Source organism: Protopterus annectens, chromosome 5.part0 (assembly GCF_019279795.1).
Source record: "Protopterus annectens isolate FY-2018-M chromosome 5.part0, PAN1.0, whole genome shotgun sequence".
NCBI classification, from domain to species: domain Eukaryota; kingdom Metazoa; phylum Chordata; order Ceratodontiformes; family Protopteridae; genus Protopterus; species Protopterus annectens.
This window is the reverse complement of record NC_056735.1, coordinates 1,793,941,904-1,794,086,082: the sequence shown is the minus strand read 5'-3', so window position 1 is coordinate 1,794,086,082 and position 144,179 is coordinate 1,793,941,904.

The following is a 144,179-nucleotide window of genomic DNA, read 5'->3' as shown; positions in this document are numbered from 1 at the left end:
ATCCTGCCGGAGTTACATTATGTACAAAAGCCACTTAAAGGTGCAATTGCATAGGCAGCTGGAATGCAAAGGAGTAAAAAAATGTCAGCTCTTGTTTGCTCCTATAGTGGTCTTAGGAGTAGGAACTGAGAAGGTGGAAAATAACAATAAAGTACTTGCATTTTGGGAAAGAAGGGATAATGCTCCTAATAACAGGAGCATTTCCAGGGGGGAATGGAGACATGGACTGGGCGGAGGGTAAGACAAGATTTAATTTGGGAAACAGAATATTTGCAGTTTAGAGGCTTAGTTAAAGTTTATAAAATATGAAGAAAAAATTGGAGCTATGTAACAAGTCCCAGCACTGGTGGCTTACTTTTTAGGGGCTAGATCAGATGGGGATTTAGGGAGTAAGTGGACACATAGAGCATATAGAAGAAAATTGGAATTAATTGGCTGCAACTGGGTTGCAAAGCTAAGGTTGAGGTGGAACCACTATTTAGCTAGGCAAGTAATTGAGTGGGAGTGGGAAGAAATATGCAGTGCCTTGAGATATGCTATAAAGTCTAGGAAATTTAGAATATTCGCATAGAAGTATTTGCATATATACTTTTACACTTCATCCATACTTGTGCATATGTTCCCACAGGTTAGGCTGGGATGTTGGAGATGCAAGGGGGCTTTAGTGGGGAGTTGGAACATATTTTCCTGGGTTTGTCAGAAATTGGAGAACTGCAAAGAGGATTTGCAGGAACTGATAAATGGTATTAGAAGTGAAGGTACAACCCAAACAAAGAAAATTATATTAATGAGTTGGGTTAAGACCAAAACATTGAGAATAAATAGGGCATTGATTAGTTTACTCCTAATAGTGGTTAAGAAAGTTATAACTAGGAAGTGGAAAAGCCTTACAATACTGAACACACCAGAAGTCAAGGCTATTATGCAAGATCTGAGGGAGTTTGAGATCAACTTGGGTAAAGCAGAAAAAACTATTTTTTAGTAAACAAGTGGGAGCTGATTAGGCTGGCTAGAGAAGAGGGAATATAGATTAGAAAATCAAATCGATTCAAGGGTCAATAAGCAATGCATGAAAATTAGTGTAATCAGGAAAATATCATTTAATAAGAGTCTTGGTGTATATAGCTTCTGATTTTTCTTTTTTAGATTATTTGTACTTGTTTGTTCATTAAAAGATTACAGCCGAGTGACACCTCCAGGTGCATCTACAATTAACTCCTACTGACACCTCTAGGCATCAAATATTGCTTGTCCACATTTGGGTCAAGAATTCCAAAATGATGCTATGTACAAGGTTTTAAATTATTTCATCTTAAAGCTTATACAGTGGCAAACTCAGCTACATTAATATTTGACCTATGTCTAGTACAGTTAAATAGATATTAACTGTTGTTTTTATGCTATTAAATTATATAAATATAATTTTCACATTTGTCTAAATAGCTCAACAACTAAGTAACAGAGAAAACTCTTTAGCCTCATATGAATGGTCTCAGCTAGATGAATAAAATGCTGCTGACAGTATTTGTGCAACTTGAGTGGTTGTTGAGATGTTGTAAGTTGTTTACAAAATATTACAAATGTAATAATTATTGTGTTTACTGTGACTTATAGAATTCGATTTAAGACCAAAAACTAAAGAATACTACCACTATAAAAAATGGTTTCTGCTGAAGAGTTTGACATTTATACTTCTTTCATAACCGTTATGATTTCAGAGATATGAAAATTTATTTGAAATGTGATGACATAATTTTATTCTGTCAGAAGGCTTAGGCTCCGCCCATTGGAAGTTACAGAGTAAACTTCCTGAGCTCCATTGGAGTGAATGAGTTAAGAATAAGGGGCATACGCTTCAAGTGAGGTAGTAGTTCAAGGTTTGGATAGAGAATAAGTAAGAACTCTATGGATTGCGTCTTTGTAACTTGATATAAAATATTGCATCATAGAGTTATGATAGACTCGTCAGTAGTAGTTCATATAGCAAGAGTGCCCGATATATACATATACATATATACATATATAAGTAGGAAGTGCTATATGTTCATTACATGCTTGTGCTTAGTTGGGAACATAGTAAGGTAAAGTACATAAAGGGGAAGGGGAGTGTATATTACTAAAGGTTGGGTAAGACACAGATAATGACTGACATTTTGGTAGTTATTGAATAATTCTGGGGTTTTGAGAAATCATGACTGTGACTTTGTAAACACCAGGTGTGATGGAACTATTGTGCTTATGTAGAATGAAGTCAGGATACTCATGGATGGCCCATCAGTGGTGCTGTTAAAGTGCACCATGAATGTGGATTGCATAAGTATATAATTGAAGACTATGTTTAATAAACGTGTTGTCTTGAAAAAAAAAAAAAAAAAGTGTACAGTACACACACAAGCCAGCCAATCAAAAAAAAGAAAAAAAAAAAAAAAAAGAACAAACTGGATACACCTGTTTACAGAAGTCAAAAATCAAGAATGCTGTAAGAATTTTAAAAAAGCCCTTAAAGACAATTTTCTCACTGAATTATTGTGCAACTGCTACTTGAATAATTGTTAATGCCGAAAACAGCTGAACTCTGGTACCTTGTAATGTCATTTTTCCTTAAACACTCTGTAAAAAAAAAAAAAAAAAAAAAAAACTGTAGCTAAATGTTGTCATTATTTTACTTTGTTCTTACTATTTGTTATTTTGTAAATTCTCTCTTCGCTATAAAATGAATACACACTGCTCTGTGAACCCCACTCATGACTGAAAAAAAGTCAATAGACCAGTTCATCCACATGGTCAACAAACTGAAATAAATAATGGAGCTGAGTTGAAAGTTGTTGAATAGTGCATGGCAGAAAACTCTAGATAGTAAGAGCCAGAAAGGAAAAACTATTACTGATCAAGTAAATACTGGATAATAAGTGTCATGGCAGATGTCAGATGATCTAACAGTTTCTGCAGGAAAAATAAAGGTGATAAAAGTGATTTACAGTGATCCAATATAAAGGTGCTTAAGTACAAGTACACCAACAAGAAAGGTCAATTGTCTATGTACATCCATGAAGTGAAGGAGATACTCTACATGGGTGGAATAGCTAGTTAAGAAAATTGGGAGGGAACAGTTTGATTAATATATGATTCATCTGCTACCTTAAGGAGAGATACTCTGCCTTTGATTTTCAGTTGCCATCTGTAGCAAAAAGGAGGGGTTAGCTTACAGAGATACTCAGCTCTTTAAACACCTTTATTAAAATATCAGCCCCTTAATGAAATGTCAAATCTCGAACATTGTTTTTCTCCTTTAAACTTCTTTTTGTATGGGGCAAGCCCACCTACACCCCCTGAAGTTATATAGACAAACTCTGAGATGGTCATACCTTGGAGAAAAGGAAATATTCTCAGGAATGGCAATCTCAGATGTTTTATATGCAAGTCCATTTTTTTCAACCATTCAGCCTCTCTGTTAAGGGGCTCATTCTAACGGGCCCCAACATTTCAAAAAGTTACCAAAATATCACTTATGACATTGGCGCACCTATATTAATAAAAAAGAAAACAAATCATATTAAGATTTTTTCCATTATATATGTTCTCTTTATTTACAGCTGTCTTTCAGTCCAATATTACATAAATAACTTAGTTATTGCCTTCCCCTTAATCCTCAGTCTTTCTCTTGAAATTAGCCTGCATGTTTTATCCTCAGAAATTCCTTTTATTTCTATGGAATTTGCTCCTTCCATTTTCTGAAGATCCTTCAAGTTTTTTTTATCTCTTTTACAATATTCAATACTTCAAATACTCTTGGTTTAGATTTTGATTTCTAGTAACTGCCTTTTTGCAGCCAAAGGAATTACACTTAATAAGGCCTTACTATGTCTAGACAATTCAATTATTTTGTCCCATTTTAAAAAAATAAATAAATAAGTTCCTTAGTTACAGCCATTTGCTCCCCCAGTATTTCTAACAGAGTACTCTGTGGGGATTTTTTAAATCTGACAACTCATTTCACTCTCACAAAATATGTTTCCAGTTAACGCTTTCCTGTCCGTTTGCTATCTACCTGAGGAAAGACTCCCTGAAGTCTGCTTGGAGTACAGAAATACCTATGCAAACACTTCCAAGCAAAAACCCCAAGCCTTCTGGACTTTGTTGCATACTTGGTAGTCACACATATGTCCTCCCATTGTTCCCTTGTAAATTGCTGTTTTAGTCTGTCTTCCCAATCTTTTCTAACCTCTTCTGATTGATTCCTATAGTTATTATGCAGTACTGTATATGCCCTAATAATTATCCCATTTTTTACAGCAGCTTATGCTCTAGATTTGACTAAAAACTCTACCAGAGCATGTCTTAAACTTGGAACTTCTGTATCATATTCTTTTTGCCTATACTCCAATATCAATTCCTGATAGGGAGGGCAGTCTCTAACCTGCAGTCCAAATTTCTTCTTGGCCTCATCCCACTCAGTTACCTTTACCTCTCTAGTTATTTGCTCCCAATACCTTGGTTCCTTTAAAAGTTTTCTCCAGTAAATTCGAGCCCCCTCCCTATTTTCTGTACCTCTTCTTGCATCCCTACTGGACAAATCTCATTTCTGCATTCATGTGTTGACTTAGTTCTTAGAGTACTTTCAACAATTCTATGAATATAATATTCTGTATAGTAGTTATTCTCCTTCAGGATCTGCATCCAAAATCCCACTCTCTCCTTATTTCTTGAATCCCTCCCCCCAGCTTCATGATAATACTTTTCAACATTGAATTAAATTATAACCTTTATTGAATTATCACTTGAGACATAGGCTAATTTACATTTATATAAAAGTAATAAAACTGTATTTACAAGTTCACATTTACAAACATAATTCACATATATTGCTATATATTGTATAACCTAAGCAACATTACACAAATAATTTTTTAAACAATAAACATCTTTATTAAGCCATAACATAAGCTATTACATTTATATAAATGAAAAAAAAAAAAAACACAGACGCAACCCAAGTTACAAGCATTATACATCACAGACCATACTGACACACTCCCAACTGCAAACATTATACATCACTTATAATCTAACCAATCATTTTCAAACATTACATAGCTCATTTAAGTCCTGCCTTCTTTTAAACCTCATTCCTCCCCTGTATGTATTGTTTCCACAATTCCCATTTTCCTATGTAGTTTGGTTCTACCTTTTTTCTAAAGATCTCAATTCCAGTTGTTTTATCTCTGTTACTATATTCACTACTACTAGTATAGGTGGTTTAGATTTTAATTTCCATTATCTAGTAATTGTTTTTTGGCAGCCACCATAATTAGACACACCAAGACCTTACCATGTCTAGGCATTTCCGATTCTGTATCATAGCTCATCTCTCTCATCACACCAATATGCCTACCCAGCATCTCTGACAGTGTATCCCACAGGGAATCCTTAAAGTCTGGCAACTCACCGCACTTCCAGAAAATATGTTCCCAATTATCTCTTTCTTTCTCATCACACCTCCACCTTTCCTGTCTACCTGAGGAAAAATTCTCTGGAGTCCAGATGGGGTATAAAAATATCTATGTAAACATTTCCAAGCAAAAACAAATTGTCATTTCTTGTATTATCTTTTGTTTAGTCTCTTCCCAATCCTTAGCTGTCTTTTCAGAAGCATTTTTAATCCATACTCCATCTTATCATGCCTCCATAAGTACGGAGATTGCTTAACCAAGTCATGGTTGGGTATGCAATTTACGGCTCTAGCCTTTGTTTTATCTACATTAATTTTATATCCTGAAATGACTTGAAACTGGCTCAGTATGTGCCACAAGACTGAAATGTCCTTTTCTGGACTTATCAAGTACAAAATATCATCTGCAAATAAAGACAACTTTTCTTGATTATATACCAATTATATCCTTGAATTTCTCAGTCTTTTATTTTCTTTGCCAGTGGCTCTAAATATAAAGTAAATAACAAAGGGAAAAGAGGACACCCTGCCTAGTTCCTCTGTTCAAACAAGTTATTGGAGGGAGCATTCCTACTTTATTTCTTGCATCTCATCATTCATATATCCTCATGATTAATATTATTATTTTATTAGAGGAATAAAAATGCTTCCACTAACTTACTCATAAAATCCCAGTTTACTCTGTCAATGCTTTCTCTGCATCAAGACTCACCAAAAATAATGGCATTATCTGACGTTCTTTTTCCCCTCTAGATCATCATTGTCCCATTAATGCTGTCAAATGTTTGCCTCACCTTCACAAACCACATTGAACCATATCTATCAATTTTGGCAACACATTTGACATTCTTTTAACTAGTATAGACATAAACACTTTATACTCATGGTTTAAAATTGAAATTGGTCTATATGAGGCTAGGTCTGATGCATCTTTACCCTCTTTTCTTCCAAGATGCTGATGCTTCCCTTTCTTTTAAAATACTATTAAATAAAATCTTCCAGATCTTTATCACTTTCTTCCTACCTAACTTCCACAGGAATACAATCTGTTCCTGGAGACTTCCCTGCATATTGACTATACATCACCATTTTTATCTCATCTCCTCCTATCTTAACTATTAGTTGTTAAACCTCATCTTCATCTAGTCTTGGTATAATTAAGTTATCCATAAATATTTCCATGTGTGCACTTTTTTGGTTTCTTAATTACTCTGCTTTATACAAATGTTCATAAAATTTCCAAAATATTTCTAATACCTCTGTAGAGTCTGTGGTTATTTCTCTTGTTATAGGCCCACTAAGTTTGGTGATAGCTCTTTCTACTTTCTGTTGCCTAAGTCATTGTGCTAAAAGTTTTTGTGCTCTGGAGTTATCAACAAAATAATTGCTTAACAGCCATATTTCTAAACACATCCATACTATCCAAATGCTTCCTTATTTTTCTCTTTAGCATTCTGCATTTTCCGTGTTCTGTTATTCTGCAATACTTTAACCTTTCTCAACTTGTCTAAATAGTTCTTATTACTTATTAACCCTATTTTTAAACTCGATTTTCATTTTATCCTAGTCGCTACCTATCACTTCTGAAGAATCTTCTACCATCCCTAATAACTCTTGAATAATTTTCACAACCCATTCCTTAAATTCTTCTGTTTTTAACAAATAGGTGGGAAAGTGCCAGTGTTTCAATTTCACTTTATTGCTTTCTTTTTTATCTTAGTTTCTATGACGTATGATCTGAAACAGTTATTGGATATGTGTGAAAGCATTCAACTGAATGCACATGTTCCTGTAAAATAAAAATTCTATCTAGTCTAGCCCAGTTATTGTAGCTTGGGAAATAATATGTAAATTCTGTCAGAGTTCCTAATACTGAATTCAAGCCTTCATTACCAAATATTTTTATAAATTTCTTTAGAAATCTACCTTATTTTGTTTTTTGTTCCCTTCTGGGTCCCACAGTACATCCTTACTATTACAAATCAAGTTCCAGTCTCCACCTGAAAATAATATTCCATGTTAAAGTGGATGTTACAACCTGTGTTCCCATTTGCATCAATTGTCTGTTGTTTTCATATTTCTATTCCCCTCCAAGATGTGAAAAACAATATGTACACTTTCATAAAATATTAACTTTAAGCAATTATGCACTTTTCTATTAAATGTATTAAAGTATTAAGTCTGATGGGAGGCTACTATCTCTTACTCATTTCCCATAATTTCAAACTTTATTTTTCACTGAAATGCTTGTAAATGTACCTATACATTTATTTCCCTTAGTACCCAAAAACGCCAACCACCTCCAAACACAAAGTTCACCAAAACACAAACTAACCGCTGTTCTGTCCAATAAAGGGTTTTCCTCCAACTGCAACAAATATTCCACCACCGATAGTGAAAGAAATAGATTTATTGTTAAAACAGTTCAAACACAGTAATCAGCAGCAAACAACACCAGTAAAAAATCCTTGTTAATGTTCCAAATGAACCATTAGATTGAGCGCGCTTTCGTCCATAAACTACTGGACTTCATCAGAATCTCATGCGCGCTCAATCTAATGGTTCATTTGGAACATTAACAAGGATTTTTTACTGGTGTTGTTTGCTGCTGATTACTGTGTTTGAACTGTTTTAACAATAAATCTATTTCTTTCACTATCGGTGGTGGAATATTTGTTGCAGTTGGAGGAAAACCCTTTATTGGACAGAACAGCGGATAGTTTGTGTTCTGATTTATTTCCCTTAGCACAGAATCCTTAGAACTCACAAGATTAAGTGCTTGCACCTGCAGACAGCTTGTATCCAGTAAAAGTAGTCAGCAATAAAAAACAGCTAACAACTTGCAGATGCATGAAGGAATATTTGTAAATTTCACTCAGAACAGACTGACTGCCTTCAGCTACAGTCTATAAAACTAAAAGTGTTTGGCTGACAAAGTTTGCTGATGACTGTAAACTGGAAATGGTCATAGAATCTCCAAATGATGTCAACATCCTACAAGAGGGTCTTACACAAACAAGTAACTTTTGCCAAAGTTGTGGCCTTAAACTCAATGCACAAACATGTATTATCATCCCCTTTGGTAAGAGTGATGTTCCTGCTGACTACCCTATCAATAACAATACCTTAAGTACAGACTCAGTGGTGAGAGAACTGGGGACACAGTTTGTCAGCAACCTTACCTTTGATCACCATGTCTCCACAGTGGTAAGAAAGGCATTTTATATTGTTCATCTCATAAGTAAGGTAATTGCCTCCAGAAAAAAAGAAGCTATAACCTCCCTGTACTCTTCTGTCATCAGGCCAATAACTGAATACAATGCCCCTTTTGGTATGTACCTCTCCACACACCTGCAGCAATTGGAGAGACCACAAAGGTTACTCACAAGGAAAATTCAAGGTCTTCAGTATCTGTCTTATGAGTAGCATCTAAAATCACTATCACTTTATTCTGTTTCATACAGACTACTCACAGGTGATCACTGCATTGCATATAAGGCAATCTTTGACTCTGCTTTATTGGAGATGCTGCATATCCATAGGTCAAATGGTACATGGGTTACTTGCTCTAATGGCCTTAACCTGACATTAATAGAACCTGCTGGAGGGACAGATTTGTCTCCCAGAGGTTATCACACCTTTGGAACAGACTCCCACTTCATGTCAGAGTACCTCATTGGCCCTCTTCAAACACAGTCTGGATGATTGGATGGTTAACCATAAATTCACCTCAGGGGTTCCACCTATGTTTCTCTTGGACAGGGGAGATAGGTACTGATCATGGAAATAAGGGTAAAACATGGCTGGGCTTGAGAGGGCCCTAGGGTCATTAGCTTAGAAATCTCCTATGATCCTATGACTTCTTGTACTTTACTGAGAAAATTTGCTAATGGAAAAGAAAAACAAGATAATATCTTTGCAGATGCATGAAGATTAGCATTTTTCATTTTTTATCATTCATCTTATTTTTCCAGCCTATTTGCTTACAAGCAAACAAACAAAAAAATGTTTACAGCGTAAGCTAAGGACATTAATCTAGACATCCTGGAAGAATGCAGTGGTAGCTGTAATTCCTAAAGAGGGTGAAGACCCACCAGTTCCAGCTTCATACAGGCCAATTTCAATCCTAAACCATGATTACAAAGTGCTTATGTCTATGATGGCTAAAAGAATGGCAAAGGTTATGCTAAAATTGATAGATATGGGTCACAGCGGTTTTGTGGAGAGGAGGCAAACATTTGACAACATTCAGTACACTTTTACACTCCAGCACCACACAGCAGCCCTGATCAAAGCATTATATTAACTTAAACTTGCTTCTATTCAGCGTTTCTTCTCTTGTTATACTGTAAAATCTAGATTTCTTACAAATAGGAAAGTACTTCTCGACTTTAGTATCTTTAACACATATAACAGTCACTGAAAAGATCCCTCCACACAAATTTAAAATATCCGACTGCACACTATACAAAACTGCTTTACAATATAACATGCAGTTTATATCATGAAATTCTTTTTTTAACAAGAAAGATCTTTATTACATTGTCAATTCTGACATGGCTAATCATACATTTATATAAATGAAAACAAACCATATTAACATAATTTTAGTTAAAAAACATTATACATCACTTATAATCAATCCAGTCACTGTCAGTCCGACATTATATAGCTTACCCTCTTTTAAAATGCATTCCTCCTCTGCATGTAGTATTGTTCCCACAGTTCCTGTTTTTCTTTGTAATTTGTTCCTTTCCTTTTCTATAGTTCCCTTTTTCAGTTGTTTTACGTCTGTTACTATATTCATTATTTCTAGTACAGTTGGTTTAGACTTTGATTTCCATTTTCTAGTAACTGCTTTTTTGGCAGCCACCATAATTAGACTCAGCAAAGACTTACTATGCATGGACAATTCTGATTCTGTATCATAGCTCAAGAATTATTTCCTTAGTTATACCGATTTGCTCACCCATTATTTCTGGTAGAGTAGTCTAAGGGAATTTTTAAAGTGTGCCAACTCATACTCAGAAAATATGTTCCAAATTACCTTTTTTCTTCCCCATCACAACTCCAACATTTGCTGTCTACCAGAGAAAACATTCTTTGGAGTCTACTTGGGGTATAAAAATACCTATGTAAACACGTCCATGTAAACATCCTAAATCTTCTAGACTTTCTTGCATATTTGGGAGACATACATATATCTCCATTGTTTCTTTGTGAATTGCTTGTCCAATCTCTCTTTCCAATCCTTTCTAATCTCTTCAGATTGATTCTTATGGTTATCATACAGTATTTTATATGCTCTGCTAATTATTCCTTTTTTAACAGCAGCTTTTATTCTAGATTCCACGAAACAGTCTACCAGTGCTGATTTTTCACTTAGGATCCCTCAATTTCTTTCCGTTTGCCTATACTCTGTTATCAATCCTTGATAGGGAAGGCAGTCTTTAGCCTGCAGTCCAAATAAATTATTGTCCTCTTCCCATTCTATTACCTTTCCCTCTCTAATTATTTGCTCCCAATACCTTGTCTTTTTTGCCAGTTTTCTCAAATAAATTCCAGCCCCTCTTGCCTATTTTCTATATCCCTAATTGCAGTCATAACTATTGACAGAATCTCCTTTCTTGTGTTGACTTAGCTATTAGAATACTTTCCACTGAATAAAATATTTTGTATCATTATTGTTATTCTCCTTAAGGACCTGCATCCAAAAGCCCAGTCTATCTTTGTTACTTGAGCTTCCCCCCTGTCTTGTCATCATCCTATTCCACTTTGAGTTAGAACTTTCTACTTGTGCTATGTGTAGGAACCTTAACTGTGTAGCTCTGAAATACCACTTCAAATTCCAAACCACCTTGTTCTATTGGAAGAATCAGCTTATCTCACTTGACTCTTGTTGTCTTCCCCTCTCAGATAAAATCATTTAGCACTTTATTAATTGCTATCTACAATTTCTCTGGCTGATAAAAATATGCCTAATCTAAGTATAAAACAAAAGGGACTAAAAACATATTAACTGCTAGTATCTTCCTATCCATATCCATAAAACAGAGCTTCCAATTTCTGAGTTTTTATTGTATCTTTTGTTTAGTCTCTTTCCACACATCCTTACCTACCACACCAGAATCATTTTTAATCCATACTCATAATTACTTCATTTTATCATGTTCCCATAAATATGGATATTACTGAACAAATTCATGTGTGGATACACGTTTTACAGCTATTGCCTTTGTTTGAGCTTACTTAATTTTGTTTCAGAAAAAGTCTTGAAAAAACGGTGTTAAAATAATTTCCACAACCTATTCCTTAAATTCCTCTCTTTTCAACAGATAGGTGGGAAAGTGCCAGTGTCTTATTTTTATTTCATTACCATGCATTTTTATTTTAGTTATTTTTGGCACGTGATCTGAAACAGTTATTGGATACGTATCAAAACTTTCAATTTAATGCATGTGTTCCTATGGAATATAAGTTCCTTCTAGCCTAGCCCAGTTTTTGTAGCTTGGGGAATAATATGTAAATTGACTCCAAACTCCTAATACCGAATTCACATCTTTGATGCCAAATATTTTCATAAATTTCTTCAGAAATCTACCCTCCTTTGTTATATTTTCCCTCTGCCTCCTCCGACAGATACATCTTTACTGCTACAAATGAAATTCTAGTCCCCACCTGTAAGTAATATTCCCTGCTGAAAGCTGATTATCTCTCCCAGGATTTTCTTAAGCTCCATTATAGCCATTTTAGGTGAAATATAAAAACATGCCAGTGTAATCCTCCTCACTTACCAGTATCACTTAGTACTACAAATCTAACATTATTATCTTTTTTATCCTCTTCTATCAGTATTGGCACTCCTATTGCAGGTCATAGGTTCATAGGTGTGTACTAGGCTAATGGCCCTGGAGCCTTTACAAGCCTAGCCCATAGGATTACCCTGGCATCGTGCCACTCAACCTTAGTTCCCAATGCCTCTGTCAAGTACAGCCACTGGAGTGATCCCCAGGGTGAATTTTCTATTTCCCATCCACTCTTTAAGATTTCTCTTGAAGAGGGCCAGTGAGGCACTCCGCTTGATATGTGTGGGAATTCTATTCCATAGCATGGGCAGTCTCTGGGTTATGAACCTATCCCTCCAGCTTGTTCTGAGATTGTGATAATGAGGTTGAGGTCTCTGGAGCGTGTTGTGCGCAAGGATTGAGATTTCTTTAGATGTAGCATTTCTAACAGAGCTGGGTTAGACAAGGCTTTGTAAGTCAAGTAGAGATTGCCTCTAAGTAGGTGATATGAGACAGAGAATAGTTGGAGTTTTTTTAGTCTGTCCATATAGGGCAAGTGTTTAAGGCCCAGGATCCTCTGTGTGAGGTACTTTTGCAGCCTCTCCAGTTGTTGCAGGTGTCCAGTGAGGTACATGCCAAATGGGGCATTGTACTTGATGATTGGCCTAATGAGGGAATAGTAGAGGGAGACAATGACCTCTTTCTTCCTGGATGCAAAACCCTTAGTAATGAGATGTGCCACATAGAAGGACTTTCTGACCATAGTGACAATGTGGTGGTCAAAAGAGAGGTTGCTGTCAACCTGTGTTCCCAGATCTCTTATAATGCCTTCTGTGTTGAGTGGACTACCAACAATGTGGTAATTCATGGGAATTGGGTTTTTCCCAAAGGGGATGATGACACATTTTTTGGCATTGAGCTCTAGGCCATGGTTCTGACACTAGTCGTTGGTCTCAGTGAGGCCTTTCTGTAGGATGTCAACACCACTAAAGGAGTTAATTATGGCTCCCAACTTGCAATCGTCTGCAAACTTTGTCAGCCAGAGTCCCTTCGTGTTGGTCTGGACTTCAGAGAAGTAGATACCAAACAGGAGAGGACCCAGGACCGAACCCTGTGGGACTCCACTCTTGACTGGTTGGCAGTCTGACTTGGAGTCAGCTACTTTCACACTGTAGGTTCTATCTGTGAGCCAGTTTGCAACCCACCTAGTGACATAGGGGTTGATACCTATCTTAGTGAGTTTTTCTATGATTCCTGAGTGGGGAATGGTATCAAAGGCCTTGGCCAGATCAAGGTAGGCTGTATGAACCACCTTACCTTCATGCAGCTCTGGTGACTGACTCAAAGAAGTCTTCCAGGTTGAGCAGACATGGTCTACCCTTCAGAAAACCAAACTGTGTGAGATCCAGAGTTTGGAGATTCCCTATATCCTTGTTTATTAGGTCCATGATGATGCATTCCATAGCTTTGCAAATCAGACTCATCAGGCTAATGGGGTGATAGTTCCCAGGGTCTGTAGTCACTCCTCCTTTGTGGAGGGGGATGACTGTAGGGACAAAGCCTGAGGTGAGGCTGTGATTGATTTGGGCACACAGGTGAGGTGCCAGTTCACTCTGTAGTTCATGTAGAACACAGCCAGGGATATTGTCAAGTCCCATAGAAGCTGTATTCTTGGCCTTGGACAGTGCTGTTTTAACCTGTGCAGAAGTAATACTGGGTGCCTGGCAATCTACTGGTATTGTGATTGGTCCTTTGGTGGGGAGAGAGGGGGAAAGTTGGCACTGAATCTGTCAGCCAGTATATAATATCTGTTGGCACGGTATAGGAGGTGCCATTGTGCAATAGCTCCGAACAAATCTGGGTAATGCTGTGGAGATTCTTACATAACTATAGAAGGCCTTGTAGTTGTCTTTACTATCTGCTGCAATTCTGTTTTCATAGCTAGCTTTAGAGGATTTGATGAGTGATCTCAGCTTTTTGTTGAGGCTAATAAGGGAGTTATTCCAGTCTTGGGACTTCACCTTATTCCACATCAGTTTCCTCCTTCTGTTGTAGATTTTGTTTGTGACAGGGGACCACCAGATTGGCTTCCTTTTTTTTTTGGAGGAGAGCATCTTGGTTTTGTTGGGTATGGCAAGATCCATGCATTTATGTACGTGTTCTTACAGGGCATTAGTGTATGATTTGGCAGTCATGCAACTGTTCTCCAATTGCATGGGTACTGTGAAGTTAGCCACCTCTGTTTTTAGGAGCCCAAAGTTAGCTTTGGAGAATTTTCATGGTGGTTACCTTTGTGGGGCGGGTGTGTGTGTGTGTATTTCCAAGGTGATTATTTTGTGGTCGGATCTAACCAAAGAGGAGTTGACTATTGGTATAGAGCAATGGTCGCCCATGTTAGTAATGACCAGGTCAAGGATGTTGCTACTGCTAGTAGGGGTAAGAACGAGCTGGTCCAGGGCATTGGAATTAATGAATTCCAGGAAACGTTTGGCAAGTGTATTGGTACAATAGTAGTTTTCCCAGTTAATGGAGGGGTATTTGAAGTTGCCCAGTATGAGAGTGTTAGGTTGGACCCTGATATTCTCCAGGGTTCTTAGGAACATGGAGTGTGAGTCTTGGTACATGGTTGGGATCTACAGCCGGTGACAACCTGAATAGCTATCTTACCCAATGTTAGCTGCACCTGAAGTATCTCTGATGTGTTATGTTGGGTTACCAGTCTGGAGGTGTGCACATCCTTTATGAATATGGAAACACCACCGCCGTTGGAGCTTTGGTCCAAGTTCTGGGGTCGAAAGGTGTGGAATGAGTTATAGCCTGGTAGTGCAGGGGTGCTTTCTGCTGCCTTGAACCAGGTCTCTGTTACAGCATAAATATCAATGCTCTCCATTTTAAGAAATGCTACGAACAAGTGCATTTTGAGATTTAGACTTCTACCGTTGAGCAGCATGACCCTCAGATTGCATTTGTTTGTAGCTGTTATGGTGGTAATTTGGTCTTTGGAACACTGCCTAAAAAAGGCACTATGGGGGTGGCAAGAGCCTTGGCCAGTATCCGGAAGCCCAGGGTTGACAGATGCAGGCCATCTCTGGCAAAGCATCGAGGTCTGTCAGTCATGTCATCCCAGGCAGACCGATACTGGATCCCCTTAGAATGACACCAGAAACTTAGCCAATTGTTGAAATCAGTCATTTTCTGCTTGTACTGTGGTATCATTCTGGGTAATGGTAGGAGGCTGCTCAGGGCTAGGGTCATACCCGTCAGGGCTACATAATCCGAGAACTTCTCCATGACTCTTTTCATGTAGTCCAGGGAGGTATGACTCAGGTCATTCACACCCACATGTACAATGACAGACCCATATTTGTACCTGTTCTTAAGGGACCTGAGTGTGTGTGTTATGTGGTGGATCCTGGAACCTGACAGGCAGCTGACTGTTACTTTCTCCTTATTCAACCTAGTGAGTGGGACATCAGTGTGCCTCATTATCAAGTCACCTATGACTAGTGTGTTGGGCATGCTGTTTTGCCTTAGGGGCTTTGGTTGATTGGCACTCTGTTTAGGAGGGTTATGTGTCTCATGATTAGTGTTGTGTTGTGGTGGTTGAGTGCATTTCTGCCATGGAGGTCTCTGCTTTTTGGGTAGATTTTTATTGAGATCCTCCATGGAGATGGGTGTGTGGCTTGTGTTTTTATGTGAATGCAGTGCTGGTGTGTGTTCTGGAGGGCCATGTGTTCCAGGTGGTGTGGTGCAAGTGTTGACCTTCTCCTCTTCACCAACTATTCTGGTCTTGGCTAGAGAGTGGGTATCTTCCAATTTGGATATATAAGTGCATCTCTCGCAAGTCTGAGTGTTGGGAGGTAAGAGGAGAGGGTTATCAGTGTACATGAGGCAGTTGCTACATTGCCTCAGGATGCCCAAGTTCACCAGATTAATAGGAGAAAGCAGAGGGAACTGACCTTTAGACATGCCTGGGGAGGTGGGCATTAATAATAAGTACTAGAGCTGTTTTTGCTACAAGAAGTCTGGTAAAATGCTAGACTAATAAGCTAGTAAAAGTGCAGGAGAAACAGTCCAGGATACAGCAAATCTGTATCTGGACTAGACTAGTTACAGGAAAGGCAGGAAACATTTTTTTCAGTAGAAAGTGAAGAGGGGTGGGCCTTTGCCAAGTTCTCACTATAAACAGTAGAATGAGCTGATGTAATGTGACTGGGGGGAGTGTCCATTATCAACTTTATACCAGAGGCAGGCAACTCAAAGCCACCAAGACTTAAGACCACCACAAGAACTAGGTGGGTGGGTGGTAAAAACAGTTGTACAGATTACAGAGCTATGTATTAAATCAGAAGTGCAGAGACAATTGAAAATAAACACTTATATTTTCCCAATATCACAGTAGGCAGTAGTTCAGTCTCTCTGCAGCTTAGAACAGTTTCAGCAAACAGGTACATCTGATTTAAAACTCTGGTTATTAAAGGCAGAGAAACAGAAATTAGCCCAATTATCTAATCAACAATAACAGTTTTGCAGGAATGCCCCAGCTAGATAGTTAATTTAAGTGCTCATCTTTTCCTTTGTCCCAGGCATTCTGCTTAATACCCATACTGAAAACTTTTTTATCAAATTCACATGCTCATTTCTTTCCAAATATGTCTCCTCTAGCGTGTCAGGAGTGATTTGTGACAGACGAGTACCAGTAAGAGTGAAAGGGAAGGTCTACAAGAGGGTAGTGAGACCAGCTATGTTATATGGGTTGGAGACAGTGGCACTGATAAAAAGGCAGGAGTCAGAGCTTGACGTGGCAGAATTGAAGATGTTAAGATTTACACTGGGTGTGACGAGGATGGACAGGATTAGGAATAAGTATATTAGAGGGTCAGCCCAGGTTGGAAAGTTTGGAGACAAAGCCAGAGAGGCAAGATTATGTTGGTTTAGACATGTGCTGAGGAGGGATGCAGAGTATATTGGGAAAAAGATGCTAAGGATGAAGCTGCCAGGTTAATAGGAAAAGAGGAAGGCCTAAGGTAAGGTTTATGGATGTGGTGAGAGAGGACATGCAGGTGCTTGGTGTGACAGAGCAAGGTGCAGAGGACAGGAAGAAATGGAAACAGTTGATCCGCTGTGGCGACCCCTAATGGGAGCAGCCGAAAGAAGAAGAAGCATAGCTATTTGCACGCTACATTTTTAACATAGTTCTCTATTCATTCTGTTTTGTATGTACCATTTACATTTAAAGATAATACTGAAAGTGTCATTATGTTAAAAAGTTATTATTTCCACCTTTTATGCGTAACAGCTTTTTTGTTAAGTGTTTAGTTCTAGCTTTTGTGTTACATGCATACACTAATGTTTGGCAGGTTGATCTTTTATACAGTTGTTTCTTGTCATATCGATTTGAACCTATGTTACATCTTACAAACCTTTTTGTTTTACTGTAAGCCCTCAAACAAAAAAAAAACACCAAAACATTCGTAAAACCTATTAACTTAATACTAACTCAGAAAACTATGTACATCTTCCAATATTGAAGTTTTAATCTTCTAATAGGAACAATTGTCCCAGACTGGTAGCCACACTCATAGACTTGAATTAACCAAAAGGAAGGTTATCCATCTTAAGATGCCTGTGCTTCTACTAGTTGCTGTTTGGTTTTGTCTAATCTTTATTACTCTGCTAGATTGGGAAAACACTTGAATGCATTCAGAAAATAATATCTCCTAGCCGTTGAAAGGAAGAAATATTCTATTTTTATTGCTCCTTATAAGATTGTCTCCATGGAGACGTTAGAGCCAGATATGCAGTTGCTTCTACAAGCACTCATTTATTTGTTAGAGAAAAACTTTTTATTATATTCAGTGTTCTTTCTTATTTATTTGCTTTATCTTAAAACTTGTTGCTAGGTCAAGCCAAAGGTCTTAATTCAGTCATTCCCTATGCAAGAGTGAGAATATCATGCTCTTTTGACCAGACTTTTCTTCTTTTTTATATTGCAGTACCTACAATTCTTAAAACTGAACAAGAAGAAAGAAAGAAAGAAAAAAAAACAGTAGCACCTGTTTACTTTAGTTTCCTTCCTCTTTCCCCTTCCAACATGTTCTTCCAAACATTAATGACATGAAATAGGGCATATGCTTTTGAGTTACAAGTTTAACAAAGTCAAAAAAGTCCAATATTTCCAGATTTTCTTGTTTTGTCATGTTTCACAAATATAAGTAATGCTTTGGAATCCCACATTTATCTCTCAAATTCTGAGTTGCTTGTTTTATTCCTGGTGATCACTATCCCGCAAATCCAGATTCTGCTTCATTTCCAATGTACTCCCTGTTCTTCTAGTCATGTCTTATGCTTTTTTCTGTGTCTCAAGCATTTTCTGTTGAAACATTGGAAAAAGTTTCACTTACATAGTCTCTCTATGGGCTTTATTACCAGAAGAACAAGAAGCAGTATCTCTTTCTGTTTCATGGCTCACTTTTTGTTGGGCAAATGTTTGTATTCTCTCTTTAGTATGTTCTTTATCAAAAATGATTTTGTCCCTCCAGAAAAGAATATTATGAAAATTGCTGGGTACAGCAGCTTGAATCTCATGCCTCTTTCTCAACATTCCCTGATTAGTGGAATAAATGTACTCATCTTCTGCCTGATGTACAGTAAGTAATAATTTTCCACACTCTACTGTCTCCCACTTTTAGTAATTTGTCCTTCTGCCACAGTTTTGTCAGAATCAACTCCTTCTTCTGCTAGAATTGCATCTTTATTAATAAAGGTCTAGGTTGCTTTCTCATGGCCAGGTCTGGAGCATGCACACAGTGTGCCCTTTTAACTAACAACTCTTACTGTGGAATATCAGTCCAGTTGCTTATCTGTGCATTCATAAAGTTAATACTGTCTGTTCCTTCCAACTTCTCTGGTACAGCAGAAAGTCTCAGGTTTTCCCTCCATGCTCTGTCCTCTAATTCTATTATTTTTGAAACATTTATTCTTTAGCAGTCCTGTATTCAGCCATCCTTTTCTTCATTTTTACCTCTGATTTTTGTAGTTGTATCACCTCATCTGAATGTCTGTTTAAAGCTTCTTCCATTTTTTCCAGCCTTTTGTTATCTGAGTTGATATATTCCTTCAGTGTTTCATTTATTTTAATAAGCTCTGAGTACATTTGACTTATTTTTTTCTCTAGGTTACTGGAAGTCATGTCTTGCACCAAAGGTGGAGATTGCACTGCTCTTTAGAACAGCTGCAGAATTCTTTCCAGTCAGTGTTCTTCCCCACCTTTTGTGATTGATTTTTCTTTCAGGTTCTGTGAATTTCTCTTTTTGCTGGCATCCAGGCAATGCACGTATTAGCCAGTTATTGAAATTTACCCCAAAAATACAAGTTTACTGTCTCTCTCTTCTGAGTTTCTGTTTTTGCACTGGGAGAGCTAAAATTAAGCTGTTACTCAGTTTGCAGCCATCTTGGAAGTCCACTATATTACAAAATTTGTATACAAATACTAATAAGAACAAAAATTGTTTACTTACAGTTACTTCTTTTTTACCATTTAATGTATTTCTAAACATTAAAGACATAATGTGTGGCTTACATTTTACAGTCCACCTACAAGTTTAACAAAACAAGGTCAACAAAAGTCCAGTATTTTCTCAGCTTTTATTTGCAAAACCATATTTCAGAAATGTGATTGGTGCTTTACAATCTCATATTTATACACTAATTTCAGTGTTGCTGGTCTTCTTCCTCATCATCTCCATCTCCCAACACTAAACTCTAGGCTAGTCCGAGGTTCTCCTGATTCTTCAAGCAAACTTCTATGTTTGTTATACTCTGTCAAGCATTTTCATTTAGAAGCCTGATAAAGGTTTCACTGGCAAAGTCCCTCCATGAGCTTATTATCAGACAAATAAGAAGCAGAGCCCCTGCTGTTTGCTGGCTTACTTTTTGTTGGATAGACTTTTTATTTCTTATTTAGCATGTTATGCATCAAAAAGCTCTTTAATCCTCCATGAACAAATATTCTGAAGACAGCTGGATACAACAGCTTGAATCTCACACCTGTCTCTTGACATTCTCTGATTACCAGGATAAATTTGCTGCTCTTCTGCCTGATATACAGTGAATAATCATTTTCCACAAACACTCTGCTGTCCATTTTTTTAATAAATTCCATTCTTCCATAGTTTTGTCAGGATTAACTATTTCTGATTGCATCTTTACTAATACAGCTCTTGGCTGCTTTCTCATAGTCCGGTTAGAGACGTACAATTGAATTGACCTTTCAGGTAACATCAGATCTTGCTGCAGAACAGCAGTTCAGTTGCTAAATTTTGCTTTCATAAAATTAATACCATTCGTTCCTTCCAGTTTCTCCAGTACAGCAGAAATCTCAAGTTTTCTCTTTGCATTCTGTCTCCCAACTCTGCTATTTTTTTCTTGAAACAGCTTTTCATTCTTCATTTCATCCTCTTATTTTTGCAGTTTTATCATTTCATTGGAATAGTTATCTAAAGTTCCTTCTATTTTTCCAGACTTTTATTTGAGTTTATCAATTCCTTTAATGTTTCATTTATTTTAATCACATCTAAATATGTTTATTTTTGTTTTTCTCGAAATTACTGGAAGTCATCTCTTGAACCATAGCTGAAGCTTGAACTTCTTTTTAATGAATAACTGCAGGATCCTTCCCAACCAATGTTTTCTCTTCACCTTTTTCTGGTTGATTTTCTTTCAGGTTCTCTAAATTTCTTCTTTGCTGGCATCCAGGCAGTGTACTTACTAGCCAATAACTGAATTCTACCCAAATAATACTTTCAATGGCACTCCTTTTTCTCTGTTTCTACTTTCATACTGGAGGAGTTGAAATTAAGCTGTTCATCAATGTGCAGCCATCTTGGAAGTCAAGATACTGTGCACTTGTAGAAAATCAAGATAGAGCCACAGAAAAGGTATGCAACTCAAGAGATTATTCTGGCTGAAGTAATGGTCACAAAAAAGCATTTTCCAGGACACAAAGTTTACTTCAGCTGTAAGTTAGAGAGGAAGAGTCAGCTTCTCCATCATCAATTAAGATTCAGAGAAGGAACAGGATCATTAATGGTGTCGTTAAGAAAAAAACTTTTAAAAGGCTTTATAAACTTTTAATGAGACATAAGATAAGAAGTCTGCACCCTGGCGAAAATTATATATAGCTGCTAATTGGACTTTAGCATAAGAATGACCAAGTTCAGAGTCAAAAATTTATGCAAGGTACTCAAGAAGAGAGAGAACTGGGTTGGTAAAAGGATCCAGGCATCTATATGTGCATCCCACATAATTTTGCAGGTTTTGTAAGTACTGGGATTCTGGGAATATGTGATAATCTTAACTACCCTAGAATGAAAGGAAATGTTACTGACCATTACTGAAGTGGAGAAACCATGATGCTAGATAAAGGGAGAGGAGATCTGAATGGAATTTACATGAAAAATTGTAAAATAGGGTATTAAGTGGATGAAGAAGAAAAGGTTTCTCCAGCAGATCAGGATTAAGCATGGGGAAACCTTAATTGTTAAGGTTAAAACAGGACTGCAAGAATGACTCTAGTCTTGTTTTGCTTGGATTTCTATATGAACTTTATCATTAGAAGAAATGGGATAAATATGGACAGGGGCCCAGGTAATCACTTCTGGATGAAAGAATCCTTAGGACAGCTGAAGAAGGATGAGGCAGGAAAGGTCGCTGCATTTTGGGGTGGGCTGGGGAAGCAAAGAGGTCAAAGCAAGGCTTGCGCCAATGAAAGAAAAGTTTCTGCTCCACTGAGGGGTTGAGGGGTTACTCATATGGTATCAGCAAGCATTGACCAAGCCTGTATGCAAGAGGCCTGGACTTTCCTGGAATATGACTGGCTTCCAGAAAGCAGTTGGATGACATAGCATATTCGCAAACCCTCAAAGATTATGAATGGAGGGGGTAGGAGTGAGTCTTCCCTTGGTTGTGGATATACCAAAACACTGGCATATTGGTGGAGTGGATGTTTTTCCTCTCAAATCCTAAGGCATGAAATCCTGAAGTGCTACAATAATAAATGTGATTGCTCTCATCTCCAGTATACTGATGGCTTTGGGTAAAAATGCCTTGGACAGTTTGTTCCTGGTCATGCCCCACCACCCTATGGCTGAAGCATATGTGATGACTCCAACCAGTTATGTTCAGATTTGGCATGTGAGGTAAGCTTGTAGGTGCTTCCATCTTTGTAAATATCTTTTGCAATCCCAGGAAATCTTAATGCATTGAGATAATAGGTACAATAACTGTGACAACTAAGCTTTCAATGTCCACTGAATAACTATCATGGGATACTTTGTGAATGAAATCATGGGAATTGCTGCTGCTATAAGTCCCTAAGTCCTGAGTCATAGGTGACTATTGATTCTTTCAGAATTTATATATTATAGTATACACATCAGAGAGTTGGGATATGCACATTCTACAGAGCTCACCATTAATGTCTACATAATGTACATAAATTTGCAGACTCTCTGCTGGCATGCTCAAAATATCAGCAAGGTTATGGCCCACAGTAAGTATATGGCCTGCACCATTACAAAATTGTATTTTTCTCTCCTGTTTATTATAATCTAAAGACAGGGATAGGTGTGCATGCTGTACTGCCTTACTGATGCCAATAGCCACATCACCAAGACTTCTATGGAAAGATCTGCATGTTTTCAGCTTATGTAGTGGTTTACCTTTTCCTCCAACTTGAAATGCATTACCGTCCCTTGCAGTATTACCTCACATTCCAGAATGGCCTTTCTCAAAGTGTGGTCCACGGCCCACTGGTGGGCAATGGGGATTTCCTGGTGGGCCTAAAGAGTTAATAATAAATGCATCTGACCTCTTCACTGTCCGTTTTTTTATGAAATAAAGGACTTTGGTGTCCAGATGTTTTGCTCCAATGAGTCCCTCTTTTCTTGAAGCTGATTGGTTAATCTCAGCCTGAGATAACCAGTCAGCATAGATTCAGCAGCACACCAGAAACTGAAGGAGAAAACCTAAAAATACCAATTCTGTCTGTGCTGTGCATGGAAAATTTGTTATTTGAAGCCAGTGAATCTTTGAACTTCACCGAGACTGTATGCTTGTTAGGTATGTGTTGCTTGGGTAAATGTTTCATTTTGGTGCTTCTGCAAACCTCAACATGTTACTGAATGGGTTGCTTGGATGAATGTTTCATTTTGGTGCTTGTACATATGTTATTGAAGGGGTCGCTTGGGCAAAGGTTTCATTTTGGTACTTCTGCATTTTGGTGCTTGTGTATACCCAGACATAGTAATAAAGATGTTGCTTGGGGAAATAATTCATTCATGTATCAGGGAAGTGTTTGTGCATACATGGTCAGGCTGCTGAAGTGACTACTGGGCAGAATAATTTATTGTGTCATTTTAGTGCTTGGACATACACAATACAAACAACTGAAGGGGTTACAAGGGAAAATTATTCATTAATGTGTCAGTCTTTGGGAAATATTTCATTTTGGTGCTTGTGTATACTGGACATAGCAATGAAGATGTTGCTTGGGGAAATAATTAATTTGAGTATCAGGGAAGTATGTATGCATACATGGTCAGACTGCTGAAGTGATCATTGGGCAAAATAATTTATTGTGTCATTTTAGTCTTCTTTTCTTTTGGCTGTTCCCATTAGGGGTCACCACAGCAGATCATCTGTTTCCATTTCTTGATGTCCTCTGCATTTTGATACCAACCACCTGCATGTCCTCCCTTACCACATCCATAAACCTTATCTTAGGCCTTCCTCTTTACATCTTACCTCACAGCTCCATCATTAGCATCCTTTTCCCAATATACCCAGCATCCCTCCTCAGTACATGTCCAAACCAATGCAATCTCACCTCCCTGACTTTGTCTCAAAACCGTCCAACCTGAGCTGACCCTCTAATATACTGATTCCTAATCCTGTCCATCCTTGTCACACCCAGTGCAAATCTTAACATCTTTAACTCTGCCACTTCCAGCTCTGACTCCTGCCTTTTTGTCAAAGCCACCATCTCCAACCCATACAACTTAGCTGGTCTCACTACCCTCTTGTAGACCTTCCCTTTCACTCTTACTGGTACCCGTCTGTCACAAATCACTCCTGACACTCTTCTCCACCCATTCCACCCTGTCTGTACTCTCTTCTTCACCTCTCTTCCACACTCACCATTAATCTGAACTGTTGATCCCAAGTACTTAAACTCATCCACCTTCACCAACTCTACTCCGTGCATCCCCACCATTCCTCTATCATCCCTCTCATTCACACACATATATTCTGTCTTAGTCCTGCTGACCTTCAATCCTCTCCTCTCTAGAGCATATCTCCACCTCTCCAGGGTCGCTTCAACCTGGTTCCTACTCTCACTACAGATCACAATGTCATCCGCAAACATCATAGTCCATGGGGCCTCCTGTCTGATTTTGTCTGTCAACCTGTCCATCACCATTGCAAATAAGAAAGGGCTCAGAGCTGATCCTTGATGTAATCTCACCTCCACCTGGAACGCATCTGTCACTCCCACTGCAGACTTCACCACTGTCACATTACCCTCGTACATATCCTGTACCACTCTTACATACTTCTCTGCCACTCTTGATTTCCTCATACAATACCACAACTCCTCTCTAGGCACCCTATCATATGCTTTCTCCAAGTTCACAAAGACACAATGCAACTCCTTCTGACCTTCTCTATATTTCTCCATCAACACTCTCAGAGCAAACATCGCATCTGTAGTGCTCTTTCCCGACATGAAACCATACTGCTGATCACTAATCATCACTTCCCATCTTAACCTAGCTTCCACTACTCTTTCCCATAACTTCAAGCTGTGAATGATCAGTTTTATCCCTCTGTAATTATTACAGTTCTGTACATCACCCTTATTCTGAAAAATAGGTACCAAAACACTTTTTCTCCAGTCCCTAGGCATCCTCTGACTTTCCAAGATTTCATTAAACAATATGGTTAAAAACTCCACTGCCATTTCTCCTAAGCATCACCATGCTTCCACTGGTATGTCATCTGGACCAACAGCCTTTCCATTCTTCATCCTCTTCATAGCTGTCCTTACTTCCTCCTTGATAATCTGTTTCACTTCCTGGTTCACTATCCCACATCATTCAGCTTTCTCTCTCTCTCATTCTCTTCATTCATCAGCCTCTCAAAATACTCTTTCCATCTACTCAACACACTCTCCTCACTTATGAGTACATTTCCCTCACTATCCTTTATCACCCTTACCTGCTGCATATCTATCCCAGCTCGGTCCCTCTGTCTAGCCAGTCGATACTGGTCCTTTTCTCCCTCTTTAGTGTCCAACCTTTCATACAACTCTCCATACGCCTTATCCTTAGCTTTCGCCACCTCTCTCTTTGCCATGCTCCTCATCACCTTATACTCCTGTCTAATTTCTTCATCTCTCTGACAATCCCACTTCTTCTTCGCCAGTCTCTTTATCTGTATACTCTCCTGTACTTCCTCATTCCACCACCAGGTCTCCTTGTCCTCCTTCCTCTGTCCAGATGTCAAACCAAGCACCTTTCTAGCTGTCTCCCTTACCATCTCTGCTGTAGTTATCGAGCCATTCGGTAACTCTTCACTGCCCCCCAGTGCCTGTTTTAACTCTTCCCTGAACTCCACCTCACAGTAACCCTTTTTCATCTTCCACCATTTGATCCTTGGCACTGCTCTCACACTTGTCCGCCTCTTCTTGATCACCAGCGTCATCCTACAGACCACCATTCTATGTTGCCTAACTGCACTTTCCCCTATCACCACTTTACAGTCTCCAATCTCCTTCAGACTGGCCCTCCTGCATAGGATATAATCCACCTGTGTGCAGCTTCCTCCACTCTTGTACATAACCCTATGCTCCTCCCTCTTCTTAAAATACATATTCACCACATTATTAATTATTAATAATAATAATAATAATAATAATAATAATAATTAATTATTATTTTGTCATTTTAAAGCTTGTGCATATACAATACAAACTAATGAAGGGATTACTGGGAAAAATTATTCATTAAATTAGTATGTCAGGATTGAGATTTCCGTGTGTCATTACTCTAAATATTTATTTATTTATTTCACATTTGTTGACCGGGTTAGTCCAGCTGGGATAGAGCCCTTTTTCAGTAGAGACCCAGGGAGAAAAGCTCCACAGTAAATACTTACAATAAAGTAAACTTCACAGATTAAAAAGACAAGAAACATACATAGAATAACAAAGCAGGAAAAGCATGCATGGCAATTTGAAACGACATTATAGCATGTGAAAGTAAAATGTAGTGTACAAGAATACTTATGATTAGAATTATTAGGCATACAAGATTGTTAGGAGTGAGTGTAATAACAAATAAGTAATAAGGATCTCAAAAGCATAATCATTTGACTGCTAAGTCCAATACCAGAACAGAATAAACTGCCAGTTTATGTAAGAAAGAAGGGGTAGAGTAGTAATAAGAACACTAAAAGAGTACAGAGGCACAATGGAATGAAAGATAAAATGCAAAGAAAGATAGAGTGTTTTGAAAAAGGTAGAGTTACATGGAAGAAGAAATAAAGGGTAGAAATAGTATAGCCAAGAGAGGTAAGTCAGTCAGGGGAGAGATATCTTTAAATCATGTGATTTATGGAAGGGGCTAGTGGGCCACTGAGTTATGTGCTTTGTCCAAGTGGGCCATGATCATAAAAGTTTGAGAAACACTGTTCTAGAATACTTTATTGTTGGACAAGCCATCCTCCCAATGCCCTGCTAAACTGATGGGTTTTGCTAGTTTTACCTTACATTCAGTCACTGTATTTTCTAGAAACATCTTTAAAGATATAGTGCGGGAAACTGTTTTACTACCTATGTTCCATGCACAGCTGTTATCAGGGTGTTGTTATACTTTCACATTTGTAATTGTCTAAAATGTACCCGGTTGATAATTTATTCATGTCTATAGGACATTTTTGTATACTTCCATTAATACCCAAAACTCCATATGGCATCCTGATATTTTTTTGCCAGTTAGCAGGTAGCATAAGAAAGGGCAAGTTGGAAGTAAAAAAAAAAAAAAAAAAAAAAAACACAAAGATTATTAACCTAGGATGTCACTATTTTTCACCCATTATTTGTATTTTTACATTTGAGTTAATATTTTTTATAAGTGAGAGAGTGACATGTTAAAAGAAATGGTATGATATGTCACAATAGGACAGAGAAAAAATACACTGCCACTGCCCATGTATTCTGCACTGTGCTATACTGGTATAAAGAAATGTTTGCTAAAAATTATGAAAATATGCAGTATTTGCATTGGATCACTAATTACACAAATGAGTATTTTTACCCATACTTCTGTAAATGCCTCACTATATAAGCAAGCAGAAATGAATTTATTTCTATCATAAAAAGCCTGAGTCTCCCTAATAAAAGTGTTGCTGGCATTATACGTCTAGATATGAAAATTAGTTTAAGAAACTTTATAATACACACATTAGCCTAGAATTATTCTACTGTATTACAGTACTGATGTAAGGAATGTGAAGGAGCTCTCATCTCCAGTATTAACACTATGTCTTTATTGATAACATTGCTGGTTATACCTATTTAATACCATTACTGTACACAGGGTATTTATATTTGTTGGCTTATGCCTTTTAAATTGATTTTTCATAAAATGTTCTAAAATGTATAAATGTGTGTAGGTTGCATGAGATATGACATTTCACTGCTCATAGGTGTTGACGAGGTACACTTTGAGTATCACTCAGACAATTTCACTAAAGTAATGTTTTTATTTCCTATTGTCATTTTTGGAAATTATTTTTAACCCTATACAGTGGATATAAAACGTGTAAACACCCCTGTTAAAATACCAGGTTTTTGTGATATAAAAATGAAACCACAATAAATCATTTCAAAACATTTCCCACCTTTAATGTGACCTATAACCTGCACAATTTAATTGAAAAACAAATCTGTTAGGGGAAAAAATATAAAAAATAAAAAATGTACAATAAGCTGGTTGTATAAGTGTGCACACCCTTAAAATAATACTTTGTTGAAGCATCGTCTGATTTAATTACAGCATTCAGTCTTCTTGGGTACACACCTGCCATCAATTAAAGAGACTCTGATTAACCCCAAATAAAGTTCAGCTGTTCTAGTAGGATTTTCCTGACATTTACTCAGTTGCCTGCTACAGCAAAAGCCATGGTTCACAGAGAGCTTGCAAAGCATCAAAGGGATCTCATTGTTGAAAAGTATCAGTCAGGAGAAGGGTACAAAAAATTTCCACAGCATTGGATATACCATGGAACACAGTGAAGACAGTCATCAAAAAGTGGAGAAAATATGGGACAACAGTGATGTTGCAAAGAACTGGACATCCCTCCAAAATTGATGAAAGGACAGGACAAAAACTTGTCAGGGAGGCTGCCAGGAGACCTACAGCAACACTGAAGGAGCTGCAGGAATTTCTGGCAAGTACCGGTTGTGTACTACATGTGACAACAATCTCCCATATTCTCCATATGTCTCGACTATGGGGTAGGGTTGCAAGATGGATGCGTTTTCTTACACAGAAAAACATCCAGGTCTGGTTAAAATTTGCAAAACAATATATCAATTCTTCCAAAAGCATGTGGGAAAATGTTTTATGGTCTGATGAGAGCAAGGTTGAACTTTTTGGCCACAATTCCAAAAGGTAAGTTTGGCACAAAAACAACATTTTGCATCACCAAATGAACACCATCCCCATGGTGAAGCATGGTAGTGGCAGTACCATGCATTGGGATTGCTCTTTTTCAGCTGGAACTGGGGCTTTAGTCAAGGTGGAGGGAATTATGAACAGTTCCAAATACCAGTCACTTTTGCTCCTAAACCTTCAGGCATCTGCTAGAAAGCTGAAGATGAAGAGGAATTGTATCTTTCAACATGACAATGACCCCAAGCATACATCCAGATCAACAAAAGAATGGCTTCACCAGAAGAAAATTGAAGTTTTGGAATGGCCCAGCCAGAGGCAAGACCTAAATCCAACAGAAAATCTGTGGGGTGACCTGAAGAGGGCTGTGCACAAGAGATGCTCTCACAATCTGACAGATTTAGACTGCTTTTCTATGGAAAAGTGGGCAAATATTGCCAAGTCAAGATGTGCCATGCTGATAGACTCCTACCCAAGAAGACTGAATGCTGTAATTAAATCAAAAGGTGCTTCAACAATGTATTAGTTTAAGGGTGTGCACACGTATGCAACCAGCTTATTGTATGTTTTTTATTTTTTATATTTTTTCCCCTAACAGATTTGTTTGTTTTTCAATTGAATTGTACAGGTTATAGGTCACATTAAAGGTGGGAAATGTTTTGAAATGATTTACTGTGATCTAATTTTTTATATCACAAAAACCTGGCATTTTAACAGGAGTGTGCACACTTTTTATATCCACTGTATGTGTGTGTGTGTGTGTGTGTGTGTGTGTGTGTGTGTGTGTGTGTGTGTGTGTGTATATATATATATATATATATATATATATATATATATATATATATAATATATATATATATATTATAATGAGGCTTTTATCTATTTTTTTTCTTCCCTCTCCCTCTAACTTCATATTTTTCAGTCTCAGTGCCCCCTGCCCATTGCCAGGTCTAGCAGCCACTCTTTAATCTTTCTAACAGTGAATTTTTTTTTTTGTGCTGGGCCCAGCATGGAATTTAAGGGCATCCTTGGGGGTCACCCAGGCAACTGCTTTTGTGAGGGGCAGGGAAGTTGTTTATGTTGTGACCTATCCTTTTGTTCCTCCACCCTCCACTATGCCAACCCCACAATCATCCAGGGCTACTTCTCTCTTCATGGACCATGCCTCTCCTCATCGAGTTCCAAGATGAACATCTCTCCTCACTGGGATAGGCACATTCATCCCTCCCTGCCAGCACCTCAGATGCCAGAGCTGCTCATTGAACCCAAGTCACCTGGGACATAGTTAGGGATTTATCCCCCATATCACGGCACTAGCCCGAGGCTTTTACCTGTTTTTGTTTATCAAACAGGCTTCGTTTGTCACCATATTCTTTTAATTTGTACACCAGTACAGGTTTAGCTATACATTCAGAAATAGGAAATATTTCATCAGTAAAATTTTGTTCATATCTTTTATCAAATGCCTTTAATTCATAACGCAGCTACTCTATCCCTATTTAAAATTATAAGGTTTTCCATAGTGCATTTAAGATTGTTGTACACTGTTTTCTAGACATCTAAAAAATTGAAAACAGTGACATGAGAGGGTTCCATTTTGATGGACCAGTGACAACCCTCATTATAGGCCCTTGATAATAGCTGCAATAAGTCTTAAAAGTTTTGAAATATCACATTTTTAAGGTGAAGTTAAATATTCCACAGTGAAAATCTTGACTTTATTAACAATTGCAAAAAGTTAAACATTTTGCCTTTTCAGAAGTGTCTAAAAATCAATACTAAGAAACTTGGAGGGTTGGTCTGTCTATATTTTTTCTGGTTTGTATCTCCCCAGTGAGCATTTTTTGAAAACCTAGGAAACACTTTTTTCATGCCTTAGTCCATCCTCTGGGTGTGACAGTTTCCTCCCACAATCCAAAAACATGCAGTAGGTGGAGTAAACACTCTAAATTGGCCATAGCTGTGAGGGTGCATGTGAGTGGGTGGTGTGGAAGAACTACCATGGCAGGGCTAGTCACCCAGTGGTGTAATCCTTAGCTCTAGATGACTGTCACTGTTGAAATGACACCCCAACTCCATGAGTAAAAATGGGAAAAAGGGGTTGTGGATGGATGGATAAAGACATCAATACCTGTTAAAATAAACCAAAATCTGTCTCTGTGTTTTGAAAGTCCTGACATATCAACAAGATCAGCCTGACACAGTGCAGCAGTACCTTTTACAACCACTCTTCTAAAAAATGCATTCTTGTGGGTTTCTGCATCTTGTAAAAATAGCCATTTTGATTCCCAATTACATGCAATCTTTTTACTACTTTATCTAAAACATTGTACAGTCTTTGCAGTCTGCATACCTACTGCTGCCTGACAGTTGCAGTTTATATTTTTTCAGCATACTCATCTTGATTTAAGCAGTAGACTACAATAAAACGTCTCTCTTCAGTGATATAACTTTGTTGAGTAATACAATAGATAGCTATACTTGTTACATTTCATAGAATATATGTTAAAAACACTTCCTTGAATATAATACACCTTTTAAACTTCACAACAGAATAAATTAGTCATTTTTTTTGCTGCTTAACTGAAAAATTGGCTGCAAAGTCAAGTCCACATATGATATCTTTTGGGTCTGTGCACTTTTATTTAGCTCTTCAAATATTACAATTAGAGCATTTTTTACTTAAGGTCAGACTTACCAACTCCCTGCAGCATTCATCTTTTATTTATTTATTTATTTCACTTTGCATCGCACTCTAAATAAAGCATAATTTTTTGACAGGTTGTAGTATTACAAAGCTTTTGGGAACCATTGCTAGTAATCTACACAGCTATTGTTTTCTTGAAAAGGTTGACTAGTTGTTGCTTTTTCTTAATTCCCTGACACATTGCCAGAAGGCTACCTGTTTTAAGTTATTTTATACAGGTAACATGTAGCATGGAATGGGCTTCTTTTTCTGTGCAGGGCATTTAAAATTGTTTTTTTATAGCTACCCAATGTCACAGCTTCTTCAGTGAATACCTGTACTGTAGCACTGGGTCGTAGATACAGTCAAGTTCCTTTGAAATGCATACTAACTGACTAAATAATTTCATAGGCTAGTACTAGGCTAGCTGCCACCAAGGCCTATTTTAAGCCTAGCCAAGTTTCCCATTTGGTACTTGGAATTACCCATTTCATTTAATGTTTAAATGAACCTTACTCATTCAAGGATTACATTTATATTATCAATAATGGCAACAACTAGGACCATACCATTAGAGCCAGATCATGGTCAAACAGGGCCCTAGGTAGGGTAATAAACTAGACCCCCCCTTCCCCTGCAACCATACCAATACCTCATTACCTGGCTGTCTCCCTTCAATTACCACAAATCACTGTCTGTGTGCATACTATTTTTTTCACTTTTACAATATCAGAGATTTGGATTTAATTTAAAACTGGTATTTCAAATTTTACTGCAAAGCACTGACAGCCATTTGCTAAATAAAACAAAATAGTATCGCACTAAAAACATGCATGAGCAACAGTAAACTTTTCTTCCCTTGAAACTAATATTTATTGAAAATGCACCTGGCAACTCATTGTCCTAGGACTCATAGTCAAACAGCATATAACAAAGCACTAATTGACATCTATGTGTAGGGCGCAGGAATTCAAAAGACAAATGTTCAGCACATTTGCTAACAGCTTGGGATGCATGTGCTCCTTTTTAGGAACAGCTTAGGAGCACTGTCTGGTGATGTGACTTTGTCAGAATCACACAGTAGACTGATGAAGGCTGTGGGAATTATACCCTACACTACAGAAGCAGCTCATAGCCTTACTCATGCACTAAGTACCAAACAGACAGACCGTTGTGGCCCAGCATTTCACATCCCTGTGCCCGCAATAAAAAAAAAGGTTAATTAAAAATGTATTCACAGTAAACATGTTAATATTAAGCTGTTAGACTCCATGCTGTCTAGTTTATTTACAGCCAAATGATAAACACACTGTCAGCAGTCAACATAACAATGAAACTAAGAAGTGCACCCCAAAATGTGGGCCACATGATGATGACCCTGTTTGCTACTAACAGTTTCTTCCTTTACACGATAACTACTGTGTGTTGCATGAATTATGTATTTGCGCGCGCACACACACACACACACACACACACACACACACACACACACACAGACCACGAGCGCGCATCCGTTAAAATCACTTTTCACTTGCAGGATTATGCACCTGGCTGACAAACAGAACAAAGAAAAAGGGGTAGGGACTTAAGAGCATGTGCATTTTGTGAGCAGGAAAAAGTATTAAACTCTAATGACTGATATTAATGACTGACTGTAATCCCCATTCCCAGCTGAATTACCTGAAAAGGTGCTTCTGTTTTCTATAATCATTCTGGAAGGCAAGTCAAAATCATAATCATCCTGGAGGATCAGCAGAATGCATGTGGATGGACTAAAGCGAGAGGGAAACACACACACACACGCACACACAAACACACACACACACACACACACACACACACACACCACACACACACTTCTTCACATATTTGATCTTTTCACTTCTTCACATAAACATCCAATTTCTCAAGCTTTGATTTGAGCTTCTCCAAAGAAACATTTAGTTTCCCTTGCATTGATTTTGAGCTTGTTTCTTCTCATTGGTGTACTGATGCTGAAATGATTATGAGTTTCTTGCTTCTCATTGGTGTCCTAACATTGAAAAGATTTTGAACTTCTTGCTTCTCATTGGTGTACTAATGCTGAAAAGATTTTGAACTTTTTGCTTCTCATTGGTGTAAAGACTCAGAAAAAGAAATCACACAGAGCAGAGGAGTGGGAGGTTAGAAGGCTGAAGGGGCTGCAAACATTCATGAAGTAGGCAAGTGGGCAACTGAAGTTTCCATTTTTTCTTTTGTTGTTGTTTTTTTTTTTTTTTGTTTGTTTATTATTTCTTTATATTTATGGGCAGGCCAGACCTCTGCTAGCACCAGGCTCTAGGTAGCTGCTTAGGTCGCCTTGTGCTGAATCCTGCTCTACATATCATAGATATTTAAAAATCTGCAATCGTGTGTTAAATCATTAAAGGAGTACAACGGGTTTGTAAAATACTTTCCTCAACTTCTCTGCAATTTTCGTCCCTGTTTACAGCTTCCTGCATAAACAAATAAGAAAGCAGCATTTAGAAAATTTAATTCCTCCTGAGTTCTGTAATCCAACCGTACCTTAGCGTACAGGAATGTTTACACTTTTAAAAACATTCTCTTGCGTTTTACTTAAGCCTGCTGGAGTCCCCCAATTACTGATGTCATCATGGCCAGGGAGTGGAGGTATATTTTTTTTAACATTTCCCTCCCCCGAAGTGATATCACTATGGCCGGCCTCTGATTCTTGGTCAAACCCACCCATTCTGTGATGTCACAGCTGCCTTGTCCTTCCCCCAGCCTTGGAATACTCAAATATAGCTGCAGGAGGTACGGAAGTTCATTTTGTGTTCGTGTTTCTAGTACACAGTATTTTCTAGACGGAACATGTTTTTCCAAGCCTTGCCTGTATTAGCTTACCCTCGTGGCCTGATTTATTTGTAAGTAAACTTTTTTAAAATATATTTCACGATAGTAGCCGATTAATTTCTTCTGCCTTGCTTTCTTTTACTGAGAATAAGGCTTTACAACTTGTGTGTGTGTGTATAATTTTTTTACAGTCGCTAAGCTGGGTTTTTTTTTTGTTTTTTTTAAAACTCACTAAACAGCTTAACGAGTGTAACCGAAGGGCTAGCTAGATCTTGATCGCACAGTTTTGCACACACAAACTGCTGTTACTGCCAACAATCTGTGCTAGGTGCATGTGTTTTATGGGTATAACTGCGATCATAATCTACCTAGCCCTTCTTTACACTCGCTATGTTGTTTTTTTTTTGCGACAGTCACTAAACAGCTTTAACGAGGGCTAGCTAGATCATGATCACAAAGTTATGCAATATGGTACCATGTACTGTTGTCAGTCTGCACAAAGGAGAAGAAAAAACACCAACAGGGTATTCAGAAATAGTAAGTCAAGCCAGTGCCTTTTTTTTTTTAACCTGTATGCATGAAATGTGGCCAGAACTGCACCTCAGTTTCAAACTTCAGTGCTAAAACATATTTGAGGGGCAGATCTAGCCACATTCCATGATCCTATGTGAAAAAAAAAAAAAATGGTCTCACAGTACTTGCACAAGTGCTCAGCATAGCTGAATATCCCCTTGTTGTTCAGCAATTTGTGTGAACACAGAATGGTGTAAAAAGAGAAATGTTCCTTTCTGAAGTTATAGTGCATATTGTGCAATGTCTAGCTTTGGTTTCTTGTTACTTTAGCTACATTACAGTCATGTTACCATGATTGTGGTAGTCACACTATTCTGTTTTAGTTAGAGGAACGTAGTACTGATAATTTTCTTTGTTTGTACACATGTGTGTATCAGTCTGTGTGTTTGTCTGTCTGTGTGTCTGTGTGTCTGTGTGTGTGTGTATCAGTCTGTGTGTGTATCAGTCTGTGTGTGTGTGTGTCTGTGTGTGTCTGTGTGTGTGTATCTGTGTGTGTGTCTGTGTGTGTCTGTCTGTGTGTGTGTCTGTGTGTGTGTCTGTCTGTGTGTGTGTGTGTGTGTGTGTGTGTGTCTGTCTGTCTGTGTGTGTGTCTGTCTGTCTGTGTGTGTCTCTGTCTGTCTGTCTGTGTATGTGTCTCTGTGTGTGTGTGTGTGTGTGTGTGTTTGTGTGTGTGTGTGTGTCTGTCTGTCTGTCTGTGTGTGTCTGTGTAAGAGATGGGGGTAGCATATAGCCCTGAAATGGCCAGGTTTTATTAGAATGTCCAGATGTGGCCCCCGTATTTTTGTTTGTGCCTCAACAAAGGAGTGAAGTTATTAAATAATGACAGATATTTGTCTACACTTCATATCCTTTAGAAAAACACATAGTAACAGAAATCCTATTATTCTAGGGATTTTCTAAGTTCCTGAGAGAAATACTTGTAATCTGTTCATAGGTGGGTACTAGGCTATTGGCCCGAAGGCCTATATAAGCCTAGCCTGAAAGCTACCCTGGCTTTTGCCACCCAAGAGAACTATCATGTGCCCCTGTTGAGCAGTGTCACAGAAGTGATCCCCGGGGTTGAAATTACTGTCTCCCAGCCAATCATCAAGATTTTTCTTGGAGTGCTAATGATGAGCTTTGCTTGATATAGATAGTTTGTTCCACAATAGGCGAAGTCTCTGGGACAGGAATCTATCCCTCCAGCATGTTCTGTTTATTGTGGTGACAAGGTTTAGGTCCCTAGAGCATGTAGTTCGGAGGCAGTAAGCTTTCCTTAAGTGCAGCATGTCCAACAGCTCTCGGCTTGACATAGTTTTGTATGTGTGGCAAAGATCGCTTCTGAGTAGACGATATGCAGCGGAGTAAAGCTGGAGTTTTTTGAGACTGTCTGCATAGGGCATCAGTTTGAGGCTGATAATCCTCTTTGTGAAGTATTTCTTCGGCCTTTCCAGTTGTTGATGTCTTGTGAGGTACATACCAAAAGGATCATTGTACTCGTTCTTCCTATTTATTTTACAATTATTCCAGATGTTGTGCATTTAAAGGTTGAGCAGTGTGTGTGTAGTTCAGGTTAGCAGGTATTTAGTAATTTCCTTACCCACAAGCCCTGTACCTTAGCTACAGGAAATAAGCGCGTGAATCTTTTACCCAAAATATGCAAGTGTTTTGATTTGTAAATCATTTCACTGTTGCCTGTTTAACAAACTAAAGCAGTGTTAGTAGCACATCAGGTAGCATGTGTTTTTTTTTTGATGTAGAAGTCTGTGTGTACTATTCCCACAGCATGTAGATTGCTGATATTGTGCTGTATTTTAACAGGATGGGGTACTGCAGTCTTGTATGTCCTCATTTGGATAAGATGCCTATTAACCATGAACCTTTTTTTACTTTGCCATACATTCCCTATTGCAGTATTACTGCTTATCACTTAATGTAAAATAGGCAATTTATTCATCAAGGGTAGCAAGCTGTGAATTTGTACATGAACTACTTAAATCTAAACTTTTTTTTCCTAGCAGCAACCTTTTCATTAGTTACAGTCCGATCTCTCATGTGGAATTATTCAAATGACTTGTACTTCTGCAGAGACTGTGCATATTAAGTGATATTAGTGGGTTGTAATGACTGAGGTTTGAGTGTCCTTGTATGGTTGAAATGTTCAGAATAGGGCAGTTTTGGCACTATTTGCTCATATGCTTACTTTACTTGCTTACTGGCTATAACTTTACAAAACGCTTTAACAAGTGGTGTTTTATAGACGGAATACAATGTAGTTATATGTTCTAATTTCATGCATTCAGGAAGGTGAATAAGAGATTTTGCATGCTACAAAACATGTGTGCTAGGGGTCTATTATTAATAGAATAGGGCAGTTTTGGCACTATTTGCTCATATGCTTACTTTACTTGCTTACTGGCTATAACTTTACAAAACGCTTTAACAAGTGGTGTTTTATAGACGGAATACAATGTAGTTATATGTTCTAATTTCATGCATTCAGGAAGGTGAATAAGAGATTTTGCATGCTACAAAACATGTGTGCTAGGGGTCTATTATTAATAGAGCCGAAAGGTAAAATTAATGAGCTGCTGGCTGGATGTATTTTCTTTCAATATGGTTTTCAATGATGTTACAATGAATGTGAGTTTTCAGTCACAGAAGTTTTAATGCCAAGTCTGTTATCTTTGTGAGAACAGTTTTTTGATTGAAAATTTGATATAAAGGTGTTCATATAAGCTTCAATTCCAAGTTGATGTGTATAATTATGTCACAACTACTATATACACAGACTTTATTACACTCACCCCTTTGTATCAAGCTGCATAACACTCTTCCTGGGTAAGTGGAAATTTCTGTTTAGCATCTGCCTCAGGATATTTTATTGTTAATATTTGATATGGAATAGAGGAGTTTATGTGATTTTCACTCAATTAATCTTTTAATGTTTGAAAAAACATTTAAAAAGGAAATTTGGTTAATTTAATGCCATTAAACTATAAGCTATTTATAACAGTTATACAGAACAGACTAAGGAAGCATTTAAGGAAGTTTAATTCCAGGCATACCATAGATGTAGTTTAATGTAGGGTAGAAAATATTTTATTAAATCATTAAAACACACTGTAATATTTTTTAGTTTTTTTTTAATCAGGCGGAACAGTTTTGTTAATAATTATATTTGTCAACCAGGTAGGCCCACTGGACACAGTCACTTTTCAGGGGTGACCCCTGGTACAATTGATGGTTAAGTTACTTGCTCAAGGTCACATAGTAGGAAATTGAAGGCTGAGGGCAAGAAATCCTGTATCACAGGAAGTACAGCTCCACACTTTATCCTTTGCACCAAGTGCCACCAATTTAGTTATATTGTATGTTATATTTCTTTCTTGCCATTTTATTACAGGCAAAGTCTGACTGGGTAACAGCCCATTTTCAATGGAGGCCTAGAGAGAAAAGTTCTGAAGTATTACAAAACATTTTAAAAACAATAATTTTACAGTCTTTAAAAATAATATGAAAAATAATTACAGTTTAAATAATTAAAACACTACACATAATATGTAAACATTGGTTAAGAATAGATACAATAAGAGAACATTTAGCAAATTTATAGAGAAATTAAAGGTAAGCTAGTATAATAAAACATAAATTGTAATACTAAGCGAGAGAAAAGCAGGCTTGTGGTATATTTAGAGAGAAAGCCAGGGAGATGTAAGTGATAGAAGGAAGTAAGTGAAGAAGGGAGAGCAAGGAGATGAAAGGTATGAACAGGTATTTGTTCACATTTAGGGATATAATTGTCCTGGCATTGAGCAAGAACAGAGTCAGCTTTTGGCTAGGAAACCTTTCCGAATGCTTTTGAAGGATGGGGGAGGTACTGACCTGATGGATAGAGATAAGTAGTTCCAGGCCTTTAATAACTTTGTACAAATACAGAAGCCCAACATATTTGATAAGTTTGCATACATCTGTGCCAGCTTTTCCCAGGTGTGTGTGAATGCGCGCGTGCATGCGTGTCAGCTGCTGGGAACAGAGACACAGACCTTAAAAGTGATCAATTGTTTTGATTAGTTATTCCTATGCAGTTGTGTATATGCATGTTGAATTTAAGATCCACTATCATCCCTAATAATATGATATGAGAAATGTTAGGAAAATATGTACTTAAACATATATGAAGTGCTAGTTTAAAAGCAAATAGTATGTAATGCATTTTATTCTATTTTACAATATGGCAGTAAGAATGATCTTACATGTAATTGCTTGAAGCTTTGGAGCTGCAGTGTGATTGAACTCTGACCCTGGCAGTAGCCAGCTCGGCAAGCTTATGTTTTTCACTAATGATTATCTGCTGGTTCAGGAAAAAGCATGTATCTTCCTTCCTCTGAGATAGTTGGCCTTGTGAATATTATCAGCACAGCTGCTAGAAGTTAATGTTGCAAGAAGGAACAAAGAAGCGTATTAAGAACCAAACTGACTATTGTATTCGAGCAGGACTGAAACCTTGAAAGAGCAACATTTACAGAAAGACATTATAACTGACCAGGTGCCTTGCAAGGCTGTATTATTCTCATGGGAAAACTTTTAAAAAGTATAACCTCAGCACTTTCTTATGAATAGAATATTGTAGACTATAGTGATGTAAGTGCCCTGTGACTGACCACGTCAGTAAGGTGGGCAAAGCTGATTGTAAATGCTATAAAATATTGAATACTTCCTGAATGTAATTAGTCAAAATTCTATACTTGTATTGTATAGTCTTTTGCCTCCTGGTGTACACTAGTAAAACGTTTTGAAACTGAACCTCCTGTATTATTGACTGTTATTTAAGAAAAACCTGATGATTTTACAGTCTGTTTTAATAATTTTACTGACATTTTGGTCCTTCTTAGCCGGAATTCCCTTGGTAAGCTACAGATCAGAATACAACGGTGGTGAAGAAGCTGCGCAGGAGAAGGTACCAAAACATGGTTCTTCTTGAAGTGAAAAGACCTCCGACTGAATTGTCGTGTGTAAAGAGGCTGGCCACTTTCTGATCTGTGGCTGAAGAGTGGAAAACTGGCCCCCAAGAAGAAAACGTGCAGTCATAAACGGGAGGCTCAGGTAGGAAGAATTTCCCTCTTTGCTTTTGTTTTAGATCAGGGACCAGGCTACAGTATAATGTTACTAAGATTTGTTTTAACAGATCAGGAATGAATTGCAGTACTGTATATTTGGTCATAGATCAGGAAAACAGAATAAAGTAGACAGTCATTCTAGACAGGACTGAACAGAGGGAAGAAGATACCACGTGGTAAGAAAAGGGTTACGTAACAGTCTTTTTTAAGACATGGGAAATCAGTGCACTAAAAAATCACGAGACCCGCCCCTAACTGATGACGCAAAATATATGCAATTGCAACGAGCAGATAATATAAGATACTATACAAAATGGGTTAACAAGTATGAATTTGACGGTAAATTAAACAAAATTTCATTAGTTAAACTTTTAAAACAGTTAAAATCTGACGCAGAAGGTCAGACAAAAAAACAACGACAGTTAGGCATTCCTCAGGCACATAGGTGGATTGAGGAAGTGAACCGAAGGGAACAGAAGATTAAAAATACAAAAGCATTATTTTTAGATAAAGAGGATAATAATACAGTAATAGCGACGGCCCCTCCCCCTCTGATACCTGTTTCAGGATATGAAGCAGGAGGACAGGCCAGTCCTCCTCCACGTTATCCTGAGATTGCAAGGGCATTGAAACAACCATTCATAAGAGAACCTATTGAAACTAGATCCCGAACACGTAAAACACTTAGGGATACAGATTTATATCAAATAGGGAGAGATTCACTAGAAGAAAGTGAAGAAATCTGTCCACTAATCGAAGTACCGAACCCTCAGGCAGGACAGGAAGGACAGGACCCAACTCTCCTAGTATATAGACCATGGACACTGGAAGATATCCGGAAAGCTACAGAGGGAATCCCTCATCCAAAAATTAATCATGAGAAGTTTATACAAGATTTACAAGGTATGAGACTAAGTTACCACTTAAATGGGGAAGAAGTGGAGAAGGTAGTTAGGCAAATTATAGGTCCAGACTGGCACATGATTTGTGGCACCTGGAACGCTCATGACGGACAGCTCAAGCCACTCCTACATAGTGACGCAGAGCTAGATACCAGAGTGAAAGGTCTTACAGACCGAATCTCTGAGAAATGGAAACCTAGAGCAGATTGGACTTGTATTAACCAATGCATACAACAAGATAATGAAACTGTAGATGGATACTAAGGTAGATTATTGGAATGTTTTAATAACCATCGTGGTATGCCTATTCCTGAGAATCAGAAGAATGATAGTTCATATGAACAGCAGTTGAAAAATGCATTTTTGAAAGGTTGTATTGCCCCTATTAGTAGCTTTATTACAAAACATATGATAGATCACCGAACGAGTAGGCTACAAGCCCTACTAGAGTATGCTAGGCATGCTGAAAGACATTTTAATAGTAAAAAGAAGAAGAAAACGCAAGTCTTCACAGCTGAAGATGGAGCAGAAGTCTTTGTAGTACAGTCAAATAAAAAGGGTAAGAAAAATACTCAGGGTAATAAATACTCTGGCAAAACCTTAGAGGATTTAGAAGAAAGAAAAAGGAAAGGTGAGTGCTTTAAGTGCGGCAAAAGAGGACATTTAGCAAGGGATTGCAGGTCAAATAAAAAGACGACTACCGAAGAAAAAGATAAAGGTGATGAGGATTGACTATATGATAGCGATAACAATCAGAACTCATCAGGAAAGGTTAATAGACAAAAAGAAAATGTAAATGTAGTAGAAGGGATAGAGGAAGTCCAAACAGATGCAGAGGATAATGAAAGTGAAGTTTTAGACTTAGCATTATTGAGCTTGGAGCTCTATTTGGCAGACACAAAACCGGAAGTTACACTTCTAGTGGAAGGAAGGGAAGTGAAATTCTTGTGTGACTCGGGAGCGTCACGAACTTTGATACACCCTTCAAAGTTGCCAGAACACTCTGAATCACCTGACTATATATTAGTGAAAGCAGCAAATGGGCAGCTATATAGGGAACCACTTTCTCATGATATAGCAATAACTGACCCTATTTCAGGTATGACCCAGAAAAGTAAAATAGCGGTTTCTGCGAAATGTCCAGTAAACTTACTGGGGAGAGACCTTATGCAGATTTTTGGAATAGCAGTAGTTCCTACCATGCAGGGTATGGAGGCACAGAGACAAATGGATACTTTTGTAGTGCGATCGGAGGGCGAAGCCTATTATTGGTACAGCCAGGACTTAGTTACGACTGGTCCAGGGGCAGTAACCGAAGAACTGATGAACGTAGCCATCAGTAAGGTATCCTCCATTAACACTGATCAGCAGCATTTGTTATATTGTACTCTATACTACTGTAGCACACCAGGACCTGATAAGGAATATGAGCAAGAATTGTTCAGAAATTCGGCTAATAGACTAGTGTTGCGAACCTTATATTGGGATACTGAGGGTAACAGTGTAGCAAGTTGTTCACTGCCTCAGGAATTCATGAAATTGTACAAATCCAACAGACTGCCACATGTCAGTTTAACAAAACATAAAAATGTGAGGTGGGCAGATTTGGGTGAAAAAGTAACAAGATGGGAAAAACAAACTGATTTAGAATTATCAGAACAGGGTGTACAAAAACAGAAATTGAATTGGTTAACACAAGCACGTCCAGCTGTACACTTACAACATAGTGAGGACAGCTGATTGGCATTTTTGCTAGAAGAAGAAGAAAAAGCCTTGTATGGTGTACCAAGCATTCTTTGGTCAACAGGGAAATCAGATGTGGGACTTATTCAGACAGCAGGTCCAGTAACCATTACACCGAAATCAGCTTTTAGACCACAAAAAAGACAATACCCCTTGAGGAAGGATGCAGAGCAGGGAATTAAGCCTATAATAGCAGCATTACTCAAGGAAGGAATACTGGTAGAATCTTTGGATTCACCATGTAATACCCCTCTATTCCCTGTTAAAAAAGCAAACGGGGAATGGCGGATGGTACAGGATTTACAAGCTGTAAATGATGCAATAATACCTAGAGCACCTACGGTGCCAGACCCACACACTTTATTAAACAACTTAAAGCCACAACAAAAATATTTTACTGTAGTAGATATAAGTAACGCCTTCTTTTCAATACCTATACATCCTGATAGCCAGTATTGGTTTGCCTTTACATTTCAGGGTAAAAGATATACTTATACTCGGCTACCACAGGGATATTGTGAAAGTCCAACGATATTTGCACAAGAGATGGCTAGCAACCTGGCGGGATTTACTCCACCAGAGGGCAGTCAGATTCTACTTTATGTAGATGACATCCTGTTAGCAGCCCCTACCCAGCAGCAGTGTAGGGAAGATACAATCGCATTGTTGAAATTTTTAGCACAACAGGGACATAAAGTAAACAAAAACAAGTTACAACTTTGGAGAAAACAGGTTAGATACCTGGGATATGTAATATCCAAGGAAGGTAGAATACTAGATGAGGATAGAAAAACAGCAATTTTACAGGCACCCAAACCAACTACCAAGAAGGAAATGATGTCCTTCTTGGGAACGACTAATTTTTGTCGAAGTTGGATACCGAATTATGCCTTAGAATTGGCTCCATTGGCTGATTTAATATTTAAAACACCAATGGCAGCACAAGATGTATTGCAATGGACACCTGAAGCAGAAACAGCTTTCTGCAGACTAAAACAATTGATAGCTTCATCATTAGTTTTAGGACTCCCTAATTACCACAAAAGATTTTTTCAAACTGTAGATTGTAAACAGGGATATATGACGTCAGTTTTGACGCAACAGCATGGAAGCAAGCAACGCCCCATAGCTTACTATTCATCACAGTTAGACCCAGTGGCACGGTCTTTGCCACATTGTGTACAAGCAGTAGTCGCAGCTGCAATGGCAGTACAGGCTTCAGCCTCAGTGGTGTTATTCCACCCTCTCACTTTGAGAGTGCCTCATGCAGTCGCGATAATTTTACTACAAGAAAAAATAGCATACCTGTCTCCTGCTAGGCATCTTTCTTGTATGACCATATTGCTGAGCCAACCTCATATGGCAATTGAACGTTGTACAACATTAAACCCATCAACGTTACTTCCGACTCCTGTGGATGGCACACCACACAGTTGCCTGCAGAAAATTGAGCAAATAACTTTGCCTAGACAAGATCTTACTGATATACCTTTGGATGATGCTGAAGTAACATTTTATGTGGACGGCTCATGCAGAAAGGGTCCTACAGGGAAGAATCTAGTAGGGTATGCAGTAGTCACAGATACAAACATTTTAGAAGCACAACCCCTGCAGCATAACTTGTCTGCTCAAGCAGCACAATTGATAGCCTTGACACGAGCTTGCACTCTAGCAAGAAACAAATGTATGAACATATATACTGATAGTCAGTATGCCTTTTCTACAGTGCATGTTTTTGCACAGCAATGGAAGAACAGGGGAATGATAACATCCACTGGAAAACCAATTAATCATGCGCAACTTATTTTGAATTTATTGGATTCCATCCAGTTGCCTACCAAAGTAGCTATTTGTAAATGTGTAGCTCACACGAAACAACAGGATCCGATTTCAAAAGGTAATGCACGAGCTGATGCAGCTGCCAAGCAAGCAGCTTCAGACTTGGAAACTTTACTTTTAAACGAGGAATTACAACCATCTGAGATTTTAGATCTAGAAATGTTAAAAACAATGCAGACATTAACTACGAAAGCAGAGAAACAAAAATGGGAAAGACGAGGTGCGATCCTCGAAAACGGACTATACATCTCCAAAGAAAAAAGCCAATATTGCCGTCTAATTTATTTAGATATGCAGCTTTGTTGAGCCATGGGCAGAGCCATGGCTCAACAGGGGGGATGGTACAGTTAGTAAATAGAATATTCCAAACATACGGGTTTACGAATTACACACAAAAATTTTGTGCAGCATGTCACATTTGTAATAAACATCATGCACAAGGAGCATTCAAACCCAAGCAAGGGAGTTTTCCTACACCACCATATCCGTTCCATACTATTTGTATGGATTTCATAGAATTGAATAAATGTGAAGGGAAAATACTGCTTAGTGATTATAGATATGTTTTCAAAATGGGTGGAAGCCTTTCCAACTAGAAATCCGGATGCAGCAACAGTGGCAAAGGCCCTGGTAAAAGAAATAATTCCTAGATGTGGCATACCGAAAGAATCTATAGTGACAATGGGACACACTTTGTCAACCAGACAATCCAACAACTTGGGAAATTCTTTGGGATCTCCTTGAAAAATCATTGTGCTTACCACCCCCAGTCTGCAGGACTGGTGGAGAGATATAATGGGATTTTGAAAAATAAGTTAAGGAAGTTGATAAGTGAGACTCAGAAGAATTGGATTTGCTGTTTGCCTTTAGCATTGCTGAGCATGAGAACAGTTCCAAATGTAAAGGGCTTGACCCCCTTTGAAATAATATTTGGGAGGGCATATTATGTGCCACAGTGGAAAGCTCTCATGCCTGCAGAGCTGGAGGCTGACAGCTCATTAGCTAGTCACATGAAGAAATTGTTAACCAATAAGACTGTTTTTCAGTTGAACTCTTTTTCAGATAAAGAACAAACGAAACCGGAAACAGTGCTGACCCCGGGGTCCTGGGTTTGGTTGAAGGTTATCAAGAAGAAAAATTGGACAAGTCCGAAGTGGGAAGGTCCATACCAGGTACTGTTGGCGATGCCTACTGCAGTAAAGGTTGCTGAGAGGTTGTCCTGGGTTCACCTGACACACTGTAAACCGGTAAAGAACTTTCAGCTTGATAAACATTTTGTAGCTGATGCACCACAAAGGCAGGATGACCAGGAGCAAAGTGTATAAGAATGCAAATCAACCCCAAAGAAATTGTTTAACTATCTTGCTAATTATACACCTATTGACTATGATTGTGGTGACTTTCCTTTTGTTGTTGTTTTTCTTGCATATAACCACACAAATGAAATTGACAAAACGTGATGAACTGTCTATAGACTGGCATCCAAACTTTAACACATACTTGGCCATGAAGCGTGTATATGTAGAGACTATGAACGTTTCGAACTGCTGGGTTTGTACTGCTATACCGACAGCATATGGAGGACTTTTGATGTCCGCTGTCCCTTTGGGGATAAATGAAACTTGGGAAAATTTACTTTTTGACACAGGTTCTGTGAGATCACAGGACAAAGTTGCATTGTATTTACCCATTACACAGAAAGGAATTGTTTGTTTTTATAAAAATGATACACTCCAAGTTGGTTGGAGTAACTGTAACATAACTGTATCTTACAAATGCTATATTAAGACCAAAGATAAAAGTACTAGTTGTAGCACAAATTATGATTCATATTTGAGCTTAATGAAAACAACGATAAAAGATGTGCAGAAAAATCCTGAATTGCATAAACAATTATCTGTTATAGACAAAAAAATGTTTCATTCAGAGTTAACCTGCATCAGTACTAAAGTAGAAAATTGTTATTTTGTTTGTGGGAAAAAGGCATATAAATGGTTACCTGAGAATTGGTCCGGCAGTTGTTTTTTGGGGTATCTGGTTCCAGCTATAAGGCATACTGCTGAATTGCCTCTGGGTAAGATACGAAACGTAAGAGATGTAGCCCAAAGTACTGGGAATTCAGTCGGAAAACCGCTAATCCAGTGGGTAAGATCGAGGCTGGCTGGAAAGACCATTCATCCGTGAAAGATAAAGAAAAATTGACTCATATGGACTTAAGTGACAGTGTTATATCCTGGGCTGGAATATTCCCAGCCTATGGAGCAGTCAAATCAATCTGGGAGCTGAGAAAATTGTCAAAACTTCTCAAAGTAATGAGTAATGCAACCTTTTCCACTCTCGAACTTGTGACTGATGAACTGAATGCAATGAGAACTGTTGTGCTACAAAACCGAATGGCTCTTGACTTCACCCTAGCGGTGAGAGGTGGTACGTGCGCGCTTATCAAAGAAGAATGCTGTGCGTACATACCAGATAATAAACACGAAATTAACGATCACCTAGAGGTAATACAGCAGGTATCGGCCATGACTGAACCAGGCCCAAACCCACTGACGAACTTTTTCCAGAGTCTGTTTGGTGGGTGGGGTTCAATCCTAATGAATATTTTGATCGCCATTTGTGTTGTTTTGCTCATACTAGAAGCATGTGTCTGTTGCGGAATACCCTGTATGAAAAGATTAGTTAGAGAATTTGTTGACATAACTGTAACTGAGACTATGTACCAAGACATTGAATTGGATCTATTAGTTCCAAATGAAATTCTTTCTGAAATGTAAAACAAATGACTTGCCTAGTTAAAAATCTCTAAGAGGAGAAGGCTAGGGAACGAAATGATATTGTTTATGTTTCTGAATAGAATAAAAAGTATTAAAAGGAGGGAGAATGTTAGGAAAATATGTACTTAAACATATATGAAGTGCTAGTTTAAAAGCAAATAGTATGTAATGCATTTTATAATATGGCAGTAAGAATGATCTTACATGTAATTGTTTGAAGCTTTGGAGCTGCAGTGTGATTGAACTCTGACCCTGGCAGTAGCCAGCTCGGCAAGCTTATGTTTTTCACTAATGATTATCTGCTGGGTCAGGAAAAAGCATGTATCTTCCTTCCTCTGAGATAGTTGGCCTTGTGAATATTATCAGCACAGCTGCTAGAAGTTAATGTTGCAAGAAGGAACAAAGAAGCGTATTAAGAACCAAACTGACTATTGTATTTGAGCAGGACTGAAACCTTGAAAGAGCAACATTTACAGAAAGACATTATAACTGACCAGGTGCCTTGCAAGGCTGTATTATTCTCATGGGAAAACTTTTAAAAAGTATAACCTCAGCACTTTCTTATGAATAGAATATTGTAGACTATAGTGATGTAAGTGCCCTGTGACTGACCACGTCAGTAAGGTGGGCAAAGCTGATTGTAAATGCTATAAAATATTGAATACTTCCTGAATGTAATTAGTCAAAATTCTATACTTGTATTGTATAGTCTTTTGCCTCCTGGTGTACACTAGCAAAACGTTTTGAAACTGAACCTCCTGTATTATTGACTGTTATTTAAGAAAAACCTGATGATTTTACAGTCTGTTTTTAAAAGTTTTACTGACAAGAAATTACTTCAATGATTATATTAGCAAGGGAGAAGACTTTAAATTTAGTTTTTTCTTGAGAGAGTGATTTGGGGAAAAAGTAGTAACTTTATTTATTTTTTTTTGGGTTGAGCATGAGTTGTGAGTTACAAAGCCATGTTTCAGTTGCTGTTAAAGCTTCCTGAATAGTTTTTGGAGGTGTCATTTTGTCAGATGTGAAAATGAGTGTGGGGTCATCTGAATACTGTATTAGTGAGCATAATTGTGAACACTGTGCAGCTCATTAGTTATGTGAGAATTTGTGCAACACTAAAAAACATGGGTTTTAGCAGGGCCACACTACTGTGTCAAAGTGCAGATTATGAAGCCTACTTTCACAGTTATAACTAAAGTAAGCATGCCATCAAAATAAAACTGACAATTTCAAGTGTATTATATGATAAATGTGCATGTTCACCAGAAATTTATAATCAAATTAATTAAAAATACTCTACAGGTTCATAACAGATTATTCCATACAATCATGAAAATGGATTAGAAGTCATTGAAGTCCTGTATGTGGGTAGCTTTTTTTTATAGAGCTGCATAATCTGTTACTATAGCAAAGCAAGTCCTTACTGATGTTGACAACTAATAACTTCTAAAGTTTGATGATAACAACAGTCACTGGTGTTTGTGAATGATAAAGCCAACAAAATTCAATAGTTGTAATAATGGATGCCTAAGATCTGATATACAGTAGATTCATCAGACAGTGAGCATGTTTCCTAAGGGAAAATGTTGCCACTTGATGCACCTTTCCCCAAATATTTTGGCTGCTAGTGCATGACCACAACAGGTGCACATACTGAGTGTGTACTTTACCACATCTACCTCAGGTCCCATCTCCCCACATTTACATCCCGAGCTACATTTACCACTTGCTGGAGTTATGAGCGTAAAGCATAATTTTTTATAATGTTGAGCTGTACTACAGGCAGATATCCAGGAAGGTTAAGGGTCAACAGCTTTATTCAGTCATTTGGTGACAAGTCTTGACTTAAAATCCGAGATGACCATCAACGATATCTTCGCTATTGTTGTCCAGGACTTGGTAAATTACTGATAGTTGGTATTCTCTTGCTTTAAAATTAAGATGCACTCATCAGTCCATTTTCTGTTTCCATCTTTGCTATAATTTGCGGATGAAGCCAGGTTCCTAATTGGTAGAAACTCCCACCACAACATTGTGTTCAATATCTCTAACTGCATTCTATAAAAGTTATAAAACATTCTTCTTGTATCATTAAGTTCATCCAAAAGCAGATTGGTTACTGCCCCAGACTCCAAGTATATGACCTTGTTATTAATTTTATGTTGCCCATTTGATCATATGTACTTGCATTGAAGAAAGGATGTGTACATTGTCCTTCTACTTATCAATAGTTTCAGTAACCTTACTTCATGACCCCATGTCACAGACTTGCCTTCTGTTTCAATGTGGGGATTTTGACTGGAAAAGCTATAGTACTGTTGGCTCTGATACTATCCATATAGGCCATGGGTTCGAGCTGGCTTGGATGATTAGGTTTGTTGCTTGTGTGTAACACATAGCACTTCATTGTCCAGATTTTTGCCTCGTATGTTTGGTCTTTTCCTCATAAAACTTGTGGCTTTCTGGCAAATCAGTGAGGATTGAATTCACTAAATAATGACCGAAATGTACGTTTCAGTGTTCATATTCTTCAGAAAATGCATGCCAACACAAAACCTTTTATTCTAGCAACTTTCCAAGTTTATACAAGCAATATTTAAAATCTGATCTTTACTTTGAGGCCTTTGCCCCCCTATTATTTCTGGCTTTGTCCAGATTTTCTGTGCTAAGAGGCTGAGAGGTGTGATGTAACATACAAAATCTGACGGGCACAGACTTGAATTTTTTTTTACACTATTAGTTTCTTCCTTGTGATGCTGGGATGAATGTTTTTCAAAGGAAAGGTAGATGGATGCTCCTTTAAATCAGGACCACCTGTTTGGCAACAAGGCTGAGGAAGTTCTTAAAGCTAAATCTATGCAAACTGTTAAAGATTTTTTTACAAGTTCAGCCTCCTAGATTTAGTAGGCACTGTCCCTCTATGAATTGGTCCTTTCCAGCCCCTTGCAGGTCTTCTCAAGCCAAACCCAGACACAGCAAAACACCCAGATGACTCACAGAACTAAGCAGTGGGGGGCCTCCACTCCCAAGTCTGGGAATAATAAAACTCCCCCCTATGGTAAAGTGTCTCAATGACTTCCTTTTAAAATTTCCAAGCACTTATCAACTGACTGCCCCTTTGGGGGGAAGATTGCTCTTCATGCAAAGAATTGGGGAACTCATTACCCAGGACAAATGGGTTTTAAATATAATGTCCCAGGGATACAGACTTCACTTCCACATGTTGCCAACACCAAATGTGTGCCGGACCTACCCCCAAATCAGTGGGCAGAGTCCCAAAAACAAGTCCTTTCTCTCATAAGCATGGGAGTTATTCAACTGGTACCAGAAGAGGAAAAGGGACAAGGTTTCTACTCGAGACTTTTCCTGGTACCCAGAAAAGACAATTCATGATGTCCTATCCTGGACCTGTCTACTCTAAACACCTTTCTGGAGATTTCAAAATTCAAAATGCTGACTATTCACCAATTACTTCGTATGCTAGGCAAAGATGCCTGTTTGGCACCACTAGATTTAAAAGAAGCATACCTGCACATCCCAACCATGGAATCTTGCAGAAGATACCTACACTTCAAAGCAGGCTACTCACACCTGGTACCCTGTCAACCAGTTATATTCCTGGGAGCAAGCTTGAATACAACATCCCAGATGGCTTACCTCATGCCAGAAAAGCAAATTATTTTGATAACCTACTTCAAACAAGTGGCCACAAAAACCCTGCTATCTGCAAGACAAACACTGTAAGCCTTAGTGTTCATGGCCCCCTGCATTCTTCTAATTCCAAATGCAAGACTGCATATGAGGAAACTACACTGGTACCTAAAAAGCCTATGGTCTCAACATTCTCAAGACCTAGAAACAATGATTCCTATCATACCTTGCCTACACCTACAGTTCCTTTGGTGTGCAGAGGCTTGCCACCAAAACAAGGGACTACCTTTCACACCACCCCCTGCCATCTAAACCCTAACAACAGATGCATCATACTATGCATGGTGGGCTCACCTGGCAGGGAAGTGCATTCAGGGCAAATGGAGCCCAAGTCAAATGATCAAGCAAAAAAAATGTTAGCTGTACAGAATGCTCTGACAGCCTTCAAGGACCACATTCTTCCAGGACAACTAATGGTAAAGAAGAACAACACCACTGTTATGTGGTACATAAACAAGCATGGGGGTAGACATTTTTACCCCCTCTGCAGACTAGCCATGGCATTGTGGAACACAGCCTTGAGCTACCAAGTGCACCTACAAGCTCAATTCCTGCCAGGAAAATTAAATACACTGGCAGACGGACTAACCAGAAACCTCATGGACCCACATGAGTGGAAACTGGAACCAAGGATTTTCAACATGTTGACAAGCAAATGGAGCAGCCCAGATATAGACCTGTTTGCCTCTCCCCAGAACTACCAAGTGGACAAATGTTGCACAAGGACACGCCACAGACAAGCCTGGAAAGTGTATGCTCTGTCCTTCAGCATCAGTCTATGCCTTCCCCCTCTGCCTCTGCTCTCCAAAGTACTATTAAAAATCAAACAGTACAAACCAAGGATGATTTTGATTTCTCCAGACTGGCTGCACCAACACTGGTACCCCCTCCTGCATTGTGTCACGATTATCTCCATGGCACCTGCCTCACACTCCTTCCCTGCTGTCTCAGCAGGAGAACCAGATTTTCTGCACCCTCAGCTTCCAACACTGAACATTGCAGCCTGGCTAATTACTTAATCTCTCATTTACCATCCCTCAGCAAACCTGTGATGGATATCATTTTAGATGCAAGAAGGCCTAGTACTAGAAAATCTTATGCTGAAAAATGGAAAAGTTTCTGTGCCTGGAACCAATCTCAAGGCATGAGCACAGCAGCACCCAGTTTACCTCAGATTGGCAGTTTTACGGACTGGTCTTTGATGACAGAAGTGAGGTATACATAATGCATAAGTGGCAAGAGGAGGCATGTTTGAGGTAGCATGCATAGCTGCAGGAGTGTTATGATAGTGGTGAGATGAGTGGATCTGACTGCAGCTGCAAGTAATGTTGTGGTGTGAGTGGACCTCTGTGAGGCTGGCTACCGTGAAGTGGTGCAGTGTAGTGGCACTTATTTGGCAGCTGCAGTTGCACAGACTGGTCTTTGAGGACAGAAGTGAGATATACATAATGCATAAATGGCAAGAAGAGGCATGTTTGGGGTAGCATGCATAGCTGCAGGAGTGTTATGATAGTGGTGAGATGAGTGGATCTGGCTGCAGCTGCAAGTAATGCTGTGGTGTGAGTAGACCTCTGTGAGGCTGGCTACCATGAAGTGGTACAGAGGCTTGTCATGATAGTACAATATGCAGTAGTTGCAGTTGCTGGATATGCACATTGTAACCAAAAGCCAGCTTGTGAATGCATCATGTAAGTACTGCCTTTTGACTGCTGCTATATAGTTAGGTGTATGCATTCATCTTCTCCTGTACTGACAGGTATTGGACAATAACAGGCAAGTTCGGGATGTCACGTGGCGCTATGTGATGTGGATAATGCTAGCTCAAGAATGGATGAACATGAGAAATGAGTAGTGGCTGCTGTGTTTTACAGTGTGTGAATAGATTGGATTGCTGTCCCAAAAATACTAAGGTAAGAAACGAAGTCAAACAGTTTGAGCCTGATATAGGAATTATTCAGTAGTAGTGTAGTAACACCGATGTTTGGAAACACAAATTTGGTATGCATACTTGTACATTCTGCACGGCAAATGATGCTTAGGTGGTGTATCGCTTACATACTTCTCTTGTATTTGCACCAGATACCACTAGTGTGCAGTGCAGGAATAAAAAGATTAAAACATTACCCTTGTATCAGAGGTGGCAGTGCAACATATTCATAGTGGCTTAACCTGAGAATAGCTTTAAGCAAGCACCATGTGAAACCTGAACAAGCACCTAGAATTATTCAGTGCAGCCACCATCTCCAAAATGAGGAGCACTAGCCCTCATAATGTGGAACAGATGGGCAAAATGTGGAACACATACCAATGGCTTACTAACAACTTCAACTAGGAAGGTCATGGGATGGTTAAAATAGGTTGGTTTTACTTATAAAGAAGATCTGTTAATGAATTAGTATGATTAATTTCTATTTACCATGGATTTCACTTAAAAAATTCCTAACACTGAATGTTTGACAGAATCTTTCAATGTGGAACTTTGAGGAACTTCGAGAACATGTATTTTTAAGACCCCAAATGAGGTAATTCCTCATAATGAGGTACACATGAGAGGTATGAGTGCAGCTTCAACACCTTAAGTCTGAAAATGAATTCACATACTCACATGAACAGGAGTAGCTGCATATTGATAGCTAAAGGTGTATGGGCATGTCGGGTGGTTACTACACTGCAAAACTGGTATGTAATGGTGGGGATATTTGGAAGGCATGAGCAAACACACGAGTATATTAAAGCCATAGCACCAATTGAACTGGAGTCTGGCAAATATTTAGTAAGGGATTTAGTCCATGCACAAATATTTCAACAGTGATTCTTTGCAGTGGCATCCATTACCTGATTCAAGGTTAATTAACCTTTATGTCCTTTATATAAAAAAATAAATATAAAAAATGTACTTTGTTATAAGTGACTACTGGGCTCAAGAAAAAGGAAGGGGAAAATATAGCACTGCTTGTATGTACAAAGACAAACCCAGGGACACTGCAGAAGGTTTTTTTTCCAAACCAACCAGTGTAGTAAACAAAAATATGTAGGCAAACACTGAATACCAACACACTTTGCACATGTAAATCATTTTTAACAATGTGGAAGCATGAAGTGATACCTTAAACACTTACATTAATAAAGATCTAAAGTAGTTAATAGTGTAAATGTTTTATTTAGCTCCCTGATGCAAGATCTTACAAGAGTTGCTACATAAAATGGATGCAAATGCAGTCAAGTAAGGCCATGGCTATAGTGCAGCAAAAAGAAATGTCCCCTGTAACAAATGAAATGCTAGAACAAAGATTGACTTACATGAGTCAAGCACCCTGCTGAGATCTGCCAGTCAATGGAATTACCAAGTCAAATTACCCTCAGGACTTTGACAGCTAGGGAAGCTAAGTGTTACGGGGGAGGGGAGAAGTAAAAGGAATGGAATTCATTGTCTCACAAATTAGTGCCATTTAAACTAAATTAGAAAAAAGGCAGCAGTAAACAGCACTTTGAGTGTGTTTTGTGACATTTGCACTGTTTCTATTTTAAGTAGTCATTCAGCAGCAGGGAATGTTACTTTCACTGTTCTATTTTACTCAGAACTTTGTACGCATGCAACATCTATGAAATGACAGGCGCTTTAGGCAAACGGAGGCCTGCATGATGTAACATTTGTGAGCAAAACAATGATTTGTGGGATACTGAGTGGCAACCTGGTTTATCCAAACCACGTCAGTATGCTGGCCTCCAGGTGGTCAGAGTCTGGAATTACATATAAAAATATTTAAAATCCTGTAAATAATCCCAAAGTGCTGTTAAAGTGTAGGAAACATCATGCCATGATGTTTTAAACATGTTTTTTGAGTCTGTGGGTGCGGTACTCCTTTAAGGAGCTACATCTGTCCATTAGTAGTAACGAGGGAAGCTTGGGGTAAATTTCTTATCACCCATCCATAGATCCAAGTTGCACTTGAATTTGAATAGGGATGAGCTTTGTTTTATGTGAATCTGAATAGGGATGAGCTTTGTTTTACATGAATCGGGAGTCTGTTCCAGACCAATGGTATCCTCTGCAACCTATAACTGTCCCTCCAAAGCATTCTGTCATTCTGTTGATGTTGCAGAATAGGTTTAGATACCTGGAACAAGCATTTCTGATGCCATTTGACTTTCTAATGGGTAGTTGGCCCAACAGTACTGGGTCAGAAGATGCCCTGTATGCCAGATATAGAGCACCTCTTAGCAGTCTTTAAGAGACTGAGTACAGTGACAGGACTTTGAGGTAGTTTATATAGGGCAAATCTTTTCAGCCTAGTACCTTTATTGTAAGGTACATATGTTGACATTCCAGCAGCTGTAAGTGTCTAGACTGATACATGCCAAAGGGGGCATTACACTCAATGGTTGGCTTTATGAGAGCTGAGTAAATGGGGACAACAACATCACTGGACTTGAAAGCATCCCTTTGTTAATGAGCTGCATGATGTAGAAAGATTTCCTCACCAAGCTGGACACACATTGGTAGAAATTTAGGTCACTGTTCACATAGGTTCCTATATCCTGAATAACTGGATCAACTGCTAGGGGTAACTCTGTGGGGCAGTCATATTCCCAAAGGATAAAATAAAGCATGTTTTGCATTTAGTTTCAGACCATTTAAACCATGATTCTGGCACAAATTATGTTTTGGGATAAGTCTTCCTGCAGGATAGCTTAGTCTTTTGTGGATGACTATAACCACTTGGAGTTGGGTGTGTTTTAGAATCCAGGGGGTTCTATAGGTAAAACTGCTACTAAGGCATAGGGGTACTGAGCTCCTTGAGCTGGGAGGTATACATACCCACGTCTGATGTAGCTACAGCACTGGGTATGTAACTTTAGCCTGGTGCTCAACAGTTAATAGTTTTTTTTTTTTTTTTACAGAAAAAAGGCTTTCACTCTGACAACCCACTATAGTGTGAGCCCAATGGAGGTGGCACACTGAACGCAGCTCAGAGCAACTTTTTTCTTTCTTTATTGATTAAAAACTCTGGAATGACTGGAGGATGTTGAACTTCTCTCAGTTCAGAGTAGAATACTCTGAGTGTCTGGAATTAAAGTGCGAGTGCAGAGAGAGAGAGGAATTCAATCAGAAATAGCCAATAAATCAGCCAATGGAGAACCTATCACTTCACAATTCTCTCACCACTATGAATCAAGGTATAGGTCCAGGGTCTCAGGTAGGCTAAGGAATTTGGTAGGTTTTACTTTTATTTAACAGTGGGAGCAGGGGAGGAATGTGATTAAAGTAACAGATGAGAAGGAGCAGCAGGGAGAGGAATACTTAATGTAGTATTGGGGGAGGGTGGTAAGTTGTAACAATGTAACAGTCAAGGGATGCACTAAATCTGTAAGTGTAGCCTTAAAATGACAGTGCACAGAACAACTAAACTTACAACATAATTGTCTGAACTGTATCAACATTTCATGTAATACACTCAAGTTCCAGGCCTTTGCTTCAACCAGTAGTTTTAGGCATCAAGGCTGTAGATGTTCACATGTTATTCCTTTCTGCTGGTACTAGCTCAGGCACAGCATTTACATACTAGGTTGTATATTAAAACATTTTTAGAAAACCATGTGTTTTCCCCCATGACAGTTATTCACTATTTATCATCGGATGACATACAGTTTTGATCACTAATATAGCAGCACTGTATAAAGTGGTCTATCACTTCATCAATGCCACAATCTGCCTGTTTATTCTCTATTGACAAAGAAGAAGATGATGGCAAATATGGTGCAGGAGCAAAACAGTATAAGCAAACCACTCAGACATTATGCAGGGCTTGCTTTTACAAGCTCTGGGTATATCAAGGTAACACCTTCTGCTAATGGAGTCATCTCTCATGTGGGACTGTAGGTATGCCACAACACAATAGATAGTAATGCACAGGACTAGAAGCTCACAAAAACAGATCACAAACCTGAGCCAGAGGGTGCTATATTGTCAAACTTAGGAACAAATATGGAAGTAGGAATATAGGCAAAATAAGTTAACAAGAATATGGGTTACCCTGTGGAGAATAAATATAGCTTTGCAAACATAGTAATGTAAAATGGTAGACATCAAAACTGGCAGTCTAAAACAGATGATTGCCATGGAGGATTTATGAGATGGCACATCTGAGACAGTGCTTCTATACAGAAAATTTGAGGGTGGGATTTTAACACATAAAAAACATGAAAAAGCAGACCTTTTGGCCCCGATTCTGAAAGACTTGCTTTCAGTGTAATTGACCACCTACATTAAGAGCAGGCTGAGTACAAGTGTTTTGAAGTCTGGCCCCGGAGTAAGCCTGTTTATAGATGGGACTTACACCAAAGTAATCTGCTTACACTGAGAGCAACTCTTTTGGAATCTGGCTCTTTGAGTAAAGACCTTTGATTACAAAAATGTACACACACACACACACACACACACACACACACACACACACACACACAGAGTATTTTGGTCTACTGAATGGTGTGTCTATAGTAAAGCATTCTGGTGTATTTAATGCTGTAGGTGAAGTAAACATTGTAACAATGCTGTTTTTTTCTCTATATGTTTCAGCTTTAAAACACTACTAATGCCATTTATAAGTAATATTTCTTTAAGAACAATCAAGAAACACTATATAGGGGCGGAGCCTAGATGGCTAACTGAGAGCAGCGTATTCTGAGAGCTCTATAACATAGTATAATAATATAGGAAAACTTTATTTTATTTAAGTTTAAAATGTCAGAAATCTAAATACTAAACTACATAAATGTCAATTTTGGTGGAGATGTACAAAAATGTTCCTGTCAAGTAACTTGGAGATATATTGAGTCACTGAATATGAACAACTGAAGGAATTGTCATCCAAAAGAATTTCTGCTTAAACAGAATACATGGCTGCTTAACAAAATAGATGACTTAGAAAACAGGGAAAGGAGAAACAACATAATGATCTTTGGTCTGCCTGAAAACACTGAAGGAGAATACATTATTTCATTCTTAACAACTTGGATTCCTGAATTTTAATACGTGAAAGAGGGACTTTCATTTGGGATTGAAAGGGCGCATCGAGCACTGAGGAAACCTGCTTCTAACTCAAAAAATACTCCACCTAGATCCATAGTTATAAAATTTCTTTCATTTCTGGACAAGGAACTAATATTAAAATCTGCTTGGAGAAAATCACCTTTAAAATACAATCAAAGTATGATAAGGTTTGACAATGATTATTCTTCTGGAATACTAGAACAAAGGAAAAAAGTCTGGCCAATAATAAAACTGTTGAAACAAAACCACATTAAAGCACAGCTGGCCTTTCCAGCCAAGATAAAAATACTTTTTCACAATGAGATGAGAACCTTTAATGACATAGAAGGAGCTACTATATTCATCAAAAACAATAAGATAGTGTCTATCCCAGAAGAAATGGAATGGATGGTTTCTACTCTTAAAAGAATAAAAGAGACAAATCCTTGGACTGATGCTAGAAAGAAGACACAAAAAACTGACTCCAAGATACCTGTCCCAAAAAATAACTCTTACAACTATATCTCTCAAAGTATCAACTGATATGGTACATCACTTGTCATCTGTTTTTATTTAAAAAAAGGAGGGATTCTTAAACAAATGAGAAACAGTAATGTTTTATTCAGAATGTTCAAAGAGTCCAATAATTCTTCACAAACAAAGGTAGGTCAAGATGGGTTACTATTTACATTATACATAAGCCAAATAAAGCAACATATAATACAAACATAGAAGTTTATATTCCCCTACTTGAACCCAATGAATACTTATCTTGTTAATTTTTCATTGATTTTACTTATAATAATTTAAGTAATTAATTAACTAATTCAACATGGTACCATTCATCAGAGTTCAGACTCAAATGTAACAAATTAACATCATATATAATAGCAGTAACAGCAGAGAGTTTTGAAAAAAATGCTGTCATGGAGACTAATGCCTTCTTCAGTTAAAGTATGATTTAGAAATGTCATATATATCTTGTTTAAGTAATAGTAGCAAGCTCTAAGTACAAATGCCATCATTATTCTGTCTAAATATAGTTAATATCAATTATGGCAGGTATCACAGCTACGAGTGCTGTTTGATCAATCCTGATATGGTGTGCGTGGATGCAGCTGTGTCTGGCACCTAGTACAAATGTCATTATTATTCTGTCTAAACATAGTTAATATCAGTTATGGCAGGCATCATAGCTTCGAGTGCTGTTTGATCAATCCTGATATGCTGTACGTGGATGCAGTCGTGTCTGGCAGCTAGTACAAATGTCATTATTATTCTGTCTAAACATAATTAATATCAATTATGGCAGGTATCATAGCTTTGAGGGCTGTTTGATTAAGCCTGACACGGTGTATGTGGGTGCAGCTGTGTCTGGCAGCTGTTGTACGTTGCCGTTTTCATCTCTGGGAAGCTGTGGGTTGTGGCTTGTGATTGAGGTTTACTGATGCTTTTGTATTAGGAAGAGACGTTTGATGTTTTACCCTGGATCCAGGGGAAGGGGTTGGGTAGAACTGTGATTTGGGATATTTTAGCAGAGAATGGTTTCTTTGTACGTCTGCTGAGTGAGAGGTGGGAGTGCTGGAGGAGTGTGTTGTCTCTTGTTGTGGCGGCTTGTTGGGAGATTTTTTGATCTGTTTGCTCTCTGTTCTTTTCCTGGCTGCTGCCTCACTGAAAGGGAGGGAATTTAGGCTTGAAGTTGCAGTGAAGTGAAGCTTTCCTTCAGGTGCATTGCGAGCCTCTGATATACAGTACACAGACACATTAAGAGAAACAGATGCTCCCAGGTTTCTATGGTAAAAGAGACAGAGTGATGATAATGCTTAACAGCTCTGAGGAACCTCCAAGATGATTCTTGACAATGATGTTTTTGGTTTAAAAATATATATATAATAAAAGGGCTGTTTTAAACCACATGTACACATATAGATGATCTCCCAATACTTCATTTAGCTCATTAAGTTGATTCTTGATAAAAAAAAATAGTTATATAATGTATGATTTTAGTAAATCTAGACATAAAATATATAATTGTCATATAAGATGAAGCAGTCTGCTGAATTTAGATATTAAAGACAGGATTTAATAACATGGGTTTGTGTATAATAACTACTGTTTTAACTTGTCATAAATAACATACACGATATTGAACATCAAGGGGAAGCATGATGATTTTCTCATATAAGTAAATGTGCATAACAAGTCATATAATTGCTTTAACTTGAATTGTGGTTTTGTAACCCATCTTGACCATACATAATACTTAAGCTGTTACCAAGGTAACTAATGTTTTATACATGACATCAAACTGACAAAGTTGTTCAAGGGAAACAATAGAAGCCAGAACTAGGAATGTCACAGGATGTAACAATCACATTCTGAACAAATAGTATTACATTGATAATAATCACTCAGTTTAACCTTTGCTGATTATAAAAAATAGAAATTTGCCATTTAAATATAAAAACATATGCCATAAAATGGCATTTTATGAATATGGAAATGGAACTTGTAATCATTAATTACAATAAGTGAATTTGTTGTTTTTAACCTATAAGTTCACTCATTTTATAATAAGAAATGACAGATATGAAAATCCTTATGTATAGGAAAAGGGGGGAAGAGGGATGTACTGATAATTAAAATGCACTAACCATCAATGTTTACATAAAACAGACTTGATGCTTTAAGTAAGTTAACAACAAAGTGATTACTTAAATGTTGGCAAACAATGAAATATAACTTCTGATATATCCTGTAAAATGCATTGTATTATAAACATTATGTATAAATATTATTACCATCTATTTATATTAAGTAATAAGTTTTGAAAGACTCATCAATAAGGGTGAATACGTTAAATAACTGTGTGCTATAATCTTTTACTGAGGTTTTATATATGATACATCCTACTTTACTATGACTGAATTGCTTGTCATCTTTCTTTCATATAAATATTAATTGCTTATACAATAACTAGACATTTATATTGTATTAGAATTCTGACTAATCTACAATAATACTATATCTGTTCAAAATAATATAAATATTGCTTATTCCTATTACAAATATTCTCCATATGATAATTCAATTTATGGAGCTCAGATGTTCTGGATTGTCAAGGTATGAATGATAATTTGATGGACATAGGTTTATCCATCAGATTAGGAATGAATTACATTCCATGGCTAGTGTGGATCTTAGTTTTGTTAACATTTATTAATTCAAATTTATTTCACAAAAACATTTTTAGTATGCCTGACCAAAACATTACTTTATTGATAAACACTCAAAGTATAAAACTGAGGGTCTATATTATAACATTGAAGTTGCAAAACGTTGAATGTTATAATATCAACACCACTACATTGAAGGCTGAAAATAGCGAAGCCATAGAACATCAAATTCTTACCAAGGGCAAGATTTCAGTGAGCCATTCTGTGGCTTTGCTATTTCCTCCACTGTGTTGTGATAGTTATATACCTTAGGGCGAGGGTGCAGGTTAAGGTAACTGGATAGGTAGGAATGTATGTATGGTTTAGTGTAGGGTTAGAAGTAGGGTTTTGTTAAGTGTATGTGTGTGTATTAATTAGTTTATTTGTGTATAGTTTCTGATGGTAAGTGTGTGATAGTTACAGACCTTAGGGTTAGGGTGCGGGTTAAGGTTAGTGGATTGAAAGGAATGTATGTACGGTTTACTGTAGGGTTAGAAGCAGGGTTTTGTTAAGTGCATGTGTGTGGATTATTTAAGTTGGTGTGCTTGTGTTGTGTGCATGTTTCTCGGAACAGCAATTTTTTTCCCAGGGAAAAAATTCTTTTAAATAAATAGTGTTCGATGTTATCACATTTCGAAATTGCAAGTTTCAACTTATGGTGTTCGATATTTTGGAATTTTGATTATGTGATATAGACCCTAAAACTAATAATTTCCTTTAAAAGCTCAAACATATACTTTATAGTTATCAGAGGAAAATGTTTAATAGTCACAATAAAACAAAAAAATACATAGTCTAAATAAGATGGATTTAACTTTATTATCTTTAAATACCAATGGCTTAAACAATCCTAGCAAGAGATCAAATCTACTGAAATATTTAAAACTGAATAAAGCACAAATTGTCTTCCTTCAAGAAACTCATTTCAAAACAAATGACAATTACAAGTGGAGTCCTAAAGAATATATGATATTGGTGCAATCCACTTATAAGACAAATACAAAAGGGGTAACAATTTTGTGGAAAACAAATGTGATTAACCCAGAAATCATTTATAAGTATGAAGCTAAAGAAGACCTTATGGCATTAGTAATAGTTAAATATAATAACAGAATATGGACCCTAGCCAATCTATACTGGTTCCTAGGCATTGGATCAGGAACTGTTAAAAAAACACTTGGATTTCATTTCCAATAATTATAAAGGTAACTTAATATTAAGAGGAGATTTTAACTGCATATTTGATATTTCTGAAACTACAAATAAAAGACCACTGCGTACATCTGCTGTATCAAAAGCTTCAAACAAATGATTAGAATCATTTCATCTTGTAGATACTTTCAGATTTAAAGAAGATAAATCTTTGTTGTTTTCGCATCAAGATCACGGATTTGGTACCCAAACTAGAATAGATAAAATATTTGCTGCCCATGACTTACACTCTAAAATTATTCAATTCTTAATCACTCCCTTCCAGACCACAATTCATTGATACTAAAACTTTAAAATGGGTACAAACCATTAATCATTAACTCCAGAATTCCAGCATATATAATTAAAATTAAATAGTTTAAATCCTAGTTATTATCTGAATTACAGTTCTTCTTAGATATTAATTACACCACAGAGATAAATTAAATAATGATATGGGACTCATTAAAAGCTTACATATATAGTACAACCCTAACTTGGTATAAAAAAATCAGGGAATGGGATTCTGAATTATTAGATCTACAATCCAAACCTTTGTCAGTAAAAGCTGAAAAAAATCAAAATCATTTGGAGATGAAAAAGAAAGTAGAAGTATTAAACAATAAATACAACGAACTTCTAACACATAAAACTAGTTTAGCTTTAGAAAAACTAAAAATGAATTCCTTGGCCACTTCTCCCAAATATCTAAACAATTTATCCACAAGAATCAAAATACAATCAAAATCTTAAAACATTAAAAGTATCTTTCATGAAAATAAAGGGAAAAATGTCTTGGATATAGGTGACATTATTGATGCCTATAGAAATCACTATATGGAACATTTCCAAAAAGAAAATATACATATTGATCAATTAAATCTAGATGAAAAATTAAAACTAGATCTGCAAGCACCCATATCCTACAAAGAAATTACAGATACAATAAAAGAGGGTAAAAATATTAAAGCTCCAGGTATAGATGCCATAATTATGGAACTATATAAACTTTTTCCTTCAAAGATACTATCCCTCTTTCATAAAACTCTATTAGAAATTCAAGCTTTAAATACCACACTCTTGGAGATATTCCTTAATCACACCAATCCTAAAGGAAAACAAATCCCCAAACCTCTGTACCTTATATAGATCTATATCATTATTAAATAATGACTATAAGATATTTATGACAATATTAACTAACAGAATGGAAATACCATATCCAAAACAATAAATAAAGATCAAACTGGATTTATATATCATAGTCACACACATGACAATATTAAAAGGATAATTTTTCTTATAGATTATATTAATAAAGAAAATAAAGAAACACTCATAATTGGCGTAGATATAGAGAAAGCCTTTGATTCCCTAAATTGGGACTGTTTATTCAAAATTGTGGTGTTATTTGAATTCCCTCCTTCCTTTGTTAATCTACTAAAGAATATATATATATATATATATATATATATATATATATATATATATATATATATATACACAAATAATTTAGCATAGATTAAGCTAGGTCCTTTCACCTCTGAATCTATACATATAACAAAGGGTACTAAACATGGATGTCCCACGTCACCGATTCTATTTGCTTTGGCTATTGAAATATTGGTAGATTCAATACGTAACAATACAAACATCAAAAGAGTAGATGTTTTTGAACAATACAATTCTAAAGTAATGCTCTTTGTTGATGACATATTATTAACATAATCCAATACAAAAGATTCAGAAGAATTAGATATTTTAATTGACACATTTTTCAGGACTCCATTTCAATAAATCAAAATCCAATTTTTTTATTTTTAAATAAAAAAAGAATTGCAGACAAAGGGGAATCACATTATAGGGAAACAAGAATCTACATTAAAATATCTAGGAATTGAGTTATGGAAGGATAATGAATTAGTCTCAAAACTACAATACTATCCTCAATACGATTAAAATCTTTGTGGAAAAGTGGAACAAAATAATATTAACATTTGAAGATAGACTACAGTTAATAAAAATGGTGTTACTACCCGAGATTCTATATATAGCTTTGGCAATACTACTGTCACCAGAAAGGAATATACTCAAAGAAATAAACTCATGCCTAATAAAATGTTTATGGTTTCCCAAAAGAAACAGAATAGCTTTAATACATCATATCAGACCATGGGCACAGGGAGGATTAAACTTTCCTGATATAGAAACATATTTAAAAGCATCAGTATCTAAAACAATCTCAGATTGGATAAGTCCAAATTATTCTGCAAATTGGAAAGAATTACTAACTGTGATATTAATAAATGAATTTGATTTACAAAAAAAAAAATTCAAATAACAGATAAAAACAATTTGCCATGGCACATATGTATTAGTATGCAATATAACATAACTAAGCCCACTAAAGCTCGTATGATTAATTATTACATTGACTCATTTAGGAAAATTATTAATGCAAATATAGATTTAAAAAGCTGGTTTGATCTTTTAACACCATTCATAGTTACAAAATATCTACATAAAATATACAGAGAAATAATTAATTCCTGGGAACAGAAAGGATTTGTTTGTTGGTTTCAATGTATCAAAGAACTAAAAGTTCTGGATATGCAAACAACAGAAACAACATACAAAATTCCACAACAAGATTGGCTAACTATGCAAAGCATTCTGACGTATTCGCAAGATTTATGCAGAATAATTAGTGATTCTTCATTTAAAGAAACTTACGAAATACCTATATGAAATCATATATAATGATTATGACATGGGAAATAGTATTTTGAAATTTTACAAGATAATGATAAATTATAAAACAAAACCCAAATCCTCATATTGGAATTATGCAACAAAAGGACACTCATTACAACTAACTGAAGAAATTAAATCAAATATTGTATTATCAGTAAAACATACATCCTTTACACAATACTGGAAAGTTTTTAATTCGAAATGCTTGCACAGACCATTCTTAACTCCAGATAGAATTACTAAAATGAATTCTTCCACAAAGGGAATATGTTTGAGGTGTGAGCAAATACACAATGCAGATTGGAATCACATTTATTCGACTGTGTTAAAATTAAGCCATTTTGTAATGGTACTAAAAACTTTTTACGAGCTTTATTTAATGAATCATTTACCTTATCTAAAGCTCTAGTATTATTAAATGTGTATGACGGTCCTTATTTGAATGACTCAAATATGTATCTAGTTTGGACAATACTTGCAATCTCAAGAAAGTGTATAACAAGAAGATGGAATACAAATACAATACCAACTTTGGAAGACTTCTACAGCCTACTGAAGACCACAGTATTGTTGGAAATTAAAATTAAAGAATTAAGGATTCATCCTAAGCCATTTATTAACAATCCTTGGAAAAAAAAAAGTCTTATCATTAATTGACACTTTACAATAACTGAACAGATATACTCTGATAACTGGATTGTTATACCTATAAAGAAATTGTATATATTGAGCTTTGTTATAGTGTCAGGCTGATGTAAATAGTGTACATAGTTATTTAAGATGTTATATACAAATACTATGGAATTTATGCAGCTGTATTTGAAAAATTTAAATTTTTTGAGAAAAAAAACACTATATATTGGGTTGTTCTGTGGTTTATTCTTGTACAAAAGGCTTTTTCTAAGCTATGGCAGACTCACTAGAGTCTCCTAGGGAAGGCCCACTGTCCTGTGTACATTAGGACCAGAGTTCAATTGAGGACTGCCATTGCACCTCCACCAGAGATGGGTCACTATACTTGGAGAAGAATTCTTAGGAAGAAAGGATGTCTCCAGCTGCCTAGAGTGGGATGCTGTAGAAAGTCTGTATAATTGTGAGCATGGAGCGAGACAACAGGTTCATTCAAAGCCTGCAGCAACTTAATCTTATCTAGACTAGTATTTAAACAGTGGAGAAAACTGTTCATGGACATATTTTTCTCTTAGTAGGTTAAAAAAAATATATATATATATAGTTTACATTTGCAAGCTAAAATACAGCAATGTGTGAGCTAAATAAAATATATATTTTCAGTTAATTCTGAATCCAGTGTCAAATTTATTATATACACACACAGCCTTCAACAGACCTACAGAAATCTCAAGAGGCTTTTTTAGCTTAATATTTTCTACTATACCAGAGGCCTTTTTTAAGAAACTGAGTATGCTAATATCTAAATTGAACAGCTTGTCCTACATCTCTAAGAAAACTATACTATTACTGTTTGAGGATTACTGGTCACCTGTTAATGGTCTACAGATTTTATTAATAAGCACTGTTGTACTAGTTGCAAGAGCAAGAATGTCAGGCATATGCAGAAATTGTGGAACAGCCCTTCAGTCTCTTAAGTTATGGAACTTCCTGGCAAAGTCTTTATACCAATGGCTATATACAAATCTGCCCTGTCCGAACTACTTTTCGTTGTCAGTCAGTCATACAAGTGCATTCATCCAAGACTCAGTCTTCAGGTCTTCGGCAGTAGTACCAGCCTATATTGTATCACAATCCAGATCACACTGAAATCTTTTAACAAAAGTAATTTTAAAGAAGTCATATACCTTAACAGACTTACATTGATTAAATATTACCTGCACGCCAAACCGCAGGGTCATGCTTTAGTTCTGAAGTGAGAAGTTAATTCACACCAGAACCACTAACTTCATCAGACAGTAGTCATACCTCTCAACTGTCCAGATTTTTACAGAATGTCCAGATTTTTGCCTCAAAATTTTGGTCTGTTTCTCATAAAATGTGTAGTTTTCTGGCAAATCACTGGGATGATTTGAGAGATAAAAGCACTAAATAATGGCATACATTTGAGTTTCAGACTTCATAACCTTTAGAAAATGTACTTTAACACAAACTCTGTTATTATAGCTACTTTTAAAGTTTATAAGGGCAATATTTAAAGTCTACCCCTATTTTTGGGCCTTTGTCCCCCCATTATCTCAGGCTGTGTTCAGATTTCTTGGGCTAATAGGTGGAGAGGTATGAAGAGTATGTTACCTATTTGACAGATTTCTAGATTTTAACCAAATGTTCGACTCCTACATATTGGGGAAAATCAGTCAGTTTACTCTGTTGGTTCTGTTATTCTCTACTTGAAAACCTGCTATCTCACTTCAACCTGTTTTAAAGTATGCATTAAATTGTGTACATATATTCTCACTTTGGTGTTATTGAGCCTCATTTTTATTATAATAATAACAATATCAATAATAATAATAACCAGCATGTAGTACATGTAATAAAAAATTACCTGCTTCTTCATCACAGCAGCAAAGTGAGGATTCTGCTCCATAGAAAACTTAAACCCTCCAGATTCTGGTCAAATAGAAAACAGAGCAACTTAAAACTATGCTGTCCAGGAACATTATGTTGGCCACAAAGAGCTGGTTACAGTCAAGTCCTGGCCTCACTGTCCACAGTGTATTCACTACTGGGTGACAGTGACCCTAAATTGATAACCAATCCTCCTGTAGTCTTCTCCAGAAGTGAGAACATAAATAAACTGTTTTAAGGCAATATGTAAAGCAACCCTCCCTAGCATATCCAGAATCTCAAAGCCTGATACTAGTGCTGGCTGTGTTTAAATTTGACAAAGTGAACATGCTGAACAGCAGAAAGACTACATCATTATCAATAGTTTAGCTTCCATTAGCTGTACATTTGTAAAATACAACCCTTCTCTGTCTTCATGCGACCCTTGTCCCTGTGTTTGCCTTAGGGCACTCCCTCAGACAGACAGAATGTGAAAGGTGAAGGCCGTAGAGACCTCAAAAGTAAGTCCATATTCTTCTTTCTCCTACCCCTCACTAAAATTACACTATGGCCATCCCATACATTGCTGAAGTCTCCTGCTGTTTCTAACATCATTACTGCCTCAGAAAGCCTGCCATGCAATCATTTTTAGGTCTGTAGTTACTTCTGAATTTTAAGATTTCAGCACCTGTTTTATGGAGGACTTTTATTTAAGTACTTGCTTTATGGCATATTTTGCAGCAGTGTCTGCTTTGTAGCAAAGAATGTGTGCTTTTACTACAGTATGAACTGTGTGTGTGTGTGTGTGTGTGTGTGTGTGTGTGTGTGTGTGTGTGTGTGTGTGTGTGTGTGTGTGTGTGTGTGTGTGTGTTTCTCTCTCCATGGAGTTGACTGTATAGCTTAAATGTTCATAATAAATTCCATATCTTGAAAACATGTTTGAACAATCTCTTTGTGGTAGCCGAGGCTGGTTAATGATTACTGGGAAAGTCCAACAAGTTTGGAGCCCATTTTCCACGGGGGCCAGGAGAGAAAAGTGTCAAAAAGTTTCCAACTGTATTTGATAAAAATAAGCTGTATTAAAGCTGGAAAGATTAGTTTTTGATTTATGCTCAGGGCACTGAGCTTAAAGACTAAGAGTGTCCTTGCAGTTGCATTGTCACTTAATGAGAGAGTGAAAGAAACTGCAATGGAGACATCAGTAGATTTGAACACAGATGAAGGCACATTTACCATTTTAATGAAACTGAAGCTATATTCTTGACAGAGGAAAAAAATGGATTTTTGAGATATCCTCTAATTCTGATTATCAGCCATAGTGTAGTTTCTATAACAGAGCACATCATAAAGATGCATTTGGATTTGTAAATATAACACGGTGCTCCCAGATATACTTCTTGGTTTTAAATTGTTACTTAATGCATGCTTAAATACAAAAGATGATTAGCATTAGCAGTATGTACATTTGCATAAGTGAAGTCAGCCTTAAAGTGCATTTTCAGAGGAAAGGCATTATACATTGAAATGAGTATTAACGTAGTCAAGACACAGCATATTTTTTAGAGCAGAAATGTTATTGCAACTTTGGCAGACAAAAAAATCTCTGTGAGACAACCATCACTTGGTACAATCTGATAATATGGTAGGAAACTTTCAAATGTGCTGCATGTCAGTACACCTATCATTGGGTTAAAGCTATTCAAATACATGTGAACAAGTTAAATAGTAAAAGAAAGTGAAATATCTGAAGATACAGAAGAATGCAACATAACTTTATGAAGAAATGATTTTAGACGCAGATATTTTTGTAGAAGAAATTTGTGGATCAGCTGCAACTGATGCTGCATGTACATTCACATCTTGTTCAGAAAAATGGTTAGACTACAAGATTAGTAAAATGAGTCAGAGTGAGGTGGTAAAGATAGTCAAAACCTGGTATGCCTAATGGTAGGACTTCCAAGTCTGGAGATAGAAAATTGCCATGCTCAAAAAAGAAACTGAAGTTACCTACAAAAATAGCACAACTGATACTGAAACAGAATGAGAGTCAATTGAGATACCTTTAATGCTAAGTAAGAGATCCTTAAAAGGGCAAAACAATCCTAAACATGGAAAATGACAAAGTAGTGATGTTTAAACACAGTAAATTCTAGGTGTTAACATTCCAGGTGAAGACCTGAAGAAGGAGTGTCACTGTGAGAACAAAGACCTCAGTTTCAGAGAACATGATGAAGAAAGTGAAGCAGAAAGTTTTGAAGAAACTTTATCTTCATTTTGGACATGCTGCTAGGGACATACTGTAGCAACTGCTTTATATTTCAGGAAAAAAGATGCTGAATGTATTTCTATCTTGAAAAATACTATTGTGAAGGTTGCCTGAAGTACAGCAGACCTAAACCAAGGCTCATTGCCAACATACCTCTGGCCTCTGAGATCAATGAGACAGTTGCTATAGACTTACTTGAACTTGAATCAGGCTTTTGGTATCCTCACTTCACTGATCTATTTACACACTTTAGTGCTGAATGTGCTATAAACACAAATTGATCATTAATAATTGTAAAGAAATGTATTCACTGCTGACAAGCAAGCATGGATCACCTCATAAATTAATCAGTGACTATGGGGAGAGTTTAATAATGATGTAATAGCGACATGGCAAAGAACTTTAGTACTGAAACTATGACCGCAGCAGTATATAGTCCTTGTCTAGAAAGGAAAATGACACTAGCATAAATAATGCTAAAATGAAAAGCTAGTATTGGGTGCAATAAGGAAAAGCATCAGACTTCTATCTGATGCCAAGACATACTATGCAGATTGTGAATGGCTAGAGCACATGCCAGCTTGTATTTGGACAAAACCCTAAATTCCTTTCTGTTGCAACTGATAAACTGCATGCTCAAGAAGGGACCTTAATATGCACGGCAGTAGAAGGAATATTTCAGCATGAGAAGCATCTAGGAGAGCATTTACTGAGGTGGAATGTTCAGATAGAATTCTGACAGCACTACAGAAAACTTCACACCACAAATGAAATACTTGAAATGAGAAGCAAGGTGTATTACAAAAGGACTGACTGCACAGAGTGCAAAAGACACACAGCCATCATTGTCTAGGATGGAGTTGTGGTGTCTGTGAGGCATGGTGGCACATTTGTGTAAGGGTGCATCATTACAGATTATGTAAAGTCAAGACTGAAGTGGGAAAGCAATATATCAAATTGGTAACAATGTGGTAACAGACTTAATGGTCATCACATCAAAGAACTCAGAAAGTAGAAATGCAAAAGAGATGTATAACTCCACAGAAATAATTTGGGACCAACAGAAAGAAGTGGTGATAGGTGCTGCCACAAAGTATAACTCTCAGTCTTCAGAAAAGATCAAATCATTACATTTGTGGTCAGAGAAAAAAAGAATACAACATACAAATTAAATCTTTTTTTTTAAACACCTTTACTGAATGATCAATTGTGACACTGGCAGACTTACATTTATATAAAAGTAATCAAACCATATTAACATGTTCACATTTACAAAGATTATACATCACATATATTTTAGATATCCTATAATCATTACATTATATAAATTATTCAGTTCCTGCCTTTTCTTAAACCTCAGTCCTCCTCCAAAACATTTTCCTGCATATATTGTTCCTACAGCTTTTGTTTTTTCAATGTAATCTGGAATTCTTCTGGACTGTCTGGAATTAAGGGACACTGTCAGAAAATGGAGACTGACTTTTCCTGACAGTGTATTGTCCAGAAAAAAATAAAATCAATTATCTACAGGACTTTAATTGGGGAAAAAAACTTCTTAAGACCATGGTGGTGGTGCTTCTCCTTTAAGGAGGACCATGTGTCACATGGATGCATGCCACCTTGGATATAAACTTATTCCACACTTGCACGCGGAATTTAAACTGGCCTTTCTGATAAGAGAGAAGGCAAATAAGTGTGTGTGTGTGTGTGTGTGTGTGTGTGTGTGTGTGTGTGTGTGTGTGTGTGTGTGTGTGTGTGTGAATGTGTGTGTCAGTGTGTAAGTAAAATTTTAACTAGTGGTCGCGTTGATTTCTGAGTCCCATATCATTATTTTATTTATCTCTGTGGTGTAATTAATACCTAAGAAGAAATGTAATTCAGATAATAACCAGGGTTTGAACTCTTTAATTTTAGTTATATATGCTAAAATTCTGGAGTTAAAGATTAATGGTTTGTACCCATTTTGAAGTTTTAATATCAATGAATTGTGGACTGAAAAGGGGCAGGGAGTGATTGAGAAAGTCATGGGCAGCAAATATTTTATCTATTCCAGTTTGGATACCAAATCTGTGATGTTGTTGTCTTTTGGCTTTTCCCGGTTAGGGGTCGCCACAGCAGAACTCCGGTCCGCTAATGATTGGCAGTAGATTTTCACGGTGCCAAGTTGCCAGCTCGATGCCCAACCTTCAACGAAGGCACGCCCATTCACGCATGTCTTTCAAAATGCCACTCGACCCGCAGGGAGGACATGCAGACTCCACACAGAAGGCACTCCCCGCACACTAGCTGAGAATCAAACGGAAGAACCTCTTGCTGTGAGGCAACAACGCTACCGCTGCACCACTGCGGCACCAAATCTGTGATCTTGATGGGAAAACAACGAAGATTTATCTTCTTTAAATCTGAAAGTATCTACAAGATGAAATTATTCTACCCACTTGTTTAAAGCTTTTCATACAGCAGATGTACGTAGCGGTCTTTTATTTGTAGTTTCAGAAATATAAAATATACAGTTAAAATCTCCTCCTAATATTAAGTTGCCTTTATAATTATTGGAAATGAAATCCAAGTGTTTTTTTAACAGTTCCTGATCCAATACCTGGGAACCAGTATAGATTAGCTAAGGTCCATATTCTGTTATTATATTTAAATATCACTAATGCCATAAGGCCTTCTTTATCTTCATACTTATAAATGATTTCTGGGTTAATCACATTTGTTTTCCATAAAATTGTTACCCCTTTTGTCTTTGTCTTATAAGTGGATTGTGCCAATATCATATATTCCTTAAGATTCTATTTGTAATTGTCATTTATTTTGAAATGAGTTTCTTGAAGAAGGACAATTTGTGCTTTGTTCAGTTTTAAATATTTCAGTAGATTTGATCATTTGCTAGGATTGTTTAAGCCATTGGTATTTAAAGACAATAAAGTTAAATCCATCTTAGGTTATTTAAACTACGTATTTTTTGTTTTATTGTGACTATTAAACATTTTCCTCTGATAACTATAACGTATATGTTTGAGCTTTTAAAGGAAATTATCAGTTTTTTACTTTGAGTGTTTACCAATAAAGTAATGTTTTGGTCAGGCATACTAAAAATGTTTTTGTGAAATAAATTTAAATTAATAAATGTTAACAAAACTAAGATCCGCACTAGCCATGGAATGAAAATCATTCCTAATCTGATGGATAAACCTAAGTCCATCACATTTTCACTGATACCTTGACAATCCAGAACATCTGAGCTCCATAAATTGAATTATCATATGAATATTTGTAATAGGAATAAGCAATATTTATATTATTTTGAACAGATATAGTACTATTGTAGATTATACAGAATTCTAATACAATATGAATGTCTACTTATTGTATAAGCAATTAATATTTTCATGAAAGATAGATGACAAGCAATTAAATCATAGTAAAGTAGGATGTATCATATATAAAACCTCAGTAAAAGATTATAGCACACAGTTATTTAACATAGTCACCCTTATTGATGAAGTCTTTCAAAATGTATTACTTAATATAAATATATGGTAATAATATTTATACCTAATGTTTATAATACAACGTATTTTACTGGATATATCAGAAGTTATATTTCATTGTTACCAGCATTTAAGTAATCACTTAGTTTGTTGCTAACTTACTTAAAGTATCAAGTTTGTTTTATGTGAACATTGATGAAAGTTAGTGCATTTCAATTATTAGTGCATCCCTCTTCCCCCCATTTCCTACACATAAGGATTTCCATATATGTCATTTCTTATTATAAAATGAGTGAAATTATAGGTTAAAAACAATAAATTCACTTATTGTGATTAATGATTATAAGTTCCCTTTCCGTATTCATAAATTGCCATGTTATGGCATATACTGAAAGTTTTTAGATTTAAATGACAACATTCTATTTTGTATAATCAGCAAATGTTAAACTGAGTGATTATTGTCAATTTAATACTATTTGTTCAGAATGTGATTGTTACATTCTGTGACATTCCTAGTTCAGGCTTTTACTGTTTGCCTTGAACAACTTTGCCAGTTTGACATCATGTATAAAACATTAGTTACCTTGGTAACAGCTTAAGTATTATGTATGGTCAAGATGGGTTACAAAACCACAATTCAAGTTAAAGCAATTACATGACTTGTTATGCACATTTACTTGTATGAGAAAATCATCATGCTTCCCCTTGATGTTCAATATAGTGTATGTCATTTATAACAAGTTAAAACAGTAGTGTTATTATATACACAAGTCCATGTTATTAAATTGAGTGTCTCTTGTCTATCTTAATTCAGCAGAAAGCTTCATCTTATATGATGATTATATATTTTATGTCTAGATTTACTAAAATCATACATTACATAACTATTGTGTGTGTGTGGTTTTTTTTTTTGTTGGTTATTGCTTAGTTATTTGAGAGACCACAAGCTGTAATGCTTATTCTTATTATTAGCTCCTTCCAAGCATGTTTATACAGTCCATAGACTTTAAATTATGAGACCCTTCTAGTGTCTTATTTGTTATATTTCCATCCTTACATACAGACATATCAATACTTCAAGCACGGGCAACAATGCCCATCCAGTTTTGCCAGAATACCATTCACTAGTTCATGTGGTGTGTTTCCGGGCTGTTCTTAAAATATCCAAAGCAATATTTGTCATGTTCCATTTTACCAGCCTGTTCCATGCAGTGGCCACTCTGCCAGTAAACCACTCAACACACATTCCATTCCCCCAGATATTTCCACAAAAGAAATCTGATGACTCTCTAGCACTTCTCGGCAACCCCAAACACCCCTAGAATCAGCTATCCCCATATGTCCAACATGTCCAAGCAAGCTCATCTCCCAGACCACTGCAAAGGGTACTGCGCAAGACCAAGTGCTCTTAGTCTTTCACTCTTATGTAAGTCCTTAATGTGTTTGGACAAAAATACATTTTAAATATAAAATTGCGCTTATTTTTTTTGTTTAATCAAGAATCAACTTAATGAGCTAAACGAAGTGTTGGGAGACCATCAATATGTGTACATGTGGTTTAAAACAGCCCTTTTATTATATATATATTTTTTAAAACCAAAAACTTCATTGCCGAGAATCATCTCAGAGGCACCTGAGAACCGTTAAGCATTATCGTCACTCTGTCTCCGTTACCATAGCAACCTGGGAGCATCTGTTTCTGTTAGTGTGTCTATGTACTGCATACCAGAGGCTTGCGATGCACCTGAAGCAAAGCTTCACTTCACTGCAACTTCAAGCCTAGATTCCCTCCCTTTCAGCGAGGCAGCAGCTGGAAAAGAATGGAGAGCAAACAGATAAAAAAAAAAAACCTCCTAACAAGCCGCCACAACAGGAGATAACACATTCTTCCAGCCTTCCCATCTCTCACTCAGCAGATGTATAAAACTATTCTCTACCAAAATATGCCAAATCACAGTTTTATCCACCCCCTTCCCCTGATCCAGGCTGAAACACCAAATGTCTCTTCCTAATACACAAACTTCAGTAAACCTTGATCACAGGCCACAACCCACAGCTTCCCGGAGACAAAAACGGCAACATACAACAGCTGCATCCACATATACCATGTCAGGCTTAATCAAACGAAACTCAAAGCTATGATACCTGCCATAATTGATATTAATTATGTTTAGACAGACTAATAATGACATTTGTACTAGCTGCCAGACACGGCTGCATCCATGCACACCATATCAGGATTGATCAAACATTACTCGAAGCTATGATACCTGCCATAATTGATATTAACTATGTTTAGACAGAATAATAATGACACTTGTACTAAGATCTTGCTAATATTATTTAACCAGGATATACATGACATTTCTAAATCATGCTTTAACTGAAGAAGGCATTAATCTCTATGACAGCATTTTTTTTCAAAACACTCTACTGTTACTGCTGTTATATATGATGTTAATTTGTTACATTTGAGTCTGAACTCTGATGAATGGTACCTTGTTGAATTAGTTAATTAATTACTTAAATTTTTATAAGTAAAATCAATGGAAAATGAACAAGATAAGTATTTACTGAGTTTACATGCTGCTTTGTTTGGCTTATATATAATGTAAATAGTAACCCATCTTGACCTACCTTTGTTTGTGAAGAGTTATTGGACTCTCTGAACATTCTGAATAAATCATTACTGTCTCTCAGTTGTTTAAGAAACCCTCCTTTTTTCAAATAAAAACAGATGACAAGTGATGTACCATATTGGTCGATACTTTGAGAGATGTAGTTGTAAAAGTTATTTTTGGGACAGCAATCCTGGAATCAGTTTTTTGTTTCTTCATTCTAGCATCAGTCCAAGGATTTGCTTTTTTATGAGTAGGGGCCATCCATTCCATTTCTTGTAGGATAAACACTATGCCGTTGTTTTTGATGAATATAGAAGCTTCTTCTAAGTCATTAAAGGTTCTCATCTCATTGGCAAAAAGTATTTTTATCTTGGCTGGAAAGGCCAGCTGTGCTTTAATGTTGTTTTGTTTCAACAGTTTTATTATTGGCCAGACATTTTTTCCTTTGTTCTAGTATTCCAGAAGAATAATCATTGTCAAACCTTATCATGCTTTGATTGTATTTTAAGAGTGATTTTCTCCATGCAGATTTTAATATTAGTCCCTTGTCCAGAAATGAAAGACATTTTATAACTATGGATCTAGGTGGAGTATTTAAGCAATAACCCATGGATGGGTGTGGGTAATGCTGGATTTACCCACGGTTGGTGTGGTTTGGTCACATGGGTGAAGCTCGAGTAACCAAACAAAGGCAACCGTGGGTAAATCTAGCATTCCCCACACCCAGCCGTGGGTTATTGTTATTATACAATGACATTATTTAAGAAAAAAATACTTACTTTTCTTAAATGTCATTATATAATGACTCTGTGCTACCCTTCTGCAGCTATCCTGCGGCATTTCTGATGTACTGCACATGCGTAAGGTTCATATTCCCACATTTACACAGTACATCAGTGCTGTGCAGAAGTAGCAATGGAGAAAGGAAGATCTCCGTTGCTTTTTAAGTATCTCGCTATGTTAAACGAGTTTAGCATAGCGAGATATCTTTAAAAAAGCAACGAAGAAAGGAAGATCTCCATTGAGATTAAAGCAATAAAGATCTTCCTTTCTCCGTTGCTACCTCTGGACAAACAAAAAAAAACATCAGGGGATATACTAACAGAAAAAGTCCGGGTAACCAGACCTTTTTCCATTAATATATTCTCAGATTTACAACGGCACGCTTGTTGGGCTGGCCAGTCAGATTGCTCATTTTTTAATGTTTAGGGCCAGTCATTGTATAATTGTTGAGTTAGAAGCAGGTTTCCTCAGTGCTTTATGTACCCTTTCAATTCCAAATGAAAGTCCATCTTTCCAGTCTAGAAATTCAGGAATCCAGGTTGTTAAGAATGAAATAATGTCTTCTCCTTCAGTGTTTTCAGGCAGACCAAAGATCCTTATGTTGTTTCTCCTTTCCCTGTTTTCTAAGTCATCTATTTTGTTAAGAAGCCATGTATTTTGTTTAAGCAGAAATTCTTTTAGGAATTCTTCCTCTTTGAGTCTCCCTTCAATGTCATTTAAAGAAGTCTCTATATTTGTTATTTTTGTATGGTGTTGCTGTAATAGTTCCTTAAGAGTATCAGTCTGTTTTTGAGAATTTAATTTGAGGTTTTCTAAGTAATTTTTAAAGCCATCCATCTTCAAAGATAGTTCCTGTAAGGTAGATTTCATCAACTGCAGTTCTTTTGTCAAAGCAGCATCTGGATGAGAATTCCTTGAGTTGTTCATATTCAGTAACTCAATATATCTCCAAGTTACTTGACAGGAAAATGTTTGTATATCTCCAACAAAATTGACATTTATGTAGTTTAGTAGTTTATCTATAGATTTCTGATGTTTTAAACTTGAAAATAATAACATTTTCCTATATTATTATACTAGTTTATGCAGCTCTCAAAATTCACTGCTCTCATTTGGCCATCTAGACTCAGCCCTTGGTTCCATTGATTTCTGTATGAGAGAGAAAGTGTGTGTGTGTGTGTGTGTGTTGCTGTATAATGAAAAGTTGTGTGTGCGTGTGCGTGCGTGCATGTGTGTGTGTGTGTGTGATGAAAGTAGAGAGATGGTAGGTGTGTGTGTGTGTGTGTGTGTGTGTGTGTGTGTGTGTGTGTGTGTGTGTGTGGAGATGTGTGTTTTTCACATATCTCTCAACTGTACAAATTTAGCCTCATAGTTTTGGTCTTTTTCTCATAAAATTTGTGGTTTTCTGGCAAGTCACGGAGGACTGAAGCCACTAAATAATGACATATATGAGTTTAAGAAAATGCATGCTAACATAAATCCTGTTATTCTAGCAACTTTTTAAGTTAAAAAGAGCAATATTTAAAATCAATCTCTATTTTTGGGCCATTGTATCTCCATTATTTTAGGCTTTGTCCAGATTTTTTACACTAAGAGTTTGAGAGGTATACATGCCTCTCAACTGTCAGATTTTTGCCTGCTATTTCTGGACTATATTCCTCAAAAAATTTGTGGTTTTCTGCAATTCATGGCAGATTGAAGTCACTAAATAATGACAAACATGAGTTTCAGACTTCATATCCTTCAGAAAATGCATGCTAACACAAATCCTGTTATTCTAGCAACTTTCTAAGTCTATCAGAGCAATATTTAAAATCTCTCCCTATTTTTGGCCCTCTGTCCTCCCATTATTTTAGGCTTTGTCCAGATTTCCTGTGCTAAGAGGTTGAGATGTATTGAGTTATGGTATGTAATGGCCTAGTTTTTTTTTGGGGGGGGGGGCAGGTTAGTCAATTAACTTGATCAGGCTTGACCCTGTAACTTGGTTACAGGAGACAAGGGCCTGAATCCTGTACACCAACTACCAGTCTGCTGAAAAAATTGAGAGCTTAAGTGGAGACAAGATTCTGAATCCTCTACCATCTACCAACTGCTGATGTAATTGAGAGTTTGAATTTCAGTACATTTTTAGTGAATTATGTGTTTCAGTGCATTTTCATGGAATTGTGGGTCTTAAGGGAAGAGAAGTTTACTGTTGCTCATACTAAGTCTGTTTTCAATGTGCAACTAACTGTTTTATTTAGCAGATGGCAGTCACTGTTTGCACTGTAGAATTTGAATGCAGTGTTACTAGCATAATTGCCTTTGATGCAGAAGGCTGTGGATTCTACTCCCACACCATGTAGATGGAGTGCTGATATTGTAGTGTCCTTTCAGTTGCTGATTATTTGGTGCATTTTAAGGTGGGGGTAGGGGTTCTGCACTCATGAGTGTATCCTCCTTTGTATGAGATGCCTAGCAACTATGAACTTGTTGGTGTGTCAGTTACTCCTTATTGCAATATTACCAGCTTACCGATTTTTTTTAATGTAACATAGGCAATTAATTCTTCAAGGGCAGCAGGCACTGAATTTGTAGATGAAACAATGAAAAGTAAAGTTGTTTGCTAAAAGCAACTTCTTCAATACTTACAGATCTCTCTAATGTGGAATTATTCAGATGATTCTACTTCTGAAGAGATTGTGCTTATTGACTGATATTGGTGGATTTTAATGACAGAAGTTTGAGTGGCCTTTTATGGTTGAAATTTTCTGAAATGGGTATTTTTGTAATTATTGGTTCATTCATACATTTTGTTTCATTGCTTACTGAAAGAATGTTCAAAACTACAAATTTAAAACACATTCTAACAAGTGGTGCTGTATTTTACAAGGAATATAATTTAATGCAATCGGGAAGGTGAGTCAAAGAACACATACAGGTATGCCTGGCCCTAAAAATGTGTGTAAGGAGCCTATGGTTTGAAAACAGCCCAAAGGTAAACGTAATTCTCCACTGGCCAGATGCATTTTCTTTGAATGTGGGTTTTAATGCCATTTCAGTGAATGCGATTTTTAAGGGCAGAGAAGTTTATCGCTTATGCCAAGTCTGTTTTCAATGTGAAACTAAATCATTTCTTTAGCAAATGGCTATCAGTGTTTGTGCTATTATATTTCAATATCTGTAATCACTGTAAAAGTAAATAAAGCAGTATGCACACTGACAGGTTTGAATATTATTTATGGTAACTTGGGAGAAATAGCCAAGTAGTGGAACACTGGAATGGCTGGAGAGGGGGCTGCTCTGGGGGGGATCTATTACTCTACCAACAGCCCCATTTGACCTTGATACAGCTCTGTTCAGGTTCCTGTCCAGAATTTTTGACATGAAAAGTTGCCAGCCCTACTCCTACCCATTTCCAAAGATACCACTTCCTGTTCTCTTATCTTTGTTACAATATTTACTACTCCAAGTATAGTTGGTTAAGATTTTGATTTCCATTTTCTAGTAATTGCTTTTTTGGCAGACACCAGAATTAAACTTAACAAGACCTTAATGTATAAATGAAATCTTAAGGCAGACTGTTAAAGCTGCAGGGAGTAACAAGAACTAGTATAACTTCAATGTTTTACAACCAGCTCACTGACACTGCAAGCACAGAAGGGCCTGATGAAATCATGTGCAGAACATATTTACATTGAACCAGGGGGGTAGCCAGAGATTTACATTTTGTACTCAGACCTAATGTTGCTGCATCCATTACCCACTTGTCAATGTAGAAATGTACTCACCCCTCAAAATGCTACCCCAAGATACATGGAAAGATGTACTTTCTTTTCTACTTTTACAATTAACTGCCATACAAAGCTAGTTATTGAGATGTATTCCTTTGGCACAGGAATTGTTTGTGAACTGCTATACTGTGAATATTCATTTACTCAGTTCTAAACAGTTTGTGCTTTTTTAGTGTTGACATTAGCACGAGCTGCTCAGAAAAACTGGACACATTTCAGTACTGTGAGTATGCTTACCTACATCCTTGCATTGAACCACAAACTGTTCAGTTAAAGACATCTGACTTGCACAGAGTAGATGATGTGTTTCTAAATGAGGACACCTTGTCTGAATCAACAAAACAGAAATAGCCTTGCCACCTTTTCAAATGCTGACAGTGGGACATTTTTGTAGAAACATAAGATTCTGCAGGAAAAAATATACACAAGGCCAATGCAAAGGACAGAACTTCACTTTTTTTTGGCAGAATGAAAGCTTATTCTTGTAACATTTAATTAATGGAGTTGTTCATTCTATTTCTTATAACATTTAAGTGCTTCAGATACAAAATAACTGTTTAATGTAACTATTAAAGAAAACATAAGATATCTTTTTTGCCCTACAATCTCAAGACATTTGCCATTATTTATTTATTTATTTTAAAGGACAAAACTGTCCAAAGAGAGTCTGTCCATTACAAAGAGGGACAGGTGGTAACCCTAAACAGAAGAATGTACAGTGCTGGAAAGATGATGATGTTGAAGACGTTTATAGTGTTGGCCAATAATGCAGCTCTACTAGGTGGGTTGTGTACCCTCAAAGAAATTAATAATGCTCAAAGCACATCTAAGGGCTTTCAAAGATTTACAGACAAGTACCCTTTGTGTCCTTTAAGCCATAATTTGCTCAACATAGCGGAAAGTTCATTCCCTGGTCATTAAGTCTGCATAGCTGCAAGATATGGAACTTGATTGTAACATTTATATTTGTTCTTTTAGTGAAAGACATTGTTAAGTCAGGGTAGAGAGTCTTGCAGGTTGAACCTGCTGTGCTCTCCTGGCCATGGCGGGAACACTTAACACCACTGGAGTCCACTTCAGTTACTCCCTACCTGAAAGCTGTTCTTCAAGATGGCTGTGAAAAGCATGATTATACTCATTATATGGAACTGAGCTTTGCAAATATTGACGGGATAGTGTAGTCACACCAATTTAGCTACATAAAAAAACTTTTAATTTTATTGTCATGGAGCCATCAGTGACATTACAGAGGGACACTTCCTCTTACCACAGTTGAGGATTTAAAATTGAAACTAGGACAAATTCTTTGGGTTGCTAAGCAACATAGAACAGGTGTCATCTTTGATGCTGGCTGGTTGGCATCATCAGAGAGCACAGTACTGTACAGACTGTCCATGACAAAATAAGACTGTTTGTAAAATCAGTTTTGCTAAGATTGTTATGTACAGTTTCAACCTTGGGGGGGGGGGGTCAATCCCTGACACTAATCGCCTTCAGTGATGTTTCACATGAAAATCTACCCAATAGTGGCAACCTGGAAGTTGATTTAATTACTTTGATGGGAGAACAAGACAAATTCTCACTCCTTTGCTGACACTCAAAAGGGATTAGAAGAGCTGTACACAGTATCTTCACAAGAGAATCTCTTACCATGCTAGACAGCCAAAACAATACACTGCTTCTAACTATACCCTGCTCTGAACTCTCATCTGGTGACCTGCAGCATGACAATCTTCAGATAATCTGTTTTACCAATAATTATTCTCTGATTAAGGCAATTAGCTCTACAAACCCTGCTGTAGAGATAAATCACACAGAAATTAGTGGAATTAAAAAACTCATTAAAATACAGAATTCACATTATTTTGTGGCCAACTGCCAGAAAACATCCGACAAATTGCCTTACTAAGAAGAAGGCTTCCACCTTTGACTTAAAAGCACCTAAAAAAGAAACAGCATACTGCCTATTGAATCACCATGCAAAATGTTAAACATTTTTTTCTTACTGAGAGAGAGGGATTGTTAAATCTGCAGTTATTTCTTTTTTGGGGACTTTTATAGCAGGCAGGCAGTTACTTCTTTCTTTGGGACTTTTATAGCAGCTTCTCCTTATAGAAGACTTTTACTGCAGCACCTGCCTTATGCTAGATTTTTCAGTAGTACCTACTTTATGGCAGACTTCTGCAGCAGTATATGCTTTATGGCCACGAGTGTGTACTTTTGCAGAAGTATGTTCTTCTGTGTAACTTGAATGATAATAAGAATACATTCTCCATGCAATAAAAACTCAACTTGTTTGAGAAATTTTTGTTAGTAATAAGTAACTAAATGAAGCACTTGGAGCCTCCAATACTATGAACTACGACTTTATTAAACAGAAACAACAACAATGAAAGCTTAACTTATTCACTGCGTTTTTTGTCAACCATGTAACTTCTTCAGCAAAAAACACAGCATGCCACACTTCCCCTTTTTTATACAGATTGTTACCCAAGTGAATCCAATCACATTAACCACTCACTTAATTGCTAATGAGTGCAATCACAAAGGAAGCTATTTTGCTTAAAGAAACTTACAAACTGAAGCAACTGTAGTCAAACTAGTACCAAGAACACGGCTCCAAATCCACAAATGCACGGCAAGCGTAAAATGTTCTAAACGCAAAAATAATTTATTTATGACACCAAATACAGCAATCAAACTCGAATGGCTTCCTCAGAGAAACATATTTTTCCATTTAAAATCTCAAAACTATTTATGCACTGTGCTAGCAAAACGTACATACGTCACTTCCTAATCTTACAGCTGTTTTACTATAGTACTTAAAGGAATCATGACCAAATATGTACTATTTAAACAACAGATATAAATCGTTCCTTTGAAGGAACATTTTAAAAGGATCCATTTTCAAGGAACCATTTTTTAAAAAAACCGGTTTTTAAAACATCCGTTTTTTGTATGTATATATCAAAAAAGAAGGAAAACCTTCAAGACCCAGACTAACATGAAGTAAAAAATAATGAACTTCTCTCTAACTAGTGCCTTAAATACATATCATACAGGCATTCCTAACTTATAAAACAATCAGCCACAAGGGCTTAAAAATACCTTTTAGGTTTTAAATACATGAGTCCCATGACCTGGTTCCTGTTACTAAGGGGTTTTATACATTAAGCCTTCCCACCCACATATTCATTACTCCAACTATGTTCCATAGTACTCAATAAAATATGTGGTGGTCCAAACAATATATAAGTGACCAATGTGACCATCTAATAGTAACCATATCTTTTTGCCCCCCTAAAAATTGTATTATGTTTGTATACACTTCCTTAAAAAGTCAATCCAATGAAAGACATTGGTATAAAAAATATATATAAAAAATATATATAAAATATATATATTATGTACCAAAAGTGGTGGGACATAATTTATGGTAGGTAAATATAGCCCATTCGTGTACCCACCTTTTCAAGGTCACCTTACTGTGGTTCAATGGATGTCTTAAAGTAATCAAGTGATATCCAAAACCATTTCACTGTAAGCCATACCCACTAATTTCATTTTCTGAGGTAACTTTTCAGTTTCAACAGACAAGAAATATTGCAATTCTCATTTAAACCAGGGAAATTGAATGCATTTAATTTAATTTGCCATTCCAATTCCCTGGTTTCCAGTCTAATGGATGTAGGCCCTCCTCTACTGTTCTGTGGAATGTGATCTATAGCTGTGAAATAAAATTTGTGTCCGATTTGTTGGTCAACATGCTTAGCTAGAGCATTTTCGATGTTATGCTTTCTTACTGCGTACATATGCTGGTAAATCCTCTCCCTAAATTTTCGGTCGGTTTTACCAACATAGTACGCCGGACAGCTATCACAGGTAGCAAGGTAGACAATAGACCTAGTTTCACAATTTATCCTATGTCCAATGTTGTACTTTCTACCATTGATGAAAAATGAGCTACCTGTTTTCACACAGCTACACCAATTACACCGTCCGCAGGTAAATGTATCTTTTTGTCTGGAAAAGGAGTCATCGTTTGCATTGCTTTCAAGCAGAGTTTTTAAATTCTTCCCTTTCCTGTATACAATAAGGGGTTTTGTTCCTAACTTTTCTAGTAATAGTCTATTACTAGAGATAAAGGACCAATTTTTTTGAATGATGGAATTTATTTTCATAAAATCCATACTGTATGTTGTGATGAAGCTACAAGAGTAATTAACTGCTTCATCACAAATTGGTGTTGGAGAGGGTCGCAAGTCCATGTTTCCTGCTTCAGGAACATGTACGGGCACCTCACTGTCTTCTCTAATCTGAATTTTTAACAGTGGTGTGTAGAACCCATTCTCTCGCTTGTTCTTCACTTCCACTATCAACTCGTTGATGAGCCCTTCAGGGTAGTCTCTGTTTTTAAACATATCATAGAGGTGCTGACATTCACTGTTGAAACTCTCTTCAGTGGTACACATCTTCACAGCTCTAATCAACTGTCCTTTAATAATAGAACGTTTTGTTTGTATGGATGTTGGCTAGAGTAGTGAAGAAATGAATTACAATAAGTAATTTTTCTGTGTATTGAAGAGTTTAAAAAATGGTTCCTTGAAAATGGATCCTTTTAAAATGTTCCTTCAAAGGAACGATTTATATCTGTTGTTTAAATAGTACATATTTGGTCATGATTCCTTTAAGTACTATAGTAAAACAGCTGTAAGATTAGGAAGTGATGTATGTACGTTTTGCTAGCACAGTGCATAAATAGTTTTGAGATTTTAAATGGAAAAATATGTTTCTCTGAGGAAGCCATTCGAGTTTGATTGGCGAAAACGCTGTATTTGGTGTCATAAATAAATTATTTTTGCGTTTAGAACATTTTACGCTTGCCGTGCATTTGTGGATTTGGAGCCGTGTTCTTGGCTTAAAGAAACTTATGTGCAGCAACAATTTACACAAAGGAATAACAGAAATAATTTATCTTTGATCTACTTAAAAAATATATATTACTATAAAGTCATGTTAATAAATATATACACTATAACCATAAAATACCCTATAAAATTATAAAGATACAAAATTATCTAATAATTATAAGAATAAATATAAACAAACTCTACAACAAGAGGAGAAAGCTACTACATGACAGAGCAAAATCCCTAAATGGGATGGCATCTCTGATCAATACTAGCAAAAAACTACGATCACTCATAAAATCATCCAAGGCCAACTTTGAGAGAAAAATCGCTAATGACACAAAAGACAATCATAAAGCCTTCTTTAGCTATGTTAGAAACCTGGGTGGAAACTCCCAGATATGCTCAGAATTAGTCCAAAATGATAAAAAAATCACTGAACCCACAGACATTGCCAACATACTGGCAGACAGGTTCAGTGCAAATTTCTCCCCTCCCTCCCCCCCAAAAGGAGAAATATCTATCCCACCAGAGTCTAGCCTCCCAAACATCTCAGATGCCCAGGTGAGAGCTGCTCTCTCTAAAGCAAAAAACACAGCATCAATGGGACCGGACGGTGTCCCCGGCTGTGTGCTGCACAAACTCAATGAGGAACTAAACCCACACATAAGGCTGCTGTTTAATCTTAGCCTTACTACAGGATACGTACCCAAAGAATGGCGTACGGCAACTGTGGTCCCACTCCACAAAGGCGGTGCTTCTACGGACCCTGGAAATTACCGCCCCATAAGCTTGACGAGCCTTGTCTGCAAAGCTATGGAGAGGATCATAATGGATGTCATAAATAAAGACATTGGGGATCTACAGACACTGGATCCTACCCAATTTGGCTTTGTCAAGGGCAGATCCTGCCTCTTGAACTTGGTCGACTTTTTCGAAACAGTCACTAAGGCCATTGATGAGGGTAAGGCAGTTCACACAGCCTACCTTGACCTAGCAAAAGCGTTCGACACAATACCCTACTCAGGCATCATAGAAAAGCTCACCAGCTTAGATGTAAACCCATATGTCACAAGATGGGTTGCAAATTGGCTCAAGGACATAACACACAGGATTAGAGTTGCTGGTGCCATGTCAGACTCTAAGCCGGTCACGAGCGGTGTGCAACAGGGCTCAGTCCTGGGCCCCCTCTTGTTCGGCATTTATTTTTCTGAAGTGCAGGCAAACATAGGGGGATTGTGGCTGACAAAATTTGCAGATGACTGCAAACTGGGCACCATAATTGACACTCCATCAGACACAGACATCCTCCAGAAAGGTCTCATAGAAATGGATAACTGGTGCCAGAGCCATGGCCTTAAGCTAAATGCCAAAAAATGTATAGTCATACCCTTTGGGAAAAACAAGGTAACCCCTAATTACCACATAGGTGGTAATCCATTAAACACGGAAGAAGTTATCAGGGACCTGGGGACCCAAGTTGACAGTAACCTCTCTTTTGACACTCACATTGCCAAAGTGGTTAGGAAGACCTTCTACATTGCCCACCTGATCATGAAGGGATTCACATCCAGATCAGGAGAGGTCATTGTACCCCTGTACTCTTCACTTATCAGACCAATGATTGAGTACAACGCCCCATTCGAATGTACCTTACCCGACACCTGCAGCAGTTGGAAAGACCCCAAAAGTTCCTCACCAAAAGGATAAAGGGGCTCAAACATATGTCATACGATGCCCGACTGAAGAAACTCCAGCTCTATTCAGTCACATACCGTCTGCTCAGAGGTGATCTGTGCCTGACATACAAGGCCATGTCCAACCCGGAATTAATGGACATGCTCCACCTCAAAAAATCCAAATCCACCAGAGCCATGAGAGCAAGAGACTTAAACCTCAACACGGATATAAATAGGACGTGCTGGAGGGACAGATTCATCACCCAGAGACTCCCTACACTATGGAACAGAATCCCAGTCCATGTGAGGCAGAGCCCCTCACTGACTCTGTTCAAGAGAAATCTTGACGAGTGGGTGGGAGATCGTAGGTTTACCCCGGGAATCATCTCTGTATCACTGCTGGACAGAGGCACAGCAAACTAATGGGTATAGTATTCTCATCCTAAGGGGTGGTGAAAGCCACACACACTCTGGCTAGGCTTTTAAATGCCCTAGGGCAGATAGCCTAGTATGAACCTATGAACCTATAAATATAAACATATATGTAAAATGCAAGATACATAAGCGCCCTCTTGTGATGAAAAAAAATATTAGTTCTAAGCAAGAACTGGTCTTTCATGCTGACGCATTTATACTTTTTTAGGGTATTTTATGGTTATAGTGTATATATTTATTAACATGACTTTATAGTAATATATATATATATATATATATATATATATATATTTTTTTTTTTTTTTAAGTTGATCAAAGATAAATTATTTCTGTTATTCCTTTGTGTAAATTGTTGCTGCACATAAGTTTATTTAAGCAAAATAGCTTCCTTTGTGATTGCACTCATTAGCAATTAAGTGAGTGGTTAATGTGATTGGATTCACTTGGGTAACAATCTGTATAAAAAAGGGGAAGTGTGGCATGCTGTGTTTTTTGCTGAAGAAGTTACATGGTTGATGAAAAATGCGGTGAACAAGTTAAGCGTTTATTGCTGTTGTTTCTGTTTAATAACGTCGTAGTTCGTAGTATTGGAGGCTCCAAGTGCTTCATTTTGTTACTTATTGGTGAAGGTATTTCTGAGGCACTTTTTCTCACTTAAATTTTTTTTAGTCACTACCCTCTCCATGAAGACATTCTTTACCAGTTCCATGTCTCCTTAACCGACTCTCCTTCCACTTTTAAATAATGTACCCAGGGGCTGATATACATATTTATAAAAAAGATGTACACCTAGCTTCAGGAAAGTCCTGACGCATGCTCTATAAAACATGTTCAGAATGGATAAAACGGCACGTGGGAGTTTACACATAAACTGGCAAGGCATACAGTAGTACATCAAGATGAAAGAAAGTTCAATGATGGTCAGCAAACAGATGCATTTTTATATTCTAGAACACTGGACAGTCTAGTAGTAATACCCCCCCCCCCATACACACACACACACACGCGCGCACACACACACACACACACACACACACACACACACACACACAAACACACAATCTCACAAATAAACAATACTTTGTCATCTAATTTCCTTTGCTCTGTCCTCAGCCTATTCATTAAAGCATTTACTGAACAGCTGTAAATGCCATTATTAACTTACTTCAGTGAAATAATGCAATGGTTTCTTAATAGTCAGTTGTACTTACCACCTTTCCCCAACCCCAGTTTTTGTGATCTCTTTCTTTAAATACCTGAAATATATTGCCTTGATGTACTGACTACACATAATCTGTAATACACTGCTTCCACAATTGGTGCTGTACATGAATATAGTGTAAGATAGCAGGATGTTCTAAGCACACTGACCAGCTCTCAGTGTCGTCATCCAAAAGGGCTTTGTGTTCAGAGATAAAAATTATCTTTCTGATGATAATCACTGATTTTCTAGCACTGAGTGCTGCATCAGTGAACCCAGTTTCACTTTTATGGCAAGCAACTGCATTTAAACGCTTGCTGTGAAACTGACAATTGCAGTAGATATTAGTTTTAACAGGAATCTGATTCCTGTAACTCTTTATGCTTATGCTGGAACTAAATCTCTTAAGCTAGCAATTAGTTATATATATATATATATATATATATATATATATATATATATATATATATATATATATTATAGTTTCCTGTAAATGCTTCAGCATTTTAAAATAATTTTGACCTGACCCAATAATTCCTTAAGGTGATTTTTTTTTCACATTTGCCCAAATCATAGTTCTTGTACATCCAGAATGTCTCTTACATCATAATCTCCCAGAGTGTGTGCAATCCACAAGCACAAAACATTGCATTTTGAGTTTAAAGAAAAATGCCATTAAGCCCCGTAAGTCTCAAAGTATTACCACCCTATCAGTACAAAAATAAATTCTCATACCATATTACTTATACTGATCTACTGCACAGACTTCTAAATCTCTCAGTTACCATGAATGGAAAAACATCCTTTATCAGCAGTAGAATCAGACTGAGCTCAAAGGCACGACTTCATTATGAGGGGGTTTATATACAATCAAAAGAGGAAGTGCCAACTTTGCTCTTGCTAAAAGGATAGTGGACATTTTGTGGAGTTCAAAGAAGACAGAAGTGGTTTGCAGTAATGTCAGGGATCACATGTAAATTCTTTTGTGGAGTATGTCAGGTCTTTGTTACATCCTTGGTGCATATACAGTCATGTGCATGACTGAAAATAAGTCAGCTGGATTATTTTAATGTGATCTTAGTTGTGACTGTGTTTGCTTTCAGAGCTTACTCTTAGGTATGCATTATTACGACAGCTGAAGATTACCATTATCCCAAGACAGAGAGCCACTGTCTCACTTGGTAGAAATATATACATTTAGTGTAGCTGAGGGCTTGTGTCCGTTATCATGTTTATGGTGCGTTACTAAGCAGAAAAGTAAAATTTCTATAGATTTATTTTGAATTATAACAACTCTGAATGCTGATGGCAGTCATGCTGTAGTTCACTAAACAAAGCCAATTGTTTTTCTTATACATGAGGAAGTGATCTGTCTAAACTATAATTTTCTAATCAAGCATAAGTAAAATGTACTCTGGCTGTTATGAATCTGATGTAGGGGTTGCACATATTTGAGGGCTGATTTATGTACAAATAATTTGGTAGAACATCGTGGTACTATTGAAATTGTATTTTGTTATATTTCAATAAATAAAAAATAGCATTTGCTAGAGATTTAACTCACTGGTGCTACTGTCACTTGGATTTTCAAAGTCAGAAAGTTGACCTTAAGGCTAAAATGAAGTGTGCATGCTTCAGCTGCTATGTAAAAAAATAAAGGAGCGTTTAATAGTAGCAGACTGCCCTGCTAAACGTAGAAATGCATAAAATATAGCTTAATTTTATTACTGAAAACCTGGAACTCCATTCTAACAGTTCAGTTGATTTTCATGCCCCATTCTCTGACACCATTTAGTATCCTCTTCCCATCCACTGACATCTGCGGTACACGTTCATCCTCCTAGTTCTTCAATCTTCGATTTTCTGGTTCCAGTTTTGTTCTCTCCTCCCTGTTCTTTCAAGTTACCTTTCTCTTCCCTCCTTCTAGCAGCCTTCTATCCTATCCCATCAGCTCATTTATTTTTTCATTCCCTTTTTAAGAAGATCAGATCATTTTCATTATAATGTCTCCTATACATATCTGAACTCGATTTGCTCTATATAACTATAAATGCTGAACTACGACCATTAGTATTAGATCATGGAAGTAGATGAAATATCCATGGCTCCCAAAACTGTATTATATATTCCTTGCAAACTCTCCATCTCCACAGTACATGACTAGACCTGGTAGCCCATAGTCATATTTGAACATGCTAATCCACTGTTAATGTCATCAGTCACTTTGAAGAACTGAAGTTATCTGGGATGATGTTCAAAAGTCTATACAATACTAATCTGTATATGCGTTTTACACATTCATTTTCTGAATCTGCTCTTTCATATGCTTTTCTGTTTAATGTTGCAAAATCTGTGCTGCGAGTGGATGAATTTACACTATATATAACATTCCGTTTATATGTTGTGCAACTGTTATTTTTATGTCTCCTGTAATTGTAATATATATTTTCCTGCATTACATTTTATACATTAAACCTCTGAAATGTTTTTTGGAGTCTGTAATGAATGTTCTTATTAGGAAAGGTTTTGGTACAATGGTTAAGGTCTTTACCTCACAGATACAAAGTACAGGGTTTGATTCTGATCTCTGGTTATTGGTTTGGCTTATAATAGTCTGCCGACTGATAGCCAAGTATTTTACACAAGTCCTGTATGGTCTAGCGGTTAAGATTCCTGGCTTTCATCCAAGTGGCCCAAATTCGACTCCCAGTATGGGAACTTCTTCCCTGGTCTGGTGCCTATGTCTCTGATGGACAGAAACTGCCAATAAATCATGCCATAACCAAAAATCCCCCTTATATAAATGTCTAAAACATAAAACTTGTAGGTTGCTTGGCTAGGCTTATAAAGGCCCTAGTTAGCCAAGTAGACACCTATGAACCTAAGTGGTATCACACTGCTTCTTTATATTATTATGTATTTAGAAGCATTTATTCCTGTGCCACCATTGCTAAATATCTCAGGTCAGCTGGAAATCCTGATTGATAAAACGGTACTTATGTATTATCGCAACCACATTGCGAGCCAGGGATAATTTGCCTTGTTTTTACGAAACAATTAATGTTAACCTCAGATGGGGTGTGCAAACTCCTAACTACTATTCTGTGGCATTCCTTGTGAGGCTGTAAGAGGGATAATGGAAAAATACCTTTCACTGGGTAGCGTCCTTTACAGACGATTTTCAACTGTCACCAGCTTACGTATTAAAAATAAATAAATAAATAACCACATGTAGTTCACTCCCTGCTGCAGTTAGTGATTGAAAACAAACTGCATTTCCAATTGTGGCTTCTGCTTCCAAGAGTGGAAGCAGACGCCCACTGACAAAGTCCTTAATTGCCAAACAAAACAATGTCAGAGATACTGCATCAAATTCTTCCCGGGGGTAGAACTTGGCTACGCCATGCAGCTAGAAACTGCAGCGAGGCAGCTATGGGTGCTATGTGTTTCAAGCTGCTGCACTAACAGCTATGGTTTGCAAACAGATATGACATAGTAAGAAAAAAACAGGAGCTATATGCTTAATGCTTACAGGCAGTGTTTACACAGTAAACTCCTACAGGTGAAAATATATGTGAGGGAGTTCAGGAAACGTATACACATCACTAAAAGTTATTATTTTTTTAATTAGGTAACATTAAGCTTTGAAATACAAAAGTTATTATAACAACAATATCCTTAAACACACACACACTTAATACCCACAAGAGACATAAAAAAAAAACAACCAATAAGGACCACATTCTTCCCAACACCTACTCCGAATGTGGTTGCGATAATATGTAAGTACCGATAAAACAAATTGCAATATATGTCTTAAACAGAATTGCTTGCTTTTCAATTGTTTTCTTAATGCTTTATACACAAATTCAAATCATCAAAAACTAATGTCTTCAGGAGGACCTCAGGAAACACTTATAATTGTGATTGTTTTCATTATTTTGGCAAGTGTTCAGAGTGATTAACAGAGAACACCTGACCTTGCCAGTATTTTTGTGTAGTCATCAGAATCTTGCCATGGTAGCACAGTTAATAACATGATTGTAAGGGAGGGTCTTAACATCACATATTCCATATTAAAAATAATGAAGGGCAGTTGTAGTGGAGGGGGGCTAAATGATGGCAGCACCCTTTAGAAAATATTCAGATAGACATACCGTTTAACTGCCAAGCAGTCTTAATTACGGCACAAAGTTGGGTAGTTACTAAAAGCACTACAGTTTGTATAGCAATGTCAATTCCTAATCTGGACATGGAATTATGCAAGGTCCAGTATATTCCTTAATCACAGTTTCTGTAATTGTCCAGTCACATCTTTGATACTGGACTTATTTAAAGGGACTATTTCACAATATCCTCCTGTGACTGGACACTGATGTGTGGTATCAATACTGGAAAGCCGACAGTAGGTTATGGGATCTTTTGCTACTGTATTTGTCTAGCATTTTGAGTGATTATAGCTCTTAGGTTTCTACTTGTCTTACTGCCCACTTTGGCTATGGCTGAAAATGGTCCAGGGACCAATCTACCTATCCTGTTTAGAAATATTATATAAAGAAATAAACTACTTTGGTCTTTGCTTTTTTTCATGTACACCATAATGTAATAGCATTTGTCAACAACTGTTTTGTGCTAATTGATTTATGTCCAGCCCACGACAAAAAAGGGTCATGACATCAATCCACTTACTTGACAAATTAATTCACAAATAAAGCAGCAAAGGACTGATGTTCGAGTTAGCTAAAACACATGACTTTGTCTATATTGCACCCAGGTCATGGATGAAAATGGACTTAAGACCAACCTACTTACCCAGTACACAAATGTATCAATAAAAATAGACAACGTTTATACTGGACCTAGCTGAAACACTCCCAGATCCCTGCTTATCAATGTTTCATCTCCCAAGCCCCTGCCATACACAGCCACTTGTATACAATATGCTGACGACTCCACATTATTATGTTCAGCTACATCCTCCCATGACCTTCACTCTCTCACCCAAAAAATATTCAACATAGTTGAACAATGGTTCACTCAGCGTTGCCTTCTTTTGAACCCAAAGAAAACCAAACTTCTCCTCTTCACTCCAACTCAAACGTCCTCTCCTCTACATTTCTCTGTGGCATCTACCAATGGCACAATAATATCTCCAGACTTCAGCACCAAACTACTAGGGGTCACCATCGATAATAACCTTAACTTCGACATCCACATCAACAATACTATAAAGACTGTCAACAAAAAAATCTGCACTCTCTATAGGATTAAACGCTTCCTTTCCCCTACTTCTAAAACTACTATCGCCCACACTCACTTGATCTCTACTCTCCTTTATGCCTCACCCATTTTTACTAATCTCTCCAAGAATAATCTCAGCAAATTAAAAATGTCCTATAATAATATGCTAGATTTGCTACAGGCAACCCATTTTGAACCCACCATTGTATAAACTTAAACCAGATAGGATGGTTAGAACTTCAACACCTGATTAAATATCACCAACTAACCATTGCCCACACCATTCTCTATAAACCTTCTAGCACTCCAAGTTTAACAAACCTCATTACCCCCTATAAAAATCTGAAGTCCTTACGCTCATCACACAAACTTCTTGTATACACCTCTAAACCTCATAACAGGGCTGGGGATTCTCTCTTCTCTAATACTATTGGCAAATCCTGGAATCTTCTCCCTAGTTACCTAACCTCACTCACCTCTTTATCTCTCTTTAAAAACAGACAAACTCTACCTCAAATCATACTGGCTATGCCTCTGTGCCAAACCTGACTAGTTCTATACCTCTACAAACTCAACTTACCTATCTTGTCCTTACTATACTCTGTTACATCTTGCATCTGACTATACTTTTCTTATCTACCTTTTTCTACATTATTTATATCCCCTTTACATACCTTTTCTTAATTAAATCCATTCTATCTTCACTACACATAAAACTTCCTTTTCTCTATTTCCTACCTAACCTGTACTATGTCTCCATACACTCTAGTCATACTATTTTTTAACTCTTAACCTCAGTGTATATCCTTTTAAATTCCTACAGGCTTTTACTGCACTGTACCATTGTCAATGACTTTTTTTTTTACTATGATAATTGCTATTTTTTATTATTATAATACCTGATGTTTGTGTATTGTTTGTACTTGGACTTTTGAAACATGTCTTTGGAGCTTTTCTCCCCGGGCCTCTACTGAAAATGGACATATATCCAGTTAGACTAGCCCGGTCAACAAATGTAAAATAAAATAAATAAATAAATTACACTTAGCAAGGGTACCAGAACTTGCCAGAGATTTGGGATGCATAGCTAGGCTTAAAAAGGCCCTAGTGGTTGTTAGCCTAGTATACACCTAAGAACACATGAGCATCAGTAAGGCTAACAGCCTACCAAGCTATCTAGTCAGATTAGGTTTAAGCAGCACTACAGACGACGCACCCTTCCATTTTCTTCTTCAACCAACATGGAAACAACAATGTGGAATACTCTCTTGATGGCTTGGCAGGAAGAAATATAACAAATCATGCCAAAAGTTTCCAAGCAAATACCTCAGTCCCATTCAGCAATTTTCTCATGCAGTGTAATACAGCTGGGGTTCACTGCCAGGTTATATGTTTGCTCACCCATGCTAAAATTCTGATGGAAAGGAAGGATCAGAAAGCAGGAGTCAATGAGTCAAATCATAGTAGATTTTCTTTAGCAAAGAAGGATCCACACCAATGGCACAGAGACAGAGTGGCAGCCTGCCTTTCCATTGACCCAAATTTAAGAACAGACATAGGTCACTGATAGGGTTAGCTGAGGGAGCAGAATTATGCATCCAATGGCCAGCAGTCCTATCCTATAAGAGACACTAGGGAACCTGAGGAGCTTCACATGACATCTCACCCTAAGCCAGGGAGTGACAATGATGTCCTTATATAATTGTACCAGCCACTTCCACACCTTGGGTCAGGGAACAGCTGTCATGAGAATGATGGCCTATGTCAGCCACTCTACTTTAGATCCTCATGTGCTCCAGAATTCACACCGAGGTCAACTTCCCAAAGAGTTGTGGGGCTTGCCTGGCAAAGGGTTACATGCAGGATATCTAGCTAGAACAACAGAGGTCAAAGAAACCATATGAAACTGACAAAGGTCAAGCAGATGTCAGGGAAGCATAGCTAAACATGTATAAAAACAAAAATAAATAAAGAATACAGAATAATGTGGCAGACAAGAAAACCAGAAAGTCAAACAACTTTCAGCACTATCTGTAAGTGCAGGGAGCCAGCTGCACATATAACACATGCACAACAAATTGCTAGAAAACAAGTTACTTATTCTAACAGTGATAATACAGAAACAGAACAATGTCTGTTTCTGTATCATCACTGTTAAAATAAGCACTACATTGTCTCTCCTGGCCAGAAGCCTCAACAATTTAAGCACAAGGCTTTTGGTGGACCATAACACTCCACAATCCCTGGATTTGCTTTTGCTCCTCCATTCTCAGTCATATAACTATTTATTCTACTAATCCCCTTGAGGTATATGGAAGCTTTATTCATATCCAAGATAGTGGAGTCTGCATGCCCTCCCTGTGGTCACGTGGGTTTCCTCCGGGTGCTCCGGTTTCCTCCCACATCCCAAAGACATGCTGTAGGTGGATTGGACACTCTAAATTGGCCCTAGATGTGAGTGTGTGTATGTGTGTGCCTTCTGTGGAAGGTTGAGTGCTGGGCTGGCAACTCAACACTGTAAAACTCTACTGCCATTCATGAGCGGACTGGTGATCCGCTGTGGCGACCCCTAACCAGGAAAAGCTGAAAGAAGAAGAAAGAAGATTCATATCCAAGATAGTGTGTAATTCCTTTAGCGTGTCTTCTTGTTTCTTCTGGTACAGACTATATTTGGAAATAGGTACTCCAGACCCACATTCAGCACTCTTAATGAGATTTTATGAGCTGTATGCATAAGGGAATCATAATCATTTTTTTTAATATTTTATGTAAGTATATATATATATATATATATATATATATATATATATATATATATATATACATACACATATATGCACACACACACACATACATGTACACGTCTCTCTCTCTCTCTATATATATATATATATATATATATATATATATATAATGTTGTTGTTTCTTTCGGCTTTTCCCGGTTAGGGGTCGCCACAGTGGAACTCCGGTCCGCTAATTATTGGCAGCAGATTTTTACGTACTGAGTTGCCGGCTCTGACGCACAACCTTCAATGAAGGTATGCCCATTCACGCATGTCTCCACACAGAAGACGCTCTAGCTGAGAATCGAACAGGACAATGTCTTACTGTGAGGCGACAACGCTACCGCAGCACCACCACCGCAGTTATATAAATATATATATTATATCTATATATATATATATATATATATACATATATATATATATATATATATATGTATATTATATATATATATATTATATATATATATATATATATATATATATATATATATATATATACACACACACACACACACACACACACACAGACACACGCACACAAGCCTTTTGAATTTTGTGTTTTCTTACTCAGTTAAGCATACCTCTCAGCTGTCCAGATTTTTGCCTCTTAATTTTTTTTTTGTCTGTTCTTCATAAAATATGTGGTTTTCTGGTGAGTCATTGAAGACTGAAGTCATAAAATAATGACAGACATTTGAGTTTTTGACTTCATACACTTCAGAAAATGCACTCTAATACATATCCTATTATTATAGCAATTTACTAAGTTTATAAGAGAAGTATTTAAAATTTGTCCCTATTTTGGGGCCTTTGTCCCCCATTATGTTAGTCTTTGTCCAGATTTCTTAATCTAAGAGGTTGAGCTTTGAGATGGCACTAAAGACTCCATGAAAGAAGAACACTGCAGTATTGTAATCCAAGGAGCTTTCGTTTTAACTGATCTCAGCAATGAGATTTCATAAACTTCTCTGAAGTTTATGGAATTGGAAATTCATCTCTGGTTTGGCCCCTGTGTAATGGACACAGGAAACCTGTAATGGTTCATCTACCAGGCCCCTGCTTACACTTAGCAAGGGTATCAGAACTTGTCAGAGATTTGGGATGCATGGCTAGGCTTAAAAAGGCCCTTGTGGTCATTAGCCTAGTAACAATCATTGACTCTGTGTTAAACAGCTAACAGTTTACTTAGGCTATCAACACACAGAATCCATTTGTGCTGTGTTAAACAGCCAGCAGTTTTCTCAATATTTTGTGATTTTACAACAGCAAGTTCAGCTTTTACAGTTTAAAGGTGAAAATTACATTTCACAAAAACTGTAGGGATAAAACAAGCAAGCGTTTATTTCTTACCCTGAAACAATCACCTCATTTCTACAGCCTTCTTAGTTTGAAACACCTAACAATAGGGACATTACACAGCAAGAACCACACTGTCAATAAATTCTTCAATGTCTGTAAAACTACAAGAAACTAACACCCAAGAATTTTAGGTCTTGTGATTATCACAGGCCATGTGAAATTGGGTCCTGTAATTATCAGGACTAATTATGTAAAGCTTGTTAGAGCTGCAGTAAGCTATGAGAATCCGGGTCCTGTAAATATCACAGGGCTAATTTCCTAAAGCTTCCTAGTGTAAATCTCCAAAGGACCTTATTTGCTGAGCTTTTACACCTGCTCAGAAATATATTGACAGAGATGGGTTTTGCTGCATTATGCACTTACTGTTGTTTCAACTTAAGAAGGCCAAAAAAACAAAAAAAACAGAAATTAAGTCAAAGACGAAGACAAAATGAAGTATCCAACAAAAAAAGTCAAGGCTTCTAAAATGACAGAAATTTTATTGTGCAAAGCTTTCAGGTCAGTATCCTTCTTCAGTGCATATAAAACAACCAATACAAAATAAAAACCACAAAAGGTGGAAACACGAGGCAAAATCACTTACTTTTCTACTTTATTTAGTGCTTTCGTCCTCACAGAGCAGGACTTCGTCGGAATAAAATACAAGCCAAAAACTCACACTTAAGTACTCCAGAGAATATAAACCCTGTCATCAATGAACCAGTCATCTCAAATAGTTAACAGTAAAAACTATCCTTTCATTATATTACCTATTAAATACATAAAAAAATCAATGAACCAATTGTCTCAAATGGTTAACAGTAAAAACTACCCTTTAATTATATTACCTATTAAATGCATAAAAAAAATATAAGAAATACTAAAAAACAGACATGTACATAAAAAATAAATGAACTTGTAAAACCAACAAAAATAGCTAGTCTAATGCAATAAGCTTGACCTGTCAGCAAAAAACTTTTGCTAATATTTTTTTATATAACACTAGCAGCTTTTAACCTTAGCATTGGACTAATAGATATGTTCTTGTTCAAACCTGGATAAATAGTGGCACTGGTACGTAGTTGCCACTGTAGTTCTTTCTATTTCAAAAAGTCATCTGTTGGTCCACCCCTCTGGCCATTTAAAAGAATGCCCATCGTATTCAGAAATTTGATGGTACAATGCATTCTTAGGGTCCTTTTTGTGGATGTCGTAAGGATGCCAGCCACACCACACAACCCGTACCTTACCATATATTGGCTGATACTGTGTGCATCCGACAGAGTCAGCTCTGAAGCACTGTTCTCTCAAATGCTGCAGACACAAGGTACATCAGTCTTCTGTACAACAAATGTATGTGGTACTAGACTATGTTAGCATGTGTATGGACCTGCTGCATGTATGCAAGGGAATAGAGTGGGCTACCGGGATAGCTGCAGACAACTGACAGCTATGTGAGACAACAGGAACTCTCTGCCCAATACTGGCCACCCCATAATATGCAGTAGGCCCCAAGCCAGCAAAACCCGCTGCACTACAAAATCCCAGACTGGAGTACAAGTAGGTGTGGCCTGGACTCCCCGTGTAAGTACTGATGATTACACTGGGCATGCTCCTACACATATCTAATTTCATCCCACGTCTGAAGCCACATTTGACACTAGATCTGAGATGCCCATATTTCTCTGTGCATACAGACAGCTATGTATACCTGTCTCTCCCTATACCCATCAGACATGATTACCCTTATCTATCAATATGTGGCACATAGACGATATATATGGATCTGTAGAGTTTTATATATATATATATATATATATATATATATATATATATATATATAGAGAGAGAGAGAGAGAGCACGCGCGAGAGGGAGAGAGAGAGAGAGAGACACACACACAACATAAAGGCATAGAGTGATGTAGTGCTGCAGCCACTTGTACACTAATTGTAACCAGTGGCGTGTGCAATTAGTATGGTGAGCTGTAGTGAGTAATAGTAGGTAGGTAGGGGTCCTAATCTCACATCAGCCACTGTGTGTGTGTGTGTTTGTTTGTGTAAATATTCCGCATACAGCAGTATACACACACCCTACAGGCCTATGTTTATGCAGTGGTCACTCATTTTATGGCCTTATGACTAGTGTCCTCCACAACAGTGGCCTCCCTGTCAACAGCTGCTGATGTCATCCACCCCAGCAGCAGTGGCAGACACTCACCAAATGCATAATCTCCATGGTGCATGCAATATGTACGTAGCAATATAGTATATACAACTAGATAGGTAGGGTGTCTAATCCCAGCAACAGCAACTCAGTGAGTGTGTGTGTGTAATTATATTCCCTTGCAGCAGTGTGTATGTTTGCCTGTGTGTGTGCAATGCCACTACATTTTAAGGGCTATTCCTACCTGTTATGCCCCCTATTGGCTTACTTTACAGGGTCTGCTGATGTCATCCATGTTAGAACCACAGTTAGACACTCTCCAGACACATAATCTTCGTGGTGCATGCAATAACTACGTAGCACTATAATGTATACAACTAGATAGGTAGAGATTCTAATCCCAGCAATGGCAACTCAGTGAGTGTGTGTAAGTATATTTCCTTGCAGTAGTGTGTATTTCTTGCCTATGTGTGTGCAATGCCAAAACATTTTAAGACCTGTGCCTACCTGTTAACCCCCCATTAGCTTGCTTTATACGGCCTGCTGATGTCATCCACCTTAGAAGCACAGTTAGTTGGTGGATGCAATAAGTACATAGAACTATAGTATATACCAACTAGATAGGTAAGGTTCTAATCCCAGCAATGGAAACTCAGTGTGTGTGTGTGTGTGTGTGTGTGTGTGTGTGTGTGTGTGTGTGTGTGTGTGTGTGTGTGTGTGTGTAAGTATATCTCCTTGCAGCAGTGTGCATGCCTTGCCTATGTGTGTGCAGTGCCAATACATTTTAAGGCCTGTGCCTACCTATTAATCCCCCATTGGCTTACATAACAGGGTCTGCTGATGTCATCATCCTTAGATGCACAGTTAGACACTCTCCAGACACATATGCTCTGTGGCGCATGCGATAAGTATATAGCACTATAGTATATACAACTAGATAGGAAGGGGTTCTAATCTCAAAATGGGCAACTCTGTAAGTATATATGTGTATGTGTAAGCATATCAACTGCAGCGGTGTGGCTGTCTTGTGTGTGTGTGCAATGGCTATACCATTTTGAGGGCCTGTGCCACCCTGTTACCCCCCCCCACTGGCAAGCAATTCAGGGCCGACCAAGCTCATTCACCTTAGAAGCACAGTTAGGCACTCTCTAAACACAACAGCACCATGGCACATGTGATAAGTACATAGTACTATAGTGTATATAACTAGATAGTTAGGGGTTCTAATCTCAAAACTGGCAACTCTGTGATTGTATGTGTGTGCATGCATACCCCCTTGCAACAGTGTGGCTGTCTTTCCTGTGTGTGCAATGGTTATACCATTTTAAGGGCCTGTGCTAACCTGTTAACCCCCCCCAGTGGCAACCTTTACAGCACCTGCATATGTCATCCACCTGAATAGTAGTGGCAGACCCTGCAAAAACATATAAGCTCTATGGCACATGCAATATGTATGTAGTGCTATAGTATGTACAACTAGACAAGTAGGAGTTCTACTCTCAACAAGGGCAGTTCATGAGTGTGTGTGTGTGTGTGTGTGTGTGTGTGTATGTATGTCCCCTTGCAGTGGTGTGACTGTGTTAGGGCCACCACCTGTCCCACCAAGCAGGTTGCAGTCCATGTTTGGCCAGGTGTATCCTGTGCAAACAACTAAAGGAATACAAATGTCCCGAGGGTGTAGGACAACAAACATTTCTTACATTTCTGTAATAGTTGCATATAGCAGTCATTTTACATCAGAAACACCTTAATATTATGAGAAATAGCATAATCTAGGCAAATGCTGCAATAATAAATTGTCGTATTGGCAAAAAAAGAGAAGTCCTGTCCTTTGCACTTGCCATGGGTATGGTTTGTCCTGACAGCTATCACAATACTAAAAGAAGTGTCCCACATTGGGCATTTGATAAGGTGGCAACTCTAGTCTTTCTTTCCTATGTGTGTGAATATGCATACATGTTGAGGCCCTGTGAGTAGCTGCTGCTCCTAAATAACTCACATGTATCTAGCCATGAATACTAACTGCCACCACCCACATTTGTTGTTACTGATCAAGGCTGTGGTGACTGTAAGTTGTGTGCTGTCTGTCATTGACCCACCAAGTGATGTTAACAAACTGCAGCAGGGTCTTCTTACATCAAGTATGGACTGGTGTCAAGGTCCTGGCCTCAAGCTAAATGCAGAAAACTTTACCATCATACCATTCAGCAAGGACACAGCCCTACTGTTTGCCACATCAACAGCAACCCCCTAAACACACAACCTGTGTTGAGAGATCTGGGTACTCAGGTTGATAACAATGTTGCATTCGACCATCCTGTAGTGGCAGTGGTCAGAAAAGCCATGTACATGGTTCACCTCATAGGTAAAGGGATTGCATCCAGAAAAAAGGTGGTCATTACCTCTGCATAGCCCTCAGTCAGTAGACCAATAATTTAGTACAATGCCCCATTTGGTATGTAACTATCCAGACATCTGCACCAACTGGAAAGGCCATGGTAATACTCACAAATGTAATCCATGGCCTCCAACACCTGTCCCACGCAGACAGGCTTGAATCGGTAGTGCTCCACTTGGTATCAGACAGATTGCCCAGATGTGGGCTGTGTCACTCCTAAAAGGCAATGTTGGATCCTGCCCTTCAACAGCTGCCCCATATATGTGAGTCTAATTCCTTGTGCAGTACCAGCATGACAGGCATGAATCTGATATGTGACATCAATGCAACCTGCTAGAGAGACAGGTTTGTCTCCCAGAGGCTGCCCTGTCTCATGAATGCACTTCCCATACACGTCAAACAGAGTACCATGCAGACCCTCATCAAGCACAACCATGATGAGTGTATGGGAAATCACAAATCTGTCCCAGGGGTCCCACCTGTGCCCCTCAATGAAAAGGACAACAGGTGCTGATTGATGATTCTGTTGGGGATAAACTAATGGTTAGGCTTGTAAGGGACCCAGGGCCATTACTCTAGTAACCGTCTATGATCCTATGAACCTATGATCCTACTTAACTCCCAGGTGACATGTATCAAGAGTAGCATACTGTGTCAAGGGGTATGCATGCAAGATTACGCTGTCTGCCCCATTGTCCCTGACACACTGTTCTACACATATGCACCTAGGTAACCATGCACATATACAGCCGTACATTGGCAAAGTCACATTTCTGCATTGCCACCATGCTATCCTGAGCCACTGTATTGGCACCAGGTCACCAGGGTGTAGACACACAGACACCTGCATCAGACACAGAAAAATGTCTGGGAGACAACAGTCAGTCAGCAATACTAACACCAATGCAGCATCATGGAACAAAGGTACATACACTTTGATGTGTACTCATGACACATGCCAGCAGACAGTACCTTACAGTGCATAATGCTACTGCACTACAAACTCTCATTAACTGTACTATAGTCACCCTGTGCATCAGACACATATTTGCATGTCCCTGCAATGATGGTACGGATGACAGAGATGTGGCACAGGTATCATCAGATACACATGGGTGTGGTGTGGGGTTGTCAAAGGCCTAAGTTGTGCCACACAGTTGACATTGTGTGTGTGTGTACCTCGAGGGGTGCTGGTCAGCTGGGCCATGGAGAGGAGCTGTGTGTGTCTGGTGGTGACCTGCATGTGACAGTGATGTGTCAGTGTGTGTATACAGTCAAGCCACATGCTAGCCCTACACAAGAGTATGTTGGTCAACTGTGGCCCATACATGGCAGAATGGACAGTTCTCTGTCTCCAGCCATCAACACAGAAACTGTCTCTGCCAGGAGTGGGACTGGCACCACTGTGCCCAGGATCAGATGTGGTACTACTTGTAGATGGTAACTGGTGTCTGCTGGGTCTGTGTCCCTTCGAGACCACCAAAGACATGTGCCCATGGCTTGCCATGTTGTGGTATGGACAGCACCTTCCCTTCAGTAGTGCTGGTGGAACTGCCACTACGGGAGTGTGACTGTGCATGGCCACATGGGCTCTCAGCTGATGTTGCTGCTGATCTATGTCCACATGTCTGATGTCCTACTGTCACCACATTTTCAAGCACAGACATTGCATGGTTAAGGAGTGACAATGTCTCACCTCACCGTCTGTCCACTACATCGGCGAAATGATGTAAGGCATCACCAGTGCTGTGGATGGAGTCATGGATGCCAGGCAGTGATGCATCCTTGATCCTGAGCATCTGTCTGGTGTTGTGTTCAGAATGTGCCATGTGACTCCATGATGGACTAAAACATGCCTCGGCTGACATGTGATGTGACACCTCTGATAGGTGATGGATGGGCATCAATCCTCCTTTGAGCACCCCTGTCAATCTGCCTGTGTGGAACCTCATCAGTTCTCTGTCTATGGCTAGTGTCTACAGTCACAGATGCCATAGTTGCCACACTCTCCTGTTCGATGCCACCACCCTCTGACTGTCCAATATCTGTGGCCGCAGGGGACTGGGTATGTGTCGGCATACTGACTGTGTGCAGGGACATTGGGGGAGGAAGTGGGACGGGATGTCAACCCATGGGACAGATTCAGGCCCCAACAACCCCACTACAGCCATCATCATCATCAGAGTCCAATGAGACATTGACATCAGGTTATGAGGTTGACACACTCCAACCCCCATGGTCACCTGTGAGCAGGAAGACAACATGACTACATTAATTCCTGCACTATTATGTCTGATGCACACACCACACATATAGGTGAGGTGCCACAAATGCATTATACATACCACACCTTATTACTGATCACATGCACAGCACACAAGCAGACCACAACAGACACAGACAAGACATGCCCCTAACAACATACAGTGCAGTTACGTCCAGTTAATGTTGCCAGTACTATATATCTATGAGATAAGCGACATGTCAGTGTATGTAATGGACCATCACCTAAAACACAGTGCACCCGTTTCCACCATACTAATGCCCCCCATATAGCAGACTGCCCAGACCTTCACAAAAATAGGTGTAAATATGCTACTGTGATTACCGATGTACTGTACTGCAGTGAATCCCTCTACAACTGAACATACAAGTATTGCAATATGGTTAAGCTTAGCAGTTGTGTCCATGGCAAACTGGCAGCCCTTAACATGCCTAGGGTATAGATGAGCCATAACAAAACAGTTTCACCTCACTGGCTACAGGATGATGGACTCCAGCCACACCAGAGGTACCTATGGAATTGTGGGAGAGAGATATCATCAGCAGACACAAATGTGGCATTGCTGCAGGATCATATGTGCATATATCAACATGTACAGTACGAACTGTGATACTGCCCACATTGCTGACATTCACACTATATGTACACACGTGTATGTTACAACCCCCCCCCCCAAATGCACATTGACCTGACATCCATGTACAGGTATGCAGAGGTTGCCACTATGACTGCTACAGTATTAAAGTGATGACCACAGGAGGCTTACCTGGATGCTCCTCTACTGTGGAAGCTGTACCACCCACCTCCACGACATATGGGGTGATGGATCTCTGGCCGAACCCAGGTTTGCCAGGAACTCTTCTTTGGCCAAGAGTGGTTGTTGTGTTGCAGGTCCTCCACTGGTGCCAGCACGGTCCCTGGCCACAGCTGTGGCCCTTTGCCATGCATTATTTACCATATTAGTGGCCCGGTGTCAGACCTGCTCATAGCTCCTTTCCTGTAGCCCGACGTGATTTACTGATGCCATGAGGTCTGCCCACAGTGCAGTGTGTTTTTGCTGATTATGGTGACTCCTCGACAGCAGGATCTGGTGATGGAGTCTCAGTCCGTCAAGTATGGCATCATTCTCCGCTGCTGAAAATGGTGGGTTCCTAAGTCTGTACATCACTCCTGAAAGACAAGAAGAGGGAAACACATCAAAGGACTACATACATTGCTCTCCATTATGTACACACGCTGTACATCACATCCACATTTGCCATCACTATCCTCCACTAACTCCCACATCATACCCCACCATCTATCAACATAGTATGTATGTGGCTATCAGAAATGTAGTGGCAATACATGATGCATTTCCCTCTTGATCCTGCTGTTTCCTGCTACTTGCTGCATGCTCTCTAAGGTGTTCAACTGCATCTTTTTGGTTGCATCTATTACTGCTTGTTTATAGCCTGTCTACATTGTATGCAGTAGTACTAGCCTCCTACTTTGGTTTTAAGCACCTGGGCTGGAGGCCCACCCCTTAGGTTTCCCTGGCCTTCCTCCCTCAGATTCTGGAAAATAGGGATGGACAATGTCCTACAGTTTCCCCTGCCAGTCTGGTTGATATGGGCATCCTGGTGCAATGTAGCAACTGCCTCATGTACATGGACAACCATCTACAAACACCACCAAGGAACACAATTTGTGAGAGATGCAATGACATTAGGAACCTACAGTTCATACTCTCTCCCTCTCAGGCCTGCATATCTGGCACTGAACAGGTTGTCAACACAATCAGTACACCTCACACACCATCCACACCTACAGAACACACACCCACATATGCAGAGGTCCTCAACATACACATATATAAACAAAGGAGACCTCCGAGGCAAAGACAGATGTGAACTCCACAGCACTGCACAGCATATACCATGCATAGCCACACACCTGTGTCCCACAGCCACAAAGGCGTCACCATAAATCAAAAATATTAGTCATAGGAGACTCCATTGTGAGACACACAGATGTGCCTGTCACCAGGCTGTATATGGGGAAGGTCACAGTTACTTGTCTGTCAGGTGCCAGAATCTGCCATATCACATATGCACTGCTATCTCTCAACAACAGGCACTGTTATGAGTCTGTCACAGTCCATATTGGTGTGCCTGACCTGAGATGTACCTCACTGGACTATATGCAGTGAGACATGATTGGGCACACTGATTACGTATCTCAGGCAGGTATGTCCCTAGCCTTATACAGCATTCCGCAGTCACCCAGCATGATGCCACAATACAATCAGGAAACGATTGACCTTAACAATTGGCTTGGTTTCTGGTGGCATTCCAGGAGGATCCAGTACCTGACAGCTTGGGATGAAATGATCAACAGAACATGATGCTTTGCCAGAGATGGCCTACATCTGTCTCAACTGGCCTTCAGGCATCTGGCAATGGTTCTTGCTACCCTCATAGTGCCTTTATTAGGAAAAGTGGTGAGGTTAACACTACCAACATACAACTGTCAGCACATACAAACTGAAGGCCATGCTCCTAAATGCTAGGAGTCTAAACATGAATCTGTGTTCACTGCAAACAGTCTTAACCCTGGGAAATGCTGACCTCTGTGCAGTCACAGACACATGGTTCAAAGCTGCAGAGAGCACCCCAGCCTTACATGGTCAACTATCCTATCATACAGTCAAACCCTAAGGTGTGGGCATTAAAGCCATGGGATGTGGGTTTCACTATATATGAAAGACATACACACCTCCAGGCTGTTCAAACAATAAGACACACATGGGACACTGCAGGGGCAGTTAACCATTGTCAAGACACCTATTCAAATCATAGGTAGCTACCGGCCCCCACATGTGACCAGGAAGCCCATTCTGCCTGTATGGACTTGATCAACTCTGTCAGGATTTCAGTCTGTACCCTGATCCTGGGTGACTTAACTACCCAAACATACATCGGAAGACATACTCATGCCAGCACACAAATGCCTAGAGATCCATCAACAGTGGAAATGCAAACACCTTGGAGCAGCTATTTACTACCCTACATGAGGTGAAGGTCTGTTGGAGTTGATATTAAACAAAATGGGTAACCACTGCAGCATCCCTACATTATCATCCTCCGTGGTCAAACCAACCATAAAGTAGTCATGTTTGTAGTAACCATCTCCTACAATAGCCATCTAGCTAAGGTCAGACATGCAAACAACTCCAAAGTTTAATACAGTCTCCTGAGGGATTATATAAACAGCTTCTCAACCCCCACCCCCCTCTGTAGGAACTGGCACCAATATCCAAAAATACACAAAAGCATTATATGTGCATTTGTATAGATGCATGGAATCAGGTATATCCAACAGGAATACATCATCCTCTGCAAGGATACGTAAACCTGTCTGGTGCACATCTGCAATAATTAGTGTCTATAACAGGGATGGCATACTGCTGTCCAAGACAAAAAAGGAGCAGGTGCCCAATTTGAAGCAATGTCTCCTTAACCTGAACAAGAAAATAAGAGCACTACTGGAATCCTGCAAAGCAAACCCCAAGCCCTCATTGGCAATATCCACTACAGACAATCATATCTCCTTTTTCACATATGTCTGCAACATCAAAGGAAGCACTCAGGTGCATTTAGTAGTGGTGGTCAAAGACACCAGATATACAAGTGTTGTAGGTCTAGCATACTTGATGCCTGACAGAGTCAGTGTAAGCTTCAACCTCTGTCCCCCCCATCAGTACATAAGGACATCCCCAGTACCTGCTCCCTTCCCCTTATATGTAAGGAACAAGTCATCACTACCATCTCAAAGTCATGGTATACAGCCACCATGGGAGCTGAGCACATCACAGGATGCATCCTACATGACCCCAAGCATGACCTCGCAGCACCATACGGCACTGTATTCAACCAAAGCCTGAATACCACTTTTGTCCCAGCTGAGTGGAGGACACCCACTGTCACCCCTTTACATTAAGGTGGGGTGTTCACCAATCTGGCACATTATAGATCCATCAGCCTAAGTAGGCTGATCTGCAAGGCCATGGAACAGTTTATAATGAACCTCATTCACAAGGACATTGGCAACCCCCACACACTCGATCATGCATAGTTAGGCTTTGTCAAGGGGGATCATGTCTATTACATTTGGTTGACCTATTTGACACAGTCACCAAAGCCATGGACGAGGGGGAGACAGTGCACACTGCCTACCTTGACCTGGCCAAAGACCTTGGCACTATTCTCCATTTGGCCATAATAGATGTATGCTCCCACTAGGCATCAGTCCATATGTTACCAGATGGGTAGCACACTGGTGCACAGACAGAACCCACCTCGTCAACATAGGGGAAGCTACCTCAAGCAGTAGACCCATAACTAGTGGCATAACCTAATGCTCTGTGTTAGGGCCTCTGTTATGTGTGATTAACCCTTCTGAGGTGTAGGGCACAACCAGTGGGCTATGGTCAACCATGTTTGCAGAAGAATGCATGCTGGGTGCTGTCACCAAATTCCCTAGTGATGTGGACATCCGCCAAGAGGGTCTCACGCAGATACATGACTGGTGCCACAAACATGGCCTCAGGCTGCATACCCTGAAATGCAGCGTCATCCCCTTTGGGGAGAGCAATGTCCCCACATATTATCACAGTTCTAACAACATCCTAAGCATGCAATCAGTCTAGAGGGATTTGTGCACACAAGTTGAAGGCAACATGACATTTGACCACCATGTTGCTTCTGTTGTAAGGAAAGCCTTCTAAATGGCCCACCTCATATGTAAGGGTATGTCATCCAGGGACATGGAGTTCATAACATCCCTGTATTCCCCCCTAATAAGGCCCATTATTGAGTATAATGCCCTTTTCATCATGTACCTTGCAAAGCACATGCAGCAGCTGGGGAGATCACAGAGGTCCCTTACCAGGGAATACCAGGGCCTCAAACATCTACCATACACAGATCAGGACTGGTTAACTGGTAAGACGTGTGTCCCACACACTCACCCAGCTGTGGAATGGACACCCTGTCCACATCAGGCAGACTACCTATTTACACCTTTTCAAGTGAAACCTGGATAGCTGGATGGTTAACAGGACATACACCCTTGGGATTTCATCTGTGTCCCTGTTAGACTGAGGCAGGGGGTACTGACTTGCATACACATGGGCTAAACTCTGGGCTAGGCTTATGAGGGCCTCAGGGTCAATAGCCTAGTAACCTTGTATGATCCTAAGTATACCAGTTATAGCCCTATGTGCTGTGATGGACTGTGTTGTTATGTGTCTACATCCATCACTGCCATCTACTGTGGTGTGTCCCATATGGGCGATGTTCCAGTACTATGTCATACAGCCACCATCCAACAAATAGGTGAGTGGTACTACAAGTGTATGGGGACAGTCTAGCAATATCTATGTGACAGAATTACAAACAGCACTGCAAACATGCTGTAGGGTATCCTCCTTGTAGGTGTCCAACATCCTCAGTACACAGATGTTTGCAGAATTGTGTACATGTACCTGATATAGGTGGACCCTCTGGCAGAGAAATGTGGATGTCTGGAAAACAGTTGGACAATATGTCATGGTTGTTCCCAGACCACAGGGAATCTGGCTGTCAGACACCAGACCCCTCAGAAAACAGTTATGGCACATTAAAATCTGGTACTGTATTAATTTCCTTATGTTATATGCTCGATATGTACACTCAGTTGCTGAGGCGGAGACTGTGTCCCCCACTACTACTGACTATAACCTGCTGTCCTGCTGTAGGAGATCAACAGGTATGCTAGCCATAGCTCTCAGGCAATGAGATACAGGTGTGGAGTACACAGTGACCTAGCCAGAGTATGTCAGGAGCAGTCAGGTACACCTGTACACCTGGACAATGTTTGAACTATGCCTGTGTGACATTCACAGACTGAGAGGAGCAGACTGACAGTACATCATGTGACATGCCAGCTGTATCCACCAGTACTTACTGTTACTATTGCCTAATGCACAATCCAGTAGCATTCCTACATTGCTGGGGAGACTCAGGGGCCAGAGCTGTGATCTATGTCACAGCAGACAGAGCCAAAAGGGAAGCCTGTAGGTGCTGGACAGCTGACTAACAGCAACATGTCATTCCAAGATATATACTACAGACCTAGTGTAATCCCTATTTCCCATGACTGTATCCCCCCATCTGCATCTCATTATATGGGGAATTCTATTACATACCTGGTATAGTGCTGTTCTCCTTTATGTGCAGAAATCCTGTGGTATAATGCTAGGATAGTGCAGTGTATCTTCATAAACAAAGTCATAAACCTGTATACCATAGGCAGCAGCTTGTCTTTTGTAGGTAATGCTCATGAACAGGTGACTGCCTGTGCACCAATCTGTGTCTCACACTTGCTAATTTCATCCAGAACAGCTGGGTTGCATTTTCATTACCCAATGACATGGCAACACAGTGCTATATTTAAGCCCTTCATGTAGGCCTTAGCCCTTTTCCTGGCCTGTGAGAAGGACATTATCAAGGTGTGGCGACTACAGCATCACAGAGGGTAGGTACAAATATTGTCCACTGTCTGGATTTATGTGGTATGTCCACATTTTGGGATGCTATGTTTGGCCATTGTGAGCAGACTTTCTGATGTGGCAGTTTACTGTTTAACAGTGTGGGTTGAGGTCAGTAAGGGGACAGACAGATGTGAAAGTCATACATCATTTGCATCAGAATATGCATGCTGCTGCAGAAGCTGCCGGTCTATCAGCTGTGCATGTTTGTAGGGGAAGACTGTGACACAAGTCCCTGTCACTTGACCATTCACCCCAACCATTTCTGTGTTTTGTGGATCCCCTGTTCTAGGTGTTTGGGAGGTATGGTAGGTCTATAGCAGGTAGCTGAACATACTTCCCCATATGTTGCAGGCTGTAGCTCTGAATTCTGGCCAGGAGTCATACTGGGGATTGTGAACACATTGGGGGACAGCAAGCTGTATATGTGAGTGAGGGAGCAGTGCCAGCTCTGTTGTCACAGCACAGTCAGGGTAATGGTACCCATAACAGCCCAGGTGAGGTATGAACCTCAGGTACATATGTTATGTAATAGTGCCATCCAGAGAGTGGTAGGCAACATTTAGGATGCCTATACATATTTGTGAAGTGTGTCCTAACCTACAGGCCTCTGACATGCTAATATGGGTGGCAGTGACTGCAGTACCAGCAAGCGGTTCTGCTTAAAATTGCAGGGCTCAGTCAATGTATTTGTTGTTTGGACAAGCATGTACCTAACATGCAACAGACTGGAATGGATGCCAGGACTGTGGGAGGCAAAATGTACAGCATGCTAGGAATATCTGCAGTAGCACTATGTGGTTCTGCTTAAAATTGCACTTCTCAGTCAGTCATTTGTTGTATTGACAAGCATGTACTTGATGTGCAACAGACTGAAATGGAAGCCAGGACTGTGGGTGGCAAAATGTAAAGCATGCTAGGAATGTAACAGATTCAGCTACTGAGTCAGTACTATAGCAGGTGCATTTGCAAGACATATGGGTATGCATACAGTCTGTTACACAGGATTGGCATGAACATGTGTGTTCGGTTGGGCATGACGTGTGACACTGAATTGTCTGTCATGATTTTCTAATCTCAATCTTTACATGACTTGTCAGTACTTCAGCTCACAGAATAGGTTTTGTGACAACCATAACAAAAGTAGGTGGCACAGCTGTGGACATTCTGCAACAGTCTGTGCAGTTGTCAGCTCTACCTGATATCGTAGGCTTCACGTACATCTGTCAGCATTTATTTGGCTGTGTACTGGTTTGCTGTCTGCATCACAGTCCCAAGTGTCACTGGCTCTCAGGATATGTGTATGGAAACACTTATTATTCTTCAAAGCTGAGTGGCCTAGTGGGCTAGTGCACTATGCTGTAGTTGACAGGGTCCTGGATTCGAGTCTTGACAGGGGTAAATTTTTTGCTGATGTGCATCACTGATATTCAGGCTATGTTTATGGGAACATATGTTAATCTTCAGAGCTGAGTGGCCTATTGGGCTAATGCATTATGCCCTAGTTGGTAGGGTCCTGGGTTTGAGACTTGGTAGAGATAATCATTTTGCTGATGTGCAGAACAATGTCAGAAAGACAGCAGGCGATTAAAGCAGCTTTAAGCGGGTTTGCACGACATGCTGCACTGCGGCACTTTGCTCCTCTTAAACCCACATTATTTCCAAAAAAAAGAAAAGAAAAAAGGGGCAATAGGAAAGTGGTGAAATAGGGGCAAGCAGGGGGAAAACAATGTGAAAGGCAGGCAGGGATGTGCAGGACTCATGTAGGAAAGGACCATAACTCTCCACTTTTTGTATAGCAACAGAAGTACAGGTTGTGGACAATTTGGAATTTGGAGCCTCACAACCCAGATAGAGGTGCGGGTGACATAACTTTGTTGATTAATTGCTGTAATGATTGATTGTGGGCAGTGTACTTGGGGGTGAAATGGAGAGCTATGTATGGGATGATATTTTTTTCCTGGATAGATACCCATTTTTTTTAAGGAGAGAGTGGAATGTTGGGGAAGGGATATAGGTACATGTGGGGAAGCAAGTTGGGTAGGAGAGGTACATTTGCAAACAGAAAAGACAGACAAGACAGCAGATGGGGCAGTGTATGACACATGAGGGGAGTGAACACCTTGGACTGGGAGGGTGTTGTGGGATCAGAGAGCCATGTGCCCCCAGATGACAGCAGTGGGACTGAGCTCTCCAACCATGGGCAGTCACCACTGCTACTTCATGGCCTCAAAGGTGGCTGTGCTGAGGGCTGGGTGCCAGGGCCAGTCTGCCCCTCCAGGTTGGCCAGTCTTCCCTCAATTTGGCACAGTCGATCATCACACCCTTGCTGCATGATTCTGCGCACCATGCCTGGTAGCTGTCACTAGGTGACCTCTTCCTCTTTGCGCCCACTCCCAGGGGTTGGGCTCTGTCCCCTGAGGCAGTTCCACCCATAGGTGGTACAGGATCGGCAGAGGGGGCAGCTCCAGGTTGGGTCCCAGATGTGCTTGGACCTGGTGCCATGGCAGGTTGAGGTAGGGTAGATGGATCCGCGGGAATCCACCTACCCAGTTGAGCTATGGTGTTAATGTTTTTTTAAAGTTTATAGGTTAGTAATGAACAGAACATTTAAATGTTAGTTATAACAGCATGCCAGGTTGTTCCAATTAATCCAGTAACATAAGATTGCATAGCATATAGAACACAACAATATGTGGTATAACAGTCAGTATTGTAACAACATGCTAGTAACAGTTACGGCACAAGGCCAACAACATAGGTAATTCAACAAAGTATGTTAGTATGCAACCATTGTAATACATAAAAATAATAAAACACAAGGCCCAACGTAACGTTTTGAAATCAACATATGTTAAAAGCAAACCATACCCAATGTATATAAACCTTACCCAATGTATAAGAATAATAAAGTATGATGCAGATAAGGGGGGGGGGAGAAATACATGCCATTGCATAGGCTATATTGTTTGCAACAGAACCTTTCTATACTCTACAGGTCTGCCCTTACTTTATGTATACAAGTGCCCTATAGCTTATGTAGTACCTACATATCTCTCAAGCTATCTGCATGGGACAGTATGTGCCAAGCTGTAATACCTACAAGTACACAACTACAGGGGACTATTACATGTCAGGGGAACATATGTGACTATGACAAAATACAGCAACCACAAATCCACCAAATATTCAAAAATACACCCGCGAAAGAAGCAGTCAAAAGGTGAGATAAAGAGAAACAACTTTAATCCATGTTATTCATCCATCCTGGTACCTCGGCAAGTCGCCTTCAATGGAACAAATATTCAAATATGCACATTCTCTTTTATATACTCATCAATTAAACAATCAATCAATTCATCAAATGATTAACCCTATGAACACTTTAACAAATCATCTAACATTCATTTGATATTATATATGAAAATTCAAACAATACCAAATCTTATTTATAGAAAAAAATAACTAAAAAAAATGATAATAATAAATATAATATAATATAATAATTAATGTTATTTTTCAATCTTACAAATATTATAAATCTTTTTCAAAAATGCTACTTATTACTAAACAAATTTAAATAAATATTCATAAATACATATAACATTGAAATGCACATTTAGAAGTAAATAATTAATTAATTAAATACACTCAAATTTCATTATGATTCAAAGATTCCAGCACACCCATATGTCAAATTTCATCCACTATCTAAATTCATCCCAACGGGAAATAATGTATGGTACCCCATAATCATTCTATGCTCTAACCTATTTAATGCAGTCTTAAAATTTCCTGTACAAAAATGAGGTCTAGCTAGTACACTAAATACAAAACCTTCAATGTTACCATTATGCATGTTGATAAAATGAGTGGCTACTGGACTATCCATATTTCTCCTCCTAATGTCCCCCAAATGCTCCAAAATATGCACCTTAACCTTCCTGGTTGTCTGGCCAATGTACCATAGCGGCGTGATACAATCACACCCCAAAATGTACACTACCCCTGATGACATGCAATCAAATCTTTCAAATGCCAAATATTTCCTCCCATTTATTTTCATCCCATGCATATTTTTTGTCTTGTCACAAACAAAACAATGACCACAACAATACATCCCAACATTTGTGTTGGTCAAAGGCTCAAGTTTCCTATTTAACATTTCTTTTAAATTGGAATACCTGTTGTAAGAGAAGGTAATGTGCTTTGGGAAAAGACAACCAACAGTTGAATCTTCGCACACAACATGCCACAATTCTCTAATAATTGTTTCAACCATATTAGAGAAACCTGAAAATCTAGATACAAAAATATCTTTTCTAGTGTAGATGTAGTCACAGAATGATTACAATTATAATATATGTTCCTCCCTGATGTATGAATTCTACACAATCTCTTCCTTATATCTAAAAGTTTAGTACTCTCATATCCCCTAGATAAGAGTCTATTAAAGGTTTCATCACATGCCTCTTCCCATAAACCTGTATCCGATGTATTTCTCAAAATCCTCTTAAATTCCCCTTAGGGCAATGCCTTGATCAAATGTGGAGGATGCATGCTACTAGCGTGCAAAAAATTATTAACCGCTGTTGGTTTCCTAAAGGGTCTGTGTTGTATCAAATTACCTTTCCCTACATAAAATTCTACATCCAAAAAGGGTGTACTATATAAGGAACTTTGTGCAACAAACTTTAATCCATGAGTATTCTGATTCAAGTTTTCCATAAACTGTGTAAATAGGGATGTCTCACCCTTACAAATAGAAATTAAATCATCAATGTACTTCTATAAAACACGACGTTATTCACAAAAAAAGAACTCTGAAACATGAATTCTTTTTCAAACTCTCCCATGTATATTATTGCATAAGTGGGTGCAAAAGCTGCACCCTTGGCAGTCCCTTTTACCTGTAAAAAGAAATCATTCTTCCACATAAAATAGTTGTGCGTCAAACTAAACTCCAGTAAACATAACAAAAACATGGTACGTGGTCCCTCACCCATCATCCTCTGCATAGCCTCCAAACCCCATCTTATGTTGATGTTAGTATATAAAGATGAAACATCAACTGTAGCCCAGTAGTATTCCTCCTTCCATTCTACCCCATGCAAGGCTGAACACACATCTAGAGTGTTCCTTACATGGGAACAAACTTTGGGAAGATATTTTTTAAAATGGGAATCCAAAAATATGTTAACCCTTTCTACATAGGAGCCAATACCAGAGATGATGGGCCTTCCTGGTGGGTTAGTCATGCTTTTGTGAATTTTTGGGATGATGTAAATGTATGGGTGACGATGTTCCTTAACTAGTAGTTTTTTCATATCCTTATTGGTAAAAAAACCCAACCTTTCTCCTTTTTCTAATAGTTCACTTAACTCTTCAGAATACTGTTTCAAAGGGTTGTTGTTCAGTTTGACATAAGTGTCTTTTCCTATCAAAGCATTAACTATGTGTTCATATTTTTCAGTATTCATCACAACCCAGTTACCCCCTTTGTCAGCTGGTTTAATGGTAACTTTGTCCAATTTTGTTCTCAACTCTTTTAAGGCCAACCATTCGTATTTATTCAAGTTGAATACCTTGTCTTTTCTACAAAATTCTTTATGTGCCTGTTCAACTTTAGAGCAAACAACGTGCTCAAATGCATTTATAGCCTGCGAATACTTGGGAGGAGCAAAATTACTATCACCTGGAAAACAAGGGACATCAATGTGCCCATAACCCCCCCCCCAAACTTTTCTTCTGCACAAATATTATCCTCTACAAAAGATTCAGATACCTCATTATTATCATCATATTCATCATGTCATCATAATCATATATAGTCAAATTTAACAATTCATCATCTACTGAAATTTTGCTTTCAGTTTGGAGATGTTTTTCTTGTTCAGAGAAATATACCCTTAAATTTAATTTACGGACAAATCTTTTAACATCCACCATTATATCCGCCAATGAAGGTAACCTAGTGGGTATGAACTTGGTGCCTTTTAACAAAACCTTAAGCATGTCATCAGATAGAGTTAAATCAGAAAGATTCAATACACTTAAATCCTTACAAGCTAAACAACCATCAACATTTTCAACATTTTCAATGGCAGTCCCAACAATATTTTCAGAAATCAACATCAATATTGTGCGTTAAATTAACATCACTAACACAACTAACATTAGCATTTTGAGTGACAGTCCCCACTTCCAAATCAGCATCAGCGCTATACATTATGTTAACATTGCTAGCAGAGCAAACGTTACCATTTTGAGTAACAGTCTCGTCATTGTTTTCCAAAGTTATTTCACAGTCTAAATTAACAGGAACAGAACGACTATGATTCAAAAGTATCTGTCGTTCCAAAGAACATAGCAAGTCTGGCTTTAGTTTTTTGAATTAGTTAGCGAAGCTGAAATATGACTTGTCTTACCCTGGTTCTTCGCTGATCTTGTTTTCACATTAGAATAGGTCTTCCGATGGCTCTGCTCATCCCTTCGATTCTCCAAACTTCCATCTAAACCATCCATTGTGATATTTTCAAAAGAAACGCTCTTGCGGCTTACCCCAGTCTCAACCGAAGAACATGACGACACTTCCTCACTTCCGGTTACGCGTCTCTTGGATCTCTGATGGAAACGACGCCCCCTACGTGGCCAATTATAGATTTCATTTTTTTCATAGTCCTTAATGTCCCTGTTTAACTTGTTTTTTTTTCCGAGCCATAACATCATTTTCTACCTTTGTTAATTTATCATTGATATTTTTAAAATTTAACTGGAAAACAGCAGTTGAAGCCCTGCTAGTAAGTTCATGCTGTAAATCAGTTATTTTTTTGTGCAGATTGTCCATCGCCCTTTGATTTCTTTTTATAAGTATTTTTAACCAACTTAAGCAGCACTCCTGTGCCGCTTGCCTCCATTCTAATAACAGGTCATTTTCCTCTTCTTTAAAACCACCAGCTGGTAGTTTATCTATCCGCAAACCCCTGGGAGTGATACTAAGGGTTGCATATTTTTCTAGTAACTTTGAATCATAGAAAACAGTCATTTCCTTGGACATCAACCGTTCTAAACGTGCAAAATCTTCCGAACATGAATCATTAACATCCATAGTCCATAAATCAGAGGCAACACACTTCCGCTCCCTCTCCTTCAACAATTCAGCAAAGGAAAATTTCTCACCACTTTGAACTCCTTCAAAAACAGATTTCTCCATGACAAAATACAGCAACCACGAATCCACCAAATATTCAAAAATACACCAGCGAAAGAAGCAGTCAAAAGGTGAGATAAAGAGAAACAACTTTAATCCATGTTATTCATCCGTCCTGGTACCTCGGCAATTCGCCTTCAATTGAACAAATATTCAAATATGCACATTCTTTTTTATATACTCATCAATTAAACAATCAATCAATTCATCAAATGATTAACCCTATGAACACTTTAACAAATCATCTAACATTCATTTGATATTATATATGAAAATTCAAACAATACCAGCTTCTTTCGCTGGTGTATTTTTGAACATATGTGACTACCAAGGTGTACTGTGGACTGATGTAGTATGACTGTGCTATTGAGATAAATCAAGTGGCAGTTAAATCTGTGTCCCAGGGATTTAGCAACAGTGATCACAGTCAGTGACAATGTGACACCTGAGAGACAGGTATCATGCACAGTACAGTTTATGCTTATCATGCCATCCTTGGCAGGCATGGGGTTAGACTATCAGCAGACATTCACAGACACACCTGGCATAAAGCCATACCAAGATTAAACAGTTTTATTTGTTTTAATAACTTGTATTAGTATTGTACTTGTTGACTTTTTGTTTACTGCAGTCTTATCAACTTGCTGATGCTGTTAACACTCTGATACATCTGGACACACAAATTAGTAACCCATTTGAACAGCTACAACTGCCAGTTATTTACCTGTAATTCCTGTGGGGAGAACATATGTTAATACATCACAGCTTCTATTAATACTTAGTAGTACTTGTCCCTGGATTCGAACCCCGGTCTGTGTGTGACAAAATGTATAACATACCTAGCGTTTATCACACTGAACTACTGAACCACTGCTGAACATTGATTGACTAATATATACCTCACCTGCTAACAAACTGTGACCTGGTAATAGAGGTAGAGTGTCATACAAGACTGCAGTGACACTGGAACACACATGCATGAGATTCATGCATGACAGAGATAGTAGGAGAACTGTGTATTAATACTTGGACTGCAGGTGTACACATTTAACCCTTAGTGGATGGGAATATGTGTGATGTGTACAGACCATATTGGAGTGCTGGGTTGCCTACCTGACCCATATACAGTTGCAGATGGTATATTTGCAGTCTACAGCTATTACAGTTTCATACTTGCCTGCGGCAGCATAACTAAGATCATGAATGCATATAGCTGAAATGCAATGGTTAACACAAGACAATCCTGAGATTTAATACCTTATACCTTAGCCATTACTATTCTAGGTTCAGATCTTAGTGCAAAACAAATATCATAATGCATTATATCTTGTAGTACAGCTCCACATCTACACTTTAGAAAAACAGTTCTTTATCAGCTAACCTTCAGTCACGTCATGGTATTATTCCCATGTTTACTTCACAGAACTTGTAATACTCGATTTCTTGACCAACAGCCCAAGATACACACATTTTACACAACACAGCTTTATTAGGGGTGACATGAAACAGTGATTGGTATACATTAACAGTCTTAACAGTCTTTATTGATGAACACTTTAAATAATGCAGTTGTTGCAAGACAGCTGTTATTCCACAATGTATGCAATAGTAACTGTATTTCCTTAACAGTTCTGAATGCAGTTGAACTTTATTTCCTTAAAATTATGAATGCAGTTGAATTTATTTCCTTAACATTATGAATGGAGTTGTACTTTATTACCTTAACATTATTAATACAGTATAAACTTTTACTTCCTTAACATTATTAATGCAGTAGTAACTTTCTTTCCTTAACATTAGCAGGTTTCATTCTTTCATCTATATTGAACTGTACCTGGCATTACTCACTTATATCAGTCCAGGTCTCTAAACACATTCATTGCAGTACACTCACAACAGAATATACCTACTGGCAGTTACTACTGTACCCTTTCTTATTTATATTACTATAGATTGCAAGATATGTCTGTACTCACCACACTTATGGTGCAACCTGGCCAAGCACCCTGCATGGGCCTCCAGGTTGTGAGCTGTCTCTTCTGCAGCTGTGGGGAGAGAAGCACATTGTTATGTGTACCTATCTGCCACACATGCAGATTACTTATTGGTAAAACAATGCAAACAATACTTACAAACCTGTGGGACATTGTCATCCAGGGCATCTTAGATTCAAGTGGCCAAGAGATCCCCCTTCCTACGCTTCAGGTCATCAAAATGGTGATGTACCTGCTCACCTGTGCAAAGAATACCAGTTGCACTGGTGAGGTTGCGTGCCAGCCAGTCCCAGGCCTCTGATTTGCATTCTGACCCCTGCTACTGGCCCTGTAGCAGCTGCTGGATGTCATGGTCTTTTACTAGGAGTCCAACCATGACCCTGGACTCCAGAATGCCCCACTCCTGTGCCTGGAAGCGTGCACCCTCTCCAACTCCTGCCATAGTTGCTGCACTGGTCAAACTCCAACAGGTTCTGGCTGTATTCCTCCCTGCTCAGCTTAAATAAGGCTGCTTTCTTGCTCTTTGCTGCTGTTGGGCCATTTATTTTACGTATTGTAAACTTGTGTGTAACTGGATATTTTCTCCTTAGGTCTCCACTGATAATGGGCTTCTGGCCCAGCTGGACTAACCTGGTTAACAAATGTCAATACATACATCAATAAAAAAAAAATGATAACTTATTGCTATCCAATATAAAAGTTGAGTGGTCTGTCTTTGTATTCGAACTGTGCACCTACTGCACACAGGTTCATGACTCTAACCATTCAGCTATGTGGATACATTGAAAAACTGCTATACATTTCTATATAGCTCTCAGCTATGTTTTAGCACTGCTGAGCACTACACTGTGCCATACAAACATGCTCAGCTATGCTTAAACTTGACCTTTGTATGAAATTAAAAGTAACCGATTTCTATTTTTAGATGTCTGGCACATGTCCATTACTAAGCACTGTGCCATGCAAACACACACAAAAACCCCCCAAAAAATAATAAAACATATTTAACTTTAATATTTAAGTGCCATCTGGCACTTTAACAGTGCGGGGTGTGTGTTACTAATCTCCGGACACTGTAACACACCCCCTACAATGATTCTGTAACTGTGTTACATGGTTCTCTCTCAGTAGCGTGCCTTCATTAATATGCAAGGCGCGCTGCTGAGGGGGAGCCACAGACATGGTCACTATACCCTCTGTGTAGGCCTTTCATTATTCCTACATGGAGTTTATTAAATCCCCACCATACATTCTGTATGCTAAGTACTACAAATAAGAATGCAAGCAAACTTACTAAAAGTGAGCAACTCCCTTGTGATACAGCAGAATATGATCTCCCACACACACTGCTATTATCTGTCCATTTTCCTCAGTAAGAACATTGCAGTAGACTTCAAACATAAAATGTATCTGTGGTGTATTAAACTTAGCTGGACCTTTTGTATGGCATTGTCTTACATCAGGACAATTTTCTGAGTGCAAAAAGGATGCATGCTTTTGTTAAGTAAAAATGTTTGACAGACATCTACAATACAGCAGCTCGAAAACAATGCTAAGAGCAGACTGTGCCCCCCACCTGCCTGCACACTCTGCTGCACAACCCAGGTGGGAGAACTGATAAGAAAAACAGCACTGATACACATAAGACTGCTTTTAAGCTCTGGTCTAAACAAGCCAATTCAGAATCATACTAATCCTAATGTCTCCATGATGTTCAGCGATAAAATCTCTTTTTTTAATATAACACATTTATTGAATTGTCACTTAAGACATAGGCAACCATACATTTACATAAAAGAAAACAAACTTTATTAACACATTCCCATTTAAAAACATTGTATATTAAATTTGATCTTTTTGTATAACTATCATAAATCCAACATTACATAAATTACTCAATTTCTGCCTTTCCTTAAACCTCACTCTTCCTCCAAAAAAGTATTGTGTATGCCCAGAAATTGTAGTTTATTGGCCATTTGGGCAGTTTTTCCATCTCTTTCAACTTTCTGGTTTAAAAGCCCATGTTTGCACTTGTTTCCCACCTTTCCTGTAAGTAGTCTAGTCCAGATACAGATCTGCTGTATCCAAGACTGTTTGTAAGCTTCTGAGCAGTGGTAAAAAGTCTGCTCTTCAATTTTTCCCTTAGATCTGCTAGTTCTCTCCTCGCCTGCACTTTTACTAGCTTATTAGTCTAGCACTTTACCACACTTCTTGTAGCAATTATTGTAGAACACAAAAGTGCTACCAGCACTAAATGTTCTACAAGGAAACAGCTCCAGTACTTATTATTAATGCCCACCCCTCCAGGTATATCTAAAGGTCAGTTCCCTGTGCTTTCTCCTATTAACCTGGTGAACTTTGGCATCATGAGGCAATGTAGCAACTGCCTCATGTACACTGACAACCCTCTCCTCTTACCTCCCAACACTCAGACTTGCGAGTGATGCACTTATATAGCCAAACTGGAAGCCACCCACTCTCCAGCCAAGACCAAAATAGCTGGTCAAGAGGAGAAGGTCAACACTTGCACCATACCATATGGAACACAGCCCTCCAGAACACACACCAGCACTGCCTTCACATAAAAACACAAACCACACACCCACCTTCATGGAGGCTCTCAATAAAAATCTACCCAAACAGCAGAGGCCTTCAAGGCAGAAATGCACTTGACCACCACAACACAAATCAGAAGACACATGACTCTCCTAAACAGTGTGCCACTCAATCAAAGCCCTAAGGCAAAACAGCTCGATAGTGTGGCACACTGATGTCCCACTCACTAGGTTGAGTAAGGAAAGGAGAAAGTAACAGTCACCTGCCTGTCAGGTGCCAGGATCCCCCACGTAACACACGCACTCAGGTCCCTGAACAACAGGTACAAATATGACTCTGTCATTGTACATGTGGGTATGAATGACCTGAGATGTACCTCCCTGGAATACATGAAAAGAGACATGAAGGAGCTCTCGGATTATGTAGCCCAGGCGGGTATGACCCTAGCCCAGAGCAGCATCCTGCCATCACCCAGAATGATACCACAGTACAAGCAGAAAATTATTGATTTTAACAATTGGCTAAGTTTCTGGTGTCATTCCAAGGGGATCCAGTATCTGTCTGCCTGGGATGACATGACTGACAGACCTCGATGCTTTGCCAGAGATGGCCTGCATCTGTCACCCCTGTGCTTCCAGATACTGGCCAAGGCTCTTGCCACCCCTATGTTGCCATTTTTAGGCTGTGTTCCAAAGACCAAATTACCACTGTAACACCTACAAACAAATGCAATCTGAGGGTCATGCTGCTCAATGCTAGATGTCTAAATCTCAAAATGTACTCACTTGAAACACTTCTTAAAATGGAGAACATCGACATTTGTGCTGTAACAGAGACCCGGTTCAAAGCAGCAGAAAGCACCCCTGCACTACCAGGCTGTAACTCATTCCACACCTTTCGGACCCAGAACTTGGACCAAAGCTCCAAAGGCAGTAGTGTTTCCATATTCATAAAGGATGTGCACACCTCCAGACTGGTAGCCCAACATAACACATCAGAGATACTTCAGGTGCAGCTAACATTGGGTAAGACAGCGATTCAGGTCATAGCCTGCTGTAGGTCCCCAACCATGTCCCAAGACTCACACTTCACATTCTTAAGCACCCTGGAGAATATTAGGGTCCAATCTAACAGTCTCATACTGGGCGACTTCAACTACCCCTCCATTAACTGGGAAAACTACTCATGTACCAGTACACTTGCTTGTTTCCTGGAATTCATTAATTTCAATGCCCTGGACCAGCATGTTCCTAGTCCCACTAGAGGTAGCAATATCCTTTACCTGGTCATTACTAACATGGGTGACCGTTGCTCTACACCAACATTCAACTCCTCCCTTGTTAGATCCGACTACAAACTAATCACCATGGAAATCCACCCCCCCCCCCAAAAAAAAGGTGACCACCATGAAAAACTTCTCTAAAGCTAACTTTGGGCTCCTAAAAACAGAGGTGACTAACTTCACAGCACCCATGCAAATAGAGAATAGTTGCATGACCGCTGAATCATACACCGATGCACTGTATGAACATGTACACAAATGCATGGATCTCGCCATACACAATAGAACCAAGATGCTTTCCTCCAAAAAAGGAAGCCAGTCTGGTGGTCCCCTGCTATAAACAAACTCTACAACAGAAGGAAGAAAGTGATGCGGAATAAGGTGAAGTCCCAAGACTGGAAAAACTCCCTTATCAGCCTTAACAAAAAGTTGAGATCCCTCATTAAATCCTCTAAAGCTAGCTATTTAAACAGAATTGCAGTAAATAGTAAAGATAACCACAAGGCTTTCTAGAGTTATGTAAAGAATCTCCATGGCAATATCCAGATTTGCTCTGAGATGCTGCACAATGGTACCTCCTATACTGAGCCAACAGATATTGCCAATATACTGGCCAACAGATTCAATGCCAACTTTACCCCTTCCCCACTCAAAGGACCAATCACAATACTAGTAGATTGCCAGGCACCCAGTATTACTGTTGCACAGATTAAAACAGCACTGTCCAAGGCCAAGAATACAGCTTCTATGGGACCTGACAATATCCCTGGCTGTGTTCTACATGAACTACAGAGTGAACTGGCACCACACCTGTGTGCCCTGTTTACTCACAGCCCCACCTCAGGCTTTGTCCCTACCGAATGGTGCACTGCTACAGTCATCCCTCTCCACAAAGAAGGAGTGACTACGACCCTGGGAACTATCGCCCCATTAGCCTGATGAGTCTGCTATGCAAAGCTATGGAATGCATCATCATGGACCTAATAAACAAGGATATAGGGAATCTCCAAACTCTGGATCCCACACAGTTTGGTTTTTTGAAGGGTAGATCATCCCTGGTTGACTTCTTTGAGTCACCAGAGCTGTGGATGAAGGCAAGGTGGTTCATACAGCCTACCTTGATCTGGCCAAGGCCTTTGATATCATTCCCCACTCAGGAATCATAGAAAAATTCACTAAGCTAGGTATCAACCCCTATATCACTAGGTGGGTTGCAAATTGGCTCACAGATAGAACCCACAATGTGAAAGTAGCTGACTCCAAGTCAGACTCCCGACCAGTCACAAGTGGAGTCCCACAGGGGTCCGGTCCTGTGTCCTCTCCTGTTTGGTATCTTCTTCACTGAAGTCCAGACCAACATGAAGGGACTCTGGCTGACAAAGTTCACAGAAGATTGCAAGTTAGGAGCTATTATTAACTCCCCAAGTGATGCTGACATCCTACAGAAAGGCCTCACTGAGACCAATGACTGGTGCCAGAACCATGGCCTTAAGCTCAGTGCCAAAAAATGTGTCATCTTCCCCTTTGGGAAATACTCAGTTCCTATGAATTACCACATCTATGGTAGTCCATTGAATACAGAAGGCGTTATAAGAGATCTAGGAACACAGGTTGACAGCAACCTCTCTTTTGGCCACCACATTGCCACTGTGGTCAGAAAGTCCTTCTGTGTGGCACATCTCATTACTAAGGGTTTTGCATCCAGGAAGAAGGAGGTCATTGTCTCCCTCTACTCTTCCCTCATTAGGCCAGTCATCAAGTACAGTGCCCCATTTGGCATTTACCTCATTAGACACCTGCAACAACTGGAGAGGCCACAAAAGTACCTCACAAAGATGATCCTTGGGCTTAAACAGTTGTCCTATATGGACAGACTAAAAAAACTCCAACTATTCTCTGTCTCATATCGCCTACTTAGAGGTGATCTCTACTTGACTTACAAAGCCATGTCTGACCCAGCTCTGTTAGAAATGCTACATATAAAGAAATCCCCAATCCCTCCGCACCACACATTCCAGAGACCTCAACCTCATTACCACAATCAACAGAACATGCTGGAGGGACAGGTTCATAACCCAGAGACTGCCCATGCTATGGAATAGACTTCCCATACATGTCAAACAGAGCACCTCACTGACCTTCTTCTAAAGAAATATTGATGAGTGGATGGGAAATAGAAAATTCACTCTGGGGATCACTCCAGTGGCTCTACTCGACAGAATCACTGGGAACTAATGGGTGGCATGATGCCAGGGTAATCTTATGGGCTAGGCTTTTAAAGGCTCCAGGGCCATTTAGCCTAGTACACATCTATGAACCTATGTATCATTCCCACAATTTCCATTTTTTCTATGTAACTCGCTCCTACGTTTTTCTAAAGATCCCACTTCCAGTTCTTTTATCTCTGTTACAGTATTCACTACTTTAAATATGGTTAATTTAGACTGATTTCCATTTTCTGGTAATTGCTTCCTTGGCAGCCACAATAATTAAACTTAACAAGGCCTTACTATGTTTAGGAAATTCAGATCCTGTGTCCCAACTCAGAAGAATCATTTCCTTAGTTACACCCATTTGTTCACCCAGTATTTCTCACAGAGTACTGTAAGGGAATTTTTAAAGTCTGCCAACTCACTACACTCCCAAAACATATGTTCCTAGCTATCTCTTTCTTCCCCATTACACCTCCAACATTTGGCACCTACTTGAGGAAAAATTCTTTGCAGTCTGTTTCAAGTATAGAAATATCCATGCAGACACTTCCAAGCAAAAAACTCTAATTCTTCTAGGCTTCCTTGCATATTTGGGAGCCATAAATATGTCCATCCATTATTTCCTTGTGAATTGCTTGTCCAGCCTATCTTTCCAACATTTTCTAACCTCCTCTGATTGATTCTTATAGTTATTGTGCAATATTTTATATGCCCTACTAATTATCCATTTTTAACACCAGCTTCTGTTCTAGATTTAATTAAGAACTCAATGCAGGTATTTCACTTAATATTTCCCATTCCTTTCTCTTTGTCTATTCTCTGTTATCAATCCCTGATAGGGAAAACAATCTCTAGCCTGTAGTCCAAATGTCTTCTTGGCCTCTTCCCATTTTGTTACCTTTCCCTCTGTAGTTATTTGCTCCCAATATGTTGTTTCCTTTGCAAGTTTATAATTTCTTCCAGTATTCCCATATCCTTTTCTCTTTGCATATACTCTGATAACAGTCCCTGATAGGGAAGGCAGTCTCTAGCCTGTAGTCCAAATGTCTTCTTGGCCTCTTCCCATTCTGTTACCTTTCCCTCTGTAGTTATTTGCTCCCAATATGTTGTTTCCTTTGCAAGTTTATAATTTCTTCCAGTATTCCCATATCCTTTCTCTTTGCATATACTCTGATAACAGTCCCTGATAGGGAAGGCAGTCTCTAGCCTGTAGTCCAAATGTCTTCTTAGGCTCTTCCTATTCTCATACCTTTCCCTCTTCGGTTATTTACTCCCAATACCTTGGTTCTTTGCAAGTTTCCTTCAGTAGATCTGGCCACCTCTTGCCTGTTTTCTGTACCACTAATTGCAGTCATCCCTGTTGGCAAAATCTCCTTTCTTAATTCCCAAGTTGGCTTAGTTCTTAGAATACTTTCTGTGACTTTATGAATATAATATTACATATGGCTGCTGCTAGTCTCCTTAAAGATCTGCATTCAAAATCCTGCTCTCTCCTTATTTCTTGAATCCACACCACCATTTCATCATCATCCCTTTCCACTTTCAATTACAGATTTCTACTTGTTTACACACACACACACACACACACACACACACATATATATATATATATATATATATATATATATATATATATATATATGAGCCTTAACTGTGTGGCTCTAAAATATGCCTTCAGATCAGGTCAACCTAAACTACCTTGATCTACTGGAAGGATCATTTTATCCCACTCAACCCTTGCCCTCCCAGATAAATTCCATCAAGTCTTTAATAATTTTTGTCCGTAACTTCTCCTCAGGTTGAGAAAATATGCTTGACATGTATATAAAACTAAAGGGGCTAAAAACATTTTCACTGCTTGTACCTTGCTATCCTTATCCATAGGCATGATCTTTCAGTTTCTGAGTTTTGTATTATCTTTCATTTAGTCTATTCCCACATAACCTTAGCTGCCATAAACATAGTATTTTTAATCCATTCTCTTAAATACTTCATTTTATCAGCCAACCATAAATATGGGTATTGCTGAACCAATTCATGTGTGGGCACATAGTGTACAGCTATAGCCTTTGTTTTATCTTCTTTAATTTTATATACCAAAAATACTTATAACTGTCTCAAAATGTTCCACAACACTGAGATGTCCTTTTCTGGTTTTATCAGGTACAAAATAATATAATCTGCAAATAAAGACAACTTTTCTTAATAACCATACCAATTGTTGTGTCTTTCGGCTTTTCCCGGTTAGGGGTCGCCACAGCGGAACTCCGGTCCGCTAATGATTGGCAGTAGATTTTTACGTGCCGAGTTGCCAGCTCTGACGCATCTTCAATGAAGGTATGCCCATTCACGCATGTCTCCACACAGAAAACACTTTAGCTGAGAATCGAACAGGACAACGTCTTACTGTGAGGAGACAACGCTACCGCAGCACCACCACCGCAGTACAATAACTATACCAATTAAATCCTTGAATTTCTAAGTCCTTTTATTTCTTTGCCAATGGCTCTAAATACAAAGCAAATAACAAAGGAGAAAGAGGACACCTCTGCCTGGTTCTGCTGGTCAGATACAACTTATCAGAAAGGAACCCTCCCACTTTAATTCTTGCCACCAGTCTTTCATATATCCTTCTAATTAACCTTATTATTATATCAGGGAATGCAAATGCTTCCATTATCCTACTCATAAATGCGCAGCTTACTCTGTGAAATGCTTTCTCTGCATCAAGACCTGCCAACAACAGCTGTATTTTCTTACATTCTGCTTTCCTGTTCTATTAATGTTGTTAAATGTTTGTGTCCCAAACCACATTGAGGCATATCTATCAATTTTGGCAAAACCTTTACCAATCTTTTAGCTATTATAGACATAAATACTTTATAATCATAGTTTGAAATGGACCTATAAGAAGCTGGGTCTGATGGGTCTTTACCGTCTTTATGTATTACAGCCACAACTGCTTTCTTCCAGGATGTTGGTGCTTCCCCTCCTTTTTAAATGCTGTAAAACAAAACCTTCCAGATCTTTATCACTTATTTCTCTCTTAGCTTTCAATCTTCCACATGAAAATCATCTATCCCTGGAGACTTCCCTGAAGATTGATTATATGTCACCATTTTTATCTCATATCCTCCTGACTTAACTGTTGCTGTACCCCATCTATCTCTAATCTTGGCATGCTTAAGTCTTCCATAAATATTTCCTTCCATCTGTGCTCTTTATTGATTTCTACATTTCTCTGCTTTATACAAATTTTCATAAGATATTAAAAATATCTCTAATGCTACTACAGTATCTTGGGTTATTTGTCCTGTTATAGGCTCCCTGTTGCTTGTCAAGAAATCTGTCTGTTATCAAAAATTGCTTAATGGCAATCTTTCTAAACTCATGCATATTATCCAGATATTCCATTATCTCCCTTTTAGCACTCTGCAGTTGCACCTGTTCTTGTTCTGTGAGAACCCCCTTATTCTGTAATACTTTAACCTTTTTCAGACCACATGAATAATTTATGTTACTTCTTAACCATATTTTCTTTTATTTCTAACCTGTGTTTAATATTCACTTTCAATTTATCCCACTCACTAGCTATAGCTTCTGAAGAAATTTCTATTTTCCCTAATAACTCTTGAATTTCTTTAAATTCTTCTGCTTTTAACAGGTAGGTGGAGAAGTGCCATTGTCTAATTTTCACTTCATTATCTTTCATTTTTATCTTAATTTTTATTAGTATATCATCTAAAACAGTGATTGGATGTGTGTCAAAGCTTTGAATTAAATGTACATGTTCCTGTGGAATATAATTTTGTCTAGTGTACCACAGTTATTGTACCTTGGGGAATAATATAACAATTCTGTCTGAATTCCTACCACTAAATTAACAACTTTCATACCAAATAGTTTCATAAATCTCTTCAGAACCACAACCTCTTTTGTTATATTTTCCATTCTAAGTCCCCCAGATACATCCTCACTGTTGCAAATCAAGTTCCAGTCTCTACCTATAAGTAATATTACTTGCTGAAAACTGATTAGTTCTCTCACAATTTTATTAAAGTCCATAATAGCAGGTTTAGGTAGAATATATGTACATACCAGCATAATCTTTCTCCATTTCCAGTAGCTCCTTACTGCCACAAATCTACCATTTTTATATTTTCCCCTATTACTATTATAACTTTTATAGCAATTAGTATAAGTACTCCACTTTATTTTTGTCCTGGTATTCTGCTGAATATACATCCTAAAAATCCTTTCTTTTATCAAATTCACATGCTCATTTCATTCCAAGTGTCTCCTATAGCATTGCTACTTACACCTTCATTTCTTAATATAATTCAATACTCATCTTTTTTGTCTATACCTGTAAAACCTATAACATTACAAAATAATATGGATAGTGTTGCCATTAGGATAAGAAGTTATTATTCCCACTTATTATATATAACAGCTTTTTAAAATGTCTATTTCCAACTTTTGTGTTACATGCACTCAATAATGTTTGGCATGTTGATCTTTTATACAGTTGTTAATTGTCATCTCCATTTGAACCTATATCACATTTGACAAGATTTTTTGTTTTAATGAAAATGCTCAAACAAAAAAACTATTAACTTAAAACAGACACACAAAACTATGTTCAACTTCAAATAGTGACGTTTAACCCACCTGATAGGAACAATTATCCCAAATCAATGGCTGCACCCACAGGCATTACTTAACCTAAAATTAAGGTTGTTCATGCTAAGAAGCATGTTACAGACTGCTGTAATACATTAATTGCTGTCTGCTCTTATCTTGTCGCTATTCCCCATCCATTTGTGAAAAACATTTTGTACCTTTTCAGAAAATCATTAAATTTTTAGCCTTAACAAAAACAGCATCATCTATCTTTAAATAAAACTAAATGATATACTCTACCAGTAAATACACTGAAATACTTAGGTACCAAGAAAGCTGCTATCACTTGTTCACTTCCAGTAATTTCAAACTTTATGTTTTCCTGAGCTGTTTGCCCTTGCATCTTTTAATTTTAAATTTCCCACAGCAAACGATGCCCAGTTTCAAGATGTATTGATTGTACCTGTACTTAGCCTACCTCCATGTAAACATAAGAATGCTATGTACAACTGCCCTCAGCTGCGGACTTTTCAACTCACACTTAACATTTATTTGGTATAGGAAGACTTTTCACTGCATTCACAAAGTTTTCTTATTTTTTAAAGCCCACATGCTTAAACAGAAAACATGTTTTTAAATTAAGCAGAATGCATTTATCCAGACATTCACCTATGCAAAGGTAAGAGGAAAACATCTGAACTCCACATTTATTATAATCAGTGCACTTTTACACCTCATTCACCACCCCAACAGCTCAAGATTATAGCATATTAACTTACACATACATTTTATATATCTCTGACTACATACTGCACAAACCTACTTTACTATATAACATGCAACTTATACCATGCAGTGTTTTATACAATTACTGTTGAGAACAAAATTGTTTTACTTAGTTACTTTTTTCCCCTTTTTAGTGGCTTTCCAAACATTAATGACATGAAGTATTCAATCCACAAACAAGATTATCAAAGACAACAAAAATTCAATCTTTCTCAGCCACTTTTTCTTGTAAAGCCACATTTCAGAAATGTGATTGATGCTTTATGTTCTCATAATGTACTCACTAATTCCAGTGTTGCTGGTCTTCTTCCTATTCATCTCCATCTCCCAACCCCAGACTCCAGTTTCAAGTCCCTGGTACTCCAGAATGTTCTAGTTAACTCCTGTGCTTTTTTCTGTCTTTCAAGCATTTTCCTTTGGAATACTGGCAAAGTCTCTCTGTGAGCTTTAATATCAGAAGAATGAGAGGCAGAATTCCATTCTATTTGATGGCTCACTTTCTGTTGGTTAATCTTTTGTATTTTCTCCTTAGCCTGTTCTGCATCAAAAATGTCTTTGATCCTTCAGGAAAAAATATTCCGAAGATGGGTTGATGCAGCAGCTTGAATCTCACACTTGCTTCTCAACATTTCCTGATTGCTGGGATAAATTTGCTTCTCTTCTGCCTGATGTACAGTGAATAATAATTTTCCACAAACACTCCACTGTCTCCAATTTTTAATACTTTACCTTTTTGTCATAGTTTTGTCAGGATTAATTTTTTCTGTTGGTAAGACTGCATCTTTTACTAATACATGTCTTAGCTGCTTTCTCCTGCCCAGGTTTGCAGCATACACATGATGTGTCCTTTCAATTAACACATCCTGCTGTGGAATACTAGTCCAGTTGCTTATGTGTTCTTTCATAAAGTTAATACAGCCTGTTCCTTCCAGTTTCTCTGGTATAGCAGAAAATCTTTTTTCTGCACTCTGTTCTGTAATTCTACCATTTTTTGAAACAGCGGTGCTTCAAAAATCTGATACTCAGTCAGCCTTTTCTTCACTTTGACCTCTGATTTTTGCAATCTTATCTGTTCATCTGAATAGCTGTTTAAAGCTTCTTACATTTTTAACAGCCTCTTGTTTGAGTTGATATACTCCTTCAATGTTTCATTTATTTTAATCATCTCTGAGCACATTTGATTTATTTTTTCCTCTAAAGCACTGGAAATTATGTTTTGAACCAAAGCTAGAGCATTAAATGCTTTTTGCTAAACAGCTGTAGGATTCTTCCCATTCAGTGTTTTCTCTTTACCTTTTCTAGTTGATATCCAGGCAGTGTGCTTACTAGCTTGGGACTGAATTTTACTAGGATCGGAGTGAGTAGCTGATGGTGGCTCTTCCATTCTGGAGGGTGAGAGGCAGTTCAGCCTGCTGCATGACCAGTACCTTACACAAGACAGCTCAGATGCATGTGCCCACTAAGCTGTGCATTCAAGCAAAGTAATGTGAAGAACAAACGGGTAGGCAGGTAGGCAAATGTTGGAATGTAAACCAAAATGACTAAAGGTAAAAAAACAAAATGACTTACCATGGGGGAAGGCAACCCCCCCCCCCACTATTTAATAAAAAACATACAATACAACAAGGGTGGTTAGCACTTTCAAGGAAACTCTGCTTCTTCAGACCATTATAAAAACAAAGTATCAAAAAAACATATAAAACATAAAAACACCGATCAAAAAGCCACAAGTATATCACATGTACAGATCCCATTCATAAGCTTACACCCATTGAGAAAAAAACTATCCAATAAGATCAGTGCCTCAAAGGGTATGCTTTAAGGGTGGTCTTAACAGAAACTACATCATTAAGACCTGGGGGAGAATCTGCCTTAAAGGAAACAATCCACCTAAGTTCACATAACTCTGTCCTATTAATGATATCTCCACCCCCTAAATTCTCACAGACAGTCTCTAGTACAGCAAATATAAAAGAATGCACTATCCCAAAATCTTTCACATACTTAGCTAAAGAGTTAGCAAGCTTACCATTATGTGTATCACTTGTATGCTCAAGGATCCTGTCCTTGAACATACGATTGGTCTTCCCTACGTAAAAACATTCACATATTTTGCACTTCCCGTAATAAACCACATTAGCAGTCCTACAGTCAGCATAGAAATTAACCTAAAAACTAGCCTTGGATGTTTAAAAGAACTAGCAACCCAAGTCCACTTATGCACACTGCATGATCTGCAGGGGAAGGTCCCTACATGATCAAGTAACAGTGGTCTCTGAACAGAACTCTTATAACTTAACTGACATTTTAAGGACAAATTGTTATGAAAAGAAAATTTAGGGGTAGGACCAGCAACCTCCCTTACTGACTCATCGGCCATTAACACTGGCCAGTTCTTCTTAACAATATTGTAAACAGTGCCAATATTGCTAGAATAGGTAAGGGTCACCCAGGGAGAAGAACATACTGCAGAACTTGCCATACCTCCCATGACTCTATCAGAGAAAAAAGGTGCAGCTAAAGTATCTCTGTAAGACAAAACCTCAGAGGCTAAACTATGAACCTCATTACTAGGATATTCTCTATTAATAAAATCAGCAGAAACAAGGTCAAGGACCTCCAGGGCTGGACTATCATCATTATGCAAATGCAGGGTCCTGAGTAATTGACCTTTCACAACATTCCTAGCCACATGCCTAGGATGCATACCTGATCTGTGCAAAATATTCTTCTTCTTGCATGCCTTTTTAAAAACCTTAGTAGCAACAGTGCCCATCTCATTCATACTGACTGTAACATCTAAAAACTCTATAGACTTGTGTGAATAATTCAACGTAAAACATAAAAAACAAGAAGTGCCATGTAAGTAATCAATAAAAGAATATAAAGTCTCTGGTGTTCCACTCCATACAATAAAGATGTCAACAAAATGCCTGTAGTACGAAATATTCTCAACAAAAGGGTTCCTGTTATAAATGTGGTCATGTTCCCATTGCTCCAGAACAAGAATTGCATATGAATTGGCACAAACAGTACCCATTGCCACACCATTGCACTGCAAAAACTAGTCCTGGTCAAATAGAAAGACATTGTTTTCAAGAATCAACTCTAAAAGAGCACAAACAAGCATAACTCTACTGGTAGATAAATCACTACAACTAGTCAAAAAGAGTCTAACATTCTCTATACCCAAATCATTCGGAATAACAGTAAATAAAGAAACAATGTCTAACGTAACCAATAAAAGGTCCTCTCTTGTGTTCAGATTCTTATACCAGGCAAAAAGATCTTGCAAAAAATTCTTTGTGTCTTTCAATATACTTGGGACACTATCTAAGACAGGCCTAATTGTCTTTTCAACAATTATGGACAAAGGTTCTGTAACCCATCCCTGTCTGGATACAATGGGCCACATACGTGGGTCTTCCAGACTCTTATGGATTTTAGATAGTCCATAGAGGATGGCAACAACAGGTTGTGCAACAGAAAGGTAATTATACATATCAAGAGATATCTGTCCAGTAATATGAAAATCATAAATATAGAAATCAACTTTCTTAATTAAGCCCTCAACTTAATATTTGTGGAGGCGATGATAAGTGCTGGTGTCTTGTAGCAGCTCTCGCATCTTGCTCATATAGTGATGTCTATCCATCACAACCATACCTCCACCTTAATCAGCAGGGCATATTTCATTGTGTGAGGTAGTCTGCAGTCCTTTGAATGCATTAATCTCACATGAAGTCAAATTATAAAACTTGGACTTAATACCATTCTGAACAGCTTGACACTAGTCATTTTCACACAAACTGACAAAAGCTTCAACAGCAGAGTTCAATGCCAGTACAAAAGTACTAGGCTTCTTGAAAGGTAAGTCAGTACCAGCCTCATGATGGGGGAAACAATAGCTTAAGAGAGACATTCCTCGCAAGCATTTTAAGATCAATAATGTCTATAGGGTCCATGGTCTTAGCTGGTATAAATTACAACCTTTTATTCAAACGTCTACATTGATCAGGTGTGAGAACATTGGAAGAGAGATTTGCAACTAATGAATTCAGGTCTTGTGTCCTCATACTCATTCCCGGTAATACATTGCCATGGTTGGATGAGTGGCCATGCCCCCTCTTGTTCTGGCTTCATGATCTCCCTCTCATATACTCTAAGGGCATGGGGAGAGGCTGTACTAAAGAAAAATGCAAATCAGCCGAAGAGGTACTTGGCACACTAGATTGTTGTAGAACAGGACGATTAGATGTATTTGCAGTCTCTGCAACCCAATTACTAGATAATAATGTTTCATCAACAGTTTTATTAGAGGCTTCAACCTCTGCTGCTTAATTCATAGGCTTAGCAACCTTATCATATAACCAAGAAAAAACATTGCCTTTCCTATAATCGCACAGGTCTCTCTGTAGTTTCTTCTTCGTTGTCAGCTGTGAATGCTGCTCATAGGAAACAAGAAGTGTCTTATATTGTTCAGAAGTAAGCTTAAGGGAAATGTCACTCTTAAGCCTCTTAATATCACCCAACAGGGACTCCTCTTCCAGCTTAAAACAAGCTAATAAGTAACTTCTTGTAATCAAAACTTAACTGTAGATTCAATGTCTTCCAAGGTTTCAAACGGTCTGGGTAATAATCTCCATATATTGGCATCTTTAACACACGTAAGCCTCATGGAACAACTTTCAAATGCAAAGTGGCTTCCAAATGTAAACGCTGCCATTGTAGCCACTTAAACTTAAAAAGCTTATTCTCAAGTTCCTTTAAGGCCATCATGAAAGATAAATCAGTATCAACATTAACATTTGTCTCAGTAGTTAACATCAGCAGAAACATGGATCAAGGGATTAACATCCAAAGCAAGCAGTCGCTGAAAATGATCCATACTCATTGTAAAGATCCTACTGGAACAGCCAGCTGTACTGGCATCAAAGCCTTCAGCTATGTCCTACTGCCATTGAGTAACCAAATAAAAATGTGAAGAACAAACTGGTAGGCAGGTAGGCAAAGTAGTCATAATTTGATTCCTGAGCAAAACTGAGCACAAGTCACTGCTGTGGGATCCTGAGCATATTAGACTGCTGCTTGGGGCAACTGAAGATATGGCCAACTAAAACCCTGATAGCCTCTTCCATGGCAGCCTTTCATGATCAGCAGTCATCCTTCGGCAACAAAAGGGCCAGTCAGGTAATGAGATGGATAATGGGTGGCAAGAAATGTGGAGGAAAAGTGCACAGAAAAAAAAAAAAAATCCCTCTTGCTCTACAGCTAACACATTGTTCACTGTGAATATGGGATATGTGAATGTATCATATGTTTCCTGATATAAGCATATCCTTGTTTAGAAAATCTGAGAGTTGTATTTTAGCAATACTCTACAAATGGGAGAGATTAATGCAGGATTTACGTTTATCCACAGTTGGTGTATTTTTATCATGGAGGATTAAGTCAGTCCTAGTGATAAAACAAATTCAACCATGGGTAACTCTTGCATTAACTACTCACAGAAGTGTATTGTTGGTATTATGCAAAGACATCATTTAAGCAAGAAATTGCTTACTTTTTTTTAAATAATGTCATTGTATGATGGCACCTTAGCCTTCTTTTGTTGATTGTGTTGGCTATTGATGTACTTCCCCATGCTGGAGCAATACAGTAGGACAGGAAACAGAAAATACAAGACACTTATTTTGTGCAAACCTCCCTATTGTACATTCGTGTAATTTTCTTTTTACTTTGTTGGTCCTTTTAGTTTGCAGTATTGACAGAGCAAAAACAGGAAGACATTGATTGCACAACATAGAAAGGCTTTTCTAAAGAAAGAGGCTTCTCTATTTTTTAAGTTTATGTGGCTCCGTTGACTGTAGTTATCAATTAGTAGTAGTATTTATTTCAGCTGCTGAAGTCTTGTTCAATGGAACTTCTTTCGCTGGGGAATGCTTGATTTACAACATGCATTCTGACTGCCTTATCCAATTAGTGTGCAACATATTGAATATAACTAACTTTTTATTGTATAATAAATAATGCCATTTGGAAGGGAAGTGGTAGTACCTTTAACTCCCCTATAGTTCTACAGAAGGGGCTAAGTGGGATTGGAAAAAAAACTTTACAAATGGAAGGTGTGACACTGTCACAGTTCTCACCCTCCAAGCATTGAAAACCACTTTATCTGTCCATCCACAACCCCTTTTCCTATTTTTGCACATGGGATCAAGGTGCCACTTCAACAGTGACAGTTATCTAGAGCCAAGGTTCACACTGCTGGGGGACTAGCCCTGCCACAGCTGTTCTTCCATTGCACACACTCATACCTATGGCCAGTTTAGAATGTCCAATCAACTTACTGTATGTCTTTGAAAATTGAAAGAGCACTGACCCTTAGAAATCAAACTGAAGGGTCAAAAGGAGGAATACTTTCTTATTTTTCACAATAGAAGTTCTTCCAGTACCAAACCCTTTATAGCAGGTGACAGGAAATTTTTGTATTGACTTATTTTGTTTTTTAATTAAGATATCGCCCCATAACCAGATCTGGCATTATGAGGAAATCAGTAAATTAAAGAGGAGCAAAGCTAAAGCTCAGTGCCAAATTCATAGCACTGTGCTTAAATCACAGTACTGGTGAATGATGGGCAGTGTTATGGAAAAAAGGTAAGTTCTATATTATCTTTTGAGAGAACAATTTAGATGATCCCACCGAAATTAAGCACAGACTCCTATTAATGTATTACCCTACACGACAGTAAACTAAACAGTGCTAGCAGACTAAAGTTAAAAGATAATATTTTAATGCTGTTACCATCACTTTACAGTTCCTTGACTACTTATTTACACTATGATGCACTTACAGTATGTTATTCTTTAAAAAAAATCCCCATTTACAAATAAGTAACTGACAGATGTAATGCACAGTCTGTCATGCTGCTAAACAGGAATGTAGCCAGGAAATTCCTTTTAGTACTCACAACCTCATACTGTTTCCCCCAAGTTACTCATTTTAGCACACAGAACCATCTGTTTTACAAGGAGATAACATTTTTTCATGGTTATGCCCAGCAATAGTGTAGCTAGTCATACTCAGTTTATAAGGGCCTATGATCTTGCTCAAATGCATAATTTTTTTCATAGTGAATATCTCAGACACTTTGCAGCACAAATCACACAGAATATTTAGAATTTTAGAGACACAGGAAGCAAGTGAAACCAGAGTGCTCCTTGCTGCAATGTACAAAGATAACATTTTGACAGTGCAAGACATTTTTTAAATATTAGGTGGATGATGAGGGACAGCAGCAAGAAATAATACATATACGATGGGGGGGGGGGGGGGCAACTGCACGAGGTTTAACTACAAAATAAACTCCTCCTTCTCCTTCCACCTCTCCCCACACAATAGCATACTGCTATCACCAACTACAGCACATCTCTTGTGCAGACTTAATTTTTCTAAACTAACCATTATAATGCTCACCTAATATATATATATCACTAACCGTATCAACATCCTTATCTACTTTTTATCCCAAACACATATATCTTTGGCCACCAAATGCCTTCCCCTGCTTAGCTTCTGCAATATATTTCTCAGTACCTCATCAATCACAGAATTTCACCTGTATCTTGTCTTACACTAACATTTTATCTATCCCTATCCAAGGCCGTCCTTCCATTCATCACCATCATCAACCCCCTTCTTCTCATTTTCTACATGGGGTTGGGGTGTTATGTTAACTGTCACCAACTCTCGCAATTCAGTGCCATGCCACACTCTTGCCTTCTTTGACACTCATACCTGACTGTCACAGATCTTCTCTTACACGGTCCATCCATCTCTTTGCTGGATGCCCTTGTTTCTTCTTCCCATCTTCCTGTCTGTCCCAAATCTTCTTCACTACATTGTCTTTTACTTTTTTGCACATGTGCCTTAACCACTGTAATCTGTTCTCTTTTATGCAACTGGAGATACTTTGGCTTCTGCTCATTTCCTCATCTGTCCCACAGTGTGCATCCTACCAGCCTTCTCAGGCATTTCCTTTCCATCACTTCAAGCTTTCTCATCTGCTCTGCCTTTACTGCCCAGGTTTCTGTGTTGTACAGTAGTACTGGTCGCACCACTGTTTTGTACAGTTTTTTTTTCATCTTCTTTGGCATTCTTCTGTCATACACTACACCTGACACTCTATGCCAATTGGCTGCAGCCTCTCTGATTCTAACTTAGACCTCTTCATTCAAGGTTACCTTATCCTCAACCACCCCTCCCAGATACTTAAAGCAGTTAATCTGTTCTAGTATCTTCCCTTCTATCTCAGTTCTCAGCTTCTTCTGATTTCCCCAATTTGCTGTCATTACCACTGTCTTATCTGTACTTAGTTTCATCCCGTGTGCCACTTCTATCTCAATTCTCAGCTTCTTCTGATTTCCCCAGTTTGCTGCCATTACCACTGTCTTATCTGTACTTAGTTTCATCCCATGTGCCTGCAGTTTTGTGTTCCATTACCCTATCCTTTTCTGAAGTTCTTGCTCAGAGTCTACCTGTAATGCCACACCATTTGCATACAACAGCTTTGTTGGTCTGTCCCCTCCAACCTGTTTGCTAATATAGTCCATCACCAGTATGAATAGCAGTGGGCTCAGCGCTGAACCCTGGTGCACACCCACTCTCACTGAGAACACCTCTGTGAGACCAAACACTGTTAGTACTTGAGTCATTGGGTCCTCGTACATAGCCTGCATTAATTCTACCAATGTTTCTGGGACTTTGAACCACCACAGTGCTGCCCAAATCAGGTTTTTTGGGAACTTGCCATATGCTTTCTGCAAGTCTAAGAATGCCCAGTTGGACTGGTTTCTCATGTCTACCTTCTTCTCAGCTATGTGTCTCACTGCAAACATCAGGTCAGTTGTGCTGCATCCTGATCTGAATCCAAACTGCTCATCCCCCATCTTACATTCTACTAGTCTGCGGATCTGTTTAGAACTTTCATGCAGTGTGACATGAGTTTGATGCCTCTGTACTGTCTACAGGTGTGGATTTCCCCTTTGTTCTTGTACACTGCCATGAGTATGCTAATTCTCTAGTCATCTGGGATACGCCTTTCTCTCCACAGTGCTGTGAGTACCCTCAAGAGCCATTTCTCCCCATCTCACCCAGCATCTTTATCATATCTGATGTGTTCTCATCTGAGCCTGCTGCTTTCCCGGACTTCATTTTCCTTACTGATATTCTTACTTATTCTAGGGTAGGCTCCTCTTCTTCTCTCATTGTAGGCTGTGTCTGGAGCAGTAGAGCTTCCCTGGGGTTTTCTTCATTCAGAAGCTGCTGGAAGTACTTCTTGCATCTGCCTTTGATGTCCTGTGGACTGGTGAGCAGGTTGTTGCTGGCATCCCTTATGAATGGTGTCTGACTATCATCTTTATCTTTCTGTCTTTGTCTTGCAACCTGATATAGTTACTTTGTGCCCCTTACTGAGCCACTTTCCAGAAGCTGGTACAGTGCCTCTGATGCCCTGTCCTTTATGATTGCAACTCCTTTCTTAGCTTCTTTGTTATCCAACCAGTACTCCTTCTTAGCCTGGTTTGTCTTTTCTATCTCCCACTTTTTCCTGCACTCCTTCTTTCTTTTGATGCCTTCCTGGATTTCTGCATTCCCCCACCAGCTTTCCTTATGTACCTTATTTCCATACCTGGCTTGGACACATCTCTGTTCTGTAGTCCTCACACATGCTGTTTTGAGGTACTGCAATTCTTAATCTCCACCTATTTCCTCCTCTTCTTGGAGTGCTAGAGTCCTGAGTGATTCCTTGAACTGTTGTGCTTTCTCTCCAGTCAACTTCTAGGCCCTCAGCCTGGTCTCTGTTGCCCTAAGAGCCTTCTTTGTCCATTGCTTGCAGCTGATTGTGACAATCAGTGGTTTATGCTGTGGGCCAACTGCTTCACTGGGGATGCCTTTGCAATCAGTGATTGTACACCAGTAGCCTTTCCTTACTAGGTGGAAGTCTACCTGAGTTGATGTTGGCCACTTTTTTATGTGATCTTTCTGAACCATGTGTTGGCTACTATCAAGCCATTTGCCAGACAGAAATCTAGAATGGCTTGTACTTCTTTATTCCTGTTGCCCCACCCATGTAGACCCAGGCAGTCCTCATATCCTGTTCTGTCTGCCTGATATGTGCATTCAAGTCATCCATTAACAAGACCAATTCATGTTGTCCTGCTTTATCTAGTAGGTCCTGCAACTGCTGTATGAATGCTGTCTTCTATATCTATCACAACCCGGCTGTGAGGCATAGACTAAGATTATGAATACTGTCCTCTCTTTACACTGAAATCTGATTGCCATGAGTCACTAATTCTGATGATGTCCCTCACTGCCTTCTGAAGCCTCTCTCTCACCACAATTCTGACAGCACTCCTCCTGAGTAGTAGACTCTGGATCCCAAGCCAAGTATCTCTGCTGCACTGCCCTTCCATCTTGTCTCTTGGATATGTAGGATGTCCAGAATTCTCTGTATGTCATCCACTTCCAAGCTGCATCCTGTCAGTGAACCTACATTGAATGTAGTAATTCTTAGTTCATGTTTGGCAGGTTGTTTGGTTTTACATCCAGCTTTTGCTCAACAGTGCTATCCCAGGTAATCCAAGCTGGGCAGCTGTACACTGGCCTGCCAGTAGCTTATTAATTCAGGGGCTGCTGGGCTTTATGGCAAGCACACACTGGCCAATAGGGGCATATACACCCCTCCCACTGTTAGCATGGGTCCCTGGTGTAGGTCGGGTCCTCAACCCACTCATCGGCAAATAGCTATGCCCATCTGGCAACATTAGTCATCATAACCAAATCACCTAGAGCCGTATTTTACACTGTTGAGAGGCTAACCCTGCCACGGGGCACAGTCTGTGATCCATGCTCTCCTATCTTGAAGATACTCTGCATCACAGTAGCTGCCCAAAGCGATTGGTCTATACAACTTTTCCCCTATAGGACACCATGTAGAGTTTGTGCTTCTGCCAACAGCTCCATTCATTTGGGAGATTGAGATGGAAACACTCAGCATGTTTTTCAGAGGCTGGAAGAACCCCACAGAGAGATAGAGAGAATATGCAAACTCCAAATAGGCATTTGCCGGAGGTCAGCATTGAGCCTTGTACCTTGTGCATGGGAGGCAAATACCTTAACCTTTATGCCAACTGGTTTTTAAATGCCCTTCTTCCATGACAAAATGCTGTATCAATTTCTCTGTCTCTCTTTTATCATTCTTTCACATTTGTGTCAGCCCACCCTAGACACCCAATAATGAATACCCCCCACTACTTGAGAGGGTAACTATCTCCAATACTGTCTTTGTGGAAACATTTCCTTTAAAATATGTGTATTCTACAGTGCAAACACCAAAACTGTGTTTGTATTATTTTTTGTAAAAAGATTCACTTTAATGTTTGTGTACTACACAGTGCAGTTTAATTGTTAAACTCTTGATATGTCTCAGTTATAACCTTGCAAATGCATTTCATAGATATTGAGGAGGAGCATAGGGTGACATACAAGAGTGGAGGAAGATGCACACAGGTGGATTATATCTTATGTAGAAGGGCTAGTCTGAAGGAGACCGGAGACTGTAAAGTGGTGGCAGGGGAAAGTGTAGTTAGGCAGCATAGGATGGTGGTTTGTAGGATGACATTGGTGATCAAGAAGAGGAGGAGGAGTGTGAGGGCAGCAC